General features: G+C 37.5%; 9 protein-coding genes and 2 long non-coding RNA genes across 18 annotated transcripts; 8 read left to right on the top strand and 3 right to left on the bottom strand.

Moving 5' to 3' along the window:
* The first annotated feature begins 3893 nt into the window (after nt 1–3893).
* On the top strand, nt 3894–18788 carry capn2b (calpain 2, (m/II) large subunit b). The gene is made up of 21 exons (XM_073861336.1): nt 3894–4243; nt 5156–5226; nt 6388–6506; nt 6742–6869; nt 10577–10751; nt 12840–12923; nt 13003–13088; nt 14182–14245; nt 14326–14491; nt 14654–14823; nt 14970–14981; nt 15086–15297; nt 15378–15414; nt 17115–17180; nt 17263–17320; nt 17406–17470; nt 17756–17824; nt 17900–17978; nt 18071–18187; nt 18341–18399; nt 18492–18788. Exons 1-21 carry the CDS (start codon nt 4008–4010, stop codon nt 18513–18515), a joined length of 2097 nt encoding a protein of 698 aa, XP_073717437.1. The 5' UTR covers nt 3894–4007; the 3' UTR covers nt 18516–18788.
* A 296-nt stretch (nt 18789–19084) lies between these two features.
* capn1b (calpain 1, (mu/I) large subunit b) lies at nt 19085–48115 on the top strand. Of its 2 annotated transcripts, XM_073862214.1 has the most exons (23): nt 19085–19243; nt 20271–20296; nt 22686–22932; nt 26009–26078; nt 33414–33532; nt 33614–33754; nt 33847–34008; nt 34156–34239; nt 34362–34447; nt 36719–36793; nt 36876–37036; nt 43047–43216; nt 43311–43322; nt 45010–45221; nt 45381–45420; nt 46390–46455; nt 46546–46603; nt 46686–46750; nt 46867–46934; nt 47014–47093; nt 47164–47277; nt 47363–47421; nt 47524–48115. In XM_073862214.1, exons 3-23 carry the CDS (start codon nt 22687–22689, stop codon nt 47548–47550), a joined length of 2115 nt encoding a protein of 704 aa, XP_073718315.1. In that variant the 5' UTR covers nt 19085–19243; nt 20271–20296; nt 22686; the 3' UTR covers nt 47551–48115. The 2 variants fall into 2 exon arrangements, with proteins under 2 accessions (XP_073718315.1, XP_073718316.1); XM_073862215.1 differs by lacking the exon at nt 20271–20296.
* A 2511-nt stretch (nt 48116–50626) lies between these two features.
* On the bottom strand, nt 50627–51343 carry mrps28 (mitochondrial ribosomal protein S28). The gene has a single exon (XM_055216918.2). It carries the CDS (start codon nt 51284–51286, stop codon nt 50714–50716), a length of 573 nt encoding a protein of 190 aa, XP_055072893.2. The 5' UTR covers nt 51287–51343; the 3' UTR covers nt 50627–50713.
* Nucleotides 51344–52480: 1137 nt separating this feature from the next.
* On the top strand, nt 52481–55008 carry sde2 (SDE2 telomere maintenance homolog (S. pombe)). Of its 2 annotated transcripts, XM_073862216.1 has the most exons (8): nt 52481–52658; nt 52785–52902; nt 53162–53273; nt 53390–53559; nt 53817–53922; nt 53999–54254; nt 54309–54437; nt 54522–55008. In XM_073862216.1, exons 1-8 carry the CDS (start codon nt 52557–52559, stop codon nt 54735–54737), a joined length of 1209 nt encoding a protein of 402 aa, XP_073718317.1. In that variant the 5' UTR covers nt 52481–52556; the 3' UTR covers nt 54738–55008. The 2 variants fall into 2 exon arrangements, with proteins under 2 accessions (XP_073718317.1, XP_055074440.2); XM_055218465.2 differs by having other exon boundaries at nt 52484–52658; nt 53999–54437.
* Nucleotides 55009–56794: 1786 nt separating this feature from the next.
* wdr83 (WD repeat domain containing 83) lies at nt 56795–60191 on the top strand. The gene is made up of 9 exons (XM_073861862.1): nt 56795–57030; nt 57318–57438; nt 57527–57632; nt 58942–58990; nt 59086–59212; nt 59349–59416; nt 59498–59606; nt 59713–59827; nt 59905–60191. The coding sequence occupies exons 1-9, from the start codon at nt 56928–56930 to the stop codon at nt 60061–60063; spliced, it is 957 nt and encodes a 318-aa protein (XP_073717963.1). The 5' UTR covers nt 56795–56927; the 3' UTR covers nt 60064–60191.
* A 999-nt stretch (nt 60192–61190) lies between these two features.
* Nucleotides 61191–63927, bottom strand: LOC129453750 (persephin). Its single transcript, XM_055218115.2, has 2 exons — nt 62148–63927; nt 61191–62060 (listed from the first exon to the last, which is right to left on the bottom strand). The coding sequence occupies exons 1-2, from the start codon at nt 62227–62229 to the stop codon at nt 61654–61656; spliced, it is 489 nt and encodes a 162-aa protein (XP_055074090.2). The 5' UTR covers nt 62230–63927; the 3' UTR covers nt 61191–61653.
* Nucleotides 63928–67231: 3304 nt separating this feature from the next.
* On the top strand, nt 67232–72982 carry yju2b (YJU2 splicing factor homolog B). Its single transcript, XM_055218118.2, has 10 exons — nt 67232–67336; nt 67796–67849; nt 67928–67981; nt 68063–68145; nt 68237–68292; nt 70377–70437; nt 70799–70941; nt 71060–71232; nt 71310–71448; nt 72367–72982. The coding sequence occupies exons 2-10, from the start codon at nt 67847–67849 to the stop codon at nt 72852–72854; spliced, it is 1200 nt and encodes a 399-aa protein (XP_055074093.2). The 5' UTR covers nt 67232–67336; nt 67796–67846; the 3' UTR covers nt 72855–72982.
* A 268-nt stretch (nt 72983–73250) lies between these two features.
* On the top strand, nt 73251–114545 carry LOC129453751 (venom factor). The gene is made up of 43 exons (XM_073861863.1): nt 73251–73336; nt 73444–73485; nt 76153–76179; nt 77419–77608; nt 78050–78215; nt 78311–78381; nt 78482–78573; nt 81131–81213; nt 81308–81395; nt 82006–82108; nt 82195–82309; nt 83320–83435; nt 83553–83699; nt 83936–84148; nt 85913–86116; nt 86205–86351; nt 86449–86578; nt 88059–88124; nt 90230–90505; nt 90620–90929; nt 91409–91494; nt 93795–93934; nt 94297–94506; nt 94612–94678; nt 101991–102077; nt 102367–102570; nt 102665–102740; nt 102821–102980; nt 103063–103173; nt 106370–106514; nt 106715–106878; nt 107007–107162; nt 107319–107378; nt 107484–107574; nt 107657–107708; nt 107796–107883; nt 110066–110155; nt 110254–110359; nt 110445–110534; nt 110741–110824; nt 110932–111012; nt 113021–113168; nt 113239–114545. Exons 1-43 carry the CDS (start codon nt 73266–73268, stop codon nt 113381–113383), a joined length of 5298 nt encoding a protein of 1765 aa, XP_073717964.1. The 5' UTR covers nt 73251–73265; the 3' UTR covers nt 113384–114545.
* Nucleotides 96976–98726, top strand: LOC141359431 (uncharacterized). Of its 2 annotated transcripts, XR_012365863.1 has the most exons (4): nt 96976–97163; nt 97695–97788; nt 97886–98017; nt 98106–98726. It is a non-coding gene; the product is annotated as an uncharacterized lncRNA (long non-coding RNA). The 2 variants fall into 2 exon arrangements; XR_012365862.1 differs by lacking the exon at nt 96976–97163 and having other exon boundaries at nt 97393–97788.
* On the bottom strand, nt 98380–99947 carry LOC141359432 (uncharacterized). The gene is made up of 3 exons (XR_012365864.1): nt 99418–99947; nt 98822–98954; nt 98380–98502 (listed from the first exon to the last, which is right to left on the bottom strand). It is a non-coding gene; the product is annotated as an uncharacterized lncRNA (long non-coding RNA).
* Nucleotides 114546–131665: 17120 nt separating the features above from the next.
* Nucleotides 131666–138890, top strand: pdgfaa (platelet-derived growth factor alpha polypeptide a). 5 transcript variants are annotated; one of them, XM_055218121.2, is made up of 6 exons: nt 131666–132544; nt 132815–132911; nt 134842–134955; nt 135035–135222; nt 136971–137091; nt 138403–138890. In XM_055218121.2, exons 1-6 carry the CDS (start codon nt 132482–132484, stop codon nt 138411–138413), a joined length of 594 nt encoding a protein of 197 aa, XP_055074096.1. In that variant the 5' UTR covers nt 131666–132481; the 3' UTR covers nt 138414–138890. The 5 variants fall into 5 exon arrangements, with proteins under 5 accessions (XP_055074096.1, XP_055074095.1, XP_055074094.1 ...); XM_055218120.2 differs by having other exon boundaries at nt 131691–132544; nt 134845–134955; nt 138400–138890; XM_055218119.2 differs by having other exon boundaries at nt 131703–132544; nt 138400–138890.
* Nucleotides 138891–143243: the final 4353 nt, after the last annotated feature.

A 143243-nucleotide genomic window follows, 5' to 3' on the forward strand; every position in this document is an offset into this window, starting at 1 on the left:
GGGGCGTCTCACTTGTCCTATTAGGTTTTGGAGGGTGGGAATGTAAACTGATACTGCTACCTTATCACATATACTCTATATAGGGTCGGATTTACCTTTAATTGTGACAAAAGACATTTTTGTGTCCCTTATTAATTTTACAACAACCGCAAAAAAGCAAACAAAAAAAAGTTTATCAGGTTTAAAGTTGAGCAAAATCTTTACGGAGCACTATTCACATAGCGTAACATTAAATTGCAAGATTTTTGTCCCAGCGTTACAAACAAATTGGGCCGATTCTAAAAGTTTAAAGGTGCAGTGTGTAGATTTTAGCGGCATCTAGTGTTCAGGTTGCAAATTGCATCCAACGGCTCAGTCCACAGCTCACCCCTCACACATAGATATAGCTACGGTATTCACCACAGGACAAACATGTAGTTGACACAACGCAGTGAAGAAACATGCTACTGAACATTACGGCTACAGTAGAAACATGGCTGGCCAAAACGGTGACTTTCATGTAAGGGTGCATGTAGATAAGAAATGGCTAGGTTCATTATGTGAAGTCTTTATATATCACTGAAAACATAGTTATGTATCTTATATTGCATTTCTGTTCATAATTCTGTAAATAGTACACAATGCACCTTTAAACAAAAAGAATTAAAGAGTACATGAACAAGATGTTTATTTGCCTGTTTGATCTGTAGCTGTTTAAAATTAGAAACAAAAATGGCATTAAAGATGCAACATTGCTGTATTAGAAGAGGTTTTCGTTTTAAAATAAATGTAATTGTTCTATCATTTCAATATTTAAAGAAAAACAGAGTGGTCTGACTTTTTTGTGAAATTAGGCTTAATAAAAAAACATTGACTCTCTGACAGTAGATGGTACTATTCTACACCATTATTCTACATTTTAAAGTCAACCAAAGTTTTTTTTCTTCAAAATGCATCACAAGAACTCGTTATATAAGATCACTGATCACAAACAGATCTTACTTCCTTAAAGTGATCGTAGTCTCAGCCTCAGACGTCATGCCCACAAACTGTTGGCTGAACGTCTGATGTTTCGTGGCATCGACTCTCTAAAAGATGTCCAAGAGTTTTGCTTGAGGCAGTTAGTGGAGTCAAAAAGTTCGGTTCTCCTGAATTGCTTGTATGTGTTAAAAAGTGGAGAGATATGCTTCAAACAGATGTTTAACGGGAGCGTCTCATTGGTGTGGCTGTTGATGAAGTGCACAACGTTGTTCTTTGGTGAGTAATGTTGTTTATTTAGATGCTAATCGGTTGCGGCTGGTTATTTCAATAACTGACTTGTTGCCAGCCGTTTTATTATTGTGGGGAGTCTGAAACGTGACGCTAGACGAAACAAACTGTGATTGGTTGTTTTTGTCCAGAAAAAGCAGCGGAAAAAACACCAGACCTTCAGTATTGAAGGTCTGGCTACGCGAGACTAAAGTAATCGTGGCATGTGTACTTCGCTAATTGACTTCCCCTACAAATGGCGTCCCCTTCACAAAATTAACTTTTAAAATTATAATTATGACTTTTACCAGAGCATCATATTTTTCTTATGTGGCGGAAATGGGCTTCCATAATTTTCAATTTCTCTCTTTAAAGCTTTTATGCCTTGATTGGGCCCACTCTCTGGACATGTAGGAGAAATAGTTTTATTTCCTTTCAATTTAATTTTTCCACTTTTTATTTTTATTATTTATTTTATTTTATTTTATTTTATTTTATTTTATTTTATTTTATTTTATTTTATTTTATTTTATTTTATTTTATTTTATTTTATTATTATTTTTGGATGAATATTATGTATTAGGGAGTTTGCTGCCATCTGGTGGCACGAAATAAAACAACAAAACATTTTGTGACAGTAATGGCCAGTAGATGGCTTTTACCAGGTATAATCTCATTCACAAGTATTATTCAGAAATGGTAATCCAGACACAGTTTGGGAGAGGGACAATTTGGCATCTTGCATGTGTTTGGTCTGTGGGAGGAAACCGGAGTACCTGGAGGACACACATGCTGCCACAGGGAGAACATGCAAACTCCACACAGAAAGGCCACCCGACCTAGCCAGGGTTCGAACCGGGCACCTACCCACTGAGCCACTGTGCCGCCCCTATCAGTTATAATAAATGTAGCAACATGCCTTTGGATAAATATTTAGACATAATACAACTTTTGTGTGTTGTTAGTTATTTGTCACTGTATTATTTGTAACTAAGTGTATCTTTTTATTTATTTCCCAAATCATTTTACAGGCACTTTTATCCAAAGCAACTTACAGCACATTTAATGTATACCTATGTTGGGGCTCAAACCCACGATCTTTTATGCTGCTAACGCAAAGCTCATCCAACTGAGCTACAAGAATATGTTTGAGTGTCGGATTTGCAAATGTCTATCTATATGCTTACAGTAATTTGTTCCAAGTCTTTTGAAGAGTGGGGGTTTAATAAAAGTTTACTAACAGAATCTGCAAACATTAACATACGTCACGTGAAATAAATTTTGAAAAAACAAACCTTTATTTATTCACTTTTAGAGTTCAGGCACACATTAGTGTTTACTATTAGATCCTTAAAATCATATACTGCAAAAAAAATCTCTGTCCAAAAATATATTCTAAATACATTTTGTAGAAAGTAATGCTCATTTGAATATATTTTTGAATTTGGAAATATATTTAGTTTTAACCATTATATATCAACATATATTTCATTTCTAATTTTACATCCCATATGGAAAAATTTATTATTTACAAAAATATTTTAAATATATGCTAAATACAAGTTCATTTTATAAAGTATATTTTTGAAGTTAATTTTAACCTTTTTAAAACTGTTATGTTTACAGGTTCGTAATAAAAACAAAGTTTTTCTTTCAATGCTACCTGAATATATTTCCTTGGTTAAAAATATATGGAGGGCTAATAATAATAATTTTAATACTTTAAAATATATTTATTTTTAAAATATATTTTAAAATATACAAAAAGCCAAAAAATATATGGGTGAAAAATATATTTTGTAAACATATTTCAAAATATATTTTTTGGCCACTTTTGTATATTTTGAAATGTATTTAAAAATATGTTTTTGCCATATGGGATATCGGCTGCATTGTTATTTCATTTAATAGTCTAATGTTAAAATAATTAAACAAATACTCACATCTCAAATATGACGAACTAAAGGTTTACAGTAAATGGCAATGACGTCATTTGATTGAAGAGAATGCACGTGCAATACCTTTAAGATCCGGCAGATGGCAGTGTTGAGCAACTTATACTTTTTATTTTCTCTTAAACCGTGGTCGCCAACCCTTTTCCTGGAGTTCACCTCCAACCCCAAACAAACACACCTGAACCTGCTAATCAAGCTTTTAACGGTTACCTAAAATTTAGCGGCAGGCGTGCTGAAGCAGGGTGAGATCTAAAGTATGTATGAGGTTAAATCTCCAGGAACAGCTGGGTTGGTGACCGCTGCCCTAAAATGTCACACATCCAAAACGAATTGTGTGCACAAATAGCGCACATATTGACACTAATGGCGGTGCACCCATTGACAATAATCTTGTGTAATCCTAAAGGTAAAAGTAGTATACAGTCTTGTATAAGTAGGCTACTAAACTAAAAACTATGTACGGTTAAAAAACACTATAGTGTCTAGGAATGCTACCACAGTTTACTATAGTAAATATAAAGCATTAGTAGTCGTGTGGAATAAAAACAGCATTTATTTGTTTACACAATTAATTAAAAATAAGCACAACGCGTTATTGTTTATAATAGATATCAAGGTATAATATCCCAGAAAAACCTTGACATTGTGCTTTTTATATTCTTCCTGTTCTGCACTGTATGCGTAAAACGCGCAAAACCGACTCATGACAGCCTGACCACGCCTGGAAAGTTTGGGGCGGAGAATCGTAGTTAACTAGAAGAACCAAGACTTTTGCAACTATAGCCTACTTATTATTTTTTGGGCTTCCACGAAGGTAGGTGGAAAATGTCGGGAGTTGCATCTGCCCTGGCCAAGAAGAGAGCGCTAGCTGCAGGGTTCGGAACAAACGCCAATGCGAATAAATATCTCAACCAAGACTTTGAGGCGCTCAGGAGTCAATGTCTCAGTAACGGGACTCTCTTCACGGACCCGACTTTCGCAGCCGCACCCGAATCCTTGGGCTTTAAAGAACTCGGACCTGGCTCTTACAAAACCAGAGGAATAGTATGGAAAAGACCAGGGGAGCTATGCTTACTAAAAAGTTTCACGAGAAAAGTTTTAATATTGCGTGTGTAAAGATTCAACGGGAAATCGATTGTGTCATGTATATTATTTGTCACTTGAGTTTTTTCACGGGTCTGTCATCATCCGTTTCTTCCAGTTTAGTGCTTTTTTGCATTAAAAACACATGAGTGTTTAAACAGGACTCGTTTGCGCTTTAAGTGTGACTTTATGCGGAACTGCGCAGATTGTTCGGCGTATGACATCAAAGCAACGCGAGAGCGAGTGGAATTATGTTTTGGAGCTGCTCTCGCTGGACGTTGACGTCATACGCGAAGCGGTCTGCGCAGCGCTGCTTTAGGTCGTACACACCTACTATTTTATTGGTTCGTGTGAATATGATTCAGACGGATGTGTTTGCGTCGCGTTTTAGGGAGGTGTGTCAAACAGGTAAACTTTTGTTGCGCATTTTAACCATATGAGAAGGAAATGCATAATAAAATAATGTGACTGTTAATCTTTACACTATAATTTTCTGTTTGTTTTAAGAATAGGACTCACGCGTTTAATGTAAATCATCCCTTAACGTATTGTTTAATGTCTATACCATATTTTTATTCAATTAAAAATCGATTTTACTATATTATCATAAATACTAACAAACACGAACCTAAATTGCATTTTATGATTTTGCATTTAAAATGTGCCCACATGAAAAGGTCATGTAGTATACTTACATTTTTATTACTATAGTAAATTGTACTACTGTAGAGCATTATAGTGATTACTACACTTTGTTAATGTATACTATAGTGTTATATAATTAATTGATCAATGCTTTAGTATACTTTTAATATTTAAACTGCCTAAAGTATCTAGGAATTTAATATACTACAGTATTTTACATGGGTGGTGTTTTGATGTTGTATGCAGGAGCTATGCTCAAAACCTCAATTCATCGTTGGTGGAGCTACAAGGACAGATATTTGCCAAGGAGCGCTAGGTAAAGTTAATAATCATTGTTTGTGCATGCTTATCTAAATCATTTCCGTGCATGATCCATCATTGTGTAAATAAATAATCCTCTTATAAACAGACAACGTTGGCTTTAAGTCAACAGTCTTGTTTCTTTTGCTACTTTCCTCACCTTATAGGGTTTAGTCATTAGACTTTACAGCAATGAACCGCCCCAACCAGAAATTCAACTTTTTTTATGCCGATTATTTTCTAAAAGAAAAGCTACAGTCTAAAAATGTGCAATTTTGCATTTGGTCATCAAAAACCAAGTTTGAAACTCAAAATAAATGCACATATTTGTTACACACTTTAATTCACCTTAAAATTCTAAAAGTGGCATTTAAGGTGGATTACATAGAATGCCAAGACCATGACATGTTTATAATACCTAACTTTACCAATGAATTGAATTTGTTGTAAATTGAAAACAGTTAATACACAGTTCAACTCCAAGAAAAAAGGTGTGTCATGTTTAAATGATGCTTATCTAGTTCTCATTGTTTCTCTTTTTAGTGTTTTTTTTTCACTCATATTTCCCTACTACTATAATCGTATGCACGCATACCTCTCTTGTTTTTCATCTCTATGTTTGTCGTTGCCCAAATTCCCAAGCTAAACTTAATATAAACTATCTGAACGGAGAACCCCCCAGGGTTGGGGGTTGAACAGAAATGTGCATGGTTTAAAAGGCTGCAGTAAAAGACTCTAATTATTTAGTTAAAATTAAACCCAGCTGCTGCATGGCAACAAGGAAGTTTACATGCATGTGTCAGACGGCATACATAACCTATTACCTTGCATAGACACAACACACAATACACACATGCATGTGCTGTCTCAGACTTTGCAGCTTACCACGTGCGTGACTTTAAAACCACAAGCACATTTGCTTGTTATGTCACATTATACTTTAGTTGGCCTTTTATATTTCGTTCCACGTGCTTTTCCAAGCTCGAACCTTTGAAAAAGCCCAGTCAGTTTATTAGTGTTTTGTACCCAAGTCTTTTTTTGTTAGTGTTCGAGAGAGTGTTTCACTAATGTGGGGTTGCATGTTAAAAACGTTTGTATGCGAGACTGTTGGTTTTGACTACAGACCACAGAGCAGAAACACAGATGAGTCTAACTTCCTTTCTCGGTTATTTTATAGGTGACTGCTGGCTGCTAGCGGCCATAGCATCTCTGACCCTGAATGAAGATGTTTTGGCCAGAGTGGTGCCCAGCGGGCAGGACTTTGATAGCCGCTATGCAGGAATCTTCCATTTCCAGGTATATAAGTTTACATTGGTGTGGTAAATGGGTCACGTGCATGATGTGATGAATTTGAATGGGGTTATGAATGCATTATGAGTTTGAATGTGACTATATTGCGCATAATACATAAACAATTTGCATGGTGTCTGTGTCAACCTAACATACATTTGTATAAGGACTTGCTTCTGGTTTAACATACATTTTCACATTTACCTTGACTCTGCACTTCATTTACTTTGTTTTATTTCAGTTCTGGCAGTTTGGCGAGTGGGTGGATGTTGTCATTGACGATCGACTGCCGGTGAAAGATGGCGAGCTGGTGTTTGTTCACTCGGCGGAGGGAAGTGAATTCTGGAGCGCCCTGTTGGAGAAGGCCTATGCTAAGTATGTCCTTGTGTGTGTTGAACTCACAGCAGTCGTGCTCAAACCGCCTCAACCAGAAATTCAGCTTTTTTTGTAGGAATTGCTCTGTAAACAAGCTATAGAGTAGTAGTGTTGTTTTTGGAGGGCTGTCAATCATTTCAACTAATCACCTATTATCTAAGGTGTAAATAATTGTTGGTGTAAATGACATGAATACATGTTTTGCATTCTGTAAAAATTAGCAAAACAATTGAAAAACAATCAGTGATTCACAATAATGATTTATAATTTGAACCGTAAGGTATAATTTTGCAGGAAAGATCAATTTGTTTGATTTCAACCCACATATTAATAAATACATAAAGTAACCTGCAATGTCATGTTTTAAACAGAGATGGCGATAGAGAGGCAATTGTTATGGACTGACGCTAAGCTACAATAAATATAAAAATTAACATCAACCTTAATAGCTTAATAATTAACATTGTAGCTCAGCTCGTAGAGCGTAGTGCTTACCGGTGTTTTGGGTTCAGGGTCATGAGTTTACTTTCAATGCAATGCACATGCTAATAAAATGTATACTTTAAATCGCTTTGGATAAAATAATTTCCTAAATGCATGCAAATAAATACCATAGGCAAGGGATCTCCAAACTTTTTGTGGGCAGTGGATAAAACAATCTTGACTTTTTTATATAATCTACTCGTTGATTTTATTTTATTTTACTTTTTGATATTTTTAGTAGGGATGCACGATATATCGCCCGACATATCGTTATCGGCCGATAACTGCTTATTTTTAATATTATCGGTTATCGGTCTGATAGCAAAATTAGGCCGATAAATGATGGATTATTTTGGTTTGTTGAACCACTTCACTTGCTCATTGCTGGCCATGTGAAGTTTGATTGGTTCTTTCTGTGACATAGCACGAAGATGACACGTGTTGCAGGCTTAAGAAGAGTATGCTAGTCTAGCGCAAAGACAAGATGGCCGCGGCCTGGGAGTTTTTCATTGTGAAAATAATATGAATATTTATCGGCCTATATATATATCGGTTATCGGCCCCCAAATATAAAGAGTTATCGGTTATTGGCCAAAATTTCCATATCGGTGCATCCCTAATTTTTAGTATTGTTTAAAATGTTAACATACGTAAACCAAGCCAGGCTAATATAAAAATATGTAATAAATAAATATTAGAGTTGAGACTATTAATAGAATATGCTTTGGTGGGCACCTCACAAACTCTGTGCGGGCACCACGTTGGAGACCCCTGCCATAGACTGTAAAAAATATGGACGTTGTGTCCGTAATGTCACCCGTAGGTTTGTGAAGGGCTTTTTGAAGCCAAAAGTATGATTTAAGAAAATGGGTAAAGAGGCGGGATGTGGGTGAATCTGAAGTGGCTGGTTCCGATCAGACGCGTCTGGGGCGATGCAAATGACGTGATGGGTGGCGCATTTGCCATGAAAACACACGCTATTCGCCTCAAACGCGCCTTCGCCCAAGTTAAAAATATTTAACTTGAGCGAAAAATTCGCATGACATGAAGTTAAATCCCGCTAGTAATCTAGAGCGAGTAACGCGATGCCCCGCGTTTGGTGTGTACGTAGCATTAGGCTTAATATAATTTAAACGGATGAGTTGTACAAATGTACCCACCTCAACAGTTAGCTATATTGCAACACATTCTCACTTCCCAAGGCGTCAAAATCTGAAGCAGGTTCAAACGTCTTCAGCGGCAGTTTGAAGACGCGAAGGGTGCCCCTATGCATCACTATATCGCTGAAATGGGAACTCCGTTGTTTTCATGCTAATCCCTCAGCATCGGATATAGACGAAAGGGAATCCCGGAAGGTGATGCCGTCACGTTATGCGACGATCGGCAGGATCATGCCGCTTCTGGACGGTAACTACTCAATTTTTTTCCCATTTTTAAACCATTGTCGCTTGGGGCTAGACTTGGGGTTTGGATGTCAGTTTAAGTATTGGTTTATACTTTTTGTCTTCTGATTTTTAAGACATTGTTGCTTGGGGTTAGGGTTAGAGTTGGGTTTGGGTTAGGATGTCTGTATTGGTTTATACTTTTTGTCTTCTGATTTTTAAACCATTGTCGCTTGGGGTTAGGGTTAGAGTTGGGTTTGGATGTAATTTTATGTAACAGAAAGTCGTTCTAACCCCAATCCCAAGCGACAATGGTAAAAATTTTGTAACAAAAATTGAGTAGTTACCGTCCAGAAGCGGCATGATCCTGCCGATCCTCGCATAACGTGACGGCATCACCTTCCGGGATTCCCTTTCGTCTATATCCGACGCTGAGGGTTAAGCATGAAAGCAACGGAGTTCCCATTTCGTCGATATAGTGATGCATAGGGGCACCCTTCGCGTCTTCATACTGACGCTGAAGGCGTTGGAACATGCTTCAGATTTTGACGCCTTGGGGAGTGAGAGTGGGTTGTATATAGACCAAAATCACTTTTTGTACCAGGCTGTAAACATCATATTTTTTGCTGTGAAGTTGGGCATTTTAACATGGGGGTCTATGGGATTGACTCCCTTTTGGAGCCAGTTGATGAGTTGCAGTTTAAGTCACTTCCGTGGCTTCATCAAAGAGATCTAAAGGTTGTCCCTCTGTAAATACACAGTAATTAATGTACACTTGTAATGCAACTTGGTTAAAAGATCCAGCGATTTATTTAGATGCCCGTTCCACACCCCCTGCTCCTTGTGTTTGTTAATCATTTGGCTATTTAATACCACCTTAAGCCAATAGTACGTAAGGGGGCGTGTACACCAAAGTGTTTAAACGTGACTGCAAATGCCAGGTGGACGCTGACTATGGGCGCTTGCCAGCCTTTTTTCAGCTAAGCCCTTTGGATGTTATGATACTTCTTTTTTTGTTTACCAGTCGTTGTACGATGCGCCGGTTGGTTGTTGTAGTATTAGTCCCGCCCTTCCTCCACTGTTATTGGAAGGCTGAGCGAAAAGTGACATTGATGAGCGTTTAACCTAAAGTCGAATATTTTTTCCGAATGCCGATAGAGCGCCGGCGCTCAGCCCGGAAAATAAACGTTAGCTGCTGGCGTTTTTGAAAAGCATAAACGCCTTGTTGTACACGCCCCCTAATAATATTACTCTCCTTTAACATATTGTACTTCTAAGAACAGTCTACAGCAGTGCTCACCAACCCTGTTCCTAGAGATCTACTTTCTTCTGCAGAGTTCACCTCCAACGATAATCAAACACACCCGAACCTGCTAATCAAGCTTTTCACAGCTACCCAAAAAGTTTAGGCAGGTGTGCTGAAGCAGGGTTGGATTTAAAGTAGCCAGCTCCAGAAACAGGGTTGGGGACCACTGGTCTACAGTGTTTGTCCAGTTCTAGGAATTACAAAGTTTTGCATCACACAGGTGTATTCCTAGAATAAGGGTGCGTCACATGTTGTGGTGTATGTTTGAGCCTAGTGTAGTGACGCCCTTCTTTGGCATTTCTCTTTGCTTTTTCTGTTCCCATCCAAACATGCACATTAACTTAAGCCACCTATTATGTGTTGCAATTGTGCCTAAAGTATGCATTTACAACAGTATATATAATCTTTGTGTAATATTACGGTGGATTCTCTAATTGAGATTAACAATAACAATATTTTACAATAGTTTATCTCAACGAGGCAGCAGACGTGTGCATACATGCTGTTTTCTTAACACTTATGATTTGTTTTGCTAAGGTGAATGGCTGTTATGAGGCTCTGTCTGGAGGTTCCACCACTGAGGGTTTTGAGGATTTCACCGGGGGCATCGCTGAGAACTACGAATTGAGTAAAGCGCCCTCGAACATGTTTCAGATCATCAAGAAAGCCCTGGAGGCTGGAGCTTTACTGGGATGCTCCATCGATGTGAGATTAATATACTTGCCTTCATAATATTCATAAACCATCTAACACCTGTAGTAACATGTCTTGTAGATCACTATGTTTTAGTTTTGGGATGGTCATTTTTCAATTTGCAAAATTTTTGGCAAATCAACACATATTTTTGTTACTTTAACTTTAAGTTTAACAACAACTTGAATTTATAAGTTATTTCAACTTTTTTCTGGGATGGTACCTTTTAAAAAGGTTCTAATATGTACCATTGTGGTACCGATATGCACCTTTTGTGTACAAAAATGCCGCCCCAATGACAACTTTTGTACCTTGGGTTTTCAAACCATCGGTCGGGACCATATACTGTAAAAAAATATGGACGTAGTGTCTATGACGTCACCCATAGGTTTTTGAAACCAATAGTAGGCACTAGGCGGTGCCTGCCGTCGCCATTTTGGCCGTGGGTCACCGCAAATCACTCGCGGTAACCGAAAACGGGTAAATCTGAGGTGGCTGGTTGTTGAAACCACTCCTGCCTAGCTCAATTCTAGTGACAGCAGTGGCTGTTCAACCGTCACTCAAGTGGCCACGCCCTTTATTATGCAGAACTTTAAGGCTTAAAGGGATAGTTCACCCAAAAATTCTGTCATCATCTACTCACTCTCATGCTGTTACAAACCTGTATACATTTCTTTGTTCTGATGAACACAAAGGAAGATATTTTGAGAAATGTTTGTAACCAACATTTACTTTGTGGACCCCATTTACTTCCATAGTATTCTTTTTTCTTAAAAATTTCTTAAAAATTCACCCCCTTCACAGTCATGAAGTGCAAACTTAGCTATATAAACCAAAACACTATTTGTACCAGGCTGTAAACATCTTATTTTGTACTGTAAAGTTGGACATTTTAACATGGGGGTCTATGGGAATTGACTCACTTTTGGAGCGAGCTAGTGGCCAGTTGATGAATTGCAGTTTAAATCACTTCCGTATTGGCTACATCAGAAAGATTGGAAGGTTGCCCCTCGGTCAGACCCACTTGTGGGTCACACAGTGGGATAAGGAGGGCAAAAGTGTGTAGTCACATGGTTGATGTCTTGAATGACACAAAAAAGGTCTCTGTTTAAGTTTTTTAACTTTTTTTTTTCAGAAATGTCATGTACATAACAGAGAAATGTCACATCCTTAACCAATTTTTCCTCATAAATGTGCACATTTATATATATATATATATATATATATGGCCACGCCTTTATATAATTTTGACCCTGAACCACAAAACCAGTCATAAGTCGCACAGGTATATTAGTAGCAATTGCCAAAAATACATTGTTTGGGTCCAAATTTAAAGGCGATTTTCTCAGTATTTTTATATTTGTTGCATCCTCAGATTCCAGATTTTCAAATAGTTTTATCATTACCAAATATTGTCCCATCATAACAAACCATACATCATTGAAAAGTGTATTCTGCTTTCAGTTGATGTATAGACGGTTTCATCGGACGCACGTGATACACGTCTGGATCCGAACCTTACTTCCGGTTTCGTTTTTTTAATGGTCTGACTAGTTGCTAAGCTGATCTCTTGAACAAATGCCTTGTCGAAAATAAAAAAAATTTGGTTTCCTAGGTTATCTATGTGTTGTTTTTTTGCTTGTTATATAAAGAAACTACGTTTAAAGAAATGTAGTTTACCGGAAGTTACGTGCGGACCGCGACAGCCGCTTGTTTATGTTGTTACTGCTGAAACCTGACTGGTTTTGTGGTCTAGGGCTAGGGCCGTCCCCTCTGCATTTGTTGGGTATTATTGCCTCTGGTTTGTGCTTTTTATTCACCAAAGTCCTATTTAATATGTTGTATTGCAAAAATGTATGTCCTTTTTTTTCACATCCATAACATAAAACACATCCATAGACTGATATTTTTCTGATGTCTGTACTCTATCATAATATGAAAACATACACAGAGGTTCATTATATTGCTAATAATTATTGACTGAAATTGTCAGATCCATAATGCCGGAATTGCTCATATACATATAAATATATAATATTCATCATGCTTTTGTAATTCCCATCCTATTTGTTTATTCTATGTCTATTTCCAATGTTTTAGATCACCAGCGCTGCTGATTCAGAAGCTGTGACCCGTCAAAAGCTTGTGAAAGGCCATGCCTACTCCCTTACAGGTGCTACCGAGGTACAAACCTAGTTATTTACAATCCTCATTACACAATTTAATACATTTTTATATTCATGAGTTCATATTTTTGTCTCAGGTGAACTATCGCGGCCGTTTGGAGAAGTTGGTTCGTATGAGGAACCCATGGGGTCAGGTGGAGTGGACCGGGGCCTGGAGTGACAAGTATGCTTTAGTTATAGTCAACCCTACACAACAATACACACAATAAGTTTCACATTGATTAAATTATCTAACTGGAACTGACACACTGAGACGTTGTGTGTTCCTGTAGCTCAGTTGCATTATCAGCACAAAAGGTCATGGGTGTTCCCAGGGAACACACAAACTGATAAAATGTAAACCTTGAATGCACTGCAAGTTCCTTTGGATAATAGCGTCAGACAAATACAATGTAACTGAATCAAAGCTTCCTCCCCAGGTCATTCTGTGAAAATTACTATAAAAAAACAGGATCTTCATAGTAATGATGTTGCAACCATAACAATCTGCTGCTTACATTATAATGCCTAATGAGTAATCAATATATTTGGCACACCCATGTGAACAACAGTCTGACAGTTTGTCTTTAAAAAGATGGTAGCCGTGCAATATGTGTAGGCTCCCTAGCAAGCAATAGCCGACACTAACCCACCATGAATGTCATTTTTGCCAAAATTATCTAAAGGAAAACACCACTGTTTTTCAATATTGTACTATGTTGTTACCTCAAATTAGATGAATTAATACATACCTATCTTTTTTCAATGTGTGCACTTAATCTTTGTACAGCGTGTTGTGAATGTGTTAGCATTTAGCCTAGCCCCATTCATTCCTTAGGATCCAAACAGGGATAAATTAAAAAAACACCAAACACTTCAATGTTTTCCCTATTTAAAGACTGTTACATGAGTAGTTACGTAAGTATGGTGGCACGAAATAAAACGTGGCGATTTGAGTCTGTTTGAGTAATCTTACTGCGCCCGAGGTCGAAGTGCTCTTCCGCCATACAATATAGTTCTCATTTTTATCAGCTTAAAAAATCGCTACGTTTTATTTTGTGCCACCATACTTACTTGTGTAACTCCTCATGTAGCAGGAGTGTGTTTGTTTAGGCGATTCAAATGTCAACATTGGCTTTGAGAGATCATGCACCCCGCCTTTAAGGTAAAGCTTTGTGTTAGCAACACAAGGTGCTATGGATAAAAGCGTCTGCCAAACGTCAAAAACATGATTTTAAATTTTTAATATACAATAAAAATGTTTCTCTTTTTTTCAGTTCATCTGAATGGAACAGTGTGGATCCATCAGAGCGGCCAAACAACAGCGCTGAGGACGGCGAATTCTGGTAGATTTACTTGTCTGTCTATTAATGTGGCGCTTTTTGGGGGCATTTGTGTAAGATTTATCTTGTTTGCGTCCGTTCTGGATGGCCTTCTCAGAGTTCCTAAGGAATTATTCTCGTCTAGAGATCTGCACGCTGACCCCAGACACCCTAACCAGTGATGCTGTAAAACATTGGGCTGTTAATAACTACGATGGCACCTGGAGGAAAGGCTCCACTGCTGGCGGCTGCAGAAATAATGCTTGTAAGATTACAACACAGTTATAGGACACAAAGACTAAAATCGATCTTTGACATGATCTTACTCTGTCAATATTAAAAATATCAAAGTTATAACACAAAAGAAATGACTTTAGCTGGGTTTTCACAGACAGGATCATATCTGGTCATATGTATTGTTTTACAGACACATTCTGGATGAATCCTCAGTTTGTAATAAAGCTAAACGAGGAGGACGACGATCCGAGCGATAATGAGGTGGGCTGCAGTTTTGTGATTGGTCTGATCCAGAAAAACCGGCGGCGCCTCAGAAAAGCTGGGGAGGACATGCACACTATCGGTTTTGCGATCTACGAGGTGAGAGGAGACTCTAGCACAGCTTTTTAGTTCCCTATCGATGCCTTAGCAACCACGTAGCGACTTAATGCTAATGCTAAAACCACTTAGATCACCTGACAATTGACAGTCCTGTTCTTCTAATGCTGTTTTTTGTGTTTCCACAGCTACCTGAACAGGTAAGTGTTAAACTTTAAAGAGGGGCGTGGCTTCTCTCCTTCTTAACTAGACAGATTTAAGAATATTGTTGGCGAGCTCACTGATTGGTTAATTTCTTTGGCAGTTTCATGGTCAACGGGACGTGCACCTGGATAAGAATTTCTTCCTGTCACACGCTCAGAAAGCTCGCTCTGAGACCTTTATTAACCTGAGAGAGGTATCAACACGCTTCAAATTGCCGCCTGGAGAGTACCTCGTCGTACCGTCCACCTTCGAACCCCACAAGGACGGCGACTTCTGCCTGCGCGTGTTTTCCGAAAAACAGACTGAGACAATGTAATGTATCCATAAAGCATGTAATGTATCAGAATTTATTTAAAATTTGGCTAATTTTTCCAATTTTATGGTTCTTCTAGACCCTGTGATGACCCTGTGGAGGCGAACTTACCTGAAGTAAGCAACTCAAATCACAGTTTGTGCTAAAGTGACTTTAAAAATCAACCGGTGCATTAAAGGTGCAGTGTGTAGATTTTGGCGGCATCTAGCAGTGAGATCGTGAATTGCAACCAATGACTCAGTCCAACACTCCCTGAAACGCATAGAGAAGCTATGGTAGCCGCCAAAGGACAAACATGTTGTTGTCTAATGCTGCGTTCAGATCAGCCGGGGTGAGTGATTTCAATGTTAAAGGAATAGTCTACTCATTTTCAATATTAAACTATGTTATTACCTTAACTAAGAATTGTTGATACATCCCTCTATCATCTGTGTGCGTGCACGTAAGCGCTGGAGCGCGCTGCGACGCTTCGATAGCATTTAGCTTAGCCCCATTCATTCAACGGTACCAATCAGAGATAAAGCCAGAAGTGACCAAACACACCAACGTTTTTCCTATTTAAGACAAGTAGTTATACGAGCAAGTTTGGTGGTACAAAATAAAACGTAGTGCTTTTCTAAGCGGATTTAAAAGAGGAACTATATTTTATGGCGTAATAGCACTTTTGGGAGTACTTCGACTCGGCGCAGTAACACCCTCCCTCTCCCATTATGAGAGGGAGAAAGGGGAGCGGACTTTTCAGGCGAGTCGAAGTACTCCCAAAAGTGCAAATGAGGCGTTTTGCGCGGTGTGGTAGACACGATTCCGTCTAGTTTGCGCGAATGGCGCAAATTGAGCGTTGCCGCGGGAAATGCGCAAGTTGAAAATTTTGAACTTTGGCGGAAAAACGCACCGCATTAACCAATCCGGACCTTGCTCTAGTAGTGACGTGATTGCAGGAAGCGAGCGGAGTTGCAGAATTTCGCGAATTTCCACGTGAATGTCTCGATAACTAGAATTTCACGCGCGGCTTTCGCGCAAGAATGAAGCGAGTACACTGAAAATGTTCAAGTGTTCAACTATGCGCGGTAGACGAGAATTTGACGCCTCAAACGCATCTGGTGTGAACCCACAACATAAGGGGCCAATCACACCAAACGCGTTTTAAACGCGTGAAAACGCAAGGCTCCAACACGCAGGAGACAGTGAGTGACTGCAGTCCAGTTGTTTCAAACAACTGTAAACTTTCGGCACTACAACGGAAGGCCTCCCTCTCCCCTCATTCGATTGGACAATGGAAAGACACGAATGACATCGGATGCTTTTCCGCACTCAGCGTTCCATCAAAAACGTGTGCTGCAGCAGGCGACAAAAAACACAAGGCATTCGGCGCGCATAAACAGCACACATAACGCTCACTGCCCCATTGAAAAACATTCAAAAAAGGTGCCTGCAACTGCCATAAACGTGTTTGGTGTGATCGGCCCCTACAAGACAAAAAAAAAAGTTTGTCTGCTTGGGGCTACTGTAGAAACATGGTGGCACAAAATGGCGACATCCATGTAAGGGGATCTGCGTTGTACATAGATAAAAATGGCTTATTCTTAGGTAATAAACACATAACAGTTCATTATGTAAGGTATACACCACTGATAACATAGCTATGTATATACGATTGAATTTCTGTCATTCGATCCTCCTAAAAGTTACACACTGCACCTTTAAAATGTTATAATATTGTCCACTGTGACATACTTTTTGAATGTGGTAAATCGTATTATGCCTTAAATTTTGTAGATAAAGCTCAAGATTGTACTGCGATGGCTTTTGTTTTCAGGAGAAAGTGTCGGATGCTGAGGTGGATTCTGGCTTCAGGGGTCTGTTTACAAAACTAGCTGGAGCTGTGAGTGGAGAAAGCTTATAGTAGAAGTAAACATTTATATTAGGTTAAAAGTGCAACACCAACTCTTTATTTCTCTCTTTAGGACATGGAAATCTCAGCCTCGGAGCTCCAGACAATCATGAACAAAATTATTGCAAAACGTAAGTGTTCTTGCATCCTTTTATAAAAGTATCTTAGAAATACTCAAACAGTATCTAAGAGCTTTTCTGTTGTGCCGTTTTGCAGGAACTGACATTAAAACAGACGGGTTTAGTATGGAGACGTGTCGAGTTATGGTGAATCTCATGGACGTATCCTCTCAGATGCAAAGCGTACACATTCGGCATGTTTATGTTAGCGTGACGTATGTGCACGCTCCAGGAATGACAGGAATTTGGTGTTTGGCGGAGAGCCTTTGTCATGGCCTGTTAGTTTGTCAGTGATTACATTATTGTTGGTTGTTCGCTGCACTAAAGCATAGTGTGAAACTGAATTTAGGATGTGGATGAAACAAGATCAGACCTATTGCATCACTCCTCATTTGCATAAAATCTGTATCAGTCATAGTCTCTAAGTTTCCATTAACCATATCACAGGACAGTGGCAATGGGAAATTGGGACTGGGAGAGTTTGCTACACTTTGGAAGAAAGTGCAGAGATACCTCGTAAGACTCCTCTTAATTTGCAATAATTTAAAAGAATGGTTCGATGCGTAATTTATTTTATTTTGATTATCATAGGGAATCTACAAGAAAAATGACATGGATGGTTCGGGAACCATGAGCACTCCGGAGATGCGTATGGCACTGAAAGAGGCCGGTGAGTTGAGCAAATTTCCATAGATCACATGACCACAGATCACATATGTACATACAGTGGGTTCACAGCATATGTTGTCTTTTATCTTCTAGGTTTCTGTCTTAATAACGCCATCTTCCAGCTGCTGGTGGCACGCTACGCTGAGGCAGACATGACCGTAGACTTTGATAACTTTGTGGCCTGTCTGATGCGTCTGGAGATGATGTTTAGTAAGTCCATTCTATCAAGTTAGCTATTTTGATTATGCATACTGCTACTAATAATAGTGCAGAACTGAATAATATATATATTGACATTGCATAAATATGCATAAATATTGTTTTATGGCCCAGCAATGTGTTGTCTGTCTTGTCCTGTTCGAGGGATTTTCAAGACACTTGATCCCCACCAGACTGGCGCCATTGAGCTGAACTTCCAGCAGGTTAGAAACGAATGCAGTTTGTCATAGTGTTAAGATTTAATCTTATGAATACATCTTATTTAATTATTTACATGTCGTTTTGTCTCTTATAGTGGCTGAACTTTACCATGGTTTAAGTCCTGCAACCGGACCACTCCTCACATTATCAAATTATCAAGATTACGTGATTTATTAAAGATAGGTATTACGTATACTTTTATATTTTAAACTGTATATGGCACTTTAGTCAGTTTGTACATCTACAGTGTTGCATGATTTTAATGAGCTTGTGCCACTCTGTTTACAAATGCCAATATGTTGAAACGCTTTTAACCACTATGTCATAAAAGAATGTGTGTATGTACTGTTATTACTTTTTAAAGGACATTATTAAACACTTGTGAAACGGGTTTGTGTGTTTTATATATACATATATACATTTATTTGACTGAACGTTACCATAAAAGGAACTTCCGACTTCCGGTCCTTTTAATAATACAGTAGGCTTGTGCGACTTCATGCGGCGCCAGTAGAACTGACAGGCGGATGACGTTAAAGTATCGCGAGAGCGAAACGAAATTACCATTCGTATGAATTAGAACTCCCGATACTTTAACGTCATCCGCCTATCTGTTCAAGCAGCGACGCATGAAGTCGAACAAGCCTTCTGAGAGACCGTGTTAATTCGGCATATCAGCTGTCTATCATGAGGTAGCTCTGCCTCATGGGCGTGGCCGGACACTGCGGTACCCTGATTGTTGTGTGTGTCATCTGCTCTGATTTACTCTCCTCATTATTCTCGCACCTTTATGCTGTTTTAAAACGCACGCGGAGGCCTGGTAACCATAGAGACAGTTAAGCAGTGGTGAGTTTTGCTAAACTATCTTTTTTATCTGCGTATATTTATGATAAAACATCTGTCCTGTATTTCTAGCAAGTGATGAAACTGTTATAATTTTCCAATAGATTTAATTTCTTAAAGTTTTGACGATCGTAAACATTGCGAACCATAAACATTTAAACGCTATACTACATACATAGCGGTCATAATTTATATTAAAGTTACTTATTAATTATTCATTCTTGTAGGGTGTGTAACCTTACCCTAGTAATTACGTTTTTTTTTAAATACTATTTATAAAAATCGCAAAAGCATAGCCTCAAAATAACCGAAATGTTTACAACGTCATGCTAATGTTTTTATTTCTAATGCTAATGTTTTTATATTCTTACTTGCATAATATTTCACACAAATGTAATTTATTTAACTCTGTATATGTGTGAATGTATTTAATATTAAGAACATGTATAATATCAATATATAAAGAATGCATGAGTGGTAATGTAGGCCTTGTTTTTAAGGGCGTATTCATTCATCAACCTAAAACAAACACTGGAGTGCTGATGCCCAGTCTGTCCTATTGACTTTACATCAGTAAATCAGCTGACATTTAGTATCAGTATGCTGTATTTACATGCCACAAGATCTGCCCCATTGCCCTCAGACAACTGTTATGTTGTAATACTTTACAGTTTGAGGAACTACCACTGCAACAGTACAATACAGTATAAGGGAAATGTTTAAAAGATTAATTAATATGCATCATCACTAATGTATCACATTGCATATTTTACTTATAAATACATTTATAGGATAAATAGATACTGGTATAGAAAAGTGACCAAATATCATTTTACAATAATGTGCATATCCTTCCATACCTTGAAATATATCAAAATACCATGGTATTGCCATCTGATGTCATCAATGTACCATGCAGCACATGTTGAGTATAAATCTGATACAGTATTTATAAACACCAATTTACATTTGTTGACTCATTTCTCCTACTGTTCAATACAATATTCATAAATAAAACTTTTTCCCCAAGCTTGCAGCCCTCACAAGGAGTTGAAGGTACACACTTATTTCAAATGGTGTAGTTTAAAATGTAAAAAAGAAAATGAAGCAGAACAAAGCTGGCAATGTTATCACGCATTGCTAAATGATGCAAATAAAGCTCAGAGAGATGTCTTCAACCAAAGCCAGGCCATTGTTATCCCCGCAGAGCTGATCGGTAACTACATTAGAAGACAACAGGAAATTAGCCATTACTAAACCAACCCGAGCACTAATCGAGTGTCTGGTTTAGAAGGCATTTCTCTTAGCATGCTAGACTAAGTGTTGGCTAAACGCTGCTGGCTTTTATGGGCTAATAACGGCAATGCAGTCTGGCCTTTTAGCACCACTTTGCAGAAAACAATGAAAGCTGTTGAATTAGCAATGTGGAATGATTGATGATATTTATATGCTAGCTTTTAGTGTGTGCATATGATGTTTTGCTTTTTAGCAGATTGTTAGTTTGATTTCTGCCAAATGCAACCCATGAGTCATCACTATTGTGTTTTGTGGAAGGCACTTTGAAGGAGAGCTCCAGGTTCAATATGAGTTAAAGGGATGGTTCACTTTAAAATGAAAATTCTGTCATCATTTACTCATCCTCATGTTGTTTTAAACCTGTATGAATTTCTTTTTCACAAAAGAAGATATTTGAAGTAATGATGGTAAACACACAGCAGTAAGTGACCATAGACTTCAATAGTAGGAATAAAAAATATGATGGAATTTAATGGGTACCGTCAACTGTGTTCTTACCATTATTTATCAAAATATTTTCTTAGTCATTTATCACAATACTTCCAAAATATTTTTTTCCTACTATGGAAGTCATTGGTCACTTACTGCTGTGTGTTTACCATCATTACTCAAAATATTTTTTGTGTTCATCAGAATTTTTTTATACAGGTTTAGAACAACATGAGGATGAGTAAATGATGAATTTTCATTTTAAAGTGAACTATCCCTTTAAGCATTATCAACAGTATCATCTATTATGATATGATTTGAATTGGCACAGAATGTGTTTAGATGCATCCCTCAGTTAAGAAACTGGCAAAGAAAAATATTACTATTGGTTATATTATATACTATTTATGTTATGTGAACGTTTTGTATTAAAGGGGACATATCATGAAAATCTGATGTTTAAGTGCTATAATTGGGTCCCCAGTGCTTGTAAAAAAGATCAATCCAGTAACTTAGTTTTTGTCAACCATTCTCTGCAAAAATAGATAATTGAAATTTGGCTCCCCATGTCATGTCAGAAGGGGATAATACCGCCCCTTTATCTGCACTATCCAACCACAACACATGATCAGCTCATTTGCATTTAAAAGACACACCCAAAAATGGCACATTTTTGCTCACACCTACAATGTCACAATTTTAACATGTTATAATAAATTATCTATATGATATTTTTAACTAAAACTTCACATACATACTCTGTGGACACCAAAGATTTATTTGACATCTTAAAAATGTCTTTTATATAATTATATATAATTGCACTCTAAAAATCAACCCGGTGATTGAGCAAAAAGAGGCAAACTTAGCCGTTGGGGTAAATTTACCCAGAACATTTTTATATTTGAACCAACAATGCAAACAACCAAACATTTTGGGTTGAAAGATTTCATTACAACCCTATTGGTTTAAGGTCAAAAAGGGTAAAAAAAATCCCCTTAGAAAATGTACATATTTGACCCAACCATTGATCGAAACAACCCAGCCTTTTTTCTTAAAACAACCTAGTATAGCTTAATTTATATTAACCCTTTTGCATTTTATCTAAAGCAGCTTACAGTGCATTACTAAGTATACATAATTATTTTATTAGTATGTGTGTCCCCTGGGTTTGAATCCATTACCGCTACCAATTGAACTACAGTATATGTGAGCACAGAGGTTAATTTTTTTTTTAATGTGTATGTTATAAATTATTTACAATTATTATTATTTTAGCAAAAGGGCCAATTCTTTTGGAAAGATAAAAAAGAGATTTTATTTTCAATTTTATTACACTATTCTCATGTTGAGACCTATTGGTCTAATCCGAGACTAATGTGCTTGTTTAAGTTGTCCTAAATTAAATCAGCGTGCATTGACATATCTTAAAATATATCAGTGCCATTGTTTTGTCTCAGGATGCATTCCAGAAATGTCTTAATCTAAACCATGTCTGAGAACCCCCCCATAAGATTTAAGTCTTGTAGCTAAGATTATATTTTAATACTGAGCATGGTACAGTGCCTTGGCCCATATAGACTTCCATTATGGCATTGAGCTAAATTCGGATTGAACCTGGAGCACTCCTTTAACATTGCTCAACACTTTTATTTGATTAAGTCACCTTGGTACAGTATCTGATAAAATAACTTTACTGCCTGTTTTTGGTGGGCTACAGCATGTATTCGTTTGGCGGGGTGTCGTCGCGTATTCAGAAGGAGCGTCTGCTGGCAGAAGGGATGGGTACCAATGAGAAGGCACTCAAGTTCCTGAACCAAGATTATGATGAACTGAAGAGAGAATGTGTGGAGAGTGGGAAAATGTTTGAAGACCCCTGTTTCCCCGCCATAGCCCAGTCATTGGGATTTAAAGAGCTTGCCCCAAACTCCTCCAAAACACGCGGTGTGAAGTGGATGAGACCCAATGTGAGTGTACTCTTCATCAACATGTCATACATGAATCACGATTAATGTTTGATCAAATATAGACCTGCCTTCTTTTTTATTGTTTTATAAAGCATGGGCAATGTTTAGTGGAAGGGCTGATTAATGAGTTAAAGTGTGTGGGAAAAATAATGTCTACATTGCAAAAAAAAATCACTTTCTTACATAGTATTTTTATCTTGCTTTTAGTACAAATATCTAAAATTTCTTAAATCAAGATGTATTATCTTTATGAGCAAAATTACCTTAAAAATAAGTCTAGTTTTTAGACAGAAAAGATACAATTTAAGTGAATTTGTGGTTAAAACAAGCAAAACAAATCTGCAAATGGGGAGAATGTTTTTCTTGAATTAAGTACATTTATTTCAAGATATTTTTCTCATTTCATTGGCAGATATTTTTGCTTGTTTTAAGCACACATTCACTTAAATTGTATATTTTCTGTATAACAACTAGACTTGCAATGCAAAAAATGATTATCAAGAAAAAAATTCTTAGTATTTTCTTGTTTTCAGTAAAAATATCTACAAATTCTTAAATTAAGATAATTACGACCCAAGAAAATAAGTCTAGTTTTTAGACCAAAAATATCAAATTTAAATGATTTTGTCCATAAAACAAGCAAAAAAATCTACCAATGGGGTAAGTTTTCTTGAATTTAGTGTTTGAGAAAAATGTTAAAGATTTTTTTTGCTTGTTTTATGCACAAAATCACTTAAAGGTGCAGTGTGTAAATTTTAGTGAATTGCAACCAACGGCTTAGTCAACTGCTCACCCCTCGTGAAACACATAGAGAAGCTACGGTAGCCGCCACCGCACAAATATGTCATCGTCGGAAACAAATTACTAAAAAAAATTGTCCGTTAAGGGCTTCTGTAAAAAAATGGCGGTACAAAATGGCGAAAGGGGACCCTCTATGTATGTAGATTAAAAGGTCTCGTTCTAAGGTAATAAACACATAACGTTCATTATGAAAAGGTCTTTATACACCCCTGATAATATAGTTTTGTATATTATGTAGCATTTATGTAAAGAGATACTTCTAAAAATTACACACTGCACCTTTAAATTTGATATTTTTGGTCTAAAAACTAGATTTATTTTCTTGGGTCGTTTTGCTCATCAAGAAAAAGCATCTTAATTTAAGAATTTTTAGATATTTATATTTATAATACTAATAAATATTTATAATACTAATAATTTTTTCCTTGAAAATCATTTTTTTGCAGTGTATGTTCTTAGGACATTTTGCTCATCAAGAAAATACATCTTAATTTAAGAATTTTTAGATATTTGTACTGAAAATAAGATAAAAAAAATACGAAGTAAGAAAGTCATTTTTTGCAGTGTAATGCATTGTCAGGTGACATCTGGTGAAAATGATTAAATTGTTTTTTTTTTATAACAGTTAGTTACAAAACCTTGTTTCAATAATAGATAAGGAAGTTCTGATAACATTAATCCAAGAATGGGAACATTATTTTTAACCATTTTAATTTACTATGACAATACAAAGATGACAGAAAATAATATAAACAGGATCAAGAAACTGCAGAAGCTAGATATAAACTTACATTAACTCTTTTGCTGCGTGGTGGTGTACACTGACTAGCAACGCAGAGCGACACAATCTTATTCATTTTTAATGCAAGCTTTATGCAAATGTTTATGCAAATGACGAGCGATATCGGGAGCGACTAACAGTGAGTAAAGCAGTGGAGCTCACGTCATTCATCTTTCATCATTACTGAAAGGAATTAGGAACGCCTCCTAACGACCTCATTGAAGGAGAAATTTGGCAACCCTAAAAAACAAACTTAAAGGTGGCGTAGAATGTAAAACTGAATTAGAGTTCTGTCCATGGTAATGACATATCGTGAACCTCAAACATGATTGTTTCCTCCTTCCTATATGTAAACCTTGTGCATTGCAAAAAATGATTTTTAAGAAAAAAAATTCTTAGTATTTTTGTCTTGTTTTCAGAAAAAATATCTAAAAATTCTTAAATTAAGATGCTTTTACTTGATGAGCAAAATGACATAAGAGAATAAGTCTATTTTTTAGACCAAAAATATAAAATTTAAGTGATTTTGTGAATAAAACAAGCAAAAAAAATCTGCCAATGGGGTAAGCAAATTTTTCTTGAATTTAGTGTTTAAGAAAAATGTTCAAGATTTTTTGCTTACGTCATTGGCAGATTTTTTTTTTGCTTGTTTTATGCACAAAATCTCTTAAATTTGATATTTTTGGTCTAAAAACTAGACTTATTTTCTTGTGTCGTTTTGCTCATAAAGAAAAAGCATTTTAATTTAAGAATTTTTAAATATTTTTACTGAAAACAAGACAAAAATATTAAGTTTTTTTTTTTTTTGAAAATCATTTTTTGCAATGTACATGCTAACGTTTAGGCTGAAGTTCCGTAAAAGTTACGTTTTACAGGTCCATAGTAAAAAAACACAAACTTACCACTCAGAAACTATTAACAATCTCCAAACAATTGATTATTGCTCAAAATTCTGTATCTTAGTCTGATACAGACTCAAACATAAGGTCTGTTTACACACACACAGAGCTACTGAAGGAGCTTCTCTGTGAAACAGCCAATCAGAGCAGAGCTCAACATTATTATTCATGACCCTTCCAAATAAGGTAATAATAGACCATTTCATTCTAAAGGCAAATCCTATTATCTTTAGATAATTTTTGCACTTAATAAAGCCATGCACCTTTAATGTAGATATCATTGAACAATTTAACCCTTTTTCCAATGCATTCTTTAGCACCTTTAAAGCGTAATTAATTATATCTGAGAAACTTCAGAAACGTCAAATCTTGACAACTAAATTGAAAACAATATTTTAAAAACATGTAAAAATGCTGTTTTACAATATCCACTACCTTATACCTGACTGTGTTCACACAAAAAATGTAGACAAGCCCCTTTAAATGCTTTATTGTGTATCCCATGGTGACAGACAAAGTGGCATACTTTGACACACTTTGGTCAAGACTTCTAATCTTTAAGTGGTCCTTTGATGTTGCTCTGTTGTATTTGCAGGAGCTGTCAAACAACCCTCAGTTTATCGTGGGCGGGGCCACACGGACAGATATTTGCCAGGGGGCTTTAGGTGAGTATGTGCAGGTACTGTAGCAGTCTGGGTGTGTATGTTTGTGCATGCTTGCACAAGTTATTGTGTGGAATTTCAGTCAGTTTAGTCGCTCTCTTTACTGCAGTTTGTATGATAGATTAATACCAAGCAAAACTGTTTATCTAGCAGTATTGCTACTGGTTGTAATGTTGGGGGGTGTTGGGATGTGACTACACTTGAAACAGGCATTTCAGTAACATTTGTACGAACACCTCTGTAAAAAAAGAGGTTTGGCATGTATGCCCTAACACAATGTAGTAAATGTAGTTTTTGTTTTAAATCTCACATATATATTGATCCACATTTACACAGATCCGCGAAGACAACTAAATAATACGCTGTATTGCATGTGCCAGGCCAGTAGGTGGCGATGTTACTTTGTAAAGAAACACTGTGCGGCTTACGCATTTTTTTTACAGAACAATGAATACAAACAATCAAGAATTGAGATGGACGACGAGGTAGGATTATTTAAGTGACCCTGAACTACAAAGAGCCCAAAAATTAGTTAAAGAGCACCTATTTCATTGCTAAAAAACAACGTTATTTTGTGTATTTAGTATAATACAATGTGTTTGCGTGATTTATGGTTAAATAATCACATGATTTTCCACATACCGCACATTTTTGTAGCTCCAGATTTCACTCTCTTCCTGAAACGCACGGAATTGAATTGGCCAGCTAATCTGTACGTTGTGATTGGCCTGAATACCTCTGACGTCTGGAAAAGTGACGCTCCTTACCATGTTTGAAAGATTCAGTCACAATGCAATGCTAATAGGAGTTAACTTACAGGCTGTGAGTGCAAGCGGGAGGAATTATGATAATGTCGGTTGTTACAACATCACCAATCACAGGAAGTAAACTGTTCCATGTGTGTTGTAGTCCAAGAAAAGAGATTTACGTTGGGGAAGATAACTCGCGTCATCGTTTTCTTTGGGGTTTGTACCTTTTGCATATCGTTAACATGTACTAATACACACTTACACCAAAGGAAATTTAAAATCATGAATCGGACCATTGGTGCTTTTTAATAAACTCAGTATCTTGACCAGCACAAACACAGTCCCGAAAGCCGCATTTGTTTTGATGATTAAACACGCGCTTGACCATAGATTGAATTAACACATTTGGACGACATCATCTTTATCACTGATTCACGTTTACATAATGTACACATAGACAACAAGGTCTTGTTATCAAAAACTTGCACTTTGGACACCAAAACGATGTTGTCGTGTAAACGAACAGCCAAACCACACAAAAGCTTTACCAATTGAAAACGTTGTTGTGTAAGCGTCCCCTAAATCAAATTTTCAATGTAATGTTATATCGTAAAAGCTGCAGTCGTAACTGTTGGCTCTCTATCGCCACCTCTGTTTGAAACATGAAATTACAGGTTACTTTTAATGCTGGTTGAAGACTCTAGTGCATTGTAAAAAATATAAAGATACAGATGTTTTATTAAAAACATTATTTTATCAAACAAGGTGAACATTTACACTGCAAAAAAATGACTTTCCTACTTAGTATTTTTATCTTGTTTTTAGTAAAAAAATATCTAAAAATTCCTAATTTAAGATGTATTTTCTTGATGAGCAAAATGACCTAGGAAAATAAGTCTAGTTTTAAGACAAAAAATATATAAAATTTAAGTGAATTTGTGCTTAAAATGAGCAAAAAAATCTGCCAATGGGGTAAATCTTTAAAAAATTTCTTAAACACTAAATTAAAGAAAAAGTTATTAAAAATTAGCTTACCCCATTGACAGTTTTTTTGCTTGTTTTATGCACAAAATCACTTAAATTTGATATTTTCTGTCTAAAATCTAGACCTCTTTTCTTGGGTCGTTTTGCTCATCAATAAAAAGCTTAAATCTTAATTTAAGAATTTTTAGATATTTTTTACTTAAAACAAGAGAAAAATACTAAGATTTTTTTTCTTGAAAATAATTTTTTGCAGTGTACAAGCAAAAAAATCTTAATTTTTTTTCTTAAACACTAAATTCAAGAAAAATTCAATTCAATTTTCTTGGTATTTTGCTCACCAACAAAAAGCATGTTAATTTAAGATATTTTTTAGATATTTTTACTGAAAAAAAGACAAAAAAATTTCTTGAAAATATTTTTTTATACTAGTCACACGTGCAAGTTCACCTATTTATTCCTATGTACTATTTTTGTTTTTCAAATATATATACTGGGACCTACTAACATGTACAATTGTTTGAAAGTCTTCCATTGTAATCATTAGCAGTCACAATTTTTCAAAACATAATAATAAAAACATAAAAGTATGACTTATATTAGATCACACAAATAAACATTTGATTTTATAAACGCTTTGACCGCTAATGGATTCTAAGTGAATCTCTTTCATTACACCACTGTGATTGTATACAGTGTTTTTTTTCTCAGAGGAAGTGTGTGTTGTGGGTTTGATTTGAATGTGTGTATTTCCTGAATGCTGGGGAGTGGTTTACGCGATGCCTGAGCCATGACTCACAATGGCACAGATGCAGTCTAACATTAGAGAATCCTGGGATTGCTGGCCGCTTGCCACAGTATGCTTGTGTGTGTTTGTGCGGGTGGGTCTACAGTCATCACCCTCAAACAAAATGAGTTTGTACAGCAAACATTGGGTGGGATGAGGAAGCTCAACTCAGAGCAACATTTAACTCTTTAGTTAACACACAGTTACTAATGGCGTGGTTCAAGCCAACGCAGCCAACAAACAGATTTGTGATTCGAAAAGAATGCTGTTTGAGATAAAAGATGATTTATCATGAAAAAATGTACAATGATTAGGTACTCTTATCTTAATGTACACACCTATACGGTACATATTCCCCTCCCTTCTATGGTGGTGGGTGAAGGTCTCCCCCTGCTGGCTCAGTGCGGTAGCTCACCTTACAAAACTGTTTAACTTGTGATTAAAATATCTGAAAGTTGTTACACTGAAAAAAATGATTCATTGAATTTAATCCATTCCTCTTAAAGGTAAGTGGTTGCAATCAATTTATTTAAGCTACATTTAAACAAAAGTTTTATAGTTTATTTTACTTTACTAATCTTTTTTGTTTAAATGTAGCTTAAATAAATTGATTGCAACCACTTACCTTAAAAAATTTGATTAAATTCAATGAATCATTTTTTTCAGTGTACTGGGGCAGTATCTTTTTAAAAAGAACACTGCAAAAAAAAAAGACTTTTTTTACTTAGTATTTTTGTGTTTTTTCCAGTAAAAATATGTAAAAATTCTTAAATTAAGATGCTTTTTCTTGATGAGCAAAATGACCCAAGAAATTAAGTTTAGTGTTTAGACCAAAAATATCAAATTTAAGTGATTTTGTGCTCAAAACAAGCAAAGAAATCTTACGGTGTACGCACATTTTTCTTAAATTTGTCTTGAATTTAGTGTTTAAGAATTTATAATTTTTTTTGCTTGTTTTGAGCACAAAATCACTTAAATTTGATATTTTTGGTCTAAAACTAGACTGATTTTGTTTGGTTGTTTGCTCAACAAGAAAAAGCATCTTAATTTAAGAATTTTTACATATTTTTACTGAAAACAAGACAAAAATACTAAGAATTTTCTTTTTTCTTGAAAATAATTTTTTGCAGTGCAAACATAGCGAAAATGACTTTCTTACTTAGTATTTTTCTCTTGTTTTGTGTACAAATATCTACAAATTCTTAAATTAAGATGCATTTTGTTTATGACCAAAAATATAAAATTTAAAGGAAATTTGTGCTTAACTCATTCCCTACCAGCCTTTTTTTTTTTAAGTTGCCCGCCAGCATTTTTTTTGTGATTTTCACAAGTTTCACAAAAGCATTCCAGGAAAATTTTCTTCTAAAAATATATAAACATACAAATATATCAAATGAAAGAACAAACCATTTGCTTTCAAACAAACAAAATGGGGAAAAAAACCGTTTCATCCATCTTTATTTTTTTCTCTGTTTATACACTCTTAAATATGGGTTAAAACAAATAAATGCATTTTTGTGAAGGAATTTTGTTAGAGATCAGATTCAGACCGATTTTCAAAACATAAACGAAGTGTAAAATTAATAGATAATGTTTTGCTACAGTTTTTTATAAATTTGATAAGGCCGTATTTTTTTCTAATTGTATATTTTTGTCTAAAACCTAGATTTATGTTACTCTTCAAGAAAATATATATTGATTTAAGAATTTTTTAGTAGATATTTCTACTGAAACAAGATAAAAATACTAAGAAAGTCTTTTTTTTTGCAATGAACATGCATTTTAGTCTGGGACTAGGATAAGCCCTGTCCGGGAAACCGTCCCTAAGAGTTCACATTAGTACCTAAAAGATACAAAATTATCCCAAAGGTATCAAATGTATACATATCTGTACCTAAATGGTACTTATTAGGATCTTTTTTGACAGCGTAGTGTTTATTTATGTGGGCTTATGCAATGTGTTAATTAAGATACGTAATTTTTGCACCACTAGAGGTGCAAAATAACTATATATTACTACTTAAATAATAAAGATTTTTACATTTTTACAATATAATTGTAAAAATTAACTCTTTTTTCCGCCATTGACAAGTTATCTGGTTAATTAAGAGAAAACTTTTGCATTAAAAAAGTATTTCTGAAGAATTTTTATGTTAATCTGCTATACCGCGATTATCCAGTAGATGGTGCACTTACCCAATTTATAAAAAAACTGAACCCAAAACGTTATTTACTAATTTTAAGCTCTGTGTATGTTTTGATAATCGTTCTGAATCTGATCTGTAACAAAATTCCTTCACAAAAATGCAATAATTACAGCTTTTTGCTGAAATTTTTTTTTTTTTTTAAAGAAAAACACCCATATTTAAGAGTTTATAAGCAGAGGAAAAAAAATATAGATAGGATGAAACTTTTTTCGTGGTATGTTTGTTAGAAAGCAGAGGGTCTGTTTTTTCATTTTATATATTTGTATGTTTATATATTTTTAGAAGAAAATTTTCTAGAAGGCATTTTGTGAAACTTTTGTGAAAATCACAAAAAATGCTGGTGGGCAACTTAAAAAAAAGGCATTGGGGAATGAGTTAAGGTCCAAAACTACAATGCTGTAGTGTTGTGGATGTTTATTATTTTGGTCTCTAGATTCGACTCTGAGCACTTGGGCATGCACTCATGCAACACTAAATTCAACTTATCATTTATCTATTGTTGACATATTGCCTCTTAACTTTTGTGATAGTGACATTTATGCATATTAATTCTTGTTTCTTCTGATTCCTTGGCTCATGACGATTCGATTGCACCCTATGATGTCATTTCCCGTCATGTCAAATTTTCCGGCATTTTGAATTATTCGTAAAACCTACTTTTTCGAACTCATCCTAGAGCTTTTGTCCGATTTGCGTAAACATCGGTATGTAGCGTCTAGTATTTGTGTCAATTCAAATTTTACGTAGAGTGCGAAAAAACGGATTTGAGACCACTAGAGGTGCAAAATAACTATATATTACTACTTAAATAATAACGATTTTTAAATTTTTACAATATAATTGTAAAAATTAACTCTTTTTCCGCCATTGACAAGTTATCTGGTTAATTAAGAGAAAACTTTTGCATTCGAAAAGTATTTCTGAAGAATTTTTATGTTAATCTGCAATACCGCGATTATCCAGTAGATGGTGCACTTACCCAATTTATAAAAAAACTGAACCCAAAACGTTATTTACTAATTTTAAGCTCTGTGTATGTTTTGATAATCGGGTGATTCTCACGAAAACTTGGTTTTAAAAATGTCAAGCATGAAAATGTAAAAATTGCTTAAATTTACTTTTTTTCCCACCAGACATTGAAAAACAAAGTCTGGAGTAAATGGGAACATTAATTTAAAAACTTTTACTTATCATTTAACACTTTTTGTAACATAATTTAAAAAATTAGTCCTAAAAAATCTCATTACCGCAACAGTCAGAAAACACTGACATATTTTCAAAATGACATGACAAACCTGAAAGAACATAATTTGGAGATTCTGCACATGCATTTAAAATCAAAGTATTATGCTTCTATTAATTAAATTAACATTTAATAAGCATCTGTTGCGGTAATGATAATCAAAATGTCGTGTAAGCATTCTGACAAGACAATATTTCAAATTAACTGTAAAAAAATGATCTTACCTGGTAGCCATCTTGAAGTAACTGGTCCATGTGCTTGGTCACTCAAAATCAAACTTTATTAAAATTCTGTATGTGTGCTTAAACTGTTCTCAAAAAGTGTTGCGGAGGATGAGAACATCAGGCATGGACACATCATTTTCCTCATTTTTCTTCATGAATATTCAGTTAATATTTTTTCTGTCATCTAAAGTAGTCTAGCAAAACATCCATTTATTTTTTTTCTTAATATTTTTGTGTTAATTTGATTAAATTACAACATAACGCATGTTCAAACACAGCCGGACACATTGCGGTAATGAGAATTTCAGCAGAAAATGAGAGAAAATTTACAATTATAAATTCTTATGTTGAAATCACACATTGTGCAAGGTAGAACACAGTATTGTGTTAATTCTGATGCTTTTTAATGTTACTATATTACACATTTTAAAGCTAAAATCATTAGTGCCGTGGTGTTTCAATGGTTTCGTGAGAATCACCCAATCGTTCTCAATCTGATCTCTAACAAAATTCCTTCACAAAAATGCAATAATTACAGCTTTTTGCTGAAAAAAATTTTTTTTTAAAGAAAAACACCCATATTTAAGAGTTTATAAGCAGAGGAAAAAAAATATAGATAGGATGAAACTTTTTTCGTGGTATGTTTGTTTGAAAGCAGAGGGTCTGTTTTTTCATTTTATATATTTGTATGTTTATATATTTTTAGAAGAAAATTTTCTAGAAGGCATTTTGTGAAACTTTTGTGAAAATCACAAAAAAATGCTGGTGGGCAACTAAAAAAAAAGGTCCAAAACTACAATGCTGTATTGTTGTGGATGTTTGTTATTTTGGTCTCTAGATTCGACTCTAAGCACTTGGGCATGCACTCATGCAACACTAAATTCAACTTATCATTTATCTATTGTTGACATATTGCCTCTTAACTTTTGTGATAGTGACATTTATGCATTTGGGCGATGCTTTTATCCAAAGTGCATTCAAGGTATACATTTGATCAGTATGTGTGTTCCCGGGGATCGAACTCATGACCTTTGGGCTGCTAACACAATGCTTTAGCAGCTAGCTACAGGAACAGGTGTTTAAAACCAAATAAAAAACAAACAAATGTTATGTACATATAGTATATTGTAGTTATATTTCTGGACAGGTGACTGTTGGCTGCTTGCTGCCATAGCATCCCTGACCCTAAATGACAGGCTGCTACACCGGGTTGTACCTCACGGGCAAAACTTTACAGATGACTACGCAGGCATCTTTCACTTCCAGGTAACACACATTGACTAACTTCTGCAAAGTTCATATAAAGTATATGGATACGACTATATGTATGCTTGGCTTGTTGCACAGTTCTGGCAGTTTGGCGAATGGATGGACGTTGTGATCGATGACCGCTTGCCTACAAAGGAAGGAAAGCTGCTGTTTGTTCACTCGGCAGAGGGAAACGAATTCTGGAGCGCCCTACTGGAGAAGGCTTATGCAAAGCTGAGACTCTCCTTTTATCTCTTTTCTTTTTTAGATATGAGTATTATGACCATGACAGGGTGAGTTGGTGTATTTCTGTTTGTTTGGATAGGCTGAACGGTTCGTACGAAGCTCTGTCTGGCGGTTCCACCACCGAAGGCTTCGAGGACTTCACGGGCGGAGTTGCCGAGATGTACGAGCTGCGTAGTGCTCCCAAAGATTTGCACCGCATCATCGGCAAAGCTTTGGAAAGAGGTTCACTGTTGGGATGCTCTATCGATGTAAGCCCGGAGACGCAACACAACATTGCTTTTATCCGATGAATTTAAGTGATATATTTTATGTCCCGACATTCATGCATAGACTTCAAGGACCATTTGCTGTCTGGTTTATTTTATTGGATAATTTGATTGTGTGTGTGTTTTAAGATCACCAATGCTTTGGACATGGAGGCTGTGACTTTTAAGAAGCTGGTGAAGGGACATGCATATTCTGTCACGGGTCTCAGAGAGGTCAGGACCGAGTCTTGTCACTTTTAAACATTTATGCATTAAATTAATGTTTAATTAATATGCATTTGTACATGTTGAACATTCACTATTTGGAGTAGAAATCATGTTTTCTTGTCTCTTAGGTAAATTACCGTGGTAACAAAGAGAGGCTGATCCGTATCCGGAACCCTTGGGGACAAGTTGAATGGACGGGAGCTTGGAGTGACAAGTAAGTCCGAATGAACAAAATCCAAATTACGTAGTGTTCAATTCAGTGCCAGTCAGGTTATAGTGATATAATATCAACATGCTTATTATTTTAGTTTTAAATTATTATTTTATTATTATTATTATTTATTTTTATTTATTTTTATTATTTTATTAATATTTAAGGGTCAAGCCCAGAATGGGCGAAGACCCCTATTGTAATCGTTAGTTTTTTTCTTATTATTATTATTATTTCTTTTTTTTCCGCCATTGCGTTCTATGGCAGCCCATAGAACCGTACTTAGGAAAGTTATGAAATTTGGCACACTGATAGAGGACAGTCCAAATAGTTCCCACAGCAAATTTGGACCAACAGTCCAAAGTTGCACTTACGTTTTTGCTTATAACTGCTGACCCTTACATCCTAGAAATTCTTGTTTCTTCTGATTCCTTGGCTCGTGAAATTTCGATTGCACCCTATGATGTCATTTCCCGTCATGTCAAATTTTCCGGCATTTATTCGTAAAACCTACTTTTTCGAACTCATCCTAGAGCTTTTGTCAAATTTGCGTAAACATCGGTATGTAGCGTCTAGTACTTGTGTTGATTCAAATTTTACGTAGAGTGCAAAAAAATGGATTTGAGGCTGTATCTTCACCACAGTTCTGTTGCAGCGCCACCTAGTGGTCAGATGAATGTTTTTCATACCTATACCTTTGGCCTCGGTCGACGAGTCCTGAATCGTTGCCGAGTCCAACAACAGCAAAATGCCAGTTTTCACCTTACGGTTTGTCCTGCGCAGATAAATAGCGCTTAAAAACACACGCGAATATCTCCACGAGCGTTGTTCCGATCGACTCGAAACCACCAGCGGAAGAACATACATTAGCTTCTGAACAAAAAACTCTATTGACGTTACGTTAAAATTTCCATCAGAACTGGCCGACATTTTTTTTAAAAAGCCTTCAATTTTTGTGTTATTTAGTTATTTTATTTTAATTCTGCAACGAAAACAGATTTTTTTACCAGATTTGATACGCTAATGTATGAGCAGAGTCTGCTAGCAGCTATATTTTAAATTAGCATTTTTTTTTTTTTAGTTTTAATGTTAAGTTTAGTTGTGAGCATTTGTGAGCATCATTTTCCTGTGAGCATTTGTCATTTTTTTAGTTAATTTATTAGTTTATTTTTGCTTAATATTGCTATTTTATTTCAAGTTTTAGTTCATGTTTTTGAACTAAAACCGCACTTGCGTCCGATTAAACTGTCTATAGAGTGCATTTTAGCCCTATGTTGTCTCAGATGATGACATGTTTGTCCTGTGGTGTCTACCGTAGCTTCACTATGCGTTTCGAAAAGGTGGGCGTGAGTTTTGGACTGAGCAGTTGGCTGCAATTCACAATCTCACCATTAGATGTCGCTAAAATCTACACGGTGGACCTTTAACTCTTTCCCCTCCATTGACAAGTTATCTCGTCAATTAAGTGAAATTAGTGTTTAAGAAAAATTTTCAAGATTTTTTGCTTACCCCATTGGCAGATTTTTTTGCTTGTTTTATGCACAAAATTGATATTTTTGGTCTAAAAACTAGACTTATTTTCTTGGGTCATTTTGCTCATCAAGATAAAGCATCTTAATTTAAGAATTTTTTGATATTTCTACTGAAAACAAGACCAAAATACTAAGTTTTTTTTCTTGAAAATCATTTTTTCCAGTGTATATTTTGGTAATCGTTCTAAATCTGATCTCTAACAAAATTCCTTTACAAAGGTGCAATTATCTCAGCTTTTTGCTCAAACTTTGGTATTTTTGAAGAAACCTACCCAACAAATCGTTTTTTTTTTCTTGTTTTGTTTGTTTGAAAGCATATGGTTTGTTCTTTCATTTGATATATTTGTATGTTTATATATTTATAGAAGAAAATTTTCCTTGAAGGCATTTTGTGAAACTTTTGAAAATCACAAAAAAGGCTGGCAGGGAATTAGTTAAAGGCGGAGTCCACGATGTTTTAAAAAACGCTTTGAAAAGGAGAACGGCTGACTACCAAAACACACTTATAGCCAATCAGCAGTAAGGAGCGTGTCTACTAACCGACATCCTTGCCGGGTTGCGTATGTGTGGGGCGGGTCTATCAACAGAAGGTCCAGATTCTATTGGGGTAGGGGCGTGTTTGTTTAGGTGATTTCAAATATCAACATTGGCTTTCAAACATCGTGGACTCTGCCTTTAATTAACTATCAGCATTAAATATGAATATAATGGTATTAAACATGCTTTATTTTGCTTTAAATAGTTCATCAGAGTGGAACGGGATTGACGCTGCTGATAGAGAAGAAATGAACAACCACATGGAGGATGGCGAGTTCTGGTAAATCTCCACCATCTATCTGATTTGCTGTGTAGACTTTCTTTACTGTATCTATTCACATCAAATCTTCGCTTTCGTCCAGGATGTCTTTTCAGGAGTTTAAGCGTCAGTTTTCTCGGCTTGAAATCTGTAACCTGACAGCGGACGCTCTGTGCGAAGATGCTCAGAGTTTTTGGAACACGATTAAGTTCACCGGCAGTTGGAGAAAAGGGAGTACGGCAGGCGGCTGCAGGAACCATCCAAGTAAGAATACTGTACATAATAAACGTCTCGGTTACGTATGTAACCCTCGTTCCCTGAAGGAGGGAACGGAGACGTCACGTCGTGACCGACGAATTGGGAACTCGCTTAGAGAGACCAATCTGCTTCGAATACTACTAAAACGCCAATGAACTTGGCATTGAGATATTTGCATAATGCTGGCGCCGCCCCGCCAGGTGCGTATATAAGCCCCAGGTGCAAATATAGAAATCAGCTTCTTTTTCGCTGAGAAAGCCGGAAAGTGTGACCGGCCGATAAACAGCAGGGAGCAGCCCTGTGGCGACGGGACGTGACGTCTCCGTTCCCTCCTTCAGGGAACGAGGGTTACATACGTAACCGAGACGTTCCCTTTCAGTCGGTCACTACGACGTCACGTCGTGACCGACGAATTGGGAATCCCTACCAAAACGCCACTGAGGGCTGACCTCTTCCAGTGTCTGCGTAAAGCCCTCCGGTTCCACTTAAGGATAAGGAGAATTAGGTTTTAAGGCAGAAGGCCGGGCACTAGATGTTCCTTTAACCCCACAATAGTGCCAGCGACTGGGAAGCGCCCTATATGAGCGGGATAGGAACGCTGCGGAAGCCACCGCCCCGTTAAGGGCTATTGGTGGGCGAAGTCAACCGTAGTTGAGGTATAAATGACAGCCGTGGCTGTGTAAGCAAAGCAGTGCTCTGCTGAGGGAAACGTGGGCTAGTAGGATTAACCCCACGGAAAAATACTCACAAAGGAACCCGGTGGGACGCAATGTGGATGCCCGAGCCAAACACAGGTTCGCGAGGATGCAGCTAGTGAAAGGCTGGCAGCAGATGCTCCGCAACATCAGGCTGCCAAGGCAGCGGAGGAAGGCAAAACAAATTATTACGCGTTTTTGCCTCGATGGCCTTCCATACTGAGCTCAGTTTGGAGCAGCAGTCGGAGGCTGCAAGCCGACCTGCGAGCCTGTTCTCTGTGCTTCCCCTAACGAGGAAAGAACACGAGAGGAGACAGGCTCGACACGAACACTGTAAAATCAAGTGAACGTATTAGGTGTCGCCCAACCAGCAGCTCTGCAGATGTCTGTTAGCGAGGAACCACGAGCGAATGCCCAAAATGAGGCAACACTTCTAGTAGAGTGAACTCTCAATTAAATGGACAAGGAATGCCCTGCAGATTATAAGCAAGGGCGATAGTATCAACTATCCAATGAGACATCCTCTGCTTAGTGACAGCTTTCCCTCTCTGCTGACCACCATAACAAACAAAGAGCTGGTCTGAGGTCCTGAGGCTTTGTGTGCGATCCACGTAGATGCGTAACGCTCGTACGGGGCATAATAAAGCCATGGTTGGGTCTGCCCTCCTCCGGGGGGCAGCGCTTGCAAGCTCACCACCTTATCTCTGAAGGGAGTGGTGGGAACTTTGGGCACGTAGCCTGGTCTGGGTCTCAGTGAGACAGCAGGACCAAACTGAAGGCACGAAATGTCAACAGAGAATGCATGTAAATTCCTTACTCTCTTCACGGAGACCAATGCTAGCAGGGTCAGAGTTTTCATTGACAAAAACTTCAGACTCGCAGACTGCAAAGGCTCGAACGCGGAACCTGTAGTAGGGCTTCAGCACCATGGACAGGTCTCAGGAGGAAAGAGGGAGGGCGCGAGGGGTTTAGCCTGCGAGCGCCTCTTAAAATCTAATAACCAAATCATGCTGGCCAACTGATCTGCCGTTAATAAGTGAGTGATGAGCAGAATAGCGGCGATATCAACTTTAATGGTGGAGGGTGACAGCCTACCATCTAACCTATGTTGAAGATATATAAAAACACAATGTTAAGCATTCTCTGGGGTCCTCGCGTTGCGAAGAGCACCAGGTGACGAAAAGGGTTTCATTTAAGCGCGTAAGCCCGTCTTGTGGACGGTGCTCGAACCGCGTCGATGGTGTTAGATACCGCTTGCGATAAATCACCTAAACCTTGCGCGCACTCAACGACCATACATGGAAATCCCACAGGTCGGGGCGCGGGTGCCATAATGTGCCCCTTCCTTGAGAAAGAAAGTCCTTCCTCCGGGGAATTCGCCAGGGAGGGGCTGTCGCGAGGAGCATTAACTCTGAAAACCAATTCCTGGTCGTCCAGTACGGGGCGACTAATAAAAGGCTCTCCTCGTCCTGCCTGACTTTGCACAGTGTCTGTGCGATTAAGCTCACTGGAGTGAATGCGTATTTGCGCGTCCCCCGCGGCCAGCTGTGTGCCAACGCATCCACGCCGAGGCTGCCCTCGGTTAGTGAATAAAACAGGCGACAGTGGGTATCGTCCGGCGACGCAAATAGATATATCTGCGCACGACCGAACTTCTTCCAAATTAGCTGAACTGTCTGGGGGTGGAGTCGCCATTCGCCGGTGCGCGCAGCTCGGGAAAGCGCGTCTGCCGCTGTATTGAGCGTACCCGGGATGTAAATGGCACGAAGGGACCTCAGATGCTTCTGACTCCAATGGAGGAGATGACGAGCGAGATGCGACAGGTGACGAGAGCGCAAAAACCGCCTTAACTGTAAATAACGCAACAGTCGCAATGACGTCGGTGTCGGCTAATACATCCTTCCCTCGCATCTCCATAGCGGAGCGTACAAGTCCGAGATATACAGCGCACCGCTCGCGGCAGTTGGGGTGCTATGCACACCCCTGAGACTGCAAGCCCGTCATACGTGGCTGCTCATCCCGTGCTGGGGGCATCGTATGTGCCACAGAATGCCAGGAGACCCGACTCAGGGGCATATCTTGCTATAAGAAATGCTGGGTCTGCCACGGGGTAAAATTGAAATGACACGCAGGTGTAATGGTTACACAGTGTATGCCGTTGCGCCACGCTCTCCTCGAGACTCGATCGTAAAACCAATGCTGAAGCGGTCTCATATGAAGCAGCTCGAGCAGTGTCACAGCCGCAGCATGCTGTCATATTTCCATGAGCTTCTGAAATTGTTTCAGAGAGACCGCGTACTTCCCTCGAATTAAACCGAGGCAAGTCAGAACTGACTGGTTGCGCACTCTTGTAAAACACGCCAATAAATCGACCGAGTCTATTTCCATACTGAGAAAAGGATCCTCTGCACGGGGCAAAGTTGCTCTTTTCCCAGCTGACCTGATGACTAAAACGAGCGAGATGCTGAAGCATTAAATCTCTGTGTTCGCGCACGTCTGCCAAGAACGAGCCATTATAGTTGACATAAATATAAGCAGAATGCGAACAACGCTCTCTCTCTCGGAGACTTTAATGCCGTGACTAGCACTTTCCTGGAGACACGGGGAGAGAGAGACAGCTCGAATGGTGTACTTAGTATTAATATGCCCACCCCACAAACGCAGAGCGAAAAACGGTCTAAGGCGAGGGGAGATGGGCACATAAAGTACACGTCTACAGGTCTAAGGCTGCAAACCGATCTGAACATTGAAATACGAGCCTCGGCGTATCATCCTAAAGGATACATTTGTAGAGCCGATGCGTAAATAAATCGGTCGTAACCCACCGCGTATTTTGGGTAATATGAGATAAGGCTGGAAAAACCTTATCATCATTCTCGGTAAGAGGGACCGGCTCGAAATGTCCTTCGCCAGCAGGACATCGACTTTTGCACGCAGTACATGTGCATCGGACGCTTTCACTATAGTGAAACGAATGCCCGTAGAATTTGGGGGAGTGCCGGTAATTGTATTTCGTAACCGAGGCGGACAGTGCGTAAAACTCAACGAGACGGGCTGGGAACTGAAGCGAAGCATCCAGGGACCGTACGAGGAGAATTAACGACACTACCGAAGTACCCGCGGTGGGGCAGCGAAGCGAGACAGGTGAAACTGCCGGTGCGTCTGCTGTGACAGCATAAACATCTACAGTATGTGTGTGTGTGACACTGACCTGAGCCCGCTGAGGGTGACGGTCGTCTGGTCTCCTGCGCGGAGAGCGCAGACTCCGTAAAAACACCCGCTGGCGATAGAGGAGAGGTAGGGTGAGCTGGTGTGCCCGCTCACGGCTCTCTCGATCCTCTGGAGACCTGGAGAGGGAAGAGGAATGCACTCTTATGTGTGGTTAAGTGGGTACCGGCTGGACAGCCGGTGGAACAGATGCAAACCAAGAATTTTCCACCCGACCCTCTACCGGGGGAAGGAGCGAATCACCGTCTCCTGAAGAGTGATCCTCTGCCAATCCAGGTCGCCCGTTACTGGCCACTTAAACTCCTGATTTTCACGGGAAGCGGCTAAGCGGGCGGGGCGAGCTGCTGACGACCGGTTCCCATGCGCTGCCAAGATGGGGTCCGAGGAGGGGAACAGAGGTGGCCGCCGCAGGACGCCGACGGCGAGAGGCAGACTGAGGAGCCGGCGTGGTGGACCAAGGGCAGCTCTCTTTCGCCGGGGCATGACCTAGGAGATCGCCTCAGTCTGCGCAGCGGAGCTGTACGACTCCACGGGCTCGCCGAAGAGGCCGGTCTGTGAGACAGGAGCATTCAAGAAGTTGTTCTCGTCTGCGTCCGTCATGTAAGCCAGACATAGCCAAAGGTGGCGATCTTGAACACTGTGGTGGACATCGCACGACTGAAGGTCGCGGCTTCCCTCGTAAATTTCTAAAGCCTTTGCTTGGTGAACCTGCAGTAACGTTATTGCGTGCAGGGCTGAAGCCGCGTCTCCGCATGCCTGATGGGCAGCGCCCGTAACCGGACGACTGTCTATACAAACACGGGAGGGAAGGGTTGGGTGGTCCCTCCAGGAACGCAGCTGCATCGCAACCCCCCGCTCCACTGAAGGGATCCCCCCCTTAGCGGCTCCGTTGGTGAGGGAGGTGAGGGGTGAAAGCTGAACGGCCGAGACGGCCGCAAATCACGTCAGCTCTTCGTGCCGTCGGGAAAGGCAGGCACAGGAGGTGAGGACCGTAGAGGCCCGGGCAGCTCCGAAGTACCAATCATGTGGGCGGAACGGTTCGGGCGGAGAGGGGTTAACCCCTCCAACTCTACCGCTTCCGCCGCTCGAGCGGGCACGGCCGCCATCTCCGGGATGACTCCGCCTCGGAGGGAAAAAACGGACACCCCTCTGATGCTGCAGAAGTGACGGGACCAGAAGGAGGTCCAATGGATTCGGCAGAAATCGCAGAACACGACTCTGCAGTCTCCACCGGAGCCTCAACCGGCTGAGGATGAGAAGGCCGGTAGGTGAAGGACGCATCCTCCGTCCTACTCGGCGTAGTGATGCGAAGAGCGTCCTGCGAGCGCTTGACAGCCGCACCATGGCGGCGTTCAGCACTGCAAAGGCGCGGACGTCGTTCCCATAGAAACGACAGTCGGCTCCGCAATCCAAGAGAGTTATGCTCTCACAGAGAGAACAAAAGCTCTCCACGAGCGCAGCCTCGGAGTGCTCGATGCGCAAGCACAAAGACAGCGCTCGTGACCGTCACTGGAATCCCTGTACTTCTCGCACCCAAGATCGCACGGAGGAAAAGCTATCCTGAAAAGGACGCTGATCTCCGAATATACGAGAGAGTGGCTGTCTTTAAAAAGACACAGAGCTCTCACGTATCACTCTTTAGGGAAATCACTCTTTTGGTGCTCAGCTGATGATGCGCACAGGGAGAGGCAACGCACACACTAAACTCAAAACAAAAAATATGCAGAGCAGTGGAATACTGCGAGCGTCCGCTGTGTTAGTACTGCTTGTCAATCAACTTCAGCAACCGTTCCCAGAAGAGCAGAAAGTAGCTTCTCAGTAGCAGATACTGCCGGCTTTCGAAGCGATAAAAAGCTGATTTCTATATTTGCACCTGGGGCTTATATACGCACCTGGCGGGGCGGCGCCAGCATTATGCAAATATCTCAATGCCAAGTTCATTGGCGTTTTAGTAGTATTCGAAGCAGATTGGTCTCTCTAAGCGAGTTCCCAATTCGTCGGTCACGACGTGACGTCGTAGTGACCGACTGAAAGGGAACCTAATCCTATCCCAAACCTGAAGTAATGCTAACCCTGTTTGTGTTTCATGACAGATACATTCTGGATAAACCCGCAGTATAAGATCACCCTCCTTGAGGAAGATGATGATCCTGAGGATGAAGAGGTTGCCTGCAGCTTCCTGGTGGCACTGATGCAGAAGGACAGACGGCGTTATCGCAAACAGGGACAGGACATGCACACCATCGGCTTTGCTTTATATAAGGTCAAAGGATAAAGTCACAGATGTCACATATGGCTTTGTTAAATATTGCTTTTTGTACTAAATTTGTGATTATTTTTTTATTTCTTTTCTGTAGGTCCCGGAAGAGGTAAGCAACTTTTTTGTGTCGTATAAATATACTCTTATCCCAGCTTAATATCCATAGACACACTGCAAAAAATGACTTTCTTACTTACACTGCAAAAAATTATTTTCAAGAAAAAAAGTATTTTTGTCTTGTTTTCAGTAAAAATATCTAAAAATTCTCAAATTAAGATGCTTTTTCTTGATGAGCAAATTTTTCTTGAATTTAGTGTTTAAGAAAAATGTTCAAGATTTTTGCTTACCCCATTGGCTGATTTTTTTGCTTGTTTTATGCACAAAATCACTTAAATGTAATATTTTTAGTCTAAAAACTAGACTTATTTTCTTGGGTCGTTTTGTTCATCAAGAAAAAGCATCTTAATTTAAGAATTTTTATGACATTTTTACTGAAAACAAAAATACTAAGATTTTTTTGTCTTGTTTTTAATATCTAAAAATTCTTAAATCAAGATGCATTTTCTTGATGATCAAAATGACCAACAAAAATAAGTCTAGTTTTTAGACAAAAATATCAAATTTAAGTGAATTTGTGCATAAAAAAGACTTACACTGCAAAAAAATATTTTCAAGAAAAACAATTCTTAGTATTTTTGTCTTGTTTTCAGTAAAAATATCTAAAAATTCTTAAATTTAATATGCTTTTTCTTGATGAGCAAAATAAGTCTAGTTTTTATATCAAATATCAATATTAAAATATAAAATTTAAGTCATTTTGTGCATAAAACAAGCAAAAAAATCTTAAACATTTTTCTTAAACATTAAATTCAAGAAAGATTCAAGAAAAATTAGCTTACCCCATTGGCAGATATTTTTTTGCTTGTTTTATGCACAAAATTACTTAAATTTGATATTTTTGGTCTAAAAACTAAACTTATTTTCTTGGGTTGTTTTGCTCATCAAGAAAAAGCATCTTAATTTAAGAATTTTTATGATATTTTTACTGAAACAAGACAAAAATACTAAGAATTTTTTTCTTGAAAATAATTTTTTGCAGTGTACCCCATCGGCAGATTTTTTTTCTTTGCTTGTTTTAAATTTAAATTTTATATTTTTTGTCTAAAAAGTAGACTTCTTTTTTAGGTAATTTTGCTCATTAAGAAAATGCATCTTGATTTAAAAATGTATAGATATTTGTACAAAAAACAAAAATACCAAGTAAGAAGGCAATTTTACGCAGTGCAACTACACCTGTTCACTGCAAAAAATGACTTTTTTATTTAGTATGTTTGTCTTGTTTTCAGTACAAATATATCAATTTTTTTGAATTAAGATGCTTTTTCTTGATGAGCAAAATGACTTAAGAAAATAAGTTTTAGTAAAAATTTTAAATTTAAGTAAATTTGTGCTTAAAACAAGCAAAAATATCTGCCAATGGGGTGAGAAAGTTTTTCTTGAATTAAGTGTTTACGAAAAAAGTTAACTTGAAATTTCAAGATTTTTTTTCTCACCCCATTGGCAGAAGTTCTTGCTTGTTTTAAGCACATATTCACTTAAATTGTATATTTTTTGTTTAAAAACTAATTTTTATGTAATTTTGCTCATCATGAAAATACATCTTGATATAAAAAAAATTCAATATTTGTACTGAAAACAAGACAAAAATACTAAGTAAGAAATTCATTTTTTTCCATTGTTTAAAATATACACACTGCAATATTACAAACTCTAACTTAATTATATTTGTTTTTTAGTATCAAGGCGCTCAGAGCGTTCACCTCAAGAAGGACTTTTTCCTGCGACAGTCCTCGTGCGGACGTTCACAGAGTTTCATAAACCTTCGTGAGGTCAGCGCAAGACTGAAGTTGCCTCCGGGCGAGTACCTCATCGTCCCGTCCACCTTTGAGCCCAGCAAAGAGGCCGACTTTGTTCTCCGAGTCTTCACGGAGAAAGCCACCGAAACACAGTGAGTCACACGGCATACACACCTCACATAAAACAATATTGAAACTAATACAAAAACAAAATATTTATACCACTGTCCGCCAAGGATTATAGCTTGTGCAGAACGTTACTTTGTATAGACAAAAACTAATTCATACTTTACTTTTGTTTTTTATTTTAGAGAGATGGATGATGAAATTTCATTTAACCTGGAAGATGAAGTAAGGAGTTTATGTACACATCTATCTATCTACATAGGCGTGGTTTCGAGTTGGGGTGTACACTACAAAAATGACTTTCTTACTTAGTATTTTTGTCTTGTTTTCAGTGAAAATATCAAAAAAATCTTAAATTAAGATGCATTTTCTTGATGAGCAAAATGACCCAAGAAAATAAGTCTAGTTTATAGAACAAAAATATCAAATTTAAATGATTTTGTGCATAAAACAAGCAACAACAAAAAAATTACCCAGGAAAATAAGTCTAGTTTATAGACCAAAAATATCAAATTTAAATGATTTTGTGCATAAAACAAGTAACAACAAAAAAATTACCCAGGAAAATAAGTCTAGTTTATAGAACAAAAATATCAAATTTAAATGATTTTGTGCATAAAACAAGCAAAAAAATACTTAGTAAATTAGTGCTTAAAACAAGCAAAGAAATCTGCCAATGGAATAAGAAATGTTTTCTTGAAGTAAGTTTACTTTTTTCAAAAACACTTGGTTTAAGAAAATTTCTTATTCCATTGGCAGATTTTTTGTTGTTGCTTGTTTTAAGCACAAATTCGCTTAAATTTGATATTTTTTGCCTAAAAACTAGACTTATTTTCCTAGGTCATTTTGCTCATCAAGACAATACATCTTAATTTAAGAATTGTAGGTATTTTTACTGAAAACAAGACAAAAATACTAAATAAGAAAGTCATTTTTTGCAGTGTACTGCAATAATTGGAAATTAGCGAAAAAGCTTCATGGATTTAAAGAATTAAAAGTATTTACCTTACGCTTCACAGTCTACCTATTTAAATATTAAGATTAGAGAAATAATTACTATTATAAAATAGATAAAGATTAGACAAAATTATAATTGGCTCTGGTTTTGGGGGGGCAGTGCCCCCCCTGCCCCCACAAACTCTGCATATATCTGTCTGTCTGTCTAACATGTACATATTTGAATTTGTGGATTAGGAGGAGATCTCCGAAGCAGACATTGATGAGTCTTTTAAAAGAATGTTCGCTCAGCTCTCCGGTGAGGTGTGTATCTGTCTACGTTGGTTTGGTGCTAATAATAAAGCATCACAGTGTGCATCAGATCAAACCTGATCTAATCTTTCTTTTATGCAGGACATGGAGATATCCGTTCATGAGTTACAAACCATTTTGAACCGAGTGGTCTGCAAACGTAAGCATTAGATATTTTCACATGCTCACTCAAATTCGATCCGTGTCTATATATAAATATCCTGCTGTTTTGTGTTCTCCAGACAGCGATCTTAAAACAGACGGCTTCGGTAGGGAGTCGTGCAGATGTATGGTCAACCTGATGGATGTATCCTTACATCATCTTAACATTGTTCACATTCGCAAGTGCCTTGCATTGCACCACTTACTTTTACTTTCTAAAAATCTAGTTTATATCGTAAAAGCTTAACTGATGTGACACAGAAAGATGGCAGCGCGCGACTGGGACTCGTGGAGTTTCAGATCCTTTGGAATAAAGTCAGGAAGTGGCTGGGAGCAGTTTACTGAGGCTTAAATGATACCGAAGGATTCTGGGTAGTGCTATCAACTAATAAACACGTGTCGGTTGCAGGGAATTTACAGACAGTTTGATCTGGATAAGTCTGGCACCATGAGCTCGTACGAGATGCGTCTGGCTTTGGAAGCAGCTGGTAATAATAAGAAGATCTCAATGTTGTGTTTGATCTGTATGTATGTGCAAACCATTTCTTTCGTTTGCAGGGTTTAAGCTCAACAACAAGCTGCATCAGATGCTGGTGGCGCGATATTCAGAGGGAGAGATGATTGATTTTGACAACTTCGTATGTTGCCTGGTCAAACTGGAAGCGATGTTCAGTAAGACATTCATATTATGATGTCTCAGACACTTAGCGATTAACATTCCCCTAACATTTCTCATTGAATGTGTTTTATCCAACAGAGGCTTTTAAAGAGCTGGATAGAGATGGGACAGGGGTCGCACAGCTCAATGTCTGTGAGGTGGGTTTTTTTTTTTTTTTTTAAGTTTAGATACATTTGCCATTAAACTAAATATTTTAAGTTTGTTATTCTGATGTGATGCATGTTTTCTCTTCTTAACAGTGGCTGTACATGACCATGTGTGGTTGATGTGTGGAAACAACCTGACCTCGCGGGATTTATTTCACACGTGAATCGTACAAAAACGTACGATTATTAAAAAACAATAATGATACCCCGCCCCTACGAACAACGTCACGGGCAAAAGCAAATCATACAAAAAATGCTTGTACAAATTATAACGAATTAGCCACCTCGTAAAATACATACGAATTGCCATGAGATTATGTTGGTGGAGAAGATCATTTAATGCTAAACAAGAAGGGCCAAAATCACAACCACAACTACAGCTTTAAAGCCATTACACCAAAGGATGCCAAAGCAATACATAACATACTGCCTTAAAAACACACCCAACCTAACTAATACACTGCAAAAAAATACTTTCTTAGTATTTTTGTCTTGTTTTCGGTACAAATATCGAAAAATTCTTAAATCAAGATGTATTTCTTGATGAGCAAAAAAATTTAATAAAAAATGAAAATAAGTCTACACTGCAAAAAATTATTTTCAAGAAAAAAATTCTTAGTATTTTTGTCTTGTTTTCAGTAAAAATATTTCAAAATTCTTAAATTAAGATGCTTTTTCTTGATGAGCAAAACAACCCGGGAAGGTAAGTCTGGTTTGTGGACCAGAGACGGCAAGTTTAAATGATTTTGTGCATAAAACAAGCAAAAAAACTTGCCAATGGGGTAAGCAAAATTTTCTTACATTTTTCTTGAATTTAGTGTTTAAGAAAAATGTTCAAGATTTTTTGCTTACCCTATTTTGCTTGTTTTATGGACAAAGGCACTTACATTTGATATTTTTTGTCTAAAAATTGGGTAAGTTTTCTTGGGTCATTTTGCTCATAAAGAAAATGCATCTTAAATTATTTTTTTTAGATATTTGAACTAAACTGCAAAAAATTATTTTCAAGAAAAAAATTCTTAGTATTTGTCGTCTTGTTTTCAGTAAAAATATCTAAGAGTTCCTGGATTAGGATGCTTTTTCTTGATGAGCGGGGCGACCCAGGAAAATAAGTCTGGTTTTTAAACCAAAGATATCAAATCTAAGTGCTTTTGTGCATAAAACAAGCAAAAAAATCGTCTAGTGGGGTAGGTAAAAAAACCTTGAACATTTTTCTTAAACAAATTTAAATTTAACATTTTTTGCTTGTTTTATGCACAAAAGCGCTTACATTTGATATTTTTGTCTAAAAACTAGACTTATTTTCTTGGGTCGTTTTGGTCATCGGGAGGGGGCATCCCAATTTAAGATTTTTTTTTTTTTTTTACTGAAAACAAGACAAAAATACTAAGAACATTTTTCTTGAAAATCATTTTTTGCAGTGTAGGGGTAGGCCGATCCTATACTTGAGTTGGGTATTGGGCCAATCTGGACCTTTTTTGCTGGATCAGGTTTTGGACTAACGGGGCAGATCTAAATCCGATACTGTGCGTTACTCGTGGTTGTTACTGTCATGGTAGAAAAGTCAAGACTATTATAAAAGCACCATAAACATTTTTATATACTATATTCAAAGTCTTCCTAATATATTCAACAGCTTTATGCGAAAAAAGGCCATTGAATAATAAGAAAATAATGCACACCCAAGTTACACCGTGGGTGTGCATTATTTTCAAATAATTCAAAGGACCGGAGTCAGTTATTCCTCTTATACCACAGTTACCACAAACATTGCTCTGGTGCCTATTTTTAAGACAATTGACAAGTTACGTGTGCGGTTATTTGAAATTAATGCATACCCACGGAACTTTTCTCAGCCAATCAGAATACAGCATTCAACAGACCCGTGGTATAAATATATATATTTATGCGTGTATACACACACACAATTCTAAATAAATAAAGAAAAATTTTGGATCGGATGATACTCAGAATTCAGGTATTGAAATCAGATCAGTATAGGAAAAAGTGCTGCGTATTTTGTCATTTGTACTGAAAACAAGACAAAAATACTAAGTTTGCAGTGTACTGGTAGCTTTTGCTTTAAGGACATCCTTATTATGCAATTACAAAAATAGAACTGATCATCACTACATGAATATAACTATAAAATGAATTTATATATCGCAAAGCAAATTAACGCTTTATGTTAAACTGCATGCCACTAACCCTAAATTTTAGAGATGCACCAATATATCAGCCAATAATCGGTATAGGCAAAAAAGCTATTTTGCACACTATCAGCTAAAACATATGGCTGATATAATCTGTCAATCAAAGAGAACAGAAAAATGCAATTAATTTGTGCATAGATAATGTAAAGAAACATCACTAGTTTCAATGGTCATTATATGAATGAATAACATTCAGAACATTTTATCATCTGAATTTAGTTAATGCATAACTAAATTTAGTTAACATAACCACCAAAGTATTGGCCGATAGTTGGTCTGAATAACCAGCTATTGGTGAAAAAAATTTATATTGCATCTCTACTATATTTACCTAACAAAAATGCATTACAGTATGTAGTGTGATATACTTGATAGTTAAACTTATTAGCCTTTGAATTTTGCACCAATATGGCCTTGATCTCTTAAAGAATTGTCATTTAAGATGCAGAATGTCATGTCAGTGTTATGATTTAATATTTAATCACTGTGAAACTGTTAAATGAATTATTATTAAAAACATTAACTAAGCTATTGTAGGATATTCAGGGAATTCTGTGAATGTTTTTCTTTTTATGTGTGCATCTTAATATAAACCAAAAATAAATGACTTGAAAATGAACTTGTCTTATTTGTCACTTGTCTTGTTATACTATATGTAATTATTATACAAGTGCCGTAGCCCTGGAAAAAAACATTTTTAGAAAAAAATGTAATGGATTTAATGGTTACAATGAGAATAGCATTGGGAACCCTAAAGTTATGAGTCCAAAAATACTCACAAATTTTTTTTTATTAAACAGTTGATGTTTTATAATGGTATTTGTAATAAAAAAAAATTGCAGGGAGATACATTGTTACTACACTGGTAGTGACAACCAGTTTTGCCTTTAGTTTAGTCAACACAACCATAATAAACCGTAACATGTAGTTGTCTTATTTGGCCATCTCATGTGTTCATAATAACCAATAATCCATTCCAGATAAAAGGTGAAATTATCCATTTAATATCTTACACAACACAATAAAAAGTCCATCCACACACAGTTCAATCTCAGTGGTCTCCGTGGCAACTACTCCTTCGCCTTGGCATCTCTGCTCTCCAACAGTCCGAGTAAAGTAGCGTCCGCCTCCAGCAACGTCGTGTCCGTGGTCGCTCCCAGGAACCGTGAGGTCAACTCCAGATCCTCCAATCTCAACCTCACCCTGCTGCCTCTCTGGTACCTCTGTCCGTCCACAGAGGGCCTCTTACACACACAGTGGAACTTCCCACCGAAATCTATATATAAATCGTCATTGACGATGTGAACGATTTTCCCAGTGACGATCTTGTCTTTGGCTGGACCCATTTGCATGAGCGATGAATGTCGTAAGAGCGATATAAACGAAGTTTCATCCTTGGATCTCACCGATCGCACTGCTGCGTCCCGATCGCCCTTCTGCTGGAGGTCTGAATGCTGATCGTACGCGGTTGCAAACCCGCCCTTTACCCTCTCGGCTGATTTATCATCCGTGCCTTTATCTTCTCCAGTAGATCCACTCACGTTGGAGCTACATAGTGATTTGAGTGTGGTTAAAACGCAAGGTTTTGGCAGTAAAGTCGATCTGACTCTCACGTTGTACACCACTTTACAGAGCGCCGCCATTTTGAAACGTCACGGAGAGCAGAGCATTCTGGGAACGTAGTTTTAAAAACGGTTCTGAAAGTATTTTAAAGTAAAATGTTACATTTATGTTATTATGATTTTAACTATTGTAATGTATTTATTAACAGTTTTTAACAGCTACAGGCATTTTACATGCTTCTATGTCCGAAGATGAGGACAAGGAATACAAAATAAAAGTTCAAATTAAAACATAAAAAATTAAAGCAGGCATTCAGCTATGTTTACAAAAAAAGGAAACACTGAAAATGAATAACATAATATAATACAAAGCAATTTAATTTAACAACAACATACAAATAAAAATAAGTGCCTGCAAAAAATGCTTTTCGGTCTTGTTTTCAGTAAAAATAACAAAAAAAAATTCATCAAGAAGAAGCATCTTAATTTGGGAATTTTTGGGTGTTTTTGCTGAAAACAGGACAAAAATACTACGAATTTTTTTTTTTTGAAAATCATTTTTTTGCAGTTTTGCATTTCTTCATGAGGCTTCGAAACTTTTACGAATCTTTTGTTTCGAATCAATTGGTTCGGAGCGTGTATCAAACTGATTTTAGCAAACGAGGCTTCATTACGTCATAACTGTTTCGAAAATCCGATGGTTCACCACTAGGGGGAGTTGATCACAAATGACCAGTGTCTAATATGGTTAGGTGAACTCGGTTCAGTTTTATTATGCAGGTTCATAAAACATGCACCCTTCTGACTAATAACACTACCATTTGTCTACTTTTAGATTAAATGACAAAAATGTGCATAATTAAAAGGGGAGATAGTTTTAATAATTTGTTTGCCCTAAATAAAACTAAAATCGCATAATACACTTATAATTATGTCTTAATTATGTTAAACATATTTTAATACAAATCCTGAAATTATTTTGTAAAATAAAGTGTAAACTGTTTGGACAGAGCTGCTTTAACACTATTTTGACCAGCAGGTGTCGCCAGCGTGTGTGGTGTTTCGCACGCTTCGAAAAACTGAATCAATTTTCGAAGTAAATGGTTCATTTGATTCGAAGCTTCATTATTAAACCAGTTCATTTTATAATAAAATAATTCATTGTAACAACAGAGATATTTTACTGTTTTCTTAGAAGAACCCGAGCATAAGGAGACATTAAAAAACTTTTATTTACGCAACTGACCATTTAAATTCTCTCGGATTCCGTAGTTGCGTCAAAGTACGTCACAGGTTTACCCGGAAGTTTATAAACACGTCTTCTAGAACGGGCAAAGAAGAGGAGGAAAATATGGAGCTCTTTGTCGTTTCCCCTGATTTGAGGTTTATTAATCTCACCATCGGTGTGAACTCGACTGTCAGTGATCTGATTGATCATTTTATTACTAAAGAGGTGAGAAGAGTTTAGCGTTAATCTAAAATGTGTTAATCTGAGAGTGCGTTGTACGTTTAACGGTTGTTTGTTAGTTTCTTTAATAATGATTGTTAATGTAATCTTCAAATGTTTTTTTTCTCTCAGGCTCTTTCTTTCACAGACTTTTATGTGACGAATAATGGACGCATATCTGACAGTAATGACTTGCTTCAGTCCGGAGTGGTTTATCGCGTGGAGCCTCGGTTATGTGGGGGCAAAGGAGGTAACTCGATATTAACAGATTAACACTACATTCAGTCTTCAACATTTAATATGACGTTTTAAGAAATACCAAATATATTGCTACAGTTATTTTTTTTATTGTTATACACTAACAAAAGTACCACGATACTTACCTTGGTATACGAGTATGGTTATCATTATGATGATATGGTATTACCATCTGATTCACTTTATTAAAAGGCATTGTGTTTCCAAGGTGGTGTTTTAATTTTTAATTTTAATGTAATTTTTTTCTGTAGGTTTCGGCTCTATGCTGAGGGCCCTCGGTGCACAAATTGAAAAGACAACAAACCGTGAGGCCTGCAGAGATCTGAGCGGAAGAAGACTTCGGGATGTCAACCATGAGAAACAGTAATGTTGAGGATTATATGTTTGATGTTTTATGATTTTTAACATTAGATCACCATTAATCACAAGTGTGTAACATACTTGGGTGGATTGGATAAGCATGTGTTTGTTTCGTGCAGAATGGCAGATTGGTTGAAAAAGCAGGCGGACCGAGAGGCAGAGAAGGAGCAGCGGCGCTTGGAGCGCATTCAGAGGAAACTGGCAGAGCCGAAACATTATTTTACAGACACCGATTATGAGCAGCAATGCCACGACCTCTCTGAGAGACTGGAGGATTCAGTATTAAAAGGTAACTTGGGATCAGAAGCACCATTCACTTCCATAGTATTCTTTATACCTACTATAGAAGTCAATGGGGCCTCTGATTGTTTTGGTTACAAACATTCCTTAAAATATTTCCTTTGTGTTCATCAGAACAAAGAAATGTATACAGGTTTGTAAAAACATGATGACAGAATTTTAATTTTCGGGTGAACTATCCCTTTAAGTCTTGCTACTGAGAAAAAAAATCTTACTTAAATTTCCAAATGTCTTTACATTCTTCAGGCATGCAGGCTTCTTCTAGTGGGCTTGTGCAGGCGGGCGAAGGTCCGAGTCGCAAGCGCCCGACTCCAACCGATAGCAAAAAGAAAGCAAAGAAAACATGCTTGTGGTAAGTGTAAAGAAACCCTTAATGATGTAATTTTGATGAATAATAACAACAATAATGAATTTAATTACTCCAATAGGACTGGCCTAGGGGGAATGGAAGACATGGGCTCTTCTGGTGAAAGCAGTGATGATAGCGACAACGAAGCATCTCCTTCTACCTCTTCCTCAGGCTCTGAAGCTTCTTGTAGCCATGAGGTCCCCAAACCTGCTTCGCTGACATCCACCACCAGGGAGCAGGACCGTACAGAACCACATGATCAACCCAGCAGTACCAGCAGCTCCTCCTGCAGTCCTGCACCCACCTCCCCAACACCCAGCCAAGAGAAGGAGGAGGTGCAGAGGGAGACAGAGAAGGAGGAGGTGCAGAGAGAGACAGAGAAGGAGGAGGTGCAGAGAGAGACGGAGAAGGAGAGTACAGATGAGATCACGCAAAACAGCAGCACCGAAAAGGAGGAGGTGCCACAGACACAACCACAGAGAGCCCCAGCTGAGAGCCCCAGTCAGATAGAGAAAGTGGTGAGATTTGCTTTTGTCAAAGGTGGTGGTGTTCATTTTTAAGTTTTGTTTATGATCTCTTGACCTTTTCATTTTTGTATTTAGGTGGAAGGGCCACTGGATCTGCTCTCTGTGAGTGGGGTGGAGGAGTTGGAAGTTTTGGGTCTGGAGAGGCTGAAAAAAGAGCTGATGGAAAGAGGGATGAAATGCGGAGGAACGCTGCAGGAACGCGCTGCTCGTCTTTTCTCCGTCCGAGGACTGACACCAGATCAGATCGACCCTGCCCTCTTAGCCAAACCTAGCAAGGGCAAGAAAAAATAAAACATTTTGAGGGGGATATTTTTGTATCTCTATTTTGGTTTGTAAATGGCATGCCTGCAGTTTTTAAGATTTATTGTGTAAAATGTAATACTTGCAGCAGCCATTTACAGAAAAAAAATATTAGTTTGTAGTGCATATTGAGCTAGAAAGTTTGTTTTTGTATCTGGTCAGATGTAAATAACAATTTTGAAATGTCTAAGAGCTTTTTCAGTTTTTTGTAATACTACTTGGACCTATCCAACCATTAAATCATATCTCAGTTTAACACCAATGGTTTTGTTATTAATTCATTGTTTGCTTTTTTCCTCTGTAGTTTTGTTTAACATGCCAAGTTAGCAAAGGTGATAATCCGGCTAACTAGCTAGTATTTTTTAAATTTTACAGTCGGTGCAAATGTCAAATTTGGTTCATACAAAGTTATACAATGTAGCAACTGATCACATCCTGACTGTGCATGATATTAATAATACGTCATGCAATTGTTGTTGTGACTGACACGTGTGATGTCCAGAACATTATTCATATTGCATGATGTTTGAATTGTATGTGTGATATGATCTATTTTACTCTCAGAATTTTGGTTAAATTAATTGTTCCTACACAATTTAAAGGTGCCATAGAATAAAAATACTGCATTTATCTAGGCATATATGAATAACAAGAGTTCTGTACATGGTAATGACATATTGTTAGCCTCAAGAGGCGTCAAAACGCGCTATTTGAGCGTAGTTGGACGCTTGAACATTTTGAGTTTACTCGCTTCATCCACGCGTGAAATTCTAGTCATTCGAGACATTCAGATGTAAATTCGCATCATGGGAGGGGCTTGTATAGCTCAAATTGAGTAAACTTATCAGGTTGTTTGACCTCCTCACTCAATTTCTAACAAACAAGATCCTTTTAATTCCTGTAGTAGTATGAAGATGTCTCATGTAGCGATGATGATTGTCCTTTATGGTTGTTTTCTCTTCTGTAATCACGCCACTGCTAGGCAAGCTCCTGATTGGTTAACATGGTGCGAAAATCCGCTAAAGTTCAGATTTTTCAACACGTGCCTTTATTGGCCATTCACGCCATTCATGGCGTGCTATTCACGCTTACTGCGCCGCAGGATGCCTATTCACATCTTTGCATGACTTAACATGTAAATAACTCGCGCTTGCCGCCTATTCTGCGTCTGGTGTGAACGCTACATAAGTCTGCTATACTGGTAGGCATTTGGTTCCAATAAGTCTTGGTGTTTCAGATTTAAAAAAAAAAAAGGTTTTGATAAACACAATTAAAGGTAATATATAAATATTTTATCTTGAATATGCAGCATTATTTGATGTGGTAAAGTCAGTTTAGCTAAAGACCCTACTTCTTAAAAAAAACAATAGCATTTCATTTATGGCACAGTCCAGCAAAGATGCACTGTAACAAAACGTAGAGAGCGGGATGCTTCTGCATCTAAAGCGCATTTGATTGGACAGGAAATTTGATGGGAAGTTAAATGTGTAGGATGATGTCATAAAAATGTTAGACATTTTTAGTGCATGTGCCAAACTGTAGGTTTTGAATGCTTATATCTTCTATATGAGGATTTTGTCAGTGTTTTGAACCATACCAGTTTATATTTATTCTTAAGCCTAACATATTTATACTGAAAGAAAAAAAGTTTAATTTTAATTTCATGGGGGCTTTAAAGGGACACTTCACCCAAAAATGAAATTCTGTGATAATTTTCTCATCCTTATGTTGTTCTAAACCTATATGAATTAATTTTTTTCTGATGAACACAAAAGTATATTAAATATATGTTTTCCTACTATGGAAGTCAATGGTTATAATCAGCTGCATGCTTACCATCATTTATTAAAATATCTTCTTTTGTGATCATCAAAATAAAAAAGCTCATACAGGTTTAGAAACAACACAAGGGCAAATTATGACAGAATTGTAATTTTTGGTTGGCCTATCCCATCTTTTAACAATCTTAAAACAAAGGAAAAAATGAAATTGGTTCACATGACTCCTTTAAGAAAACTTTAGTGGTCGCCGACACAGCAGGTGGCGCTCACAGCAGCATATCACTTCGTTACACATTCACAGAAGAAATGTTTTGATGCAGTCTAGAGAAATTTTATGCAAGCTCGTGGTTTAGATGAACACATTAGTTATTAAAAATGTGTTTACACTTGTATTAAAGTAATGGCGTTTCCACAGCCGCGTCCTCTGGGCCCTCAGCTGCCGAAGCATCTGCTCCGGACTATAGACTGTCAGCAAGGCGCTGTGAGAGCTGTGCGCTTCAACGGTGAGTTTCATTTAAGGTAGAAGTCTGGTTTCAAAAATCCGACCGACAAAAACTAATAATGCATTCAAATATCAGTAGTTTTTGTTATTTAAATAGCTTAGTACGCGCAAGCGATTCTGATTGGTCTATCGTGACTAGCGCTGAGAATAGTAACGGGTAATTGTTGACACAGCGGTCTCATGGCGTCTCCTAATTAAATGGACAATAATAGAAACATTTTATTATAGTAAAGTCATAGTTAATTTTCATAAGAATGTGGATGAGTATCTGTATCTGTGTTTATCCAGCTGATGGGAATTATCTGTTGACATGCGGCGGTGATAAATCTTTGAAGTTATGGAGTCTCAGTCGCGGGACTCTCCTGAAGAATTACACCGGTCACGGATATGAGGTGCTGGATGTGGACTCGTAAGTGTTTGTATTATATGGTATTACATTTATTTAGGGGATTGTTCTGTTGTTGTTTATATTAAACGCCTAACTCTTGTGGTTTTAGCTCTTTTGACAACAGTCAGCTGTGCTCGTGCAGTTCAGATAAGACCGTCATCCTCTGGGATGTGGCCAGCGGGCAGGTGACACGCAAACTCCGCGGACATGCCGGGGTGAGACGGTTTTCATTGTAATCATGGTTCCTTCTAGGGAGTTGTGGCTAGAAATCTCGACAGATGAGCGCTGTTTTCATCCTACCCCCAAACTTAAAGGAACATGCCAACTTTTTGGGATTTTAGCTTATTTACTCTATCCCCCAGGGTTAGATAAGCCCATACATGCCTTCTCATCTACGTGCATGCCGTAACTCTGTCTGACGCAGCCCCGCTAGCCTAGCTTAGCACAAAGACTGAAACCACCAGACTATGGCTGCGTCCGAAACCGCATACTGTATAGTAGGTACTGAATTAGATGAAGTACCTACTTACTTGGCGTTAAAACAGTAGGTACTGTATAGTATGAATGCTGGTAGTATGAATGAGATTCGGACGTACTACATCCGCCATGTTGTTACATCACGTGACATACGTCGTCATCACGTCATGTCATTTCTCACGCGAAAACAGCAGCGTGCCTCTTCTTCGTTGGATAACTCCTCGTCCGGGGCATCATGGGATAGTGAAGCGTCCATCGTATGCACACTGCAAAATCTAACCGGAAGTAGTAGGTCATCCGGGTACTTTTCGCATACTGTTTTTCGAATACTATGTATTCGGACATACTACTCGCCTCGCCTACTGCTTTTCGCGTACTATATAGTATGTAGTAGGCGGTTTCGGACGCAGCATATCACTTTTGGGGTATTTCGACTCGCCTGAAAAGTCCGCTCCCCTTCTCCCTCTCATAATGGGAGAGGGAGGGTGTTACTGCGCGGAGTCGAAGTACTCCCAAAAGTGCTATTACGCCATAAAATATAGTTCATCTTTTAAATCCGCTTAGAAAAGCGCTACGTTTTATTTTGTACCACCAAACTTGCTCGTATAACTACTCGTCTTAAATAGGAAAAACGTTGATGTGTTTGGTCACTTGTAACTTTATCTCTGATTGGTACCATTGAATGAATGGGGCTAAGCTAAATGCTATCGAAGTGTCGCAGCGCGCTCCAGTATCAACAAATCTTAGTTAAGGTAATAACATATTTTAATATTGAAAATTAAAAAACAAGGGGTAAGCAGTGGACTGAAGCCGTTGGTTGCAATTCACCAGCACCTCACCACTAGATGTTGCTAAAATTTACACACTACACCTTTAAATTAATTTTACAGCAGTGGAAATTAATAACATTGCTTGTAGAGGTACAAATAAATACATCAAATGGAAAAACAAAAACAAATTTGCAGACTTAAAAATATTAAAACTAGCCTGCTGATATTATTTTTGGTATTTGTTCACTGTCATCATCTTGTTGTACTTATTTCCTAGAAAGTGAACTGTGTGCAGTTCAACGAGGAGGCGACTGTGGTGTTGTCAGGTATGTCAGCGTTAAATGGATGTAAAGGAAGAAAAAAGTTATATTTAAACGAACAACAACAACAGCTCTAAATCTGTGTATGTTTTTTTGTTTAGGCTCTATTGATGGTACGGTGCGGTGTTGGGACACTCGATCCAGACGAATGGAGCCGATCCAGATCTTGGACGAAGCCAGAGATGGAATCAGCAGTCTGAAGGTGTCGGAGCACGAGCTGGCAACCGGGTCAGAACCAAACTAAATTTATTAGGGCTTCAGGTGTACAGAACTACAGTTTGTGTGTGGGAATCTAAAACGTTGGCTCCATTTGTAAAGTCTAAAATGTGGTAATATTAAAGTGACTATATTTGTCATGTTCTAGGTCTGTGGATGGCAGAATAAGGCGTTATGACTTGCGGATGGGTCAGCTTCATGTGGATTTCGTTGGAAGTGAGCATTTTTTCCTGTGTTTCACATGATAAAATGAGATTACGTTTATTGTTGTTATGATTTTTTTGTCATTTATTACAGGTCCCATCACCTGTGTATGCTTTAGTCGAGATGGACAATGCACGCTAAGCTCAAGTTTGGACTCGACTCTGCGTCTCATAGACAAGAGCTCAGGGGAGATGCTGGGAGAGTATGTACAACACAAAACAGGACCAGTGCTATAGAAATACAATGAGAATTTGCTTCTTTATAACCTGTGTAAATCTTTAATGAATCTATATCTGTGTAATGCCCAGGTACACAGGCCATGTAAACAAAGGCTATAAGCTCGATTGCTGTCTGTCTGATAAAGACACGCATGTTCTCAGCTGTTCAGAGGACGGTCGTGTTTACTACTGGGATCTGGTGGAGGTAAGATTCCCAGAGCAGGAAAATAACAATAATTGTAGATTAATAATTGTAGTTCAAAACATGAAATTTGTTTTTAGGGCTCTCTGACTTTAAAACTGCCTGTTGGGAAAGCTGTTGTCCAATCACTATCGTTTCACCCTACGGAGCCCTGCCTTTTGACTGCTATGGAAGGGCGTGTTCAGGTATGGGGGGCGGAGCCTGATGATGAAACTGTGAAAGATATTAAAGCCGAGTAATGGGCATTGAATATCGAACACATGAGCGGGACTCACGAGTCATTAAATGAGAAGAAATGCCATTGTGCTGTTTTTTTGTATGTTTATATAAAGTATAATAAAGTTGAATATGTTACAAAAAAATGATGTGCTGGTAAAGTCTTTGATTGTAAATTGTTTAAAATATTACGAACATATTTTAAGTTAGAAATTTGCATTTAATTTTTGAAAAATCTTAAAGGATTAGTCCATTTTCTTATAAAAAATCTAGATAATTTACTCAACACCATGTCATCCAAAATGTTGTCTTTCTTTGTTCAGTCGAGAAGAAATTGTTTTTTTTTTTGTTGAGGAAAACATTCCAGGATTTTTCTCATTTTAATGGACCCCGACACTTATTAGTTTTAATGCAGTTTAAAATTGCAGTTTCAAAGGACTCTTAACGATCCCAAACAAGGCATAAGGGTCTTATCTAGCGAAACGATTGTCATTTTTGACAGAAAAATAAAAAATATGCACTTTTAAACCACAACTTCTCTTTTTCCTTCAGCTGTGTGACGAGCCAGCGCAACCTCACGTAATTGCGCAATGACATCGAAAGATCATGTGTTACATATATGAAACGCACATTTGCGGACAATTTTAAACAATAAACTGACACAAAGACATTAATTAGTATCATTCCACATACAACAACGGCGGAATGGTCCTCTTTCTCCACACTTGTAAACACCGGGGCGTAGTTTCGATACATCATCCATGACCTCTTGATGTGATGACGTATTACGTGAGGTCGCGATGGCGCGTCAGAGGATCGGAGGAAGATGAGAAGTTGTGGTTTAAAAGTGCATATTTTTTATTTTTCTTGCCAAACATGACAATCGTTTCGCTAGATAAGACCCTTATGCCTTGTTTGAGATCGTTTAGAGTCCTTTTAAACTGCATTAAAACTGTTGAGTGTTGGGGTCCATTAAAGTCCATTAAAATGAAAAAAAGTCCTGGAGTGTTTTCCTCGAAGAAACGTGGTTTCTTCACGACTGAACAAAGAAAGACATCAACATTTTGGATGACATGGTGGTGAGTAAATTACCTGGATTTTTTAAAAAGAAAAATCAATCCTTGAAGCTTGCCAAGTTTTCTTTTTTTACTGGGTTAGTTAATTCAGACAAAATAAGCACAACAGCTTTTACTTGTATTTTTATTCAAAACTGTAAAAATATTTACAAAGCACATGAAATAAAAAAGATTAACAATAATTTATTAGGCACTAAAAGTGGGTTTGAAATAAATAAATAATTTATAACACATAAATATGTTTAAATTTTGGTTCGGATGGACAAGACCTCAGACACCTTATAGTGTTCCCAAAACTAAACGTCTCCTGAAAGTTTTGACATTGCACAAAATTAGCCAATTAAGCCTCGTTATAGAAAGCAATATATACAACTCTATATGATGCATTTTCCATACATACACATTTTTACATTCATAACCTGTTTCTTACGTGAGATCTCTATACCTGAATTAATGCAGTACAGCCTTTAGTTTAAATTCAAAGGCACTAATAGGATAAACAAACTTTTAAAAGTCTTTACATGGCCACCCTCGACTCTACCCCATACATGCACATGCTGCGGCAGACAGTTTATCCACTTTGTGCCAACGATGGCTGTTGTCGAGAAAGACCATGTCTTCGTGGTGTGTGGGGCGACAGCAGGACTGGTGATGCCATTGGCCGATATATTGTAAAACGCCGCTCTGGAGGAGATTGGTGAGCGTCAGGTCGTGGTTGGTGGCGATGCGAGGGCAAGACCCGCTGCAGTACTTAAACGGCACGGCCTCGTCAGAGTCGTACCCGAGCCCGAGGTCTCGTACCTGCAGCAGGATGGAGTGCAGGGCACATGGGGAGTCGACACTGCGGGGTGATCGGATCTCCCTTTCCAAATGCTTTTCTAAACCGTGTTTTTCTTCATGTTCACCTCCTTTTCTCTCTTCATTGTTGAGAGGTGCAGTCGGTCCTGTGAAAGAGAATATGGTGGTTTTTGCATGTAATGTTCAAGAACCCACTAAATGCCCTATCCCCAAAGGTCATGACCTCCACTTACCCAGTAGCGTTCTAAGCCAGCGTCCTTCTCCCGCTTGAACACAAAACAGCAAAATGGTGATCTTCAGCATTGAACACATCATGCTTCTCTGATTCGCTTTGGTTCACTTCTTCAGGATGAGAGCGTAGGTGATGCTCGGACCATCTCTTATATAACCGGGTTGGGGCGGAGGGGACGATGAGGTGCGGCCAGGATGGGAAGGAGGTGGGATAACCCTTCTGTTCCCAGTTACTCACCTGGTCTCACGGCTACACTTACTTTACTTTTATTTATTAGATTGCTTATATTTTCTATTTGTAGACATGTTGGAGATCCATAGGAATTGCTCCATGCCATGGGTGGAGAATATGGGAAATTTAGTGTAAATGGGAATAATTGCTTAAAGCTGTGGCCTGTTTGTTGCCTGAGGCTGTGTTGACATTGATGGAAGGGTACATTTTTTTAGGATGAATAACTGTGAAGGACAGATTTCTCGTTGTAGAACTGAACATGGAAAGTTTACGTTTATAAAACGGGGGAACAGAGAAATGTAAGGGTTAACTGCGTGAAAGATGGATGAAAGGGTCTATAATTAAAAGAAACAAAAACGACAGAAGTTATTTGAATGGAAATTCCATGAATAATGTCTGTCTTCAGGAACATAAATTCGGGGATTTAAATGTGATTTTTTCACTATCTACATTCCTTATTTAACTATGAAGACATGAATCCTGCAATGCTGGAGGAAACGGTGGATGCGCATGGGGTTATATTGGGTAATGCTTTGTGTCCTATGTCTATATTATGGTATTGTCATGCATGCATAAAAGGCAAATTAACATATTTAAATTTTTACAGATCAAAAAGCACATCTGTCTGTCTGCTCATCCGTCTATGGAATTATGTAAAGGAATGTAAGCCATGCATTTTTGGGTTTAAGGCATCAAAGATTCACACTGTAAGTATATTTGACGAGATTATTGTGCTACATGGATGATTTAAATATGTATAATATTTTGTAAATTATTTGCAAAAGGTTTTATACATTTCATAAATTGTTTCGTTAATATTTATTGTAGTCTAAAGATGAGACGTTACACTTTAACTGATATCAACTTACTGCACATTCAATATGTGTACATTCGGCTGCCAGTTGAGCTACATGAACTACAGATGCAGTTAGATATAACTTAAACATTTAAAAGTGCATGAGTTGGGTTATGTCAGCTTAAAAATGTTTTCCAATCAGACATTTATCAATACTAAAATAACTAAGATCAATGGAAAAGGATTTCAGCCAATCAGACGGGTGGTTTAAGTCTGACACGGGACTATAAAACGATCAGCTTCACAGGAAAACCGGAGAGTCTGTCTTTATTTATCATCTCGATTTATGATAAAGATTCATGTCAGGTCAGTTTCCACCGGTCGTGTTGGCTCAGAGCTCCTTACAACCTGGTTAAATCTAGACATCAGGTGAGAATCGAGAGCGCTAGGGTCTCTGCGTCCCCAGACAGACATGCATGGGAAACATCGAGCTTAGTCTGTAAGAAGTAATAGATTTGGAATACAACATCTATTTGTCTCGCCAGTGAAATAAAACTACGATTTATTCCTCCTTGATTTACTCATCTTTGTTTCCCAGAGATACAGAGCATTCATTCTTGGGATGAACTGTGAGAATATACTAGAAATAATGGTGAGGACGACGATGATAATGACAGTGATATTGATAACAAGATATGATAATGACATGATGAGGATGGTGGTGATGAAGATGCACATTGTTGTACACTGTCAGGATGCCCTATCCTAAGCAGGGTAAATGCATATAAAGTGGCTGGGCTTGATGGCATCCCATAATTTTTAAGATCTGTGCTGAGCAGTTGTCTGGTGTGTGTAACTTGGACATAAGCAACAAATATGAAAAGATGCTATTCATTAATTTTAGTTCTGCCTTTAATACTGCGATCCCATCTAAGCTCATAACCATCGGGACCTTGGACCTTATCACCAACACACTACAGTCAGCTTATGCTGCGTTCCAGAGCCCATCCGAACCAGTGGGACGTGGGACTTATCCTACCTCCAACTAGGAAAAGTGCACTGGAATGCATGTCGAAGTGGAACCTCCTACCGGCGAACTCGGGGGAGTTTGGCGTACCCTGACTTCGCAAAATTAAGTCAGAGGATAATGGCGGCGCCCATGGAGTCTCGCCTTGTACTTGGTACTATAAACTGTACTTCTCTGCTTGTTGGGTTGTTTTAGACACTGTAATTTGAACACAACTTGTTTTTTATATTATGGCATGAAATTGTCGTTATTTTCTGTTAGCATGAAGCTTAGCATGGCTGTCATCCATGTTTTCCGTTTACGCTCCATTTCAATTGCCTGGAACGCTTTGAAGTAGGAGCTAGTACACTTCAGGAAGGATAAGTCCCACGTCCCACTGGTTTGGATGGGCTCTGGAACGCAGCATTAAAGATGATTAAATAACAGGATCAGACGCAACTTCTCAAACCTCATCCTGAACAATGGTGTACCACAGGGTTGTGTGCTGGGCTAAATCCTTTTCTCCCTCTTTACCCATGACTGCATGCCTGTGCATGGCTCTTACTCCATAATCAAGTTTGCAGATGACATCACAGTAGCTGGCAATAATAAAATGGTCTGCAGGAATGTAATTCAGCACCTGACAGACCCCCAAAAATACAAAGAGCTATTTGTGGGCCATTGGTGGACTAGGTGGGGCCACGCTTATGGGGCTGAACTGGAGCATGTGACCAGTTCCTGGGTGTCCATTAGGATCTTTCCTAGAGCCTCAACACCTCCACTCGGATTAAAAAGGCAAAACAGCACCTTTACCTCCTTAAAGAAATAACAAAAGCTCATCTGCCCCCCCCCAGATCCTGCTAAATTTCTATAATTTCACAAATAAAAGTACTCCAACAAACTGCACATCAGTGTGTTATTACAACTGCACTGTCTCAGATCAGAAAAACCAAGACATTACTGGTGGCCTTCAGGTGGAATGGCACAAAATGGGCAGCACTGTTGCCTCACAGCAAGAAGGTCCTCGGTTCAAGCCCCGTGTAGGTCATGTGGCCTTTCTTTGCAAGTTTACTCCAGGTACTCCGGTTTCCTCCCACAAGTCAAAAACATGCAAGTTAGGTGAATTGGAGATACCAAATTGCTCCTCCCCAACCTATGTATGGATTATCCGCTTCTCGCCATGAATATAGCCATAGATGGTGTGAAGAATAAATAAATAAATAAAGAAAAGCACAAAACCAGCCGAAACCAGCCTTGGCCATCACATAAAATGCTGTTTTTTAAAAGAGATTAACAACACTAAACGACACGAGAGGATCGAGAGCCTGCATAGGAAGATAAACGCTGGTCCAACTGATGGAGGGATGTGATTCAGGAATGGTGTTAAGGACGAGAAATGATGGAGAGGGCAGGAGCTTCTAGTGCACTGCTTAGATTTACAGCATTAACAGCCCTCGTCTGGAGAGTTTGAGATTCCCCACTAATTCCCAGAGAATGCTTCCTAATGCTGGAACGCCGTTTTTGCATTCCTGTCCGGAGCAGACAAGCCCTATATGGACCGGGCGGGAGACCTGTCTTTGCCGGAATGCGCTTGCAGATGCCCCTGCTCGGCTATCCATACCTTAAACACCCCTGACCCCATCCCAAAGACTTTTCAGCAGCACGCTTTACTGATTATGTCATGCATTATTCAGAAATAATTTACGTTGGGCTCTTGGAAACAGGGTCTATGCAAAGTTTCAATTAATATAAAGTTTCCCATTATATTACACGTGCAATCCTCATAAAGCAATTGTTCGAATCTGTTATGGAGAAACGATAATATTGATCAATTTGAACAAAAAACATATGGATACTGATTGTAAATAATGTTATGTGGTGCAATAATATTTAGAACCATTATTATAAAGTTTCACAACACAAATATATGTTTACGAAGATAAAACTTATTGTGCACATTTACACAATTACATCACTTTTAAATATTGGCTAATTTAGATGATTGCACACTACATTTGATCTTACAGAATTATTTGCATTGGTATATGGCTATAAACTCAGTTTAGTAGTATGATTAGAGCTACTGTTATATTTTAATAAATATAGTTATGCATTGTTTTGTCATCTGTCTTGCCCTATTTAGGAATCTAGAGTCATAAAACGAAGTATAAGAAATACCGAGTCTGTGCACTTTTTTAAAAAATAAATCTCCAAGGGTGCATGCACCAGACAGACAAAGCCCTTTTCCCTTCTTTCCGTCTGATGAGTCCATAACATGTCATCTTGTGTTTTACAGTGTGTGAGGGTTTTTCACTGTGATCTTGATATGAGATTCCTGCCTTACTCAGACAGACACAAATACATAAAGCCTCAATCGTATCCCATGTTGTCTTCTGTATAAACTTGCATGCACTTATGTACAATCATCGCACCACCATCATAAAGCTCACTAATTGGTCCAACATATTGACCATAGAAATGTGTGTTTTTAATCTTTTTTTATGTAGATGTTTTAACTTTAGATTGTGATATCAATAAAATTACGCATCGTGAATCTGGATTACAAAAGTGAATCTTTCTTCTTTTGTTATCCTGTTTGTCTCATGTCATGCATGTTCCATGCATAATTGCTAAAAAAATAAATTATGCACAGATTTGGAAAATGCATTAGTTTTCCAAGTTTTTCCATTGATCTACAGTACCAACTCTCTCAATGGAGGGAAAATACCCATCTGCCAGCGAAAGCCCAACTGGCAAGCATAAAAGGTATTTCAAGTGAATGTGAGCCAGCAAATGATAGGACGTTATTCATGATTGATACGTAGCCTGTTTCAATTTTAGAGGATTTCCCCATTTTTTTTTAAAATGTGTCTGTCTGCACTTTATAAGACATTACAACTGTAAAGTATACATATGCATATACAGGTTTGGTTTAAAAAACACAAAACAATTTTATATTAAAGCAAAAAGTCTTAATTGCTTGTACCTAGGTACACATGACAATAAAAATCTTGAATGAATCTTACATCTTCAATCAAAGCGTTTGTGCGTTTAACGCTGTTTTCCTCTGCGCCACAGGCGGCGCTGTAGCAACACTCGCTCATGTTTTCCTTGACTCGCAGAGCGACGAAGAAACGCTGTTTACGCAGAAGGTTTGGTAAGCGTAAAATACATTAAATTTCATAATTTTTTCGAAAAACAATGTGTTATATTACTTGTTCGAGTATATGTGAATGATATAAACAGCATACAATACGCGAAATGTGTTGTTTTTGTTATTCGCCTGGCTTTGGTTCTCATTTTAGTACCTAGCATGATCGCCTGATCACAATGATATAATCCTAGTAAATATATCGTTTAATTCGCCTCGTTTTACGACGACGTTTTAATGTTTTATGTTCACGTGAATCTAGTTTTGTTTTTACTAGATTAAAGTCGTTACATATAAAGTCCATCTGTAGTGACGGTAACAGATGGGTTAAGTTATATATCATGGTTTTACGTCAGCGCACTGTTCAACATGCCTAATAACAACTGTAAGTTACTTTTAATAGTGTTTAGTGTTGCCATAACCATTGTTTAATCATAATTTAAAGCTTTTCTGTCATTCCTGCAGTTGTATTCGATTAATACTGTTGTCATCTGGAGCTGAAGTGAAGGCAGAAAAATGGTACGGGAACTTTAATGGTAAACCTGTTGTTATACTGTATGATTTCTGTATTGTATTAACACTTGTTATCTGTTTTAGGGTGAGAGGAAAGGAGTGAACAAATACTACCCCCCAGATTTCGATCCAGCCAAGGTTAGGATAATAACAAACAAAATCTTTTAGGTTGTATGTTAAAAGATTTTCCATACAAATATACATCTCAATCTCTTACAGCATGGCTCCATTAATGGCTATTGGAAAACTCACCCACTTCGGGAGAGGGCCAGGAAACTGTCTCAAGGCATTCTCATCATACGGTAGCACACGTACATATTTATAGTATTGTGATTTTTTTTGAATGCGTTTTGTATTTGTCTAATGCTGAATGTCTCTGTGTTACATGTACAGTTTTGAGATGCCTTATAATATCTGGTGTGATGGCTGTAAGAATCATATAGGCATGGGTAAGACTTGCAGCACACATAAGGCAGGATGATTTAATGCTAGTTCTTGTGTATATAGTATAGTAGGTAGTGTGCATTTAGGTTATGTTAAATGCTTTATTCTGATTGGTTGAGAAATGTTCAATAGGTGTTGATTATTTTTCTGTAACATGCACACCTGACCCGCCAAATGTCTTAAAATAACCACTAGGGCAATATTTGTGGTAACCGTGGTATAAGCGGAATAATTGACTTTGATCCTTTGAATTATTTGAAAATAATTAGGGATGCACCGAATGTTCGTGGAAAAGACGAATCCATTTTACAGAACAATAAGGTATTTGATGAGTAACCAGCGCAAATGCAGCAAACATGTTGGTAAAAGCATTTTATAGTGTCAGAGAAAGTCGTGAAAACATACAGCACTACAAGTTTCATTTACCAATCAAAATCACGACATCCTGAACACCATGCAGGGTATAAGAAAGACACGGTGACGATCCTGGGTATTTGTGTGCTGAATGCACAAGCACGGAAAACGAGAGACTTTAGCTTTTCATCATATGTCATAGAACCACAAAAGGTGTCAGCAGCAGTATGTAATAAAAACTTCCTAAAAAAAACAGTAAAGTCCTACAATGACAAACAGGCTTATGTTAAACGAGAAATAAAACATTTATTAACTGAAGCTTTTTGTTAGACTGCTTTGTTGAGTGCTTTTTCATCTGTCATGCTCCTGTCAGTCTTGCCACCGTTTCTCTCCCTTTGCTCGTGCTTGACCGTGCAAGCAGGCTGCTCTGCACAGTGCTTTATAAGCGTTGTTGAAAGTTTCTTAAGGCAGAGTAATGAATAGGTTATTTGTATTTTGGATAGGAATAGAAGATCAGATTAATATCCGTTTAGCCAAAACTCAGGCCAAGTCTATCTATAGCTATCTGATCAGAGAAGTAACCAGGTGTAAAAAGGCCCTATAATGACTGCTGGAATGTTAAATAAAATATTGTTAAATAATGTGAAATAAATATAGTAAAAAGGGCATTCTGTGTAAGAAAGTAAGAAGAATGTAAGAATTTTCCTTTTCATGGATCCGCTTCACGTAGTGCTGCATTATCACTTTGGGTGTGCATTATTTCCAAAAATTCAACTGCCCGTCGTCAATTATTCCTTACATAATTCAAAGGACCAGAATCAATTATTCCACTTATACCACGGTTACCCTAGACATTGCTAAGATATTGCTCTGGTGGTTATTTTAAGACATTTGACAGGTCAGATTTGCGTTTAGCGTTAATAATGCATACCCCTGGAGCATTTCTCAACCAATCAGAATAAAGCATTCAACATCCCTGTGGTATAAATGTGCTGTATACAACCCTTTCTGGAATATTTTATCCAACAATGCATTGCTCTTAACTTAATATTGCACACTGTTTTAAATGTGATTCAGTTTATACTGTGCAGTAACCAGTACTAGGGCCCTATGATTTCCATGATGCAGAAAACATGGACAGAATCACGGAATCCAAGCATAAAAATAGGAATCCAAGCTTGGGTGGCCATTCGTGCCAGTTCCGCCGGACACGTCCCGAACATGTTTTCGTGTTCGTTCTCCGGAAGTCGCGTTGCTCGACCGCATACGTCATCGAGGTTCTCACATTTCAGTTAAAATACATTAGAAAATTAAGATTTATTTCTTTTAAGACATACAATCATTGGAGTTTCATTCTTACCCATGTAACGGTTGCTTTTCTGAAATTAAGCCTGAAATATTAATCCTTGATGACGTATGCGGTCGACCAACGTGACTTCCGGAGAACGAACCCTAAAACATGTTCGGGACGTGTCCGGCGGAACTGGCACGAATGGCCACCCTAATCCAAGCATTTACTTTACAACAATGTCATGGAATTTGGCAAATTTTGGATTCATTAATTTTTAAAACGTATTATAACTAATTGTCAAATGCTAACTTTTTGACGTGGTATCATTAATTGGCAAATAAAACAACAGAAATGCGCAGAAACATTGTCTTTTAAACTTAAAGTAATCTACATCATTGTATAGTTGGTTTGTTTAATGACAGATGGATCATTTTTATTTTTAAGGGGTTCGATACAACGCAGAGAAGAAGAAAGTGGGCACTTATTACACAACACCAATATACAGGTAATACAGCATCTAGATCTCTTAAATGGATAGTTCACCCCAAAATAAAAAAAATCTGTCAACATGTATTCATTTTCAGATTGTAACAAACCTGTATAAATGTATATGTTCTGATGACCACAAAAGAATATATTTTGAGGAATGTTTGTAACCAAACCGACCAGAGGCCCCATTGACTTTCATAGCAGAATTAAAGAATACTATGGAAGCCAATGGGGCCTTTGATCGGTTTGGCATATATATATATAGGTTTGTAACAACATGAGTGAGTTAATGATGACATAATTTGAACTATCCATTCAAGTGCACACATTGATTTGATGAGGCAGATCTCAAAATGTGTGCATGTGATTGATCACAGGTTTAGAATGAAGTGCCACCTGTGTGTCAACTACATAGAGATGCAGACAGATCCAGCCACCTGTGATTATGTCATCGTGAGCGGAGCCCAGAGAAAAGAGGAAAGATGGGATATGGCTGAGAATGAGCAGATACTCACTACCGGTACAATATTGTTATAATAATGACTGATTTATTCCAATAATACACATTTATAATTCGGTTTGCTATTTTCCCCCACTTATAACTTCTTAAATCATCTACCTCCACATCGCACCATCAGAGCACAGCGAGAAGGAGAAACTGGAAACGGATGCCATGTATAAATTAGATCACGGAGGGAAAGACAAGGAAAAGTTACGTGCCGCCATACCGTCTCTCACTGACCTACAAGAGCACCAGGCCAGCTGGAAAGATGACTTTCAGCTCAACAGCGCCCTCCGCAGGAAGTTCAGGGTATGTTTCGTATACATCCCACTCGAGTTATTTTCAAGGTGCTTTATTTCTGATGCCTCTGTGATTTGCACATGCAGAGTGAGAAGAAATTGATAGCAGAGGAAGAGGAAAAGGACAATGCGGTGCGATTGAGGACCGGTCTGTCCATCCCTTTGGTACCAGAGAGGGAGGAGGATAAGAAATTAGCGTCATTGCTCACCTTGCAGGCCCCAGACTGTAAGTCGGATTTACATGTTTAGCAACCCCTGAATACCTTACAATGTCTCTGAGATGGTACCCATAAAAATGCCTTAAAGGGACACTCCACTTTGTTTAAATCTAGGCTAATTTTCCAGCTCCCCTAGAGTTAAACATTTGATTTTTACCTTTTTTTTAATCCATTCAGCCGATCTCCGGGTCTGGCGCTACCACTTTTAGCATAGCTTAGCACAATCCATTGAATCTAATTAGACCGTTAGCATCACACTCATTAGTGACCAAAGAGTTCCGATATTTTATTAATGATATTACACAGTGCCCAAAAATAGTCCCCTGCTATTAAAACTTACCAAGGGACTATTTTCGGGCACCACGTAATATCATTGTGCCTGCTGCAGTCATGTTACGGCAGCAAGTCCTTGATTATTACGCCAGAACGAAAGTATAGTTCCTAGCCATATCTGTCTAGAAAATCGCAACTTTTAATTTACCGTCAATCTTAGTACACAATGTAACTACAGAAAGGTCAAGTTTTAAATAGGAAAAATATTGAAACGTGGTTATTTTTAGCGCAATGCTAATGGTCTAATCAGATTCAATGGATTATGCTAAAAGTGCTAGCGCCAGACCCGGAGATCAGCTGAATGGATTCCAAAATGGTGAAAACCAAATGTTTAACTCTAGGGGAGCTGGAAAATGAGCATATTTTCAAAAAAAGTGGAGTGTCCCTTTAATGTGTACCATTCAGGTACCTTCGAGGTACTAATATGCACTCTTTGAAAGGGTAACACTCCAGGAACAGCTTTTGTACTTTTAGCAACTCGATAACTATGTGCTTGCAATGTAACATTGCCACATTGACTTATAAAAGTAGTTTTGTTTATGCGTTTTATTTGTTCACTTAATTTATGCCACATTTTCATTTTTCTTCTATAGCTTATGAAGACAAAAAGCAGACGAAAAGGCAACAGATATCATTTCGCTCCTGGTTCGGTAGCCCGTCTTCAGCTGTAGGGGGAGCTGCTGGGAGTCTCCTGCAAAAGTTAGGCCAGCAGGGACGGGGAGTGGCCGTCGCCAAAGCACTTTCCTCTACAATACCCAGTTCACACGTCCTGGTACGCAGAAAGTCAGATGGTGGCAGCAGTGCTACAAACACCGGCCCAAACCCAGAAGTGGACAGAGAAGAGCCCAGTAATACAAACCAAGACAAACCTCAATACAAAAATGATGCGAAAGCGATCAAGGACATAGACACTAATAGCTGCTCCGCAGAGACACAAAAGAAAGACACGTCAGATAATGTTCGGCTTGCAGAGGTGCATTGTGGGATATCAGTGGAAAACGGCTCTAGCTCGAGTATTGGAAAGTCTCTGGTTGTGGACTACAGTGACTCGGACTCTGAATCTAACAGTGAACTCTCATAGACTAAAATTAATGTCAACGGTGCTCTTATCCTACATGTATCAGTCAGTCATCATCACCATTTCTCAGATGTTATATTTTGGTTGTAATAACGCCCCAGGATTGTATTAAACATTTTCCCATATAAAAAGCAGGTGTCAGTGCTTTTCTTAAATTTAAAATATTGATTCAATGTGTTACTTTTATAATTGATAAACATATTTAGTTTTTTATGCAATTTAAATTAGTTGCTAGACAAGCATCACTATTCCTGTTTAGGCAAGCTAGACTTCTGCTCTCTGGTTTTGCACAGAATGACCCGAGTATTGCACAAGTTTATCAGCGGTCATGTTGAAAAAGTAGGAGGAGATGTATTGGCTAGTTAAGCTCTCCCGCGGTCGTGTCCTCATTTTGCGAAGGGTCGGCCCAGCAGGATGACGCTCCTTCGTCTGCTGTTATGGACGGCGTTGATGTGTTACATTTCCGATGCTCAGTTTTTTGCTCGAAACAAGTTTGTTTGCCTTTATTACCTAATATGCTACATCATTCGTGTTATAAAATGTAAAATGTCTACTTTTCTGTTTTAAATTGATTTGTGGTATTGTGTGATTTAAACAAATTGGGGGTGTTGCGGGAACCACTTTTCCGATTCCGGTATATATGCATTTTATACCTTTATGTGTATGGTTGCTCTGAAGGAAGTTTGTTAAAAATAATATGCATTTACGAATAAGATATTTTTGGTGATTTTGTCATTGATCGTGTATATATACTTATATTAATATACTGTATATATTTGACTAAACAAACAGTATTTCTTAGTAGAGCAAATAAGTTTTCTACTGACGTTTTCCAGATAGAGTTCATCTTTAACTATGTTATCTGTGTTTGCAGGGTCCTAGAAGAACCCGACCTATCTCCATCCTAAGTACACATGTTTCTCTTGTCCTATGCCCTCAAATACACAAACATGCCTGATCAATACAAATGACTTAATCATTTAACTTAACTGTGCTTGAATATCTCTTGTATATCAGTAAACAAAAAAGATCAACCCAGTAACTTAGTTTTGGTAAGCCATTCTCGGTAAGCAGGTGAAAAAATAGGTCATTGAAATGTGGCTCCCCTTGTGATGTCAGAAGGGGATAATACCGCCCGTTAATCCGCACTATCCAATCATGGGACTGTCATTTAGTGCAGATATCATTTGCATTTTAAGGGACACATCCAAAAACGGCAAATTTTTTGTTCACACCTACAAAGTGTTAATTTTAACATGTTATAATAAATTATCTATATGATATTTTGCGCTAAAACTTAACATAAGTACTCTGGGGACAGTGTTTTTCTTTGGAAAACATACATTCAAAAGCATATTATCATAATTTGTACTCCACATAATTTCAAGTTTTTAGTTTATATTTAATATTTAAGTACATTAAACGTCTAGTATTTTTTTTTACTTTAACTTATAAGTAAAAAGTAAAATTTTTATGTAATTAGGTATTAAATCAATTTTGATATGCAATATAAAAGGAATACACAGTATGATTCTATGCTTTAGAATATAGTGAACATTTTTTAGTAAAGTAAATTTTTCCCAAGACAAACACTCCGATAAAGCACAGATGCTTGGAAAATTTACTTAAAATCCTCAATTAGTGTCCGCCTCTAGGTTTAGGGTTAGGTTTTTGGGTAGGATTAGGATAAAAACGGCAGTTTTGGCTATATAGATATGATACAGCTACAGTAACAGACTTAAAGGCAGGGTAGGCAGGAATTATCTAAAAAACTTTTTTAAAAATTTGTTTAAACTGTCTTTATATACAAATACATAATTAAAATGTAAGTACTCTGAAAAAAAGAGTATAAAACTCGAGTGTCTTTAGACTTCTCACGACTGTTTTAAACACAGCTAATTATTACCATTCGGGACGAAACAAATGATTAGCTTGCGCGAATATCACTCTCTCTCGCGACCATGGCACCACCTGTTGCTATGGGATCTGCGTAGACATGCGCACACCCGATTGATTTGAACGTGCACGAGGCACTCTACGAAGAGCAAAATTATGGCAGAGAGAAAGTGCTTTCAGAAGTCACAGTACCTGCATATCCAGTCAGCGAAGGCAAACAAGGCAAAAAAAGGAATAAACGAAGCAATCAAAAGAGAGTAAATATCACGTGGCTTTTCTTCGAGTCGATGATGCGGTAGCGATATTGTCTCCGGAGTGTAGTCCTCATCAGAGTCAACAATGCTTTCATCACAGAAACTCTTACATGCAAAACACTAGCTTAATAGTGAGTACTAAAAAGCCATCCTATCTGTTTATATTCCTAGTGATAAAGTTAGGTGTATTATTACATGTTATTGTGACATGATGTTATTACATGCACCACGCTCCTTCCTCTCCGCTTGTCTGAGGTAAATCCTTCTCCCAGCAAAGCTGTCGGTGTCGTGCGTTCATGTGTTTTGGGGGCGTGGCTTTAGAAGAAACCCAGAAGGGAGGGGGTGGAGTGAATGGAAAAATGAGCTGTGTTTAAAACAGTGGTGAGAGGTCTACAGACACTCGATTTTTATACTCTCTTTTTCAGAGTACTTACATTTTACTTATGTATTGATATATAAAGACAGTTTAAATAAATTTGTAAAAAAGTTTTTTTTAGATAATTCCTGCCTATCCTGCCTTTAATCCTGTGAAATGTTGGGTTTAGAGTTAGATTTGGAGGAGAAGCATTAGAATAAAAATAGCGCTCATCTGGCGTGATTTCACAATATTTTGTCTGTTGTGTATCCCTTCTTGTGACACTGTTTGTAACACTGACATTTTAAAGCAGAACTGCTTGACAATTTCATATTTTATCTAAGAACAATCCCACAATAACTTTACAGGATTTTAGAAATTTTATTAGTTACATCACCTATGACATTTTGACTTCATGCACCACACTCAAAAAAATGCTCCCTATGGGGTATCTCTTTAGAAACTACACATTTGTATACCTAAAAAGGTCATATAAGTACTTCAGAGGTACATATTGGAACCAAATATATACATATCTGTATCTAAATGGTACACTGAAAAAAATGATTCATTGAATTTAATAAATTTTTTAAGATAAGTGGTTGCAATCAATTTATTTAAGCTACATTTAAACAAAAACGATTAGTAAAGTAAAATTGTTTTGTCATTGATAGTGTATGTAAACTTATATTAATATACTGTATATATTTTATATTTCTTAGTAGAGCAAATACGTTTGTTTTCTACTAGTTTTTCAGATAGAGTTCATCTTTAACTATGTTATCTATGTTTGCAGGGACCTAGAACCCGACCTATCTCCATCCTAAGTACACATGTTTCTCTTGTCCTATGCCCTCAAATACACAAACATGCCTGATCAATACAAATGACTTAATCATTTAACTTAACTGTGCTTGAATATCTCTTGTATATCAGTAAACAAAAAAGATCAACCCAGTAACTTAGTTTTGGTAAACCATTCTCTGTAAGCACGTGAAAAAATTGGTCATTGAAATGTGGCTCCCCTTGTGATGTCAGAAGGGGATAATACCGCCCGTTAATCCGCACTATCCAATCATGGGACTGTCATTTAGTGCAGATATCATTTGCATTTTAAGGGATCTGTATCTGTATCTAAATGGTACACTGAAAAAAAAATGATTCATTGAATTTAATAATTTTTTTAAGATAAGTGGTTGCAATCAATTTATTTAAGCTACATTTAAACAAAAACGATTAGTCAAGTAAAATAAAATAGCAAACTTTTGTTTAAATGTAGCTTAAATAAATTAAATTCAATGAATAATTTTTTCAGTGTAGCACTTTTTTTTAAGGGTGACATCTTGGGACCATTATTTGACCATTTCTTGTGATAGTGCACCATTAGTTTTATTTCAGAGATTTATGTTTATTATACAAGTAATAAAACATTAATTGTCCAATATGTTGTTTTATGACAATGAGATATTTTTAATTCAAAAATACTGTATGACCAACTCTTACGAAAATTAACTGTGGTTTTATTGTAACTATTTTTTTGGTGTATTGATGACTATCAGCAAAACCATGATTTTATTACACTAACTATGGTTTAACTATGGTTTTCAAAAACCATGGTTGTCAAAACCATGGTTATTTTGTACTTACTATCACTGTAAAAAAATTGCTGTAATTATGCAGCTGGTTGCCAGTAACTTACTGTAGAAGATAAAGACTGAAAATGTTTTATGTTCATTTAACTTTAAACAAAATGTTGCCAGTAAATAACATAAATGTAAAATCTACAGTAAGTTACTGGCAGCTAGTTGCCAGTAATACCCAGTATTACTGTAATTTCTACAGAATTTTTTTACAGTGTGGTTTTACTACAGTAACCATGGTTAATTTTCGTAAGGGAAAATACAATAATTGATGTAAACATCACATGTATATAAGTCACACTAGTTGCATTTTAAAAATGTTATTTGGGTTCTCATCAGGGGATAGTGCTTGAATTCTGGATGTAGAAGTCATTTATGCTGAAGTCTTTCGGATTTGAACCTTTAGATATGTTGTGTATCAGGTTTACTCTACTGGCTCCTGCAAAGATAAGGGTTGGAACCAAACAGAACATCCTGGTGGAAGGGCAAAACCTTCCCGGAGAAACAAGAGCCTCTTTTGTGATCAATGACTATCCAGCATTGAATTCTCTGCATCGTAGCTCTGTCATCCTCAATAAAGAGAACAACTACATTGCACTCGAAACCATCGAGGTCAGCTCTCTAAAATTAATTATGTTCAAATATGGTCCACGGGAACTGTTAAAGGGTACCCCAACTAGGAAGGCTTCTATAATTTAATACTTCATAATTAATAATTAAATTGATAGAGAAGCATCAAATATTTTCATAACTTCAAAAGATCCCAACCTGTAATACTCATTTTAAGCTGTGGAGGTGCCATTATGTCCTGCGCATAATGCACTGGGGTGATGATTTGTAATGGTTGTCCGTAATTTTTTCAACGTTTATAATAACATTTGTACTGTTTTTTACATTAATACAGTGAATCCCAGTGTTAATCTATTATGTTTTTATAGTCAGGGTACCCTTTAAAATTCTCTATTTTCAAACGCGTAACATCAGCATCTTGTCCAATCAGTGACTGGCTTTGTGTACAGCTTTATGATTTAGGTGATGTCATTCATTTCTCAGATCGATCCAAATCTGCTAGTTTTGGATGAAAAGAAAAAGAATTATGTGCAGCTGATCGTTCAGTTTGGCAGTTATCATCGAATGGAGAAACTCATATTGGTGTCGCCCCGGACTGGATACATCTTCATTCAGACTGATAAACCTGTTTATAACCCTGGAGACACAGGTCATCTCTCAAATGCTGTTAAGAATTTTTCATACCACTTATTAAAAAGTAATAAACTATCTATATTTCTAAAACCCAATATCTGTCTTCCTCAGTCCGTTTCAGGGCTTTTGTATCTAATACCGAATTTAATGCTGTTGAGAGAACCATAACTCTGGAGATTGAGGTGATTGTCTTAAACATGAGATTAGCGTAATGATCTTGTCTATGTGAAGTTATCAGATTTAATTGAAATACTGTCTGGGAAAACGTCTTTCACATTTCAGAACCCAGATGGTATTGCGGTGCACGGTATGACCAGAGTCAGAGCTATCGATGGGATCCTCTCGAATTCCTACCCCCTGTCTACTGTAGTCAAGTATGCATACAGAATTGTTCATTTGTGTTATACTGTAAAACTATTTTTGTAATAATTTATTAAGCTACAATTAACTGTTTAATATTTACACTGTAAAAAGTAAAAAAAAAAACAGTTGGATCTCAACTTAATTTTTTACTTAAAGGAAAACCACAGTTTTTCAATATTTTACTGTGTTCTTACCTCAACTTAGACAAATTAATACATACCCATTTTCAATGCACGCCATGCACTTAATTTTTGAACAGCGTGTCGTGAATGTGTTAGCATTAAGCCTAGCCCCATTCATTTCTTAGGATCCAAACAGGGATAAATTTAGAAGCCACCAAACACTTCCATGTTTTCTCTACTTAAAGACTGTCACATGAGTAGCCACACGAGTAAATGTGGTGGCACAAAACAAAACGTGGCGATTTTTTAAGCGGACAAAAACAAGAACTACATTCCATGGTGGAAGAGCACCAGTTTGCAGCAGTTCGACATCGGCGCGCAGTAACTAGGGCTGTGTATCGCCAACAATTTCCCGATACGATACGTATCCTGATACAAGGGTCCCGATACGATTCGCATCATGATACAAGACTATTTTGAATTACATTTTTTGTTCAGAATTTAGTAACATTATTATTATTATCTGTTTATTGTACATTGAATAAGCAGTGTTGTAACAGTTGTGTGAGAGAGCGCGAGTACGCGGCTCGCTTTGCAGACACGTGCACCAGCAAGACAGACATGCAAAGTACCTTTAACTCTACGTACTCCACGGGACACATGCGTCCTTTCCATATGGATCACGGATCAACAACGATTCGTCACGTTACTTTCAAAAGTGCATCCGAATCGATACGGAAGGTGCTGTATCGATGCGTGCATCGGCAGGCGTCCATGTCAATGTATTGTCGTATCGATATTTTGAACACAGCACTAGCAGTAACATCTTCACTCCTGACTCCTCCCTCTCTCGCTCATCTTCCGCCAATATAATTTTGTGCCACCATACTTGTGCATCTTTATGTAACAGTCTTTAAATAGGGAAAACATGGAAGTGTTTGGAGGCTTCTAAATTCATCCCTGTTTGGATCCTAATTGTGAGTTTACACCAACTGCGGTAGAGGCGTGAAGCGCGAGTGATTTCAATGTTAAGTCAATGTGCAGACGCGTTGACGCACGTCAGGAGGTCCTGCGGCGCGGAAGAGGCGTTCGGTGCGGAGCGGAAGATGCGTTTCCGCCTCATGCGCGGTACGCGCGAATGGTGCTTTTGTGCATTTTGCAGTTCACGCGAATTTGCGGCTGACGCCCGAGTTGAAAAATTTGAACTTTGGCGGAATTTCGCGCCACGTTAACCAATCAGGAGCCTGCCTGCTGCTGTGGTGGCAGCCCCGCCCGGAGTCACTCACTCAACCAACACTTGATATTGTCTGTAAGCAGTCACTCAGAGCTATATGACACAAGTTGTTATTCCTATAGAGGAATAAAAAGGACCTCACCTCGCTTGGAAGAGTGTCAGTAAGGACTTTGGGCAACCTGGTAAGTTGTAATACACACGTCACTTTTGAGACACGTGACGTTTATCGACCCGGGCCGTTTATTTTCCCCCTATAGTAAGGTTACCAAATACAAACTGGTAACTCTCTCGATAATTGCACAATCAACATCAGTCATCTTGCAAACAGACACTCGCACAGCAGTTGCCCCTCCCACAAGAAGCGGATTTTGCCTCGGACGCGCGTCAAATGCTTGCTTTTTCCGCGCGTCTACTCTGCTCTAGACGCGCGAATGCATTCAAAGTGTTCAAGCGGCAAACTAGGCGCGGTAGACGCGATTTTGACGCCCAAAACGCGTTTGGTGTAAACTGAGCATAAGGAATGAATGGGGCTAGGCTAAATGCTAACACATTCACAACGCGCTGTACAAAGATTAAGTGCACACATTGAAAAAAGATAGCGATGTAATAATTAGTCTAAGTTGAGGGTACAACATAGTAAAATATTGACAAAACGGTGGTGTTTTCCTTTAAAGTAGTTTTCACTTCAACACAAGTTTTATAATATTTATAATCATACATACGTCAGTACCTATGTTTGTGTGTGAGTCTATACATGTAATATATTTTTGTGCCGTTTATTAATCTTGTTAATATAAATTTTGTTTATAAATACGGTTCAGTAAAGTTACAATTTACAATCACTATGATTAATAAATGCTATACTAGTATTCTTTATTGTTAGTTAATGTTAAAAACTACCAGTAATGTAGGCAAACGTATTGTAAAATGTTGCTATATGTGACCCTGTCGGTGAAATCCAGGCTAAAGTTTTTAATGCAGTCATGAGATAAGGAGCATCAAAGTTTGATTTTAATCATTGATTTCAATCTTTGTCATGATCTTACTCCGGCAATATTAAAGATATCAAGATTATATTTTCACAGAAATGTTATTTACATTATGATTTTATGTAAAAAACAAATCGAAAGCATGGTCACATATAATTAACGTAATAGTTTTTTGTTCGAAGGTCCTGATACGTCAGATCTATACTTTTAATACTTTTCACAGAGAGGGCAGGTGGAAACTTGTTGCAAAGTTTGATGAGGCAAAAGAAAACGCATTCACCAGAGAGTTTGAAGTAAAGAAATACGGTAAGAAATTTACGACTACTTAGCCTTTGATTATCAAATGCAATATTTTTCTCAGAGTAATCATATGCAGAACTGTCTTAACTTTCTTCCTAAGTTTTGCCGGCGTTCAACGTCACTTTGACTCCAAAGGCGTCTCACCTCAGCGTAGATGACGAAAAGCTGGAGGTGGAAGTCAGAGCTAGGTCTGGTCATCAACTTTTATTGCTTTTGCTGTAAAACACAGTCTGTATTAACTGAAACATCACTATGATTATCCAATGATCACCAATAAGTATCATTTTAATTGATTATTTACTTTTTTGTAGTATTAGTATGCAACTTTTTTAGTTTTAAAGGACACTTCCCTCTGCAATACACTACCAACAAAAATGTGCTACTTTTAAATTATTTAAGCATTTATTCATAAAGGATTTGATCACCCATTTGGTGCCATTCACCAATGACATGTACCAAGTCATGAAACTCTTTTGTGCAGCTGATAAAGTTGGCCGCACAGTTCATGTTGATGCAGTGTGGCATGAGATTATTTCTAGCCCAACTCACTCCCCAGCACCACCTGCTTAGATCTGCTATGTGGCTTCTCCTTATTTCCTTGCAGCAGCATGTACTAGTATCCTCTCTAATTATGTGCATGATACAGCAAAAGCGTTCGCTTATGCCAGCAGCAGCGTAGCAGATCTAGACCGCTAAGCTAAAGCTTATACTTTCCATGTCACATAAAATGCTAAAACTACATTCCTAGAAACTATTCACTATGCAGAATCACTATTGGCAAAATCCCATTTCCCTCAGGTATCTGTACGGTACCCCAGTGCAGGGTACAGCGTATGTGCTGTTCGGTATCGAAACCAATGGTGAGAAGAGGAGACTCTCATCTATGAAGCAAATGAATGATGTAAGTGACTTAAACAAGAACGTTGTGTTGCTATTTAAGTAGTAAAACAGAATAGGACTATCACTACCCTGTCTTATAAATTGCAGCTGGATGGAGGAATCGTCACTTTAACCATGGAGGAGATAAAAAGGGTGTATCCTGACATACAGAGCCTAGTGGGGTCGTCCGTGTATGTCAAAGCTTCAGTTATGACCAAATCAGGTAAGAGATTACAGTATTACAGTGTATTACTGTTTGCTAAGGAAAGAATAACAAAAGGTGCCATTCTGACAAAGAAAGACTAACATCAATGCAGCATCAAAAGGGTTGACATGTCACTGGGCAGTACCTTTTCAAAAAGTACCCTTTTGTACCTTAAAGGTACCCTCTAAGTTTACACACTGGTATCTTAGAGGTACATATATGTACCTTAATTGTAAATTTAATGTACATACCTTTTTAAAAGGTACCGTCCCGAGCCAGAATGATCTCAATAATAATTCACGCATAAAACCTAATTCACGTGCACAAAATATATAGATATATAGATAGATATATACAGCAGGGAAAATAAGTATTTGACACATCAGTATTTTTTATCCATAAGGGGATTTTTAAGATCATTTCTAGAACATTTAAGTATACAAGTTGAGTCATAATAAATAAAGTGAAATACATATATACATGCACACACACACACACACACACACACACACACACATATATAAATATACTGTGTGTATATATATATATATATATATATATGTATACATATACATATACATATATATATATACATACAAAATAAAAATTCATATTCATAAAATACATGTCACAAACGAAAAACACAATTCAGAAATGTACAACTGCGTACGAAAAGTTTTAAATGTTTAAAATTCACAAGTTTATCGTGACTTTTCGTGTGTGAATCGTCTTGGATTCATTTGTGTGTTTTTTTTTTAGACTTTCCTGGCAGCGCGTTTCTCCAACGTGTGTCACTTGTACTCTTTAGCCAATCAGATGCGAGCTCCTGGACATGAATTAGGTTTCATGCGTGTAAATTTGGCTACGCGTGTGTGCATCGTGTTTTTGCGTGAATTATTATTGAGATCATTCTGGTTCCATACTTCCCAACCTTTCAAAAAAATATTTTAATTTATCAAATTGATTTGCAATAATGAAATCTGTATGATCATAACTTTACGTTTATCTTATGATTTCCGTCTCCTCAGGCAGTGACCTTGTTGAATCAGAGAAATCTGGCATTAAAATAGTGACATCACCCTACATGCTTTCCTTCAGGGACACATCTCAGTATTTCAAACCTGGCATGCCGTTTGATATTACGGTAATGCAGTCATACAACAAATACAGAATGACTTCTTTACGTGAACTATTCCTTTAATCTGTCAGCTAATAATGTTAATTCTGATGGACAAAATAAAATATTTCCTGTTGTTTATAGGTCACAGTCAGTAACCATGATGGATCTCCGGCACGTAACATACCTGTTAAAGTCAACCTCCTTCAAAGCCCCATCAGCACATCAAACACCGGCAGTCTTACGCTCTCCCTGAACATGCCATCTGTTATCCAAACACAGATGATAAAAGTATGGCTGACACGCAAGTACACACTTACATGCACAACAGAAACAAACTAGGCCAAAATATGTGACACTGTCTGTACATTATGTAAAATCACAATAAAATCACTTTAGCTGGGTTTTCACAATCGATTATCTTTAAATGTCACCTGCTGTAGATATATGAATTTATTTATAGGTGGAGGCATTAAAACTTCTACTAAAAAGAATTTATTTTCATAAATATATGGGTTCATGTTTAGGTGGAGACTGTAGTTGATGGTCTAAAGACAGAACGACAGGCTGTGAAAGAGTTACGCGTGGAACCCTACATCCCTTTCAGGTCTCATGTACCAAACTACTTGTACATCACAGCTGGCACCAACAAAGTAAGAGTGGGGGACAATGTTAACCTGAAGGTGCACATCAATACTTCTCCAGGACAGAGAGCACATGTTCAGTATCTGACATATGCGGTAAGTGTAAAACTTCTGGAAATATGCCAACTCTTGTCTTGAAAATACTTTTAAAATACTTTTCATAGGTCAAAGGGGACCAGTTTGGTTCCACACATTCTTTAATACTTTTCAAATGGCATACAGTACCATATATAACCTGCAGTCCATTTGGATTTAATAACAGCTCCGGCTGTCCATCTCATTGTGAAAAAACACGTAGCTCTAAACTGTCTTACTGTAGTTTATCAGGTTGCGTCAGTCCGGGTGTATTTGGCGCCACCTACCGCATTTTTGCAGGTGTACAGTATGATTGACGATGAATCATCTAGAGCTCAAATTAGAGATGCGACGATAAATGCCGATATACACTAATAATACCTTGCCATTGCCAATAACTACTCTGATACGCACAGTCGATATTATTACAGCTATTTCACGTACTACGACTTTTGATCAGTAAGTCCTTATCGAACTGAAATCACTGTTAGTTTGAGTCATTTATAACATGCATTTGAAAAAGCAACACTCGTCAAACAAAATCATTATAGATATTCTTTATTCTCATGAAAATAACCGAAAAGGTTTGAAGAACAGCAATATAAATATATGCTTAAGCCATTTCCTCGAGATGCGCATATATGGTGGTTCTTCTGCGGCGCATATTGAGTTTCTGCACGAGAGCGCCCTCTGGCTTTGAATGTAGCGGCATTTCAATGTAATTCATTGAGAAGCATAGCAAGCTTTATCGGTGCACCCCTAGCTCGATTATAAGACGACATTGTTTAGTAACTCTTTCCCCGCCAGCGTTTTTAAAAAAAAAGTTGCCAGCCAGCGCCAGCATTTTTCATGATTTTCACAAACGTTTAATGCCTTCCAGAAAATGTTCTTCTTTAAATATATAAATATACAATATACCAAATGAAAGAACGGAACCTCAAGCCTAGTTTATGGTCGCCGCGTCCGCAAGAGCGCGTTGGTGCGCGCGGCAAAAATGATGTCAACGCGGAGTGGGCGGTCGCGCGCGTTGGGTGTGCGAGACCCCATTTCGCGTGGCGCTGTGCACGGCATTTTTTGTAACTTTCCGCGCGGCTCCGCATCCGGAAATGACCGAACTCGAGGCGATTCTGTCCGAGCAGGCAAGCTTGTGACGTATCTCTTTGAGAAATCCAAGCAAAACAATGTATATATTTATCTGACACTCTGGAAGTAAAGTATGGAAACTTTGCAGTTTAAAACACGAATTATTTTACATGATTCAGAATGTTTGGCTTATATTTGTATTGAATGAACCACTGGATGAGGAATAAAATATAAACCTTAAGATGTCTGTACTGTTTGTTTAGTAAAAACGTTAATGAAAGGATAATGTTTAATAAAGACATATTTAAAAGATTGTTGTTTTATTCATGTTCTCATATTTATATATATCAAACTCTAATGTTAAAGGCAGTAGGGTTGTTCCAGCGGACGACTTCTTCTATCCTCTTCTTTGTGTTTGTTTTTGACTTTATTGCTCGCGTCGCCGCCTGGTGGTTAAAAAAATAGTGCAACGGTGAGACGCGCGCGCGATCCACGGAGGCTTGCGTTGCGGACCAAAGCGCGAGTATAACCAGCCCTTCAGCCTTCAAACAAACAAAAGTTTCATCCTACCTTCATTAGTTCTCTTTTTATGACCTCTCAAATATGGGTAGGTTTCTTCAAAAACACGGCATTTTGAGCAAAAACTCAATCTCAAGTATCTGAAATTCTGTAACCTCAGTGTCAATTATGCTCAATTTATAGGTGTTAAATAAAGGAAAAATAATCCAAGCTGCCAGAATGAATGTCCAAGGCCAGGACGTCACAAACATTCCTCTCCTGGTTACTACCGAAATGCTTCCCGCTTTTCGGTTTGTGGGGTACTATGTATTGCCATGGCAAAACGTGAGGGCAGAAGTGGTGTCAGACTCGGTCTTTGTGGACGTGGAGGACCGATGCGTAGGTTCGGTGAGTCTATTTAGTCATATAAGTAGTTTCTCATGTATGGTTTGTGCAATACTTCATGTTGAATTAATGGGGTCTGTGGCTCTGTCAGCTCCGTGTTGGACCGGCGCAAGGAGATGTTTCACCTGGCGGCCAATTTCAGTTCCAAGTTGCTGGTGATCCAGGAGCGAAGGTCAGCATGGTTGCAGTGGACAATGCCATTTTTCTGTTGAGCAAAAACCGTCTGACGCAGAAGAAAGTGTGGGATGCTATTCATTCGAAAATCTCTTAAATGCAATGAGTGCACTTTTTGGTTAAGGAAGTGCTAAGATGTCTTTCCATCTCGATACATTCAGGTGTGGGATGTGGTAGGTGAGGCTGATATGGGCTGCACCGCAGGAGGAGGAAGGGAAAGTATGAGCGTGTTTGCTGATGCAGGATTAATGTTTCATTCCAGCACTGGTGTCTCCTCTGAAGCCAGAAAAGGTGCTTAACACAAACACAGCTATATGTATAAATACTATATGATCAATATTTTAGTAGCAAGCATGGTCATTTTTTTCTGAATTGTTAGACAAGTTGAAACAAATACAAAAAAAATGAGCTTGGATGCAATGAGATTATGAAAGTAACCGAATGCTCTTGGCACAGAGACTCTAGATATGTTTATAGATTTGGGTATGGGCTCTCTCTTGATTTAAGCCAGAAAGCACACAGAGTCGCTTAGCAAATGCACATAAATTTAATTTAGATAATAATGCTTTAAGGAGAAATCAATGCATACAATGCAAAAAATGATTTTCAAGAAAAAAATTCTTAGTATTTTTGTCTTGTTTTCCATAAAAATATTTAAAAATTCTTAAATTAAGATGCTTTTTCTTGATGAGCAAAATGACCCAAGAAAATAAGTCTAGTTTTTAGACCAAAAATATAAAATTTAAGTGATTTTGTTCATAAAACAAGCAAAAAAAAAAAAAAATTGCCAATGGGGTAAGCAAAAAAATCTTGAACAATTTTCTTAAACACTAAATGCAAGAAAAATTCAAGAAAAATTAGCTTACCATTGGCAGATTTTTTTATTGTTTTATGCACAAAATCACTAAAATGTTATATTTTTGGTTTAAAAACTAGACTTATTTTCTTGGATCGTTTTGCTCATCAAGAAAAAGCACCTTAATTTAAGAATTTTTTGAAATTTTTACTGAAAACAAGACAAAAATACTAAGAATTTTTTTCTTGAAAATCATTTTTTGCAGTGTAAGCGAGGGCATATTCCAAAAGAGGTTTTTTGTTTAAATCCAAAGGGCACCTGTATGGTTTAGATTGTTTGCTTACAGTGTTTAAAGACACCATGAAGCTGCGGTTAAATGCGGTCAATGTTGATTTACTTGTACAATGTACTTTATACTGCAGAAAATGACTTTCTTACTTAGTATTTTTGTCTTGTTTTTAGTAGAAATTTCTAAAAATTCTTAAATGAAGATGTATTTTCTTGATGAGCAAAATGACCTGAGAAAATAAGTCTAGTTTATAGACAAAAACTATACAAGCAAAAATATCTGCCAATGGGGTGAGAAAAAAAACCTAAAAATAAGTTTTCTTTTTTTCTTAAACACTTCATTTAAGCAAAATAAATTAACCCCACTGGCAGATAATTTTGCTTGTTTAAAGCACAAATTCACTTAAATTGTATAGTTTTTGTCTAAAAACTAGACTTATTTTCTAAGGTCGCTTTGCTGAATTTTTAGATATTTTTACTGAAAACAAGACAAAAATATGAAGTAAAAAAGTCATTTTTTGCAGTGTATTTTAAAGACAAGTATGCTAAGACATGATCCTGTAATTGCTCAGGTATACAGTAGATTTCACAGTCACAGATGAAGGTTATCAGTAAATTATATGGTTTGTTCATCACACAAAGCTGTCGTATGGAAGTTTTCAAGTGATTTTTCGTTATTTTGTACAGATCATTGCTCACACAAATCCAGGAAAAGACGTTCTGCTGCTAAACTACAGCTTAAACAGCAGATGGGTGAGTCTGTGCAACTGATGTAGAAGTTAAAGCTACTGTTAATAACACTGAATATACAATATATAACTTTAATTGTGTAACACTTCACAATAAGCCCTATAAGATCATATACACTTTTAATTTACAGAGAATAATCTATACAACATAATTAATTACTAGGGCTGGGCAAAAAAAATTATTTCATCTTGCATCAAAATTGTATTGTATTTAACATAATTGTATGCATTTGAAAATTAGAGATGGGTTCTGTTTTAAAGGAGCATTTCACCCGTAGAAACATTAATCTTTATTGAAAGTGTGTCATATTTGTAGTCGAAATGTAGCATACATTTCGAATTTGGTGCCTATTTGGCAGAGAAAAGGGGTGTTTGTAGTCTCACTCCCTCAACAAAAATATAGCACTTCCTTCTTTCAATGATGCAAAATGATGATTTTTACATCATTGAAAGAAGGAAGTGCAACATTGGAATCTGTATTTCTCCTGTCTCAGTGGAAACTGAGGAAATGATGCACGACCATTCAAAAGCATGTCTGGGGTTCAAACTATACAAAGATTAATGCAAATGGGTGAAGTGTCCCTTTAATGTACCCAAGTCCTAAAATAAAAAAAGTGAAATATACAGGTTGGTGGCTCTTAATTTCTTTTTATTAATTACTCACTTGTAAACTTATGTTATTTGTATTAAAGCTATATTCATTGAGTTGAATCGAGAATCGAGTATAAAAATCGGGTCGAGAATCGGAATCGAACAGAGAATCAAAACCGAATCGATCCGATAGCTTATGAATCAAAATCGAATCGATCCGGAACATCTGAATCGATACCCAGTCCTATTAATTACGGTTAATGTACCCTAATTTAAATCATTCAGTATTGTGCAAAAATCTTAGGCCACCACAAACTTTGTTTTAGCAAAGTTTAATGACAGCTATATTTTTTTAAGCTCTTTTGATTAAGACAAACAGTGTTGGGGAAAGTTACTTTTAAAAGTAATGCATTACAATATTAAGTTACTCCCAAAAAAGTAACTAATTGCATTAATTAGTAATGCTTCGTTACTTTTAAATTACTTTTGCATTACGTTTTCTTGGCTGAGGCTTGATTTCTTTCAGGCCTTGCAGGTGTTTTTATGACTGTACAGTTCTGCATTCAAAATTTCTACCATCTCAGTTTCTGACTCAAACTGTTCCCACACAGGCGTGTAACGCATGGAGTGCATAATGTGACTATGTTTAGTTTAATTCAATACATAATTTTTTATCGAATTAATTAAACTAAAAAAGTAAGTTGCATTACTTTTTTTTTTAAAAATAACTCAAATATTATTGTGTACATTTATAAAGTAATGCATACTTTACTCGTTACTTCAGAGAAGTAATATTATTACGTAATGCACGTTACTTGTAATGCGTTACCCCCAACACTGAAGACGAAACAGAAAATACAGGAAATATTAAAAAAGAAAATAAATAAGAAATAAACCTAATGGTTGCATAGTGGCCTTAGACTTTTTCACAGTACTGCATATTTTATTGTTGGATGATAGTGCATAAATGAATGTTTTGTTAATTAAAGCGTTACTAAACCCCTGGTCAGAGCCTGACTCCACCCACTGGCAATATTTTAAAAATGCAAGAAAAATGGGCAGACCCCAACAGAGAAAGAGGGGACGAACTGAGATCGTACCAAGAGTGTGGTGAGATCGTAACAAGGGTGTGGTGAGCTTGAACCTGCTTATGTAGGGTCGTACCGCTTACGTCACGTGATACCACAACATACAATAGGAAAATTCAACTGCAGTAGCCACCGTTCAACCTGAAGAGGGCAGCACTCAGACGTTTTTACACCCTATATTGTAGCCTTGAAACAAAATCAACGAACAGCACTAATAAAGCCCTAAAAAAAGTAGATTTAGGGTTTAGTTACTCATTAATTAATTAACTATTATGTTGAGTTATACAACTTCATTCTAGTTTTTTCTAAGTGTTGCTGTTAATACTTATTGTAAAAATCCTTGAAATGTGTGCTAAATGGGGTTAAAGAGTAAAAAAGTAATCGGTCCAGTCATTTGAAATGCTCTTACCCATGTGATCCCTTTGTGTAGAGAAGGAATACCCTGATACGTTTCTGCAGAGGTGTTGCGTGGATGGTATGAGGGACATTCCCATGCCATACTCATGTTATCGCCGTATCCAGTACATCACGGAGGACTGGAGCTGTGTATTGGCTTTCCTTCACTGTTGCACGGAATACAGGGGGGAGCCACTGATAGACATTACCAGGCCTCCACCAACCACCCTTCCACCCACCACAACTCCTCCACCCACCACAACTCCTCCACCCATACCCAGCAGATCATCTCATATATCTTCATGGCATCGTAAGTCCTGCCACACTAAACTTCTTGTTCTTAGTACCATTAGCACTGTTCCTCACCTTATTAATTAAATCAAGATGAAGCAATGTTCATATCAACTTTGCCTTATCTGTTCAGGTTTTGAGTTGGAAAGAGTCCCTATGATTCATTATTCTTTGGGCATGGGTATGCCGGCTGTGGTGGCTGAACTGCCTCGTTTTCGTGGAGAAGCTGGACGATCTGGATATGAGGAACCTATTGTCATGGAGGGTCGGTATGGTCTCAACCCCATTAGGGAACAAAGTACAAACACTGAAGAGGAAGAAGATGAGTTTGACGAAGATGATGTTGACATAGATGCCATTTACGTCCGCACAAAGTTCTATGAGTCATGGCTATGGACTGATATCAGACTGCCTGTCGAACCCAAGCCCGGCAGTACTGACGGGTAAGGTTTTTACTTTTGAGTCATTCTAAAATGTCATCAGTGTTTAAGCCACACTAGTCATTCTGAATAAATAAACTCACAAATGACACTCTATCCCAGCATGCCTTGCAAGGTATATGGGAAACCCCAGTGTGACCTTATGCAGTTCACACAAACACACACGTTTAGAGGCTAAAGCTTAACCTATTCAATATAAGAAGAATATAATGATTTTCTCATGCATTCAACAAAATAGCAAACATTAATCTTATGCGTGGCACTGTTTTAAATTTTGTTTGTTAGGGGAGATTTCACTTTCAAATTACACAGCAAATCACCAGCAACATTTATTATCCCTCCTGAAAAAACAGAACAGACCGGCATCATGTCCATGCTCGTTTAGCTGGTGGTCACCAGCATACCAGCACCAAAATACAACATATGCTGGTCTTGCTGGTATTTCCAGCAGGGACTGAAGTTTATGTGTGTGTTTATCACAGGTTGGCTGTATATTCGGTGGATACTGTTCTTCCTGACAGTATCACTGAGTGGGGCTTTCTGGCCATCAGTGCTTCACCTAAAACAGGTAAACACCTCCAACTGTATATCAGTCTTGCTTTCTTAACGTATTGCGGAGGATTTTCTTTTTCTGGATGGATAATCAAGACTATTGGTCCTCCTAGTTGTAAGTCATTTTGGTAATATGTTTACGTAGGCCGTCGTAAGTGCTCATCCCTTTCTGCGCAATGCGCACTTTTAGGTGTATATGTGTGGTGAGTTACGGTTTCCGACCGTGTTTTTTCAAAATGTCTGAGGGTCGCAATAGAAAAAGTGTTCTACGAATTGTATGACAAGAAGAGAAAGGCCTCTGAAGAAAAAAAAACAAGACCAGAGTGTTTTTGGGAGAATATTTCACACAGGTTGGGCTTCCCACTGGTGCCTCAGTTGTAAAGTTTCTACTCGACAGTCAACAGGTAAAGTTTGGCATGCTATTTGGAAAAATCCATTTAAAAATCACTGCTAGTAAAAGTTGATGTAAGCTATGATTAGCGATGCTAGCCCTGGCACAAGTCGCGAACCGCGCAGACACGGTAAACAGCTCAATTTGTCTAAGGTAGCCTTATGACCAAATGGTAAAAGGTATCACGCTGAAATGTTCTAAAATCGTGTGTTGGTTCATTTTTGATAATTACGCAAATTGGTGATTCTCACAAAATCCAGACTTAAAAGGTGTCCAGCATCAGATTTTTTTTAAAAGCCCTTGAAGCCAATTTTTTTTGCACATATAAGATTATGGTCTTTAACCATTACTATGAACTTACTATAACCATTATTTTTAGAGGATTTAAAAAATATTTCCTATAGAATTATTTAAATTTTTTAGATTATCATTATCAAAAATTATCATTACCGCATCATGATTTTACATTAAATGTAATACGGAAGAGGATTAGGGCCACTGGTGAAAAAAAATTGAATTCTGACTTTAAACTCAAAATTCTGACTTTAATCTCAGAATTCTGAGTTTAAAGTCAGAATTCTGAGTTTAAAGTCAGAATTCTGAGTTTAAAGCACTGATCTATATAAATGACTGGATTGCGCATGACGTCACACTTGTGAAGCCACCGCGCCGCCATGTTGGTATGCCCAAACGTTCTATTAAATCAATGGACGTTATCAGATTTTAATGATAAAACATCACTTTACTCGTCTTCGTTTTTATATGTGAAGTTACCCTGTACATTATTACAACACAAACGTCCAAAGCATGTAAATAGGTATTTACTGAAAGTTGTACATTTTGCGTTTTAATCAGTTATTATACATTCATCTTCATTACAGTATCAGATCAGCAGACAGACCGCAGCATATTTAGTATTAATGACAATAAACGTGCTCATTCTGAATTCTAAATAAATAATCATACTTTGTACCGTATGTGCATGCAATGATTTGCTAGTTTTGCAATTATGTTATCTAAACTTACAAGTTACCTAAACTTATTTAGATAAATAACGCTGACCGTCACAGTGTAGCTGAATGTCAAACAAAACTTTATTTATACTCGTGTCATTAACAAATGCAACAGACACACTCATATTAACGGTTTTTTGTAAATCCATTATCCTGCCCGATTAAAACATAAACATTGCAAATAACATCAGAATTAACAAATAATTAACGTACACATATCATAAAAATTAACCTTGTGTAACTGATAAGCTGTAAAGGGGGTAAATTTTGATCATGATTTTGAATGGAAGTCAATGAGGCTCTCTGCCGGTTGGGTATACCAAGATGGCGGCTCGAACTCTGCGCTGGCTTCACCTCACGCAGTTACGTCAAGCGTTCTATGCGCAATCCAGTCATTTATATAGATCAGTGGTTTAAAGTCAGAATTCTGAGATTAAAGTCAGAATTCTGAAATTAAAGTCAGAGTTCTGAGATTAAAGTCAGAATTCTGAGAATAAAGTCAGAATTCTGAGATTGAAGTCGGGATTCTGAGATTGAGGTCAGAGTTCTGGGATTGGAGTCGGAGTTCAGGTATTTTTTTCACCAGTGGCCCTAATCCTCTTCCGTAATTATATGCATATATATATACGCTCAGCTCAGTGGAGGGGGGCGGACCAAATATCACAACAACCAACCAGTGCATCGTTCAACGACTGATAAACAAAACAGAAGTGCAACCAAAGTACTTGGCAAATGTCCACAGTTGGTATCCGGCTGGCATTTTCAGTAGTGTTTAGGCGCTTTGTTGTACACACCCCCTTACTGTGGAGGAGCATTTATCAATGCCATTGGACAAATGTTATGACTTTCCGCTTAGTGTTGTTAAACGCTATGTATGTAAAAAAAAAAACCACCTGGAACCATATCTTGCAGGTTTTTGTGTAGCTGAACCCTATAACGTCAAAGCGTGGAAGCCATTCTTCATTGACCTGAGGTTGCCTCATTCAGTGTCCAGAAATGAACATGTGGAAATTAAAGCTGTGATTCACAACTACAAGAACTCAAAACTGGAGGTTAGTTAACACCTTCAATGACCATACTCCTGTGTGAACATATCTACAGTATGGGCGTCATGACACCTGGTGAAGATTTGTGCACAGAGCCAAATACAATACAATACTAGTGTAAACACGATCCAATGCAGTTTGTGAACTGTGTAATAAACATGACCACAAGGCATCTGTCCTGATGTATCCTGAACAACAACAACATAGGCCCGCCTACTTATACAACACACAACTATTGCAACAACATAATAATATAAAACTTTGCAACTATGCTTAATAAACACTAAAATGATAGTGGTTCACCTTTTTTAGGCCTTTTTGGCAGTTTTTGAAGATGCCCTCATCCTAAACAATGTCTCTGTGTGCAGGTAACAGTGATCCTGGATAAAACCGAGGACATGTGTAGCGTGGCGTTCAGTGGACCTCACAGGCAGAAAGTTTCAGTACAGGGCAGTTCTTCTGTTTTAGTTTCATACACCATCATCCCTCTTAAAATTGGAGAGCTTCCCCTGCAGCTCACAGCCATTGCATCAGACTTAATGGGGCAGGATGCAATAAGGAAGAATCTACATGTAGTGGTAAATAGAGTCTGAAAGCTGCTTTGTCTTACTCACATACTTTAAATAATACAATCTATTATTTCTGGCACGATTCTAATAATTGTGTGGTTTGTTGGATTTTAGGTTGAGGGCATTCAAACATTGAAAGTGAGAAGCTTTGTGTTGGACCCCTCTGAGAAAGGAGATCAAGGTGAGTTTTTACAAAACCAGTAAAAAACAAAAATTATAGCAAAGCATTATTTTTTTATTTTCTGTGTTTTATAAAGAGTTTGGTTCCAAAACTCAATAAACGCCATTTTTGAAAAAAATGAGTTACTGCCAGAATCAGTATTATATCACGTCAGTATTAAAAAGTAAATTCTTAATTTTACGCAAAATCCAATATCCGCCTTATTATTCTGTCATCTTTTCTCCCTTTTTTCCCAAAATGCAATAAACGCCACTCCTCCTTTTCCACAGAATGTGATAAATCCACTCCACAGATTACAGCGCACCATTCACGCAATGTAAACAAACAACGGCGGCTGTTTTATACAATAACTATTGTATAAAAGCTATATCGCGCTCTGAGTCGTGTGATATAGCTCTATATCATCACGGCTGTGATTAGGCCAGAGGCACGAGGCCGTAGGCTTTTATACAACAGTTCGCCGGCGAGTTCGAGTCCTAGTTTTCCTCATCTACTATGTACTTCGTGATCACCAAACAAACAAAAACAAAATGATACTTTAATAGCATTGATAAACCTGTGGTGGTTTTCTGTGACGGGAAAGAAATGTAAGCCATCAACATCTAATAATTTACGCAAAAGGCACTCGGGAGACGGGTGCTTGTTTGCCCGGGCCGACAGCATCAAGTTTCTGTCATGATAACACATTGACCCCCGGGGATCTTAGGAAAAACTTTACATTATTTTACTCAAAGTCAACGAAAATTGATCGCTGTGAAAAACGTTAAGCGGCGACGTCAAGTATAACCGCAGCAATGACAGTGTTCTTAATATGACAAAGTAAGTGTTTTGATTAATGACATTAATGTTTATATTTTTAATTAGTGTGTAGAACTAGTCAACTAAATGAATATAACATGGCAAAGTGAATGCACATTTATATAGGCGATTGATTCAATAGATTTATAGCATTTTGAATAAAAACTTGTCTTGGATTTATTGCATTTTGTGAAAAAAATAATTCGTTTTTATAATAAATCTTTGAAAATCAAGTTATGGATTTGAATTTTTTACGTTTTTATAACCTAAAGATGCTATGTGAACGTTTGTAACAGAAAATAGTGGTTTTCATCTTGTCACTTTCTTTGTATAGAAAACACGTTTTTACCGAAATTTGTCAAAATGGATTTATTGCGTTTTGGAACCAAACTCTTTATATTTTCATGTGTAGTATGTGATTTAGTGTGCATGGTTTTTATTGTCAACTCTTTCCCCACCAGTGTTATTTAAAAAAAAAAAGTTGCCAGCATTTTTTGTTATTTTTACAAAAGTTGAAAATCTTCTTTAAAGAGCACCTATTATGAGATACACGTTTTTAAACATCCTTTTGTGTGTAAGTGTGTATTAGTACATGCTAACGATATTCAAAAAGTACATACCTCAAAGAAAACGATGACGCGAGTTATCGTCTCTAACGTTCGAGGACTACAAAAAACACTCGGATTGTAGGCAACAGTTTACTTCCTGGGATTGGTGACGTAGATAAGACCAACATTATCATAGTTCAGCCCTCTCTGCTTGGCTTGGGTACGCCCTCAAAGACGGGGGAGGAGAGCGCTGAGTCAGAAGAGAGCTAAAATGGCGGAGGTTGGGAGTCCCTGCTTTGACCCTGTTTGCAATTGTTTCATTGTTTAAGCGATTAAATCTCTCGAGTAGACGCTGTCTCTCTAAGGCCCGGGTATACTTTTTTTCCGCGTCCGCGTCCGGCTCGCGCGCGCACGCATCCGCGCAGCTTTCCGAGTATAGTCCCCGCGGCTACACGCGGAGGGCCGCGTTCGACACTATACGCAATATAAATGACTTCTTATTCAAATTATTAGTCTAACAGGCTGTCAGGGCAGCACTGTTTTGGAGACAATTACAGTAAATTAAAACATTAGGATAGGTGAAGAAAAGTAACTGATCCAACATTGCAAACACAGTTTAGAACAAACAACAAGACAACAAAGAACAGGAATCAAACAAACATGCTCCACAGCTTTCTGTTCTTGGAAGAAGTAAAAGTTAAAGAAGAAAAACGATAGTGTGTGTGCAAATGCTGTCTATTTCCTTTGTATAATTGTTTATAGTGGAGTGTCCTGTCTAAATAATTTCACGCGCATGCGCTGTTGTACGCGGACTGTACGCGCACTGTCCGCGCGGTCTCAAATTTTGGGCTGCACGCGGACGGTCCGCGCGGCCGGCCGCGGACCCTCCTGATGACGAAAATGACGTCATGCGGACGGCGCGCATACGCGGACGTCCCTAGTATACTTTCTGCTTTAGATGCAAGGGCAAAATAGCACTTTATGGACTAACACAGAGGACATCATGTTTAATACGGTTCCGGAAAAATCCAGTCAGAAGTGGTTCACGGAGTTTTCACAATAACTGCTTCTCATGAACCGAAGCTGCGCGACGTCTCCTCCTGAAAGTTGGATTACCGTGCACTTCTGCATCACAGGCTGTAAGTATTCATGTTTATTATTTGCCTTTACTGTAAGTTACGTTACCTGTAACCGGAGCTTAACATTATGTGCTTGTAGAGCTGATATATATCTATGTGTAGAGCTAAGCTTGCAAGCTAATTGTTTTGTGTTGTAATAATGTATTTCATAAACAACGTACCATATTTACACACGTGTGTGTTGAATTATGCAGACTATCGTTTTTATCGATGTTTATTTAGACATGTTTACAAACTTGCTAAGCTGTTCCAGCTAAACTGTTACCGGTAAAGTTTGTTCTCATGATCAAACTCAAGAAACTCGAAGTACAGATGATTTGTTTAACGTGATATGTATTTTACTGTTGTTTTTACTTGAAGCTTTCTTAGATTTTGAAACGAAGTAAACACGTAATGTGTGTTGCTAATGTTGGGCCATGTAATACATTAACGTTTTAATGAATAGTCTAACGATTTATAATCGTTGTACTCTATTGTTATAATATGTCTTTTTGACTGAATACATGTTTGTTTTATTTGTCTATATCCTAGATTCGCAGCTGGACACATCCTTCTACACTGTATGCAAACATGCAACATCATTACACACAGTACAAGGAGTCAGACTGGCATATGAGGAGCAAAGGTGTGTAACACATATGATGTATTTAGCTAGTGAAACCACTACCAGTCTTAAATGTATAACTGATGATGACAAAGTTTTTTTCTCTGCATAATCATAGGAACCCAGGCAGTAGCATCGTTTCACAATGTTTTAATCACCATCATCAGTGGATGCCTTTGCCGTCCGTAGCCTGAGATTTCAGATTTGCAGCAAAAAATGTGACTTTCCCATTTATTGGAATGCTGTGCAGGTATTTAAGTATTTTAGTAACTGTGTTAAATAAAGTACAGTAGTATTTACTTTTAAAATAAATGTATTGCTTATTTATATTTTTACAGGTTGTACCTTGCAGCCATCCATTACAATGTCACCAAGCCATAACAAAAGCAGGAGAGGGAAAGTACAAGGCTATGTTCCCAAAACACACAAGTGACATACTGTAAGCAGTAATGTTTTATTTCAAATACATTCATAATTAAAAACTTAATGTATGAAGCAGGGAAATAAATTATCAAAACAAAAGATTTATTGACTGCAATATTTGTACAGTTATGTGGATGATGTGGTCAGGCTTGTGTTTGATGAGGTATTTGAAGATAAGCTGAAGGAGACCCCGATTCCAATGGACCTGGCATCACAGTTTGAGAGACCTTGAAAGGAGGACGTGATTGCATGCCATCTTCAGTGCAGGGGTCGTCGGAAGCCAACATTCCGATCAGGAAGCTCCAAGCATATCTGGAGAACAACACACGACAGGATGATAACCTTATAGTGTCGTCTTAAATAGCACCAGCTGACAAAGCTTTGATATGCCATTTATCTGAATAGATAGCTGTAAGAAGTGAATTGAACAATTTTTTGAAAGAAGAGCAAAATATGGTTACTAAAGTATGTTTATTTGTATATTGTTTAACATTTAAATATATATTTGTAATAAATAAACTTTTGACTGACTACTATATTTTCTTTAAAGTTACATCTTTTGTTCTTTTGGGTACTTTGTTACTATAATAATACTTTAGTGTTATTGGTTTAAAAATGTAATAAAACTTACTCTAGTCCTGCGCCTCAAAGGCTTATAGTCGGTACAATAAATGTTCTGTGTGGATTTAGACAATTTGTGCAAAACCTGGATGATGAATCACGCAGGTAAGAGGCCCTGGAACCTGTTGCATTCTCCTTAAAACCTAATAAGTAAAAACATAGCACAGTAAAATAGTATGTAAGCAGTATTTTATAATGAAGTTTACTATAGTAAAATAATGTAGAAATTACCAAGTGAAATCGTTTTATAATCATTTCAACAAATACTTTCTATGTGCTACATTTGGTGTTTCCATATAGTTTGCACAGTAATAGAGTATGTAAACAGTATTTTATAATACATTTTACTATAGTAAAATAATGTAGAAATTACCAAGTGAAATCATTTTATAATCATTTCAACAAATACTTTATATGTGCTACATTTGGTGTTTCCATATAGTTTGCACAGTAATAGAGTATGTAAGCAGTCTTTTATAATAAATTTTACTAGAGTAAAATAATGTAGAAATTACCAAGTGAAATCGTTTTATAATCATTTCAACAAATACTTTCTATGTGCTACATTTGGTGTTTCCATATAGTTATGTAGTACGTTATAATTACCTTTTGGATGTCTTTGCAACACATTTTCGTCTTCGTTTAGCATTCTGGCAGAGCTAAGGACACCTAAAAAAGTTAAATCCAATCGCATTCATTGACGGAGATCGTTTATATCGTAACGGCCTTCTGAACTCTCTGGATCGAGCTCGAAGTGGTAAGGCAGTACAGACACCATCGTTTATAGAGAAATATAACGCTTGTTTACGTTGCCTCTGAGGCTGTGACACTCAGTCAGAACCGGTGTCAACCCACGCGTAGTCAGGGGCGTAACCTTTCAAACACACGACGAACCCAGCTGACCAATAACAGTTGAGTAGTCATCTGACCAATCCGATTACACTAGACATTTTGGGAGGCGGAGACAGGAACTAAACCGAGCGTTTTTCAGACAGTGGGAAATCGGTGAGGTATGTAAGCAATTTATAAGACTCACAATGCATTAGTTCAAGTTTTAATAACATGTATGTACTATGGGATACTGCATTTACGTGCTAACGTGCCAATTTATTAGCATAATTGGTGCTCTTTAAATATATACTGGTAAACATACAATATATCAAATGAAATTTTCGCTTTATAAAAAAACAAAAACAAAAAAAGGCTTCATCCTACCTTTATTTGTTCTCTTTTTATCACCTCTCAAATATGGGTAGGTTTCTTCAAAAATACAAGCAAAAATCTGAGATAATTCCATTTTTGTGAAGGACATTTCACAGAAATCAGATTTACGGAGTTCTTACTGTTTGCCCTAAGGGGTTGCTTTTATAAGTTTTATAAGTTGGGTAATAACGCCACCAGGTAAATAATAGTGGAAATACAGATTGCTCATCATTGGCAGGGAAGCGTTTTCTCTTAATTGACGAGTTATCGTGCAGAAATTACTCATTTAACTTTAAAGGTCCACTGTGTAGATTTTTAGTGGCATCTAGTGGTGAGAGTGTTGTATATTGCAACAAACAGCTCAGTCCACAGCTTGCCCCTCCCATTTGAAACGCATAGTGAAGCTACGGTAGCCCCCACATGACAAACATGTCATCGTCTAAGACAGGGGTGCCCGGACTTTTTTGTGGGGGGATCTACTTTTGAAATGCTAAACCCGGCAAGATCTACCTGCTAAAAAACACAATTACATTTTTTTATAACACTTTAATGTTAATAACATTTTAAATGCATGTTACAGTGCGTATACTTCTACATTGAATTCAGGGCTGTCACAATTTCTAAATTATTTTTGAGGAGTTAAAAAAGCGTAGAGATGCAGTTTAGTGAAACAAACTAGAAAGGATATGACAACAGTATCAGAAGCATATTAATCAGCGCTACGCTGCCTCTCGCTCGCGCACGCACACACACACACCGTGCGCGTGGTTCAGCTCCTGCATGAAGGCAAGAAAGCACATGCTGGTGAATTTCGGAAGTAAGACGACTGAGCTGCAGTGGGCAGGCATAAGATGTAAAAAAAAGATTTAAGAAGAAAGGTGCATGAACTCAAAAAGACTTGCGTGTTTCACAATTCTATACGCAATATTCGGATGGGATTCGTTTTCAAAACGACGTTTGAGTTTCAACATGTCCCCCAGGACATCTGTGATTTTATGTAAAGATTCGGATGGGATTAAAATGATGCAGGCTATTCCAGAGATGGGAGTGTCTGTTTCATGGATTTGGGCGTTGCAGAAGAGCATGTGCTCTGGATACGCGTGTTTGTAATGTTTAATATTTTGCTTTAAATGTGAAATTATTACAGAACATGTAATTTATTAATTTCATTTTAACAATCAAAAGAACTTATACAAATCCTACTAAAGTTACGTTAGCCTACGTGTTTTATATAACTGTCTGCTTATAATAAACCCAAAGAAATGAAGAAATCATGATTAATAATAATTTATATTATCTTTATTAATTAACATTACCATTCCGGACAAGTTTGAACAGAGTTTCTTACCCTAAAGTTACTGATATTACAGTGGCCAGTCTTTACAGTGTTTGATATTCAGCTCTTCTTGATTTAATTATTTTATTTCATCATATGGGAAAAAAAAACATTCATGTCTGAATGAATGGGACTCAGGAAATACAATATACGGGCGTTAATAAGACCTTACGGCAGATCACGTTGGCCAAAACACAAAATGAACTACGTTTTCAAAAGATATTAAAACTAATCCCGTCCGAATAGGGCTTAAGACTGTATTGCCAATTTTGCGCTGTTTTTCGGAGTTCGTGGAGCAGCATACACAGTTAACTAATGTTCGATCTACCAGCATTGCCTTTGCGATTGATTGGTCTAAGACAAAGTAGTTACAAAACGTGTTCTATAAAGCAGTTTGTCCGTTAAGGTCTACTGTAGAAACATGACAGCGACTTCCATGTAAATCCCGCAATGTATGTAGATAAGAACGGCTCATTCTAAGGTAATAAAAACAATACAGTTAATTTATACCACTGATAATATAGTTATATATGTTATATTTAATTTCTGTCAAGGTACTCGGTGAACCTTTAAGTGGTGAGTCTTGTATAGTACAATATATATTATTTTGTTTGTTTAAATATTTACTTCATCTATTCAGGTGGACGACAGATGATACGAGTGGATGCGGTGGAGCTAAACTCTGTTGTACCGAGATCTCTTCCACAGACGTTTGTCAACGTCAGAGGTTTGACATTTGTTGAACATTCTTTCATTTCGATGGTAAAATGAATTCTGAATGCAACATAAGCTCACGTCATCAGCTGTCCATTTAAACTGTTTTCCATATATTTTCCACTGTAAATAGTGAAAGTTACTTAAATGACTTAAATTGGTAAAAAATATATTTTCAACTAAAAAATTTTCACTAAGTGAAAAAGCTTAAATTTTTAAGTGTTACCATTTTGAAGTAATTTTTAGTAGATCCAACTTTCACTTTTTACAGTGTATAGCAACTGTTTTTGTCTTTGATCTAGGTGATGTGCTGGCAGACAGCATTGATAACTCCATAAACGAAGACTCTCTGGCGGCACTGATCCGGATGCCCGGTGGTTGTGTGGAGCAGAACCTGGCCAGCATCACTCTGCCGCTCATTGCCGCTCACTACTTGGACCGCAGTTCAGGGTGGGACAGTGTGGGAATGCATCGCCGAGAAGAAGCTATTAAATACATACAGAGAGGTGATACGTGGATCAAGAGTATATGATACACTAGTTTCCTGTCATTTGGATGCCTTGCTGTAATTTTTCTAAAATGTCCCTCAATTTATGTCAGGTTATGAAAACCAACTTAATTATCAGAAGGCGGATGATTCATACCCACCCTATCGCAATGAAGGCACCAGCACATGGTATTTATATCAACACAGAACGGATTGCTGCTTCATATCAAGGATTTCTTATTTATGTTTTGATATTTTTTCTCTCTCAGGATCACTGCATACGTTGTAAAGGTTTTCTCCATGGCAAATTCGTTCATTTCGGTCAATAAGAAGCATCTGTGTGGGCCTTTGCTGTACTTACTGAAGAACAAACAGCAGCCAGATGGATCATTTAAAGAGGATAATCCTGTCTACACCACCAGCATGACGGTAAGAAAAAAGGAGTGTGAGAAATAAGTGAAACGATTTCGGTTTTCTAAAGTAAAATATTATTGTATGTATTTGTGTACAGGGAGGTCTGCATGGTCCTGAATCAAGAGTGTCTATGACTGCGTTTGTGCTGATTGCTTTAGCGGAAGCAAGAAATGCACTTAGCTGCCAAGATCCTGATGTCAACATAGACGTAAAAAACTGTTTCTTCTTTACAATCATATTAGTTGTGAATCATAAACACATTCATGCACTTTTTCTAACTAACCTTTAACTTACTTAAGGGATAGTTCACCCAAAAATAAAAATACAGGGTTAGAACAACATGATGACAGAATGAGTTTATTTTTTCTGATGAACACAAAAGAAGATATTTTGATGAATGATGGTTAGCATACAGCTAATGTAACCATTTGACTTCCATAGTAGGAAAACAAATATTATGGAAGTATTGTGAAGATATGAAGAGTTTGGTTCCAAAACGTGATAAACGACATAAAAAAACGAGTTACCCCCAAAATCCGTATTATATCAGGTCAGTATTAAAAACGAAATTCTTAATTGTACACAAAATCCAATATATGCCACGTTATTATGTCGTCTTTTCTCCCTTTTTTTCCAAAATCGATAAACGCCAGTCCTCCTTCCCTGCAGAATGCAATAAATCCGCTTAACCAATCACAGCGCACCATTCCACGCGTTGTCCACGCAGAATCCTAGTTTTCCTCATCTACTTTGTACTTTATGATCAACAAACAAACAAAAACAAAGTAATACTTTGATGGCATTGATAAACCTGTGGTGGTTTTCTGTGGCGGGGAAGAAACGTAAGCCATCAAATTCTAATCATTTACATGAAAGGCACTCGGGAGATGGAAAAATGTCGGCTGTTGTTTGTTCTCCAGCTTCTGTCATGCTAACACATTGACCCCAGTGGATCTTAGGAAAAACTTTGCATTATTTTACTCAAAGTCAACAAAAATCGAGCAGGACCAAAACATTTTACAGCTGATCACTGTCATAAAAGTTCAGGGACGACGTCCCAAGGATGAAGTTAGTGTTTTGATTATTCCCATTAATGTTTATTTTTTTAATCAGTGTATACCAATGGTCAACTAAATGAATATAACATGGCAAAGATGAATGCACATTTATATACTGATTCAACAGATTAATAGCATTTTGAAAAAAAAAACCTTAATAATAATAAATTATTTTTATAATAAATCTTTGAAAATCAAATTATGGATTACCATTTTTTATGTTTTTATAGCCTAAATATGTGAAAGGTTGTAAAAGAAAACAGTGGTTTTCATCTTGTCACTTCGGTTTTTAATTAGTCGAAATGGATTTTTTTGCGTTTTGGAACCAAACTCTTCATATTTTGATAAGTGATGGTTAGCACACTACTAATGGTAACCATTAACTTCTATAGTAGGAAAACAAATATTATGGAGATATTGGGCTCTATCATACACACGGCGCAACGCGCGATGCAAGTGTCTTTTGCTAGTTTCAACCCTGCGCAATTATCATTTTCATGTTTAGCGCCACGTTGTTTAAATAGCAAATGCATTTGTGCCCACTTTTGCGCCCATGGGCGATCTGGTCTGAAAACGAGGTGTGTTCAGGTGCATTGTTGGCGCGTTGCTATTTTAAGGCAACTAAAATAGACTACGCCATTTACCAACAAAAACCTGGTCTAAAGTCTAAAGTCAATGGCGCAATGTATTTTTTTGTTATTTAGAGAGCGCAGTAAATTATGAGCCTATAAACGGGACAACAACGCGGGTTTGCTTATCACATTCATGAATGCACAGCTGCACTGAAACACTTTTAAATATGAAAGATTAAAGGATTGAATGTAAAAGATTATTATTGAGTCTCTTGGACATAAATGAGGACCGATTATGAGACGTTAGAAGGCGCAAAAAGCTGCTTCACCTGTAGCCTGGTAAATAATTAAATGCTTTGCAAAAAAATTAATCTATTTTGAAATGTTTTTAAATTCTACCTGACAGATTTATTGTATATGATGACTCTGTGGAAATGAAGAGATGAGAAACATTTTAAGTAATGCTTTGTAAAAATCCCATGGCGCTGTTCTGGTGCTGAAACGCTTCGGCTCTCTGCACGTTTGTAAATTCTTTATTTCTTGTTTGTATTTTTAATCATTGTAATCTCATAAAATATATAGGATATCAATACATTTACAGCAATTAAAAGCCTGCTATTTTTACTTCTATGACTGAAAGAAAACGTCTTAAAGGTTTTAATCCAAAAAATGTAAATGTCAATAAAAACGAAAACAACTAAATTTTTTATATTATTCTTAAACTGGGGATCTTCTTTCTCCACTTAGTTTTTCAGTTTACAAAGTATGTCATCTAAATAGGGATTAGACATAGCGCCAACACAACTGGCTTTTAAAGGGGATGACATGTCCATTTAGACCATGCGCTTTAGACAATGCGCTTAGATTGTTAAAATAGGGCCCATTGTGATAAATGATGAAGATAATATTTTGATAATTGAAGGTAAGCACACATGACAGTACCCATTGAATTCCATCGTATTTGTTTTTCCTACTGTGGAAGTCAATGGGTACAATCAGCTCTTTGCTTACAATCATTTATCAAAATATCTTCTTTTGTGTTCAAAATAATAAAATTCATGCAGATTTAGAACAACATGAGGGTGAGTAAATAATGACAAAATTTTCATTTTAGGGTGAACTATCCCTATAAAGTCTGCAAACTTTACCAAAACAGTACCTTAATTGGTATTATTTATAAATAATATATGATGACACTGCAAAAAAATTATTTTCAAGAAAATAATTCTAAGTTTTTTGTGTTGTTTTCAGTAAAAATATTCTAAAATAAAAAATTCTTAAATTAAGATGCTTTATCTTGATGAGCAAAATCACCCAAGAAAATGAATCTAGTTTTTAGACCAAAAATATCAAATTTAAGTGATTTTGTGCATAAAACAAGCAAAAAAAATCTGCCAATGGGGTAAGCAAAAAATCTTGAACATTTTTCTTAAAATCAAAATCAATTAAAATCAAGCATTGGCAGATTTATTTGCTTGTTTTATGCACAAAATCACTTAAATTGTATTTTTTTTGTCTAAAAACTAGACTTATTTTCTTGGGTCATTTTGCTCATCAAGAAAATACATCTTAATTTAAGAATTTATAGATATTTTTACTAAAAACAAGACAAAAAATACTAAGATTTTTTTTCTTGAAAATCATTTTTTGTAGTGTATAATTTACATTTCATTTTGATGGAATTTAGCTGTAGTCTCACTGGTTAACACTAGATAACACTCATACTTATTAGTTGAATAGTGTGTATTGTGTTTCCTCTCATTGGTCGCTACAGGACAAGTTTAAAAAGGCAGCAACCTATCTAAATACACATTTGCCCCGGGTGGAGAGGCCGTACACAGCAGCTATAGCATGTTACGCTTTGGCATTATCCGACCTTGGCTGTACAAAGAGCATTTTGCTGAAGTCAGCATCAGCAGGTACTCAAAGAGACCTTTATAACTAAATAAAAAAAAAGACATTTTTATAACTGTAATACCCAAATGTGACCCAGTCTGTAATATCCAGGCTGAAGTCTCATAAATTATGAGATTCGTGGCATCAAAGTTTGATTTCAATAATCCCAAGACAGTCCTCTTTTCAATACGACCAGTTTCATGTTCCTCTTTTTTGTCAGCAGGTGGTAGCTACTGGCATGACTCCAATAATTATTATTTCACACTGGAAGCCACAGGCTATGCATTATTGGCTCTGATCAAAGGGAGTCACATGAAGGAAGCAGACGCCCCGTTTCGATGGTTGAACGAACAACGTGGTGCTGGAGGAGGATACGGCTCTACTCAGGTAAGAGCACAGAAATACTTTACTTAGTGCTAGGTAAGTTGGGTTTGATTTTTGCATAAGGTAAATTTTCCTCTATTATATTATTATGGTGATGGTACGATCAATTCTTTGTTTTTTTCTCCCCTCAGTCCACCATGGTAGTGCTGCAGGCCCTGTCTGAGTATCTAGTAAAGAAACCTCCTCCTTCTGATCTCAATTTGCTGGTGGAGCTGAGTGTGCCCGGTCGCAGTGACATACGGTGGAGCTTTAACCAAAAAGTGGCTTCTAGGGCTCGAACTTCAAAGGTGACAAATTTGTTGTAGATTTTGATTCTGTCCTTTCAAACTCATGAAAGGTTGTTGAAGACTTGATTCAAAGACATCGTCTTGTGAATTAGGATTCCTTAAGTCAAAAGTTTGGCAGGATGCACAACAAATAGCTCATCTTCTTTACCTCTGCAGGTACCTCTTGACAAGGAATTCGCAGTGGTGGCTTCTGGGAATGGCAGGGGTATCTTGGAGGTACATAAATGCATGTCTATATGAAAGTACTGTATATGCTCCATGTACTGTATTAGATTCTAAGATACGTTTATGATTAGAAACCATTCATTCATTTGATCTCAGGTGGTGACGGTGTATCACCAGCTTCCTGATGCGTACGAGAACAGCACATGCAACGGCTTTCATCTGGATGTCTCTATGGCTGAGACTAGTGGTACGTTCTCAGTTTGAAGAGTTTGTGTGACCCAAACATCTCAAAAGAAAACCAAATATGTCGCATTTTTGGTCAATTTCAGAAAAGCCTCCACCAGATGTAGAAAAGACCTTTAAACTCAATATAAATGTGAGGTGAGGACTTGCTGCTAAAAGTACAGTATAATCACACAGATTCTTGTCAGATTTGTGGTGTACCCAAAATGCTTTGTGTTTTGTGAGGGCTACGGAGGGACAACAGGTCAGGATGGTGATTTTGGATATTGGCCTGCCCACTGGCTTTGAACCTGAAAACTCAGATTTAGAGCTGGTAAGACCACACATCTCATACTTGATCATTTCTGAAGAAGTTTTGAGTATTCATTTGATAGCTTAGCAACATGCTAACATTTAATTCAATTGAAATTAGTTGCTGCCTATGTAGAGCACTTCAGAGTTTCAATGTTTAGGATGTCCCTTAAAGGCGGGGTGCATGATCTCTGAAAGCCAATGTTGACATTTGAAATCACCTAAACAAACACGCCCCTACCCCAATAGAATCTGGACCTTCTTTTGATAGACCCGCCCCACACATAAACATTCCAGGATTTTACTCATTTTAATGGACTTTAATGGACCCCAACAGTTTACAGTTTAAATGCAGGTTCAAAGGGCTCTAAACAATCCCAACCAAGGCATAAGAGTCTTATATAGCAAAATGATCGTCATTTTCGCATATGCATTTTTAAACTATAACTCTCGTCTTACATAGCCGTGTGATGCGCCAGCACGACCTTACGTAATGCATAATGAAGTTGTGGTTTAAACGTGCATATTTTTCTTTTTCTTGTCAAAAATGCAATTGTTTTGCTAGTTAAGACCCTTATCCCTTGGTTGGGATCGTTTATAGTCCTTTCAGGCTGTGTTGAAATTAAAATTTTAAGATGCATTTAATCTGTGAACTGTCCAGGTCCAATAAAGTTTAATAAATTGAGAAAAATCCTGAAATGTTTTTTTCAAAAAACGTAATTTCTTCTCGACTGAACAACATTTTGAAGGACACGGGGTGAGTAAACTATCAGGATTTTTTAAAGAAAGTGGAATATTCCTTTAAGGCAGAAGTATGGTCCATTTTTTATGTGTACCCCGAGGGTCCGTCGTGATCCAATTGTATGCACACCGCCAGATTTTGAAACCCTGTGTATATTATAGGCTACACATAGGTCATGCATGTATGTTGTATTTACTACACTCTAAAAACAAACGGTGCTAAATAGCACTAAAAGTGGTTCTTGGCTGGAAATCATAGAGGAACCATTTTTAGTGCTATATAGCACCTATGAGGCACCTATGAAGAACCATACAGGGTCATATAGCACCACATATGGTTTTATACAATTACCTAAAGGAGGTAGGAACACCTGTTCAATTTCTCATTAATGCATTGGTGTAATGGTGTTGGGGATGTTTTCTTGGCACACTTTAGGCCCCTTAGTGCCAATTGGGTATTGTTTAAATGCCACGGCCTACCTGAGCATTGTTTCTAACCATCTACATCCCTTTATGACCACCATGTACCCATCCTCTAATGGCTACTTCCAGCAGGATAATGCACCATGTCACAAAGCATTAATCATTTCAAATTGGTTTCTTGAACATGATAATGAGTTCACTGTACTAAAATGGCACCAGATCTCAACCCAATAGAGCATCTTTGGAATGTGGTGGAACGGGAGCTTCGCGCCCTGGATGTGCATCCCACAAATCTCCATCAACTGCAAGATGCTATCCTATCAATATGGGCCAACATTTCTAAAGAATGGTTTCAGCACCTTGAATCAATGCCACGTAGAATTAAGGCAGTTCTGAAGGTGAAAGGGGGTCAAACACAGTATTAGTATGGTGTCCCTAATAATCCTTTAGATTAGTGTATAGCACCAATATAGCTACACAGGTACTTCATCAGTGCTATATGGCGCTTAAAATGGTTACTCTATGATTACGAGCCAAGAACCACTTTTATGCTATATAGCACCGTTTGTTTTTACAGTGTATGTAGCCCAGGAGATGCGTAGCATTCTAAAAACAGACTATACTCTGGGCTTAAGGGAACAGCTGCCGGTCGCCGTGATTTCACCAAGTAAGATGTGATCCTGGATCAACATTTTTTGTTGATCCTGGATCAACGTTTCAAAGATACCCCAACCTACCCTTAACTCAAACCCTAACCAATTTTTAAACCCTTAAATTAGTGTCAAATCATAGTTTGCTGAGTATTTCTTAAAAGCCCCTAACCCAATCCTAAACCTAAATCTAACATGCACACTAATCTTAATCCTGCAATCTGATTGGTTAATGAAAATGTTGATCCAGGACCAACAATGGTGTTGATCCAGGATCACATCTTACTTGGTGAAATCACGTTCACCGACAGGTGCCTATGTAGACAACATTACAGGAAGGCAGCTTTCTATTGTTTAAATCAGTAATAATGCCTTGGATTTTCTTGACAGCTCACAAATTCAGTGGACCGATACATCAACTACTTCAAAGTGGTGGATAACCTGAGTGACAGAGGTTCGCTCATAATTCACCTGTTTAAGGTAACCCTGCATCACCTTTATAATTCATAAGGGTACCTGCTGTAACACGATTTAATGAGGGCAATACTAAATATTTTGCTATGTGTTCTGCTGGGCAGGTGTCCAGTAGTGAGACAGACACGATCTCATTCAGACTGAATCAGAAATTTAAAGTGGGGCATCTTCAGCCATCAACTGTTACAGTTTACCAGTACTACAACAAAGGTTAAACCTTACTTAACTGTGTTTGTGTTTTTCTAAAAAAAAAAAAGTTTTTTTAAGTTAATGTTTATATTGTGACACTGATCAGATAAACGCTGCAGCAGATTCTACTCTCCTCCTGAAGACAAACAGCAGCTGGATCAGATCTGCAGAGATAATGTGTGTCGCTGCACACAGGGTCAGTCCCATTTACATTTATGCATTTGACAAATGCTTTTTTAACCAAAGCGACTTGCGGTACTTTGCAAGGTATACATTTTTATCGGTATGCGGTTCGAACCCATGACCTTTTGAGCTGTTAATGCAATGTTCTACCACTGAGCTATACAAAACTAAACTTCCCTCATTATTTATTGGTTTTAAAACATCAGTTTTCTTTTTCAGGTGATTGTTGTGTATTGAAAGCCGACTCCTTGTCTGTTGGTCAACAGCAGAGGAGGGCAACAGTGTGCAATGGATTACATCACGGTAAACGTCTCTACTGTTAAACTGACGTGTTTGGGAAAGTACATGATGATACTTAATGTTACCACCATCTCCTCAATTAACTAATCTTTTGAGTCATTTTTCTTTAGCCTACAAGGTTAAACTAATCAGTGTCAGCGAGAGTCACTACTACCAGTATGAAATGGAGATTGTGCAGATTATAAAAGAAGGTAAGTAAGTAACAATAAACTAAAGTCTTAAGCCTAAAGTGACTTAAAAGAATACTCCACTTTCATAAAAAAAATCCAGACAATTTACTCACCCCCATGTCATCCAAAATGTTGAAGTCTTTCTTTGTTCAGTCGAGAAGAAATTAAGTTTTTGGAGGAAAACATTCCAGGATAATAGACTTTATTGGACTTCAACAGTTTGCAATTTCAACGCAGCTTCAACGGGCTCTAAATGATCCCAAACGAGGCATATGGTTTATATCTAGCGAAATGATCGTCATTTTTGGCTTGCAAAGTGCAAAATGCACTTTTAAAACACAATTTCTCGCCTTGCACTACCCGCGTGACAGGCCAGCGTGAGCTTATGTATGACGTAATCACATCGAAAGGTCACGCATGACGCATCGAAACTACAGCCCCAGTGTTAACAAGTGGGGAGAAAGAGGACTGTCCCGACGTTGTTGTATGTGGAATTATATTAATTAATGTCTTTGTGTCAGTTTATTATTTAAAATGGTCCGCAAATGTGCGTTTCACATATGTAACACCTGACCTTTGACATGCTTGCGTAATTAGGTGAGGTTGCACTGGCGCGTCACACGCTGGTACAAGATGAGAAGTTGTGGTTTAAAAGTGCTTATTTTTCAATCGGTTCGCTAGATAAGACCCTTATGCCTCGTATGGAATCTGCGTTTAAACTGCAATTTTAAACTGTATACCAATAAAGTCTATCAAGTCTTTCCCCACCAGCGTTTTAAAAAAAAGTTGCCAGCCAGCACCAGCATTTTTTATGATTTTTACAAAAGTTGAATAACTTCCAGAACATTTTCTTCTTTAAATATATAAACAGACCATCTGCTTTCAAACAAACAAACTAACAAACAAAAAAACCCTGTTTCGTCCTACCTTCATTTGTTCTCTTTTTATCACCTCTCAGATATGGGTAGGTTTCTTAAAAAATACAAAATTTCAGATTCAGAGCAATCCTCAAAACATACACAGGGTTTGAACTGTTTGCCCTAATGCTGCGTTCAGACCAGCCGCGGTAGAAGTGTCAAGCACGAGTGATTTCAATGTTAAGTCAATGTAAAGATGCAAGGCGCAAGTTGAAAAAAATTGAACTTTGTCGGAAAAACGTGCCACGTTTACCAATCAGGAGCTTGCTCTAGTAGTGACATGAATACAAGAAGCGAGTGGAGTCAAAGAAGCCCCTCCCATGACGCGAATTTACGCGTGAATGTCTCGATGACTAGAATTTCATGCACGAATGAAGAGAGTAAACTCAAAATGTTCAAGCGGCAAACTAGACGCAGTCAGCGAATTTGACGCCTTAAACACGGCTGGTGTGAACCCACAGTAAGGGAATACTTCCAGGTTTTATATGTTGGGTTAATAAGTTTTATAAGTTGTGTTTTCTCTTAATTGACGAGTTAACTTGTCAATGGCGGAGAAAGAGTTAAATTTAGAAAAACCTGGAATGTTTTCCTCAATTGTAATTTCTACAACTGAACAAAGAAAGACATAAAGAACTTGGATGACATGGGGGTGAGTAAATTATCAGGATTTTATTTTTATGAAAGTGGAATATATTTTTTTAAACCCAGAGTATAGTTTGTTTTTTTGTGTGTGTATGAGAACATATGTGCATGCTCGAATGCACAGCCTATAAGGTTTATTGGACAGACATTCGACGAAAAGCAATGCATCTCCTGGGCTACAAACTAAATTCTCTTGTACGCGGGGTTTTAAAAAATCTGGTGGTGCGCGTACAATACACACACATTCTTCTGATTATAAAAATTGCATCACCTGCACTGTAAGCGGACCCTCGCATACACGTAAAAAATAGACCATACTTCAGTCTTTACAGTGCATTTGAGGTTTACATTTAATAGTCCATGCATTTACCAGGAATCGATCCCATTACTCTACCGTTGCTCGCATCATGCTGAGCCACAGGAATAAGCTGCTCTTTGTCTTATGCATCTGTATATGTGTGTTTGTGTAGGGTCTGAAGATGGCCTAAAAGAAACCGACAGGAGAACGTTCCTCTCACATGCGACCTGTACATCAGGGCTGAACTTGAGAAAAGGTCAGGATTATCTGATCATTGGTCCATTCACTGATGTCTGGCATGCAGGGAGCTCGACCACCGGGTGAGCCGCACAGCAGGATTAAACCTGAATCTAGAGTTTTTTTCTATATAATTAACTCGTTTTCTTTCAGGTATGTATATATGCTGGGGAAGGACACATGGGTGGAGCGATGGCCATCCGCATCAGAATGTGGGAGTGACTCCACAGTGCAGTTGAAATGTGCCGAGCTGAAGAGCTTTGAAATGGATCTGACACAGAACGGCTGTCAGACTTAAGTGACGTGTAATGTGAACCTTATTGTCTTAAACAATTTTACAACTTTTATCTAAAGCTACTTGTGTGTGTGTTCCCTGGAGATTGAACCCACATTGCAAAAGGTTATTTTCAAGAAAAATTTTCTTGGTATTTTTGTCTTGTTTTTTTAGTGAAAATATCAAAAAATTCTTGGATTGGGATGCTTTTTCTTGATGAGCAAAACGACCCGGGAAGGAGGTGTAGTTTTTGGACCAAAAATATCAAATTTGAGTGATTCTGTGCATAGAACAAGCAAAAAAATCTGCCAATGGGGTAAACGAAAAATCTTGAAATTTTTCTTAAATACTAAATTCAAACAAAATGTAAGAAAAATGTGCTTTTGGCAAACATAAAATTTAAGCGAATTGTGCTTTGAACGGGCAAAAAAAGATTGTCGGTGGAATAGGAAAAATTTTCTTGAGTTAAGCGTTTATGAAAATAAGTAAACTTATTTCGGGAAAATTTTTCTTATTCCATTGGCAGATTTTTTAAGTTGTTTTGAGCACTAATTTACTTGAAGTTTATATTTTTTGTCTAGAGACTAGACTTATTTTCCTGGGTCGTTTTGCTCATCAAGAAAAAGCATCTTAATTTAAAAAAAATTTAGATATTTGTACTGAGAACAAGACAAACATACTAAATAAAAAAGTCATTTTTTGCAGTGAACAGGTGTAGTTGCACTGCGTAAAATTACCTTCTTACTTGGTATTTTTGTTTTTTGTGTTTAAGTACAAATATCTATACATTTTTAAATCAATATGCATTTTCTTAATGAGCAAAATTACCTAAAAAAGAGGTCTACTTTTTAAAACAACCAAAGAAAAAAAATCTGCCGATGGGGTACACGGCAAAAAATTATTCTTAGTATTTTTGTCTTGTTTCAGTAAAAATATCATAAAAATTCTTAAATTAAGATGCTTTTTCTTGATGAGCAAAGTGACCCGGGAAAATGAGTCTGGTTTTTAGACCAAAAATATAAAATTTAAGTGATTTTGTGCATAAAACAAGCAAAAAAATTTGCCAATGGGGTAAACGAAAAATCTTGACATTTTTCTTAAATACTAAATTCAAACAAAATGTAAGAAAAATGTGCTTTTGGCAAACATAAAATTTAAGCGAATTGTGCTTTAAACAGGCGAAAAATTGTCAATGGAATGGGAAAATTTTTCTTGAGTTAAGCGTTTATGAAAATAAGTAAACTTATTTCAAGAAAATTTTTCTTATTCCATTGGCAGATTTTTAAAGTTGTTTTAAGCACTAATTTACTTAAAGTTTATATTTTTTGTCTGGGAACTGGACTTGTTTTCCTGGGTCATTTTGCTCATCGGGAGGATACATCTTAATTTGGGAATTTTTAGATATTTTTTCTGAAAACAAGACAAAAATACTAAGTAAGAAAGTCATGATTTTCAAATGATTTTCAAGATAAAAGAAGTCTTAGTATTTTTTTCTGGTTTTCAGTAAAAATATCTAAAAATCTTAAATTAAGATGCTTTATCTTGATGAGCAAAATGACCCAAGAAAATAAGTCTAGTTTTTAGACCAAAAATATCTATAAAAATATATTAAACAAGCAGAAAAATCTGCCAATGGGGTAAGCAAAAAATCTAGAAAATTTTTCTTAAACACTAAATTCAAGAAAAATTTGCTTACCCCATTTGCAGATTTCTTTTGCTTGTTTTATGCACAAAATCACTTATTTTTGGTCTAATATCTTAGTATTTTTGCCTTGTTTTCAGTAAAAATATCTAAAAAGTCTTAAATTAAGATGCTTTTTCTTCTGCCAATGGGGTAAGCAATTTTTTTTCTTTTTTGAATTTAGTGTTTAAGAAACATTTTCAAGATTTTTTTGCTTGTTTTAGGCACAAAGTCACTTGAATTTGATGGTTTTGGTCTGGAGGCTGGACTTGTTTTCTTGGGTCGTTTTGCTCATCAAGAAAAAGCATCTTAATTTAACAATTTTTAGATATTTTTACTGAAAACAAGACAAAATACTAAAACATTTTTCTTGAAAACATTTTCTTGCAGTGTACCAACTGAGCTATGGGAACATTGACAACATAGTTTAATTTTCATTATGAAGTAGTACAATCCACATGTAACAGTGCATTAATTCGATTGCTAATTAAAACCAAGAAGTAAAATAATTTCGTATACACTGTTAATGCACTTTGTCCCGTCAACCACCAGAGGGAGCGATTTATCCAAAATAAGCTGCCACATTCACATAAATCTTCCCAGTGTACTGTTTAAAGATGTGATTCTTTATAAATCACTTTGCAAAGGACATGCTCCAAGCCCAAGCGTCACGGCACCTGATGTGTGTTTTGACGAATGTTAGAGAGTTACGAGCAGATCAAGTCTTTCCTTACACATAAACACGCACATGTGACTGTGCAGAGATACAACAAATGTGTGCATGATTGTGTGAAAGACCCTGAGAATTTAATGTCTAGTCATAATAACACAGAAGCAGCTAGAAATCGAAGCTGGATAGGCCTGTTGTTTAGATTGCCTGCTGTGTTTTATGATATTGTCAGTAAAAGTATGTCCTCATTCACAGACTCAACCTGCTTCACTGCCTTTAAAAAGGACCGGCCATTACAAACCAGGCATGTGGCCAAAGGGCCAGTTTTTGCCAACATTACACGCACACTGTACCTTCATTTTCAATTTCTCTCATGCACCATACAAGTGTGCAGTTGAAAGAAATAACCTGTAAATGCATTTTATACGTGTGGTTGAACTGAACCCTGTGTATTTAAGATAAAACAGGGTTATGCATGCACAAGTCAAACATCGAAAAGGTCAGCGATGATGATGTTGACAATGTTTTCACTAAATATAGAACGGACTGCTGTCTGGTATTATGTGCACTTCACTCTTACTGTAATGATGGTCTTATGGTGGCTCCTTCTCTTGCTCTTTTATGGTTACAGTCTCTCAAGGAACACATCGTCTTTGCCAGCATGCTCGCGTCACTGCTGGATCAACAGCCCGCAATTATAATCCTCTGCAAACATATACAGCCTGGGGCTAGATTAATCCTCATTTAAAATCAAAACACAATTACCATCTTTTAACCACATGTATACTTAAAATCATCAATGTAAACCATTAGAATACCTCCACTAGTTTTATTTTTTCATACTGTTGTATTAGACGTTTGCTGTATGTCATACCATCTCATGCTCAGGCATGTATTCTCGCACTCTTACATACATAAATGTACTCGAACCATCCATTACTGCATTTACAGTAAGCTTTTGTGGATTTTGTGATCTAAGAAACTTGTCTTGTGATCTACATGTTCAAAATCCAAATTTATTTAATTGCCAAACTAGGCAACATATCGTAACCATTTAATTTGGTTTACCCATTTATGCTTTTTATTTGTGTGTCAAATTTACAAAAATTTGATTCAATACTGATTCTGTGCAACAAAACACTGATACAATACTGATTCTGTGCAACAAAACACTGATTCTGCGCAACATAACAGGGATTCTGTGCAACAAAACACAAATTCTGCACAACAAAACACTGATTCTGCACCACAAAACACTGATTAAACGCTAATTCTGCGCAACATAACATTGATTCAACGCTAATTCTGCGCAGCATAACACTGATTCAATGCTAATTCTGCGCAACATAACACTGATTCAACGCTAATTCTGCGCAACATAATGATTCAACGTTCAGTCTGCGCAACATAACACTGATTTAACGCTCATTCTGCGCAACATAACACTGATTTAACGCTCATTCTGCGCAACATAACACTGATTCAACGCTCATTCTGCGCAACATAACACTGATTCATCGCTCATTCTGCGCAACATAACACTGATTCAATGCTAATTCTGCGCAACATAACACTGATTCAATGCTAATTCTGCGCAACATAACACTGATTCATCGCTAATTCTGTGCAACATAACACTGATTCATCACTAATTCTGCGCAACATAGCGATTCAACGCTCATTCTGCGCAACATAACACTGATTTAACGCTCATTCTGTGCAACATAACACTGATTTAACGCTCATTCTGCGCAACATAACACTGATTCAACTCTCATTCTGCGCAACATAACACTGATTCAATGTTAATTCTGCGCAACATAACACTGATTCAACGCTCATTCTGCGCAACATTATACTGATTCAAGACTCATTCTGCGCAACATAACACTGATTCATCGTTAATTCTGCACAACATAACACTGATTCAACGCTAATTCTGCGCAACATAACACTGATTCAACGCTCATTCTGCGCAACATAACACTGATTCAACGCTATTTCTGCACAACATAACACTGATTCATCGCTAATTCTGCACAACATAACACTGATTCATCGCTAATTCTGCACAACATAACACTGATTCATCGCTAATTCTGCACAACATAACACTGATTCATCGCTAATTCTGCACAACATAACACTGATTCATCACTAATTCTGCGCAACATAACGATTCAACGCTCATTCTGCGCAACATAACACTGATTTAACGCTCATTCTGCGCAACATAACACTGATTCAACGCTATTTCTGCACAACATAACACTGATTCATCGCTAATTCTGCACAACATAACACTGATTCATCGCTAATTCTGCACAACATAACACTGATTCATCACTAATTCTGCGCAACATAACGATTCAACGCTCATTCTGCGCAACATAACACTGATTTAACGCTCATTCTGTGCAACATTACACTGATTCAATGCTCATTCTGCGCAACATAACACTGATTCAACGCTCATTCTGCTCAACATAACACTGATTCAACGCTCATTCTGCGCAACATAACACTGATTCAACGCTCATTCTGCGCAACATAACACTGATTCAACGCTCATTCTGCACAACATAACACTGATTCAACACTGATTCGGGGCAACATAACACTGATTCAACGCTCATTCTGCTCAACATAACACTGATTCAACGCTCATTCTGTGCAACATAACATTGATTCAACGCTCATTAGACGCAACATAACACTGATTCAACGCTCATTAGACGCAACAAAATACTGATTCAGTGGTGTTCTGCGTAACAAAACACTGATTCAACACAGATTTGGGGCAACAAAACATTGATTCAACGCTGTTCTGCACAACAAAACACTGATTCAACACTTTTCTGCACAACATAACACTGATTCAACACTGATTCGGGGCAACATAACACTGATTCATCGCTAATTATGCGCAACATAACACTGATTCAACGCTCATTCTGCTCAACATAACACTGATTCAACGCTCATTCTGCGCAACATAACACTGATTCAACGCTCATTCTGTGCAACATAACATTGATTCAACGCTCATTAGACGCAACAAAACACTGATTCAATGCTGATTCGGGGCAACAAGCCACTGATTCAGTGGTGTTCTGCGTAACAAAACACTGATTCAACACAGATCTGGGGCAACAAAACATTGATTCAACGCTGTTCTGCACAACAAAACACTGATTCAACACTTTTCTGCACAACATAACACTGATTCAACACTGATTCGGGGCAACATAACACTGATTCATCGCTAATTATGCGCAACATAACACTGATTCAACGCTCATTAGACGCAACAAAACACTGATTCAATGCTGATTCGGGGCAACAAACCACTGATTCAGTGGTGTTCTGCGTAACAAAACACTGATTCAACACAGATCTGGGGCAACAAAACACTGATTAAACACTTTTCTGCACAACATAACACTGATTTAACGCCCATTCTGAGCAACATAACACTGATTTAACGCTCATTCTGCGCAACATAACACTGATTCAACGTTCATTCTGCGCAACATAACACTGATTCAACGTTCATTCTGCGCAACATAACACTGATTCAACGCTCATTAGACGCAACAAAACACTGATTCAATGCTCATTAGACGCAACAAAACACTGATTCAATGCTGATTCGTGGGAACAAAACACTGATTCAGTGGTGTTCTGCGTAACAAAACACTGATTCAACACAGATCTGGGGTAACAAAACATTAATTCAACGCTGTTCTGCACAACAAAACACTGATTCAACACTTATTTGGGGCAACATAACACTGATTTAACGCGGATTCTGCGCAACCTAACACTAATTCAACGCTCATTTGGCGCAACAAAACACTAATTCAACACTCTTTTAACGCAACAAAACACTGATTCAACACTGTTTTGCACAGCAAAACTTTGATTCAATGCTGTTCTGCACAACAACAAACACTGATTCAACACCGATTCTGCATAACAAAACACTGATTCAACTCTGTTCTGCACAACAACAAACACTAATTCAACACCGATTCTGCATAACAAAACACTGATTCAACTGTGTTCTGCAAAACAACAAACACTGATTCAACACTGATTCCGTGTAAGAAAACACTGCTTTAAAGCTGTTCTGCACAACAACAAACACTGATTCAACACTGATTCTGCATAACAAAACACTGATTCAATGCTGTTCTGTCCAAATAAACATTGTGTTTGTTCAGTTTAAATCCTTGTTGCACTTAAAATGAAAAATTGACTAGTGAGGAGTTGCTGTAAATTATAAAAAATTAAAGTTGAAATAACTTGATCTTTATTTGTATAATTTAAAGCAACTCCTCACTACTCAAAGTTTAAATTAATTGTAAATTCTAGTTGATTAAACTTAAAAATGTAAGTGCAACAAAAGGAATATTTTACAGTGTAGATTTTACTGTCTTTCTTTAAAAATTAAGCCACTAAGTTTAAATTTATCTGCTAATGATCTAATGAGACATTACAGATATAAGAGTATATTTGTGACCCTGTCTGTGATATCCAGGCTTTTTACAGACTGGGTGACATTTATGAAAAATAATATTCAAAAACATGCTTGTTTATGTCATAGCAGTGCACCTGTCTTCGCACTGTTTACGGCACCGTCACAGTGACTTCTTTCTTCTTTTTCACACATGCATGTTCTGTCTTTAAACGGTCTCATAAAAGCCTGGGAAAGGCAGCGAGGCCTTTTTGATCTATTATTGTGGTGAGAACAGACAGATCTGAGAGAGGTTTCAGTGGACCAGTCTTCAAATGAAGCTGCTCGCCCACCTGCGCAGGTGCGTGCGGGCATGTGCGTGTGTTTATCTGTGTGTTTAAGCGTTGAAAAGCTCTTGTAGGCGTCATTATCATCAGCTGACCGTGAATATCCTTTCCTTAGGCCACACGTATTGCATTTTTGAAATGCTGCTATTAAGATGACTCACTGACTAATGAGGGGTTTTCTACAGATGATGTCACCTAGCTGCAGTTTACTTTCTTACTCACATACACGTTCATAATCTTCAAATCTAAGTGGGGACAATACTGTCACTTCCCACCAATAAAGCTCTTTACTCGTCGTGGGAAGAGAGGAAGCATTGTGTGATCGAACAAAAATGACCTCATTATTCGAGTAAGTCTTTCATGTGTCACGTGTTTCTGCAGAAAACTGATACAACAGAGACAATACGTTCGACACAGGGCCCCTGCAGTCGCGACTGCTTTGCAAATTGCACAAACCTCTCAACAAAAATTATGTCAATCACTCGTGTACAGTAACAACAGGCATGTTACAAATTGCGTCATGCAATATTAAAAACACCATTCAGGCGCAATAATGCGTTTCGATGTTTACAGTATGTATGTTTCATTCAGTAAAAGCATTCATTCCTGTGAGAGCAAAATACAGGTGTGGCTACAAAACAAAAGTGAAAGATCAAAAGTCACAAAATTGTAAAAACAAAAATGAGGAATGCAGCAAATAGTTCAAATTTTGTTTAACAACTCTTACCTAACTTAGTGTGGGGTACCTTTAACCCATGTTCCTAGACGGTTGCAGCAGTAACAACCTAAACAAGCGGCGTCCGTGGTCTACACGTAACTTCCGGTAAACTCCGCTAAGAATAAATACAACAAAGTACTTTAAACGTAGTTTATTTATATAACAAGCAAAAAAACAACAACACATAGGTTACCTAGGAAACCAAAACATTTGTTATTTTCAACGAGGTATTTGTTCAAGAGTTCAGTTTAGCAAATAGTCAGACCATTAAAAAAACGGAAGTAAAGGTCGGACCAGACGCGTATCGCCTCACCGCACGTGCGTCCGATGAAACAGTCTATTGGCAATTCCAGGTACTGGCTAGAGGGGATACAGCTATGGCCAAATATAGCAAGGGGTAAGATAAGGCAGAGAAACAACGATTCTGGCTAAATCCCATGAAATGTTGGGTTTAGGGTTAGATTTGGGAGTAGTATTAGGATGAAAATGGTGCTCATCACATGAAATTTGGGCCATAGCTGTATCCCTTCTAGCCACAACAATTTTTCCAACTCTTTCTATTCACACCTGAATCCATTCATCAGCTCATTCGAAGAGACTCATAAAACATAAAAAATAATAAAATCATTATTTTAAGGAAATAATGGGGTCAGATGTGAGAGACATCCAAAATGTGCACTGTTGGTGTACCTCCATGAACAGGGTTGGGAAACATCTCCCTAATCTATTTTCTAATGCTTTTAATTTAGGTTAAACTAACCCTTTGACTCCAAGCAAGTAGTCAAAGACAAATCTCTACAGAAAGAATAGAAGCGCATCTTTAGTGGTTGTTTCCTGAGTCGTTTGCAGGTGCATGTTATACTGGTGCTCACTGATCTCACACAAACGCAACAGCTGGTCACTGACCTATCCATCAACGCTGAACCTTGTTTACTCAAATACCTTCATAACTGTCACTCAGAGGAAGAGGGAAGAGGAAAGAGAGGAAGATGTGGGCCACTCAGCAGTGCTCGGCACATCTGCTCAATGATAAACAGAACAATGCCACAGTGACCACTAATCTTACACATGCAGATCAAGGACACGGGAAAAAATAAAATGGTACAACAGACAGCGGGAGGAAGCAATGAAAGAAAGAGCTTTTGTTTTAGCATCATATATAAAAAAAGAATAACACGGCAGATAAGAAATTGCAATGGAAAACAGGAAACCACTTATCTATTTTCATACGCTTCACCTGTACAATTCAGATCGTTTAGAGATATTGCCTTTGTTTATAGGATGTGTTCTGTTGCAATGGTGCACTGTAAAAAAAAAATTGTGGGGGGGTATCCTTTCAATTAATGAGGGTCCGCATACAGTGGTAGCCAGTGACTTCTTTATTGAGGGTGCACAATGTGATGCTTGTCACAACATATATTTAGCCGATCGTGTGTGTGGCTCATCTTGTCAAAATAAGTGCCTGCTGCACACGTGTCAAAAGGGTTTATGATAAAAGAGACACTAGCATTTGCCAGATACTTGCTTAATCTCATGCGTAATCAGAGTTTACTGTTTAAGGGAGTTTACTGTTTTGCGAGTATTTTGTAAACGTGAGCGTCTCTTTTATCATAAGCCCTTTCGACACGTGTGCAGCAGGCATGTATTTTGACAAGACGAGCATAATACTCTAAACACATATATTGAATTTGCGCCCCTCGAAAGAGAAGTCACTTGCCGCCAGTCTTTGTTGTTGGCGTACTGTACACGCAACGCTCGATTTTTTTTAAAACCCCCATACAATGCATGCGTAGGTTGCGTATGCGCCTACAAGAGATTGTAGTATGTAGCCCAAAAGATGCATTGCATTTTGTCGCAATGCGCATGTGTCGAACGTCTGTGTACATGTACTAGTCAAATAAACTATACTTTGCAAAGCTGTGCATTCTACGTATATGTTATCTCGTCAATTAAGAGAAAACATGTGCATAAAAAAAGTGTTCCTGATAAATTTTTATGTTAATCTGCAACAACGCGATTATTATGAAATTGGGGGCACTTACCCAATTTATGAAGAAACTGAAGCCAAAATGTACTAATTTTAAACTCTGTGTATGTTTTGATAATCATTCTGAATCTGATCTCTAACAAAATTCCTTCACAAAAATGCAATTTTTTCCGCTTTTTGCTAAAAAAAATATTTTTAAAGAAAAATACCACTGCAAAAAATTATTTTCAAAAAACATTTTCTTAGTATTTTTGTCTTGTTTTCAGTAAAAACATAAAAAATTAAATCAAGATGCTTTTTCTTGATAAGCAAAACGACCCAAGAAAATAAGTCTAGTTTTTAGACCAAAAATATATTTAAGTGATTTTGTGCATAAAACAAGCAAAAAATCTGCCAATGGGGTGAGCAAATTTTTCTTGAATTTCTCTTGAATTTAGTGTTAAAGAAAAATTTTCAAGATTTTTTTTGCTTACCCCATTGGCAGATTTTTTTTGCTTGTTTTATGCACAAAATCACTTAAATTTGATATTTTTGGTCTAAAAACTAGACTTCATTTGATATATTTGTATGTTTATATATTTTTAGAAGAAAATTTCTTGGAAGGCATTTTGTGAAACTTTTGTGAAAATCACCAAAAATGCTGGTTGCAACTTTAAAAAAAATGGCTGGCAGGGAATGAGTTAAAGAGTACTGTCCCAGTGACAGCTGGGGTACATATTTTGACCATTTTTTCTAACAGTGTGCTAGAAATGTCTTATATCACTTAACTACTAGATTGACTTCAGATTTTTTTTGCCTATACAATAGCTTGTTGTTAGGGTGTTGCTAGGTGGTTTGTAGGATGGTGTGGATGTCAAAAGAGCCCACACCCAACTCTCTAATCACATCCTGGTCCCTAGATATAGATTTAAGTTGAAGGAGTGACCCAAGTTATGTTTCGGCCTTTTTCATCATTTGTGAACATCATAAATCTGTCATTTAGGTAATAACACACCTCTCCTCAACAAGCCGCACAATTTGAGGCATCTTTCATGTTCGTAGCACAACTGGTGAGAGATGAGTTACGCATCACGGTTTAACATTTTGCGTTAGGGGTTTGTTCGAATTCCTAACCCCAAGTATGAGCAACAGTAATAACGATGCTTGTCTTAGCAGGCTCCGCTAATGATTTAACACTTAAGTCACCGATGTCAATAACGGTGCATGTGTAAGCACTGTAAATATTTGCCCTTGCTCAGTGAAGATAAATCTACAATCCACTTTCCTAAAGATGAGAGCGTTCCAAACTGTGTGATACACACGTAAGCAGGTTCCTGCATGTGTGTGTGTTTGTGTCAAAAGATTTGAGATATCAAAACAAAGGTTCATTCAATGATGCTCATTACAGCATGAGACATGATAGTTACATCATCTGTATTCAAGTTTGGGAGATCTTGATCATGCAACTTTCCATCATTACCAAGCAGATTCAGAACTGTTGTATCTATGAAAGAAAGTAATTATCCAGGTATGCCTTTCCTTGGCCACCATCAAAATGTTCTCATAACATGACACAATAGGTTTTGATCAGTGGCTTACTGTGGTAAGGCTTACAGACTTTGATGTCCTCTCCAAGTTATCTTCTGAAGAAGACCATAGTTGGGGGAAGCCACTTTGAAGTTACTTTAGGGTGACCATACGTGCCATTCTTCCCGGACGCGTCCTGGCCAGGATTTCGGGTGCGTCTTCTGGAAGTTGTATTTGTCGACCGCGTACGTCATAAAGGATTATTATTATTATTACAGAAAAGCAACTGTTACATTTTAAGGTAAGACTGAAACTACAATTGTATGTCTTTTGTTTTTAACTGAATGCTGTATGCGGTCAACAAATACGACTTCCTGAAGACGCACCACAATCCTGGCCAGGACACGTCCGGGAAGAATGGCACGTATGGTCACCCTGAGTTACTTGGTTTTGTGGAAATGAACTACCAAGCAAACCAAATTGCTAAAATGAAAAATTTCCAAATGCAATTTAAGAGAGGAAGGACAGTTTATCTTTTCTTGCTAGTGTAAGTGCAAGAAAACGGTAAATTGCCATACAGTGTGAACTGCTTTAACCTTCTGTCACAGGGGTGGCCATTCCTGGTCCTGGAGGGCCACTGTCCTGCGGGGTTTGGCTTCAACCCTAATCAAACCTCCACCTGAATGTCATTTTCAAGTCATACTAAAGCCTTTGATTGGGATTTTCAGGCGTGTTTGATTAGGGTTGGAGCTAAACTTTGTCGGACAGTGGCCCTTCAGGACCAGAAAAGCCCACCCCTGTTCTGTCATATTAAAGCATCATGTAAAATTTCTGAACTGTCAGACAAAATGGTAAAAAAAATGTCTTAATATGTACCATTTAGCAGATGTATTCATCTGGTACCAATATGGGTGATTCTCGCAAAATTAGACTTATGAGGTGTCATGAAACAATTTGATATAAAAAGTAAATGCAAAGTAAGAGTATCAAAATAAGAAGCATACAGTTACAAACTTCTCTTCATGTGCTATTTTGCACATGATTACAAATGACATCATACAAACCAATTATGTTGTTTTTTCCACATTTAAGGGAGAAATTATCATTACCGCAACGTGTCCATGACTGGATTTGGGTTATTTGACATGGAAATATTTATAATTCAAAAATCTAAAAAATTAAAAGCTTCAGTGCATGTTATACTGCAAACATTTACAGTTAAGAAACAGTATTTGGTGATCATTGGTAAATGTAGAGACAATAATAAGGAATATAAATGTGTCTAAGACCAATTTTCTTATCCTCCACAACAATTTTCAATCATTGTTTAAGCCCTCAAGGAACTAACATTTTCAAAAATAAATTTTTGGAAGGGACATAATTGACTGTGACACTCAAGATGGCTACCAGGTAAGCAGTTCTTATTTTTTCTTTCCATATAAAAGTGGAAATTTTGTTTGTCATAGTACCGAGACAGTTTTTTTGTTCTCATTACCGAAACATGAGTTTGTAAATGCATATATTTAATGTAATATCATGTTGCGGTAATGATCATTTTTGATAATGATAATCTAAAAAATGTAAATAATTCTATAGGAAATATTTTTTAAATCCTCTAAAAAATAATATAGTAAGTTCAGACCTTATCTTATATGTGTAATAGGCTTCAAGTTTTTTTTATTCTAATGCTGGACACATATTTTATGAGAATTGCCCATATGTATCTTTGAGGCACTCTTTGGTACCAATATGTACCTCTGGGGTACCAATATGAAGTCTTTAGGTGCATAGGTTTACTATATTAAAGGGTACCTATCACCCCAATGACAGCTAGGGACCATTTTGCTTCTTTTTATGTATAATCTTACGTGTATTTTATGATGCTTTACATCCGTTCTCTCACAAAAAGTGTCACTTGCATTGCAATGTGCTGCAAAGGCCTGAGTCCGTCTACACTTTTGGTGCTAATGCTTGTATGCTAATGTTATATATCCTTATTGCATAAACATCTCCTTGCTATAATGTAATGCACTGTATAAAAAAACTCCTTCCAGGTATAAAAGCATGCCCAACCACACCTCTCTTTCTCTTTTTTCTTCCAACCTGGGGTATCCTTATTAAACGGCTTAAAGGATGAGATGAGACATGCACAAACACACTGAATCTATGTATGATAAGAAAATATGCAAAGCCAGTAATTGGAGGATGGTGAGAGAAGTCTAGTCAGTGTCTCTTTGTGTAAACTGTCTGGACTGCTCTCGGGAATTTCCCTTGACGTTTTTCTTGCACAAGCATTGCAACACACTGTTATTCTTGTGAGGGCTTGAGGGCTTGTCTCTGGTGGCAGAGGTCTTGGTCTGTTAATTCTTGTGGACACACTGAAGCTCTGCAGGAGCCAGAGACACTGAGGACGGCATACAAGCCATGAATTAAGACGGAGGAGGAGTGATGGAGAAGAGGGTCTTTTTCCTGCACCATCAATAATACTTTTGTCTTCACATATGTATTTGCAGCGCAAACAGTTTTTTTTTAATGCCAAGCTGTAAAAACATGCTCAATTACTGATGAAAATTTTTGGTCCCGGCGTTTTCGGCAGTGATGTGCATTTGAAAATATAATGTTTCACATTTTCTTAAAGGATTAGTCCATTTTCTTAAAAACTAGACAATTTACTCACCACCATGCCATTCAGGGTGTTGACGTCTTTCTTTGTTCAGTCGAGAGGGGATAGTTTTTTGAGGAAAAAAATTTCGGGATTTTTCGCATTTTAATGGACTTTGATGGACCCCAACACTTAGCAGTTTTAATGCAGTTTAAAATTGCAGTTTCAAAGGACTCTAAACGATTTCAAACGAGACATAAGGGTCTTATCTAGGGAAAGATTGTCATTTTGGCAATAAAAATAAAAATATACACTTTTAAACCACAACTTCTCGTCTTCCTCTGGTCATGTGACACGCCAGGGCGACCTCACGTAATACTTCATCACGTCAAGAGGCCACGGATGACGTATCGAAACTACGCCCCAGTGTTTACAAGTGTGGAGAAAGAGGACCGTTACGACATTGTTGTATGTCGAATGATACTAATTAGGGATGCACCGATCCGATATTCTGGATCGGTATCGGGGCCGATCCGGCATTTTTTGCTGGATCGGATATCGGACTAACAGGACCGATCCAATTCCGATACTGCGCATTACCCATGGTTGTCACTGACAAGCGATTAAAACGTCAAAGTATTATAAAAGCACCATAAACGTTTTTATGCACTATAATCAAAGTCATCTTACACTCAATAGCTTCATGTGAAGGAACAAACGCACATTTAAAAATATTCATGTTCACAGAAACACTGTAACTTTAACTTACTTGCAAACTGAGTTAATCCACTGATGAGAAGCGGACGGATAAAAACGCGTCATTCAACACAGGCACACACACAATAACACACACAATAACTGTAACGTTAGGCTTTATTAAAGATCTGATTTCATAAAGTCTCAGTAAGCTGTTGGATGGATGCAATTCACTATGTGCTGAGGATTCACAGGTGAAGCGGACGGATGAAACGCGTCATTCAACACACGAACACTCAATAACTGTAGGCTGTTTTAAAGATCTGATTTTATAAAGTCTCAGTAAGTTGTTGGATGGATGCAATTCAGTATGTGCTGAGCACACGATGCATCAAATCTTTTTGTGTTTTAATAGTTTCCATTTCGGAGCGAGGATTCCCATGCGAGTGTGAGGACGCTTCTAGAGCATCAATGCTGCACAGTATTGCGCAGAATGCGCACTCAATATGATTTAGGCGCATCAATTCTGCACCCGAAATGTGCATAAAAGGTCCGGTTAAGTGCATAATTCCCAAAATAACCATCTGCACACTAAAGCTTTTTTACTGTGACTTTTTGCGCAATTAAGGAAAATATATTTAGCATACTTATTTGATCAAACGTGCCTATTTTATTTTCTCCTAAACACTGCCATGGTTAATAATTACTATGTTCTTGTAACTTGTAAATCACTTTAAATTATTGGTTTTTAATTTAAAAGTATAATTATATATAATATAATTATATTATGCTAGATTTAGACATTTATATAGTGTATGTCTGTGTGTGTGTGTGTGTGTGTGTGTGTCTGTGTGTAATTTAAATTGCTCAAGAAAAATACAGTAGTTTTTTTATTTATTTATTTATTTTTTTTAAAGAAAAATACAGTAGTATCGGATCGGCAGGTATCGGAATCGGCCGATACTCAGAATTCAGGTATCGGAATCGGATCGGAGATGGAAAAAGTGGTATCGGTGCATCCCTAATACTAATTAATGTCTTTGTGTCAGTTTATTGTTTAAAATGGTCCGCAAATGTGCGTTTCATATATGTAACACGTGACCTTTCAACGCCATTACACAATTACGTGAGGTCGCACTGGCTCGTCACACAGCCAGAGGAAGACCAGAAGTTATGGTTTAAAAGTGCATATTTTTATTTTTATTGCCAAAAATGACAATCGTTTCGCTAGATAAGACCCTTATGCAGTCCTTCCAGAAAAACGCTGAGTTTTTTTGTAATTGTTGCGGGCAAAAATCCTCGATTTTGCGGCACGCTTTCTTAAAAAATGCGATGGAATATGCGGGATATTTATGCGATGGAATTGCGGGAATTCACGAAAATTGCGGAACTTGCAAAAACTGCGGAAACTTGCAAAAGCTGCAATGATGTTAACGTCACATAATCACGTCACTTCATAACGTTCCCATGGCAATAGAGGACACGGCTGCGCTTTTGGGAAGTAAATGCAACATTTTTCAACTTTCTGCTAATATATATGTGACTTTTTGCTACGAAAATGTGGAGATTATGAAATCATGCAAGCCCCGCATATTTTGTGCGCGGAAATATGTAATTAATGCGGCGAAAGTGCATCGTATTTGGAAAAAATGCAGCCCCGCATAAATATGCGGACTTTGGCTGATTATGCAATATATCGCGCGATCGCGTTTTTCTGGAGGGACTGCTTATGGGATCGTTTAGAGTCCTTTGAAACTGCAATTTTAAACTGCATTAAAACTGTTACGTGTTGGGGTCCATTTAAGTGCTAATTTTCCTGGAATGTTTTCCTCAAAAAAGATAATTTCTTCATGACTGAACAAAGAAAGACATCAACAGTTTGGATGACATGGTGGTGAGTAAATGATCTGGATTTTTTTAAGAAAATGTACTAATCCTTTAACTTTCACTTACCCTCAGTGGAGCCAAATCCATGTGGAAACTGTGGGACAATAGGCACCCTCTGTTGTCTTCAGTAAAAAATTGTTCACCCAAAAAGGAAAGCAAACAAGGGCTGTCAAGAACAGAAAAAAAAACATTGTTATAAGTATCATAACATATACAACTGCTTCATAGCTTTAAGTTATAGGACACATTGTTTTGTTTGGCATTACTGTCATTTGGATACACCCAGACTGACAAAAAAAAATATCATAATCTAATAATGACATTTAAGAACATCAAAGTTTGATTTCAACAATTGATTTTACATTCATGACCACACAATTTAATATAACATTATGTAGGGTGGTTTTATGTAAATCACAAAAAAGGGTAAATGTCAGTAAATGTGTGATGTTTGCACACTACATAAATTCAACTTAATATTCTCATGCTTGAATGGATGGGAAGGAGAGCAAAGGTTTTTGTTTTTGGCAGAAATCCCAGCTTGGCATGGACCGTCGGTGCTCGTGGTATGTGTGGGTATCCTTGTGTCTACGTTTGCGTCTTACAGAAAAGGTAAGACTTTGCATCCGAATGCTTTGTAGAGGTTTCCCACACACATCACTGGTAGATGTGGTTCTACTGGTGTGACTCATTCTTTTTGGCAAGGCAGGATCTCAGGGGACTTCAACTCCCATAGTTAGTTTTTTTAATGCCTATTTTTACCACAAGCATAACAAACGTTCCCTCATTTGCCTTTCCCTCTTTCTTCATATCAAACTGTGGCAAGATAATCATCCCTATCAAAGAACATTTCTTTCTGTATCAACTCTTTCGGTTCAGCTCGTCTGACCTTCATCCCCCCTCCCACCACTCCCCGCTCTCTCTTCATTGAGACGTCAGTCATGAACTACATAGACGCTGCTTTGCAAAGCTGGATTTCCAGATTCTTCACCTGCTGAAGCTTTAGTGTGCATTTGTGTGTGTGTGCGCGTAGGTCGTCGCACATTCCTATCATCTTACGGCTAAAGCCAGGGTCAGGAATGCAACTTGTCACACACACATAATCCCACTCATGCAATGAGACAGGAACATGCACAACTAGAGAAAACAATTTTGTCATGCCCTTAAATGACCAAACGCAAATTACATTGCATTTGGAATACACTTACAGTACATTTTATGAGTATGTGTTCCCTTGTAATCAATCCCATTATATTTGCAATATACTGATACAGTGCTCCACCAATCAAGCTACAGGAATAAAAATTTAGGGTCTCTGTGTAGGTATGTATGCACTGTATGTCTTATTTATTTTATCTTCTAGTGATTCAACTTTAGACACCTTGTGTAGTCATCTTTATAGTTCAACACCTTTCTTTATCTTGTAGTCTTGCTTTCTTTCCCATCAATTTTCCTCAGTTGTTTGTCTCATTGGTGGTAATTTACGAATTCACCCATCTAAAACTGAGAGGAAGTGGGAAAAATTGTCTCCAGTAGACCCTGAAACTCACTCACACCCTTATTTCTCCTGTTAGACATTAGTGTGACAGAACAAGGCTAATGTAAACACTGTCTCAATCTAAACGGAATAAGTTAACGATTAACTAATACTTACTTAGACGAAAATACCTTGCTAACTCACCTCCAGACGTTTTTGCTACCACACTATCTCTGCTATTATTCAGCGACTCTTAACGATTTAACGGCATTTCGTTTTTACATAACCGTCAACCGCGCGCGCATTTCTGAGCGCGCAGCTGTTTATTAAGTAGATTCAAAGCGTGTTTCGTCAGCACGTCACGTCCTCACTTGTCAAATCTTGAGGAGATGTGGAGCGAGGAGTAATTTTGTCTTCGTGGTTTAAGCAAGGTGTAACACATCCAGTGTTCACTGAGGCGGCGGCGAGTTGAAAGGCTCGCGGTTAGCATGAGATTACCTCGTCCTAAGGGGGCGCGCCTCGTGTGCGCGGCTCGTTGAGTTTAAGATGAGGAGATGAGAGAAGCGGCAGCTCATTCACTGTCAGATGCGGGATCGCTCCACGCTGAACTTTCAACAAAATAAAGGACATAAAGTGTGGATATAAAACGGACTGTTGTGGATAAAGTGTGGACTTTTTATTGTACAAACAGTTTCTGTTCCCTGGATTACTTCTGGATAATTTTTAGACGGGATCAGATGCGATGCAAACCAAACCAAGGATAAAGACTTAATTCGCGTTTTGTTTTGTTTTTTACGAAATGATAAACATTCCGCACACTGTTTTGTGGGGTTTATTTATATCTCGCTCAAATGCGCTGGAGTTTATCATCTAGCGCGTGAAATTATTGGATAAGAATTTATAATAGTGCCCAGATTGATTTCACAGAGCCTGTTTTGTGGCTCGTTTTTCTTTGAGCTGTTAAGAGTTTATACTTTGTGAGATTTGTCTCTGGAAAGGCATGTTCCCTGGCTCCACGCCGGTTGGAGCATCTTTGCGGCTCCGGTCGGGAAGGTTTCGCCTGCGCTGTTACACATTTGGACCACAGGGGAGATGAGAACCGCGCTGATCCATTTTCTCTTCTGCTGCTTCTATCTGCTTTCAGCAGCCGTTGAGGTAAGAAGGAATAGAAGAAAGAAAGATGGATTTAAATATAAAGAGTTGCGTGTGATTATATGTACTTTAAATGGTCGTAATATAACACGTATTCTTATTGCACCAATGAATGTTAAATGCACATGTTTCCTTTTAAAAACACACTTAAAGTAGCATATATTTTCTATTTGCAATTAATATGCTTAATTATTTTCAAATAGCTACCAACACCGTTCATTTTGCATAACTTGCATAGTTTTTTATTTAATTATAATCTTTTTATTCCCTCAGGAAGCTCCAATTCCCAGAGAACTGATCGAGCGAATCTCCAACAGCGAGATCCACAGTATCAGCGACCTCCAGCGGATCCTGGAGATTGACTACTTAGGTAAAGTCTCACTGTTTTATGCACTCAAGTTTTTTTTTTTTTTTTTGTGGAAATACACTACGTTTATTTGACGGGTGGAGTGGGTTGGTCTATCTTTCCTGACCTAAAAGTTCACGGATCTCGTCGTTTAATCGCGTTTTACCGAACCCATCCGCAGCCGTTGCCTAGAAACGGCTGTCCAGCTCGCTCTCAGCAGCGCCGCACGGAGCGCCGATGTTTTAACTTTTAAACTGATGTCACATTTTGGCGGGACCATCGTTGTAAACTTTAATACGTCAGTGTTTCTTTGAGAATGGCGTTAGTGTAAACAAGTTGTTGTAACGCTTTCAATAAGGTTGTATTTGTTAATATATTAGCTAACAATACTTGAATTGTTTGGTCCAAAACGAGATAACTCCATGTTTTACATTTTTGTCAAAACATGTTTATTATTATGTTATCGTGTTGTTATGTTAGTGATTAGTTATTAGGCTTACATCAAAGCAAACCAACTGCAGTTTGATTTATATTAACTGGCATGCACAATTAAAAAAACGAGATTTAAAAAAAATTATCTCGTTATCTCGTTTTGGAACCAAACTCTTCAATTTTGCATTTCAGCATTTACTAATTTATAAAATCAAAATTTGCATCTCAAAAAAGTTAATGCACAATGAATTAGTTAACATAAAAAAATGTATTAGCATTAACTAACATCAACAAAGATATACAGGCTGCAAAAAAATGCAATTTTTGGATATGGAAAACTGCGATTTTAATATATTTTTTTATTTGCGCTTTGATCAATTCTTTAAATTAACTGTATAACTATTAATGGCTAATTTATGCCTGTGAATTTCATTCTACTGACTGACATAAAATAAGATGGCGATTTCATGTTAGCTCTGATAATTCATTTTATTAACACCTAAAGCCCCTAAGCTTGCCTAAAACTTTAACACATTTTTTTTTTGTGTGTGTGTGCAGATTTTCCATCAATGCTGTTTCTTTTTGAAATGCAAATCTAGTTCATTTACCCAGGAGCATAAAACATGCTGGAAATATAAACTTCCAGGCTAGCACATCTAATGAGAATATACACTACAGCCATAATTCTTGCATTTGATTTCTGTAATTGAAATGCAAACATCTGCGTCTGTGTGGCTGGTGCCTGAGGGAGGTCAAGAGACTCTCTCCATTATTCTGTTGTCATGCCGCCTTTATGAGTTGAGTGGGGCTGAATGCCAACGCTGCTGTAATGTATTATTCATGTTACATTCCTCAGTGTGTGTGCGTCTCTGCGTGTGTCTGTGTGTTTGAGGAAGAAAAAGATTGAAGCTGAAGTAGTGTTTGCGTTTGTGAGGTCTCTTGCTCTCCTAACAAGTGTGTGAAAAGCATGTCGGATGGCTACGGTGCTCAGGCCTGAATGAAAACCACCCTCCTCCTGCATTGGGCTGGTTTCCGGGGGCAACAACAGGGGCATCTTTCTGTCCTGTTGTATGGCTGAAATGATCCACAGATTAAACACTGCACACGTTGGCCACCTCAGACCCTATGTGCCTATAGTGAAACCAACATCCTTATTCAACTCCCAAAAACTTGTATTTTCTCCAAACTGTGTCTAGAATTGTGCATATACAGTATTTGCTTTGTAATCTGCGTATAAAGGACGTTTTTAGGTTAGCAGGCACATTTATGCTTTACTTACAGTAGTAATCTGACCGGGTTTTCTTGATTTTCCATCAGGCTGGTAGTGAAGGTATCATAGCAGTTCACATGGAGGTCCCATTTCTGCCAAAGGGCACTACTGAGAAAAGTGAGAGAGGGATTATGGGTTGTTATTACAATAAATGTACCGTGTGTCCATTAAAGACAGCTTATTTGTTAAATGTGTCACTTTGCATCACTGAGCCCTGTTTCTCTTCATTGACTTATTTTGTCCTGTTTGTAGCAGAAAATGAGGTGGTGGAGGAAGTTAAACAGCAAGGCCACCATAAGGAGCATCTCTATGACAATAGACACCTTAAGAATTCACGTGCACACTCCAGACGCAAGAGAAGCATCGGTAAGAAAACAGACACACCCACACACGGCAAAACTTACAATTGAAGGCCTGAATCTAATGTGGATTTTTGTATTTTTAGAAGAGGCAGTGCCTGCTGTTTGTAAGACACGCACGGTGATCTACGAGATCCCGCGGAGTCAGGTGGATCCCACCGCCGCCAACTTTTTGATCTGGCCTCCGTGCGTCGAGGTGAGGCGATGCTCGGGCTGCTGCAACACAAGCAACATGCGCTGTCATCCCTCCAAAAAGCATCACAGGACTGTAAAGGTGAGGACACACAAATGTCTTTCTCTGAAATAATATATCATATATCATAGTCATGCACTTTTCAATGTGTGTATATTGTTGTACAGTCCAAAGTGTCCAGATTCACGCAAACCGCCTCTTACAAATCTCTTTAAAGGCACACGCCGACTTTTGGGGACTTTGGCGTGTTCATTGTGTCCCCTAGAGTTAGTTAAGTCCATGCATGCCTTTTTCATCTCTGTGTGTCCCGTAGATCCATAACTGATTGACGCATCCACCACTAGCCTAGCTTAGCACAAAGACTGGAAGTAAATGGTTCCAGCTAGCATACTGCTCCCAGTAAGTGACAAAATAACGTCAACATTTTCCTATTTATATGTTGTGATTTGTATATTCACAGCGTGTACAAATAACAAGGTCATAAGAGACACAGCCATCTTATAAACGCATACATACTGGGAATTATATTCTCAGAAGACGAAGCACTGCTACTTGGGCGGAGTGATTAGCACAAACTTGCGCAAACTCTTTGCTCCTCACCACGGGGCTTCTTAGGTGATGTGAGCAAATGTTGGCGTTGTTTTGTCGCTTATTGGGAGCAGTGTGCTAGCTGGAGCCATTTGCTTCCGGTCTTTGTGCTAAGCTAGGCTAATGGTGGGTGCGTCAGACAGTTTTACGGGACGCACGGAGATGAAAAGCGTATGTATTAGAGGTGGCCATTCGTGCCAGTTCCGCCGGACATATCCCGAACATGTTTTCGGGTTCGTTCTCCGGAAGTCGTGTTGGCCAACCGCATACGTCATCAAGGTTTAATATTTCGGGTTTCATTTCAGAAAAGCAACCGTTACATTTCAAGGTAAGAATGAAACTACAATGATTGTATGTCTTAAAAGAAATAAATCTTAATTTTCTTATGTATTTTAACTGAAATGCGAGAACCTCGATGACGTATGCGGTCGAGCAACGTGACTTCCGGAGAACATACCCGAAAACATGTTCGGGACGTGTCCGGTGGAACTGGCACGAATGGCCATCTGGGGGATACGGTGAATAAGCTAAAGTCCCAAAAAGTTGGTGTGTTCCTTTAACTGTATCTACATATCATAGACATTATTGATTTAGGCCAGCAGCATTTTATCAACCACTGCAAAAAGCATTTCAACTTATTTCCTTATTACAGAGCTTTTTGTATCGCCTCCTCAGTATGTTGTTATGGTTGTAAGTTGCTTTTACAGAAGATTGCTTCCCACATGTCAGGCTCATTTTCGGCAAATGTTTTCCCATATCTCAAACCTTAATGTAACAAGAGCGAAGGGTGGGACATGCCAAAGGGAGGACGGTTTCTCGATGAGAATTTCAGGGCCGCTGCACATGCTAAAGAGTTTCATGCGAGTTAACAAATAGCCTTAACCTTGAGTTAACCGCTGCAAATGCCTGTCTGTAAATCCACTGCTTTGGGCTGTGTTATATTGCATTTATCTCATGAGCTATGTGTGTGTGTGTGTTCAGACCTGAATAAAGTATTGTATAAACGGGCCTGCGGGGCAGCTGAGTTGGCAGGGAGGGAAGGAGTCTGTCAGTACGATACGAGGTGTGCGTTTAGAAAAGGGAGGTTGGAGTCGGCTCATCTGCATTACAGGAAACCGTCACAGTCACATTTAGCTCTCACCTTATCTCACCTCGCGAACGACAGAGGAAACGTACACTGTTGATAGGGTTATGAGTGTATGTGTTCCCACACCCACCCTTTCTCTCTCTCTTTCTCTCAGGTGGCCAAGGTGGAGTACGTACGCAGAAGGCCGAAGCTCCTGGAGGTGCAGGTGCAGCTGGAGGACCATCTTGAATGCGTATGCACATCCAGACATCACTCGGAGTCCCGCATGCACACAGGTACATGTATACGCCCACTCGAATCCTTCATTAATGGGTTTTCCTTTACGTGTTTTATGTTTCTCCTCCACCCATTTTTCCTGTACTTTTTCCCTTTTCGTTCACAGGCTAGCCCAGTGTGAGAAATAAAAGGAAAAACGATAAACTGTCCAAAAGTTTCAGGGTCTATAATTAGACAAATGGTCTCAGTAAGATAAAAGCAGCTATGGGTTGTAAAATAAGGAGTGCCTTTATGGCCAATTAGCATGGTTGATTTACCTGCTAATCATGAAGGCCACCAATCAGACGCTTCGATTTGTGACATGATAAAAAATTTGATTGAGAATATGTGCAGGGTTCTCACGGGTCCTTGAAATCCTTGAAAGTTTGTGAATCCGGGAGAAAAAATTCAAGGCCTTGGGAAGTTTTTGAAAATATACATACATAGATAGAGGTCATTGAAAGTGTTTGAATCTATTTTATGCAAGAGGTTTTCTGAAAAAAAAAATCCATATTATTCCCTGTGTAGTGTAGGATAATATCATAAAAATGCTAAAATGTTAGCTTTAAATGCTTATATCTTCTGTTGGCGAATGTTGATTCATACCAAAATGCTTTTTTACATAGTTGTGTTTGACGCAATCTCGGGTTACGTATTTAACCTGAGAAGGGAACAAGGCGCTGCGTCTCCCTTGCCATACTTCCTGCGTCCCTGTAACGCCGTCTTTGGCAATATTTCAGATAGCGATATACTTCCTGGCTCCCACGTCACCCTGTTTTGTTGTTAAGCCTCACTATTGGTTTAATTTGAAATACACATTCAGACGCACTTACCCCTGGAGGCGTCCCCAAAGTGTCACCACAGTGACGCAGCGCGAGTTCCCTCGAAAGTAACTGTAACAATGTATCTTAAAATGTAACACGATGTAACCTTGCTCTCACTTGAAATGTGTCCCCACATTTAGTCCTTGAATTTGAGGGTATTGGACCTGGAAAGTCCTTGAAAGGTCCTTGAATTTGAAGTTAACTAAGGTGTGGGAACCCTGTACTTGAGAAAGGAAGATTATGATAGTACTTCAAACGTGTGCTCTCATAAGATCTTAAAGTCGCTAGGATTAAAGAAATATTAATAAGTAAAACCTCTTTGGCATGCTATAAATGATCCTATTGAAAATAATTTTGACTTTTACTTCTATGTAAAGGAAAAATGTAATGGAATGCAAAATTTGCCCCATAGACTTATAAGCATGACTGTCAGTCCCTCATTGCTGTTTGTCAGATGTGCTGCCAAAGGCTAACAATTTAACAACGGCTCTTTTTTCTCCACAGCAGATAAAAGGTGAGCGTGGCACTGGATGAAAGCGAGTCGAGGAGGTGAGTGGCAGCCATCACATCCAATCAGATAACTGGGACAGCGCAACAGCCAGTGAGCGATATCATCTGAAAAGACAAGCTGGTGGACCCTAAGCGAATAAGGGAGGTCTTTTCGAATCACTCTGGACTTTTTGAAAGGACTCGGACAAAGACTTTGCCTTTGGATTAAAAACCAGAGGAACTACGCAGTAAAAGACACTGCAGATAAAGAGACTCGCAAAGCGAAACATTGGGATCTGTTTTCACGACCTTGTAAAGGAGCATCTATCACAACTTTATTTGTATATCAAAATTTATTTTCTGCAAGCAAGTATCTGTATCGTCTTCATTTTTATAACTGCCAGTTTTCTATCAACACTGATAATCTCTTGTATATGCCGTAGAATGAACAAGTACAACAAAACACAAACTACAGTAACTGATACTAATAAAGTACATACACTGTGTATACAGCACATTTTCCCGTTTTCCTTTGATAGACGGCTGGGTCAACCGCAGTGGTCGTGGTTGTGATATATGGGCAGTTTAATGAGACAATGAAACATGAAGGGAAAGTTAATTACAGCATGTCCTAACCAAGTTAGAGAGTGTTGTGATAAATCTTATTTCATTTTTGCCCTAACCAGCCGCAAACCACAGCAAGTGGTCAGCGACAGGACATTTGTTCACAGTGTAATCTCATTGGTCTAAAATACAGGTCTATGTTGAAGATTGTATTTATGAGATGAGTGTATATACAGTAAACACCACCATCACAATAATATGTTTAGCAGTGGGGAATTTTCTTCCAGCTGATCTGTGCCCAACTGACACAAACCAGATTTTTTTTTTTATTGACAATCATTGCTTTGTTGGCATCAGAGCTAAGAAATACCGATAAAACGCATCATTCGCGTTTCATTTTGATGCACCAATGCAACAAAATGAAAAGCTCTGTCTTTGTCGGAATGTGAAAAAGTATGTGAACATTATGATTTTCAAAATTGTAAGTAGAAACTTACTAATAGATCATCAAAAAAATACTGAATATGTTCTGACTTATTCATATTACAGTGGGTGCTCTCAATTCTTATTTTCCATGTGTTTTAACTTCACTCAAGGGAAGGACGTAAGGTAAAGACGCGAAGGTGCAGGAAACGCTGCATGAAAGGGAATTAAACAATAAAAATAAAGTTAAACACATACACTGTAAAAATGCAGCATTTTTCTCATATCAATGTATATTTTTATGTTACTTAGAAAAATTAAGTTAAACAGTTTCAACTTGTTTCTCGTAGTTATGTCAACTTTACAGGTCAAAACTTAAAATAGTATGTTGAATTGACTTGCAAAACCAAGTTGTTTTTACTTTATGCTGCATTTTTGAGTGTACTTAAAGGTATTCGGAGGATTTTCTTTTTCCGAGTGGATCATCAAGACTATTGGTCCTCCTAGTTGTCAATCAGGTGTGTTGCGCAATTGCATTTTTTAAAAAAGTGGAGAAGGCGGTTCTTTTCTAAAATTTGAGAAAATCCTCCCCTACACCTTAAAGTTCATAGCCCCAATGAAGTGAATTGAAATACATTCTTAAAAGTGCTTTAAAATAAATATGTTTTTTTATGCATTTGGCAGACGCTTTTATCCAGAGCGACTTACAGTGCATAACAAGGTACACATTTTTTTATCAGTAGCCTACGTGTTCCCTGGGTTCCAACCCAAGACCTTTCGCTGCTAACTTAATGCTCTACCAGTGAGCTATAGACGATTTCAGCAGTAACAACATAAACAAGCGGCTTCCGTGGAAAATATGAAACTTCCGATAAACTCCGCTAAGAATAAATAACAACACAGTCCTTTAAAAGTAGTTTATTTAACAAGCAAAATAAACAACACGTAGATTACCTAGGAAACCACAACATTTGTTATTAAAAAAAAAAGTTCAGCAACTAGTCAGCCCATTAAGCAAAAAGGAAGTTCTGACCAGACGCGTAATCTGTGACGCAATCGGTCCTGAAATGCTTCAGAGGTTGCAGCTATACGAATTGGGACACAACTTACATGTTTATTGGCTGTAATTGCATACTCCTTTGCTATGTACTAAAATTAGGGATGCATGCAGTTTCTCATATTCGATGATCATTTAAATTAACGATCAATCAATCGAATAATCGTTAACAGTAATAGTGCAATAAGCCATAACAGCAGTGGCATATAGCCAATGACATAAAAGTGTGCGTAAAACGCCAGCTTCCTCACGCAAATTAAAATATTTTATTTTGTCTAAATAACATACTAGTGGGATTGTAAAATGAGTCCAAGGTGTTCTGATAAAAATCTCGTAATGAAATATAATGACTAATAGACAATGGCGTAATCGCGTAACCGCACGTGCCTCTGATGAAACCATCTATACAGGAACACGGAGGGATGTGTTTAAACATCAATATCAATATTAAATATAAGGAAAATTTATCTACATTTATGATAACTTAAATACTAACATTTATGTGTGTTAATGTATGATTTTGAAAAGTTACGATGTGAAGGGGGAAGAAAATTTATACCTGCGTCAGGTTCAGTTGATAAAACACTTCCACATAGGATACACTTGTGTAACTCGCTTTTGACTCGACTCATCACGGTGCAATTACACTGTTAAAAGTGAAAGTTGGATCTACTATTTTAAATTACTTCAATTGTTAACACTTAAAAATTAATTAAACTTTGTCAATTTACATATTTCACTTAAAGTGGGAAAATGTAAGGTAAAAAAACCTTGTAAAAATTACTTAAATTTGTAACACTTAAAAATTAAAGGTGACAAAGAATGCACTGAAATAATGTGATAAATTGTTCTTTGATATTTATATTACATTCACTTTATTAAGTGCAAAAATGATCTAGATCCGTTTTTAAATGTCCATTTATTTGTCATTTAAATGCAATGGTCTATTTTTGCCTTATTTGGAAGGGTCATGATGAATAATAACGTTGAGCTCTGCTCTATTGCTCTGCGGCTCATGCCAGTAGCTCACATTAGTAAACAGACCTTATGGGTTAGTTTCCCGGATAGGGATAAGACTATACCTAGACTAAAAAAATGTAAGAGCTGTCCAAACTGAAAACAACTTGCACTGGCATATCTTAAAATACATCATGCCCTTTGTTTTGCCTCAAAATGCATACAAGTAATGTTTTTAGTAAGGCATGTTTGTTCAAACTATATTTCATAATTAAACTAAGGCCTAGTCCTGGCTTAAGATAATCCCTGTCCGGAACATCACCCCTATGTTTGAGCCTGTATCAGCAGAAAACACAGATTTTGAGGAACAACTAAATGTTTGGAGATTGTTAATAGATGTTTCTTGGTACGTTTTTTTTTTCAGTTTGGACCTGCAAAACGTAACTGTAAAGTCAATAGTAGAACTTCAGCCTAAACACTAGCATATAGCATTAACTAGCATATAGCGCTAACTCAAAAGTCACAACTTTGTTTTATCATTTTAACAACTTTGTAATTAATTTAATGTTGGGGTGTACATCTCGACAGTGACATCAGTTGGCGTTATGTTGAGATTGGCCTGTTTTTTGCATGCATGAGCTTTACATAAAAATGAGGAAACAAACGCGTTTAAGGCTCATGATATGTCATTACCATATACAGAGCTCTTATTATTCATCTATGCCTAAATACAGTTTCTTATTCTATGGTTGAAAAAAGTTGACAAAAAGGACTTTTTTAGGTGTTACCAATTTAAGTAATTTAAAAAAAAGTTCACCTTAAATTGCAAGTTACTTGCAGAGTTATTTTCTTGGTTTAACATCAAATAAAAGTCAAACTGAAATTACTCATTTTGGAATTGTTCACGACAAAATAATTAATATAAGCTTACCGTTGTGAATTGGGGTAAGGAGACAGTTTTCAACACTGATATTTATTATCCATATTAAATTAATTGATGCTCTAAACTTGGTTAGGTTACGGTGTCACCAGGTTAGTGTTTAGCGTTAGAGCCTAGATGTTTCAAGGATGCTAAATCGGTCATCTATGCAAACTATGCAAACTTACTGGAAGTATGCAGACTGCTGAGTTACATTATAATGATTTTGGCACAACCAACACATAGTCAAACATAAACCACAATGATCACTTCAGCCCTAGCTGTTTCCTGACCATTCTATGTCTATGTTCTCCAGAAACGCTGACTAATGATGCTATTTTATCAGAATGGGGGCTAATTATAATGACCAACTATTGTCACAGTCACCACTTTTTAAATAAATAAACAAACAAGTGCAGACAGTGGTTAGCAAAGAGAAAAGGTCAGAATAACATCATAACAGTTTGAGGTCTTGTTGCGTAACAAGTCTTTACCTCAAATGTGAGTATGTGTTTTTTATATATGCTAACACAACAATTCTGTTGCGTGTCGGTTCAAGTGCCAACACACGCTTAAAGATTCATGCTTTACTGTAAACCACCGGGTTGGGTGTGTTTGAAAGCACAATAGAAATGGTATGTGTAGGATGTGTGTGTAAGGATGTGCGTGAATTGGCATTATCAGTCCATCACCATATTGTTGTAAGGCATGTGACTGTTTTAGACAGTAAGCTGATGGCATTTTAAATAACCAGTTTCCCCAAAAATATTCTCTCATCAATTCCTCTCAAAACTGTATGACTTTCAAAGACAAACACAAAGGAGATAAATCAATGAAAATCTCCATATGTGAATTTTATATGATGGCAGTACATGATTAAGGGACCGTGTACACCAAAGAGTTTAAATGCAATTGAAAACGCCAGGCAGATGCCAACTG

The sequence above is a fragment of the Misgurnus anguillicaudatus genome, chromosome 23 (assembly GCF_027580225.2).
Source record: "Misgurnus anguillicaudatus chromosome 23, ASM2758022v2, whole genome shotgun sequence".
NCBI classification, from domain to species: Eukaryota; Metazoa; Chordata; class Actinopteri; order Cypriniformes; family Cobitidae; genus Misgurnus; species Misgurnus anguillicaudatus.

Bases quoted from the DNA above. Each gene is read 5' to 3' on its own strand.
- LOC129453751 (XM_073861863.1), top strand. From the start codon at position 73,266: ATGACGCTCCTTCGTCTGCTGTTATGGACGGCGTTGATGTGTTACATT. The intron at 82,109-82,194 runs GTAAGTGACTTA...TATAAATTGCAG, and splicing joins CTATGAAGCAAATGAATGAT to CTGGATGGAGGAATCGTCAC. The intron at 106,515-106,714 runs GTACTCAAAGAG...TTTTGTCAGCAG, and splicing joins GCTGAAGTCAGCATCAGCAG to GTGGTAGCTACTGGCATGAC.
- yju2b (XM_055218118.2), top strand. The intron at 67,982-68,062 runs GTTAGGATAATA...AATCTCTTACAG, and splicing joins CAGATTTCGATCCAGCCAAG to CATGGCTCCATTAATGGCTA. The intron at 68,293-70,376 runs GTAAGACTTGCA...TTTATTTTTAAG, and splicing joins TAAGAATCATATAGGCATGG to GGGTTCGATACAACGCAGAG.
- capn2b (XM_073861336.1), top strand. From the start codon at position 4,008: ATGTCGGGAGTTGCATCTGCCCTGGCCAAGAAGAGAGCGCTAGCTGCA. The intron at 15,298-15,377 runs GTAATGTATCCA...TGGTTCTTCTAG, and splicing joins GAAAAACAGACTGAGACAAT to ACCCTGTGATGACCCTGTGG. The intron at 17,825-17,899 runs GTAAGACTCCTC...TGATTATCATAG, and splicing joins AGAAAGTGCAGAGATACCTC to GGAATCTACAAGAAAAATGA.
- wdr83 (XM_073861862.1), top strand. From the start codon at position 56,928: ATGGCGTTTCCACAGCCGCGTCCTCTGGGCCCTCAGCTGCCGAAGCAT. The intron at 57,031-57,317 runs GTGAGTTTCATT...GTGTTTATCCAG, and splicing joins GAGAGCTGTGCGCTTCAACG to CTGATGGGAATTATCTGTTG. The intron at 59,607-59,712 runs GTATGTACAACA...TGTAATGCCCAG, and splicing joins TCAGGGGAGATGCTGGGAGA to GTACACAGGCCATGTAAACA.
- mrps28 (XM_055216918.2), bottom strand. From the start codon at position 51,286: ATGGCGGCGCTCTGTAAAGTGGTGTACAACGTGAGAGTCAGATCGACT.
- sde2 (XM_055218465.2), top strand. From the start codon at position 52,557: ATGGAGCTCTTTGTCGTTTCCCCTGATTTGAGGTTTATTAATCTCACC. The intron at 53,274-53,389 runs GTAATGTTGAGG...TGTTTCGTGCAG, and splicing joins GATGTCAACCATGAGAAACA to AATGGCAGATTGGTTGAAAA. The intron at 54,438-54,521 runs GTGAGATTTGCT...TTTTGTATTTAG, and splicing joins CCAGTCAGATAGAGAAAGTG to GTGGAAGGGCCACTGGATCT.
- LOC129453750 (XM_055218115.2), bottom strand. From the start codon at position 62,229: ATGATGTGTTCAATGCTGAAGATCACCATTTTGCTGTTTTGTGTTCAA. The intron at 62,061-62,147 runs GTAAGTGGAGGT...TCTCTTTCACAG, and splicing joins CTGGCTTAGAACGCTACTGG to GACCGACTGCACCTCTCAAC.
- pdgfaa (XM_055218119.2), top strand. From the start codon at position 132,482: ATGAGAACCGCGCTGATCCATTTTCTCTTCTGCTGCTTCTATCTGCTT. The intron at 132,545-132,814 runs GTAAGAAGGAAT...TTATTCCCTCAG, and splicing joins TGCTTTCAGCAGCCGTTGAG to GAAGCTCCAATTCCCAGAGA. The intron at 132,912-134,841 runs GTAAAGTCTCAC...TCCTGTTTGTAG, and splicing joins CCTGGAGATTGACTACTTAG to CAGAAAATGAGGTGGTGGAG.
- capn1b (XM_073862214.1), top strand. From the start codon at position 22,687: ATGTATTCGTTTGGCGGGGTGTCGTCGCGTATTCAGAAGGAGCGTCTG. The intron at 33,755-33,846 runs CTCTCCTTTTAT...GATAGGCTGAAC, and splicing joins AGGCTTATGCAAAGCTGAGA to GGTTCGTACGAAGCTCTGTC. The intron at 45,421-46,389 runs GTAAGGAGTTTA...TTTGTGGATTAG, and splicing joins CATTTAACCTGGAAGATGAA to GAGGAGATCTCCGAAGCAGA.